The sequence below is a fragment of the Patella vulgata genome, chromosome 2, assembly GCF_932274485.2.
Source record: "Patella vulgata chromosome 2, xgPatVulg1.2, whole genome shotgun sequence".
NCBI lineage: Eukaryota > Metazoa > Mollusca > Gastropoda > Patellidae > Patella > Patella vulgata.
The window spans coordinates 10,381,247-10,525,425 of NC_065880.2; the positions used below are offsets into that span (position 1 = coordinate 10,381,247).

A 144,179-nucleotide genomic window follows, 5' to 3' on the forward strand; every position below is an offset into this window, starting at 1 on the left:
GAGAAACCTTTCTCATAAAAAGTGTTGATTTACAAAACAATTTATGTAGTTGATCGGGGGGAGGGGGGATCCGCCCCTGATAAGACATTAATTAACCTATCCAGACCATAATCAACTCTAGATGGCATCGCTAGCCTACGATCTCAACTGGATTATGAGCCGATTTACTGCATAACTTTCCTTCACGATTTAGCGATTTTATGGATAATCGAGACTATGCTGTTTATCGTACTGACTTTAGTAATGATGATCGTAGCTAGGCGGAAATTTCAAACGCTTAGTTCTCAGTTCATAGTGGATCAATTATCTAGTTTTTAACCATTATTGTGAGAACTGCCAACTCGTTATCGAATCTCCCATAATGTATCTTTAATAAGCTCTTAATAGACATTAGTACAACATTTTATTGTCTTAAGCAGTCATTTTGTGCACCGTAACTCATAGAAATGGTGTTAGAAAGAAAAATAACCCCGGACAAGACAATTTAATCAAATCCACTTAAACGTCATTATGTGACCAAAAATTTGACCATTGACCCTTGTCACCTTTGAACCACTCCTATATAAGCTAGGTTTGTTCAACTTTTCTCGCTCTTAATTGATATTTTTGGTTTCATGACTTGCTTAGCTAGCTTTTAGGCTTTGTTTCAGTTAAGGACTCTAAATTTTAATTACGGTCACTAATTAGTTTTAATTAATTAAAGATGGGTTCCCAGAAAAGTATTTATCGGGTGGTTATTTCCAATAAAAGTATGGTAATTTTGGTATATATGGATCCAATCTTACTAGAAAAATACTGGATTCCCCGAAAACATTCATGGAGCGTATACAGGAGAAAAATGTAAGGGTTCCCCTAATTAACAGCCCGACGATTAAGAACTTCTGCACGCGTGATGTCAAAGGTCACAAGCGAACATTGAGCGCTTGGTGTACAAGTAGATAAACTTTATGAAGAGTTAATCCGAGAATTTAATTATGATTCGATATTTGTAATAAATAGTAAGCGATTAAAGACAACATCTTCTTATGTATGCAATGAATTCTCCTCTGACTCCCAAGACGTGACGTAAACATGACCTGGTTTGATTGAATTTTAATAGCAGGGCATTCCTTCGCAATTATAATGTTTGAGAAGGATTTGAAGCATAATTATGACAAATTAATTAGTTTGAATATGATTTTGGTCCATATATACCATTAAATCACCAAGTTTGTACGCGGGAACCCATCTTTAATTAAGTTCTTAAGTAGCATTAGCACAGCATTGTATGCTCTTAAGTCATGCATTCTGTTTCTTAGTGTTCAGTATGAAAAGTTTGCAAGAAAATTGTGGATGGACACTAAATTTTAACTCCCATTAAATATGGGAAGGTTAGGGGGAGCGCTCCCAGGTATAGGCACAGGTTACAAATCTTAAGACTTGGCTTTCCAAAATGATCTGGGTTAAACTATGTGTTGTAAACCTCAAAACTTTTGGACTCAATATTTTGATTAAATCTCATTTTATGTGAATCCACTGATTAGGAATTCACATTTATTGTATCTTTAGTTTGTTTTCAAAATCTGATTGAATGAAATGTGTGTTGGAGACACTCTGTTAATCCACTGCTCAGACATCTTTATACATGATTTTGTTATTTATTATTTTTAGATTTATTATTTGATATAATCAAATGTGTTTCTTAGTTGTTCTATCAATCTCTGAAATCTGTTTTTTTTTGTTGTTTTTTTTGGAAATCTGAATATCGAAAAATGAGCTACTTGTTTTTCATGATTCACCAATATCAAAAAAACGAGTGGCTCGTTTTTCGTTATTCGCCATTAACGAAAAACGAAAATCGGGCTAACTTCACACAGCCCTTTAACATTGTCAACATTTTGCTTCCTCTTTCACCCATCACTTCTGTCCGAATTGCTGTGTGTATGGAGATGAACCTGGATTTTCCAAATCATAGGGTAAGGTAGGAACATCCGCTGTACGGCTCACAAGGAAAGGGGATAACCCGCTGTAAGGCTCAGAAGAGAAGGGAAGAAACATCGATGTAGGACTCACACGGTAAGGGAGGCAAATCCGCCGTAGAGCTCACAAGAGAAAGGAGGAAAACACACTGTAGGGCTCACAAGGGAAGGGAAGAAAACCGATGTTGGGCGTCACAAGGGAAGGGGAGAAGAACTGCTGTAGGGCTCACAAGGGAAGGGATTTATCGTCCACTCGACACAAACTAGTCCATTTCGGGACTAACATATGGTTCAATTATATTTCAATAATTCGCTTGCGTGTAGGGGGTAGGGGTCTTTATCAGTGGGATGAAACCAGAGGACCCGAAAAATATCCACGAAGTTGGACAGGCGACCCAACTCCTTGCTGCCACGTACAGAGAATCGACACCACGCCACTTGACTCAATCACAGAGCTTTTGAAACAACGCGCACGCGTTAACCATTCGGCCTCCCATCAACTCCTTCCTTGATGGGTGTACTTGTCATGATTTGTTCCAAAATGGCAAAGCTGAGTATCTTTTGGGAAAATGAAGAAACTGTCGTCAAACACTTGTAATAGCTTTTTAAATAATGTAGAATATATTGCCTGATTTGAGCTTGTGCGGATTTGTTAAATTGGAGTTGTCAGTTTTACAAACAAATTTTTTGTCGTAACCGTAAATGTTTCAACAACTTTTTTTGTTTAAATCATAATCAGCCTTTCACTGAGGTTTTATTGTCTTGACAGGTATGATCATATACTGTAGGAAATCATATTATCACTAAGTGATTAAAATCCCTGTATCTCTTGTTTATTAAATTGATCAAATAAAGTACAAGTCGTGTAAACGTTTTCAGAATATATTTTATATACAAAATTACAAGAGCAATATATATTTATAAACATGACAGAATATATTTTATATACAGGGACAATACATAAGTGCTATAAATAATAATGATGATGATGATCTATATATCGATCTAATTGAGCTGCCAATACGCTAGCCTAAAGCATCGATTTTAAGCTAATGCACCATAAATACGGGCTATAAATAATATTTATCATCATCATCATCATCATCATCATCATTATCATCATCATCAATTAATATAGTACATGTTATATTCTTTATAGAAGGAAATCATTGAATTCTCCTTTATATCCATTCATAAACTCTGAAGAATATTAAAATTAGCTAAACTAAAGCTAAACTACATACACCCAGAATACCTTACTGAATGATAATCACAGTGCAATTTATTTTATGGATTATGGATTTTACTAGTAGATATAAGTTATAAATACAGTTAATTAATCTGACTATAATCATCACCTTCCAGTAACAACTATAACGTCAACAGAAAGCAAATATTTATAAAATATACAAAAACACATAATTATGACCTCGACATCTTCACGTTAAATTTCATACCAGTATCTGCCATTGGGATATTTCCGGGCTTGAATACACATTTGTCTAAGCACATGATCAGTAGGTAGGGTAAAATACTGGTAGTTATATCGACTATAATCATCATCTCTATCTTTAGCTCTATCATACCCACCATAACCATCATCATCATCAAAATCATTACAACCATCATCAATATTATCTATGTTGTAATCTTTAGGATGAAGAACATCTTTTAACAGGAGAAAGTCGTTTAATTCTCTAGGCAGTTCTAGATCCATAACCTTCTCCTTTATACCCAATCCTAGCTTCTGTCTGATGATTCTCCTACACTGAGACTTGAGAGATATATTACAACAGTACTTAGTGAATATCACTCGGTGTCGTGAGTGGAATGTAGCATCTCGATCATCTTTGTCTTCTTCCTGGAAATTTAATTGTTGTACTATTTCTTCTTCTGATGACCCTCTAAGACATAATAGTCTTCTCATGTCATCTCTCTCTATATTTGTATCTTCCTTCTCAAAATTTAAAGTTGCTACTATTTGGTTTTCAGGAGCTCCACTAAGATATAAAAGTTTTCTCAGTTTACCTCTCTCTTGACTGCTAAGTTCTCTCATATCAATCTGGTTATAACTACTTTCAACTGAAGATGTAACAAGAGACTGGAGACAGCAGTTTTCACCGACTAAATATTTAATAAAACTAACAGCCGTAAGTGGATCCCAACAACGTGGAAAACACAAGGTCGCTTGGATCAGTGTGGTACCATTAATACATGGTAAATTGAGAAGCATATTATCTCCCGCAGATACAAGTAATTTAAAACTTAGATCAAACACACTCTCATAAATATCAAGATGATGTAAAGCAGATTTTCCACTGTAATTAACCAGTGCACCAGCATTAAGTAATTTCCGTATAAGAAATCTATCGTTTTTCATTGTCGCCATCATTAAAGCAGTTCTACCTCTTCCATCTTGAGTATTTACGTTTATACAAACAGCCAGTAAAATATCAACACACTCCATGTATATTGGATATATCTGTCTACAGTAATCCTCAACTACGTCATTTTTCTGTCTGTTATTCAAGTCATCTTTAACCATAGTAAATCCAATGATACACAGATGAAGTGCTGTGCAACCCTGTTTATTCTGTGCATTGATGTCTAGTCTAGGATGACGTGTGAATAGTTCTAAATATTTACTATTCAATAACAGGGCGGCTATCATAATAGGTGTATTGGTTTTAGAACATGGATGGTTTATGTCTAGCTTTTTATTAAACAACCAGTTAAACTTGTCTAAAGAATAATCATAGTTTACTCTAGCTAACAGATGTAGCATATTTTCTCCTTCTGTTGTAACACCATTAACAATCATCTGTAATCTCATATAATAATTGAACAGCCCCAACCTCTTACAAGTAAGAATCTGGTGAAATAATTTCACTCCATTGTTAGGTGATATCAGTACATCGCGAGAATAAAGTTTAAATATATTAGTAGAATTTAACACGTGATATTGAACACAATAACTACACGCTGTATCACCATTATTATCTGTCAGATTTACATCAGAATGTTGAATCATCAGTTTTAAGATACGGATAACGGCTTGCCCTCTTGTACAGTACATTAATGGCGTTTGTCCTTTTTTATTTTGATGATTCACATTACAGCCAGCATTGTAGAATGCAGTAATCAAATTATATTGTAATCTGAACAATATATGTTTTAATGGGTTTTCCGGGAATGGGGTGGGGGTTATAATGAACAGTGGAGTGTTACCATCTTTATCGGGTTTGTTTACATCTACTCCCATGTTTATCAAAGTTTTAACAACCTTAATACAATCGTCTGTATACTCGTCTACATCTTCCCCGTTAATACGGTGCATATTATATAATATAGGGTCTACCTCTTCCTCGTCTGAATACTGGTCTACGCGGATATCGTATATACTAATCAATACATGGTGCAGAATATTCTGGTCATATTCATCAATATAATGTACATGTGCCCCATGTCCTAACAAATACATTACAACATTATACCATCCGTTAGTTGCAGCTATAAATATAGGTGTTTGTTGTTCTTCATTCAGATGGTTGACATCTACACCAGCTTTAACTAATTTAATTACACACTGTAACACTTCATCTTTTTCTCTTCCACCATATCTCCCTGCACTATATAAAACTAAGTGTAAGAAATTATTCTGTTCCCTATCAGTATACTGTATATCAACACAATGATCTATCAGATATAAAACATTGTTATACAATCCTTTCCTAGCAGCTATATGTATAGGTGTTTGTTGGTCTTCATTCATATGGTTAACATCTACACCGGCTTGAACCAATTTAATTACACACTGTAACAACCCATCATCTCTTTCTCTTCCACCATATTCCTCTGCACTAGATAAAACTAAGTGTAAGAAATTATTCTGTTCCCTATCAGTATACTGTATACCAACACAATGATCTATCAGATATAAAACAATGTTATACAATCCTTTCCTAGCAGCTACAGATATAGGTGTTTGTTGTTCTTCATTCAGATGGTTGACATCTACACCAGCTTTAACTAATTTAATTACACACTGTAACACTTCATCTTTTTCTCTTCCACCATATCTCCCTGCACAATATAAAACTAAGTGTAAGACATTATTCTGTTCCCTATCAGTATACTGTATACCAACACAATGATCTATCAGATATAAAACAATGTTATAAAATCCTCTCCAAACAGCTATATGTATAGGTGTTTGTTCATATCTATTCAGATGGTTAACATCTACACCGGCTTGAACCAATTTAATTACACACTGTAACAACTCATCACTTTCTATTTCACCATATCTCCCTGCACTATATAAAACTAAGTGTAAGAAATTATTCTGTTCCCTATCAGTATACTGTATACCAACACAATGATCTATCAGATATAAAACAATGTTATACAATCCTTCCCTAGCAGCTACAGATATAGGTGTTTGTTGGTCTTGATTCAGATGGTTTACATCTACCCCAGCTTTAACTAATTTTATTACACACTGTAACACTTCATCTTTTTCTCTTCCACCATATCTCCCTGCACTATATAAAACTAAGTGTAAGAAATTATTCTGTTCCCTATCAGTATACTGTATATCAACACAATGATCTATCAGATATAAAACAATGTTATACAATCTGCACCCAACAGCTATATGTAAAGGTGTTTGTTCATATCTATTCAGATGGTTTACATCTACACCGGCTTTAACTAATTTAATTACATACTGTAACAACCCATCTTCTTCTATTTCATCATATGTCCTTGCACTATATAAAACTAAGTGTAAGACATTATTCTGTACCCTATCAGTATACTGTATACCAACACAATAATCTATCAGATATATAAAAATGTTATACAACCCGTGTATAGCAGCTACATCTATAGGTGTTTGTTGCTCTTCATTCAGATGGTTTACATCTACCCCAGCTTTAACTAATTTAATTACATACTGTAACAACCCATCTTCTTCTATTTCATCATATGTCCTTGCACTATATAAAACTAAGTGTAAGACATTATTCTGTACCCTATCAGTATACTGTATACCAACACAATAATCTATCAGATATATAAAAATGTTATACAACCCGTGCCTAGCAGCTACATCTATAGGTGTTTGTTGCTCTTCATTCAGATGGTTTACATCTACCCCAGCTTTAACTAATTTTATTACACACTGTAACAACTCATCTCTTTCTCTTCCACCATATTCCTCTGCACTAGATAAAACTAAGTGTAAGAAATTATTCTGTTTCCTATTAGTATACTGTATATCAACACAATGATCTATCAGATATAAAACATTGTTATACAATCCTCTCAAAACAGCTATATGTATAGGTGTTAGTTCATATCTATTCATATGGTTAACATCTACACCGGCTTGAACCAATTTAATTACACACTGTAACAACCCATCTTCTTCTATTTCATCATATGTCCTTGCACTATATAAAACTAAGTGTAAGGCATTATTCTGTTCCCTACCAGTATACTGTATACCAACACAATAATCTATCAGATATATAAAAATGTTATACAACCCGTGCCTAGCAGCTACATCTATAGGTGTTTGTTGCTCTTCATTCAGATGGTTTACATCTACACCGGCTTGAACCAATTTTATTACACACTGTAACAACTCATCTCTTTCTCTTCCACCATATTTCTCTGCACTAGATAAAACTAAGTGTAAGAAATTATTCTGTTCCCTATCAGTATACTGTATATCAACACAATGATCTATCAGATATAAAACAATGTTATACAATCCTTTCCTAGCAGCTACAGATATAGGTGTTTGTTGGTCTTGATTCAGATGGTTGACATCTACACCAGCTTCAACTAATTGAATTACATACTGTAACAACTCGTCTTTAGTTCCAGGGTGGTATGATCGGTAACTATCTAAAACTAAGTGTAATAGATTGTTATGTTCATCATCTATATACTCTATATCAACACCATGAAATATCAGATAAATAACAATTTTAGACAATTCTTTCCTAGCAGCTATAGATACAGGTGTTTGTTTATCTTTATTCAGATGGTTCACATCTACACCAGCTTCAACTAATTTAATTACATACTGTAACAACTCGTCTTTAGTTCCAGGGTGGTATGATCGGTAACTATCTAAAACTAAGTGTAATAGATTGTTATGTTCATCATCTATATACTCTATATCAACACCATGATCTATCAGATAAATAACAATTTTAGACAATCCTTTCCTAGCAGCTATAGATACAGGTGTTTGTTTATCTTTATTCAGATGGTTCACATCTACACCAGCTTCAACTAATTTAATTACACATTGTAACAACTCGTCCCTGTCATCTTGATAGGTGTGTGATCGGTAACTATATAAAACTATATTTAATAGATTGTTATGTTCATCATCTATATACTGTAACGGTAAATCAGCACATTCGTCTATCAGATGTATAATACGTTTATAATTTCCACTCCTAGCATCTTTAATTATAGTTTCATTCATTTCCAGGGGTGACAATGTTGCAAGTACATCTGATGTATGATCACTTTGGTGAGCAGCTATTTCGCCTATTCTGAAATATATTAAAAAAGGTTTAGGTTTAATGTAATTACAAGATATAAAAATAGAGAGATATTCGTTGTAAATATATACTCAGCCAAATTAAAAACTTAAAACTCGGGATTTTTGGGACTAGATTTTTAATATTTGGTTTAAGGCAACTATTTTAGTGTTATGCTGTGCACAGACGACCTTGACATCAACAGAAAGCAAGAATACGTCTAGCCGAAAGTCCTTGACATTGATAACGTTCGTGATGTCACAGTACCCCCCAAAATGAAATTCACAGACTTGGAGAACAATCGGAATAAAGTGTTTAGTAACGGCTGTGGCCTCCTCTAGCGTCTCGTACTGCAACACAACGTCTTCTCATGGATCTCAGAACATTAGTAAACACTACCCGAGGAAGACGTCGCCGCTGCTCAGCAAGAGCATGTTGAAGGTCCTGCAACGTCAGTGGTGGATTCACTTGCTGACGAACACGTCGACCCAGTTCGTCCCAGATGTGTTCAATAGGATTAAGGTCGGGGCTAAGGTAGCAATTGCTGTATGGGGTCGAGCATTGTCTTGTTGAAACGTTAGTCCAGGCCCATGCATAAACGGAAGAAGAACAGGTTGCAAAATTTGATCCCTGTACTGAACAGCATTTAAGTTCCCTTGGACAACAACAAGAGGAGAACGTCCATGTGCACAAAAAGAACCCCAAACCATGACTCTGCCGCCATCAAATCGGTCAACTTCTCTGAGGCATACTTGAGCGTAACGTTCACCTCGTCTGCGGTACACTCGGACCCTGCCATCGGCAAATCTCAAAGTGAATCGAGATTCGTCACTAAAGACAACCGAATTCCACTGTCTTTGAGTAAATCTTATGTGTCTTGTGGCCCACACAAGTCGGTTACGGCGATGAAGAGGTGTCAATATTGGTCCATTATAGGGCCTCCGAGCTCGAAGACCAGCAGTCTACCAGCGATTTCGAACAGTTTTTGCAGTTACCCTTCCACCAAACATCTCTCTACTTGTGGGGGTTGCAGTAACAAATCTGTTTATAAGATGACGTAATCGTATTGCTAGATCTTCTTGGAGTGACGTCACACGTGCCGCTCCGGCCCTTGGGCGGTCGGCAATAGTTCCAGTTTGAAGCACTCTCATTCTAAGATTAATTATTATCTGGCGTGAACAATTAAAGGCTCTTGCAACAGTGACCACAGACTGACCAGCATAGAGCCTACCTATAGCACGTAGACGTTCTACATTTGAAAGGCGCGGCATTTTCTAACAAAGATGAAAATAACAATTTTAATTTGTTTTTCCAGTTCAAGTTACGTGTGCGTGTTCCGTTTAAGCAAACTTGCATCGATTGACCTCACGAGCTTGTGTTTGCACATGTTTTTCAGGTTTTTCATCTTTATATGCTCAAAAGTCACGTGATCCACGTGACTTTACAATTTTATGAAATTAAAGGCTTCTTACTACTTACTATCGTTAGAAACACTTTAAAATTTATTTGACTTACCAGAAAAAAAAATTTGTTGAAATTCATCAGTGTCAAGTTTTTAATTTGGCTGAGTATATTAAACCATATTATAGAATTAATTCAAATGTATATAAATTTATATTGTAAATAATTTCACATTTGCATGTATGTATGTTTTGTATATTATACTGTATTGTATCTGGTGAGCTCAAGGTATAAAGCACAGAACAGAACAGGATAATAGTAAATAAATCAATGATTGTATAAATCAATAGTCAAGCTAGAATAATCAATAATCAATACTTACAGAGTTATACGCCCCTTGTGACTGCAACTGAGTTGAAAGTGATATTTCTCTTGATTTCTTCAACTGTGATATCTGAAACGTATAAATAAGAACTATGTTATTACTGTGTGAAAAGGTTGGAAGATTTTCAAGTTGTTGGATAGAAAATTTCAGTCCAATATGAACATATTTGTGCTATTTTTAGTATCTGCTGTGTCGGTGTAAATGCCAGTTGTGAACTGTTAAGACTAGATAGTATTTGGACAAGCAAGCTGGGTATAATCAGATTAAAATACAGATCTCTATTTCGTTTCGTTTTTTATACTTTCGATGGCCTACACTACATGAAGATCTGACAAGTTATAGCGATAGGTCACGTCAGGGGTCAAAAGAACAACTTATGACCCTATGACGTCGGACATTTGATTAACCAATCAGCATTGGTGTTACTAGTGGATTACCAACAGTTCCGTGAAAAACACGCCTAACAGACCGTTTCATTGGCTTATCCCTGACACCACCCAGAACACGAGTTAAATAACAACTCTTCCAGATCCAAGTATAGTAAAGACAAGTAAAACGAAATTTTGAACTATAAAAACGAAACGAAATAGGATCTGTGTACAGATTTGTGTGTACGTAAAAGATCCCTTGACAGTTGGAATTCAATATAAGAGTAGACTGTAACGCCGCTGTCCGAATAAAATCCCCCTCACTGCACACTGTATGGCGTAAGTCCGTCTTAATTAACTCATTCGGAGCTGAACAGCAGACCTTATAACGACCGTTATTAAAATGGCAAACTGTCCTATACAATTAACAGGTGTGATGTCAACCAGGTGTAATGTGTACAGTGATAATAGACAGTTTGATACACGGCTGTAGGTACACAGTATAACTAAAGTTATTTAATATTAGAGGAGAAAAATGTTATTCACATTAATCGATGACATGATATCTATTTTGGACGTGAATTTATCTGGTTGTTATTGTATCTTTAAAGTAATATGTTCCTGATTTATTAAGTAATAAACAAGTATTGTTCTGTCTCGCTGACAGAGACGACCGCGCACGTGTTCTTAAACGTACTTTATGCTCAGTCTCAACTCAAATGGCCGTTCCGTCAGCTGCCCAGATAGCTTACGCGCACCTTTCTAATGATGAAAAAACACAACACAGTATTAGGTGCTAAACCATATTATTATTTTCTTCAAGTAAGTAGCGGTAAAAAGATTATGCGACGAAAACCCTGGTCACTTCGCTCAGCTCCTCGTGTTTATATTTTATTTTATTTTCGGTGATAATGCGCAGACGCGAAGTAAAATAGACTCGATTAACTACACTCCAAAAATGATCGGCTCGCTCAGTGACCAGAATTACCGTACACGACAAAAATAAACATGAACGCACGAATATACTATAGTCTCAATGAACAGCACACTCCCCACTTAAAAGATGAAGTCTTTTACCATTGTTCACATTTCTCCTAAAGGTTTATCGTTATCGATTCGGCACAAAAATACAAGTTCACAAATGGGTCTCTTATAGGTTTTGTATTGTCCATTTAAACGCGGTTGGAAGGGATTCTCATCTCGATAAATGGTGACCTCAGCTACTCTTGCTACTCCATCTGGATCCAGCTTGACACCAGTAACTCTTCCCTTGCTCCATTCACCTCGTACGACATCTTTATCTTTGACTAAAACTATGTCGTTAACTTGTATATTGCTCGTGGTATTCTGACATTTTCTTCGTGGTTGAAGACTCTGTATATACTCTCGTCTCCAACGGATCCAAAATTGGTCCACCAGGTACTGAACTCTTCTCCATTGCGTACGACAGTATAGGTCTGGTTTGGTAAATTCTCCTGGTGCTGGTAGATAGGGTCTCGTTTTAAGAGTAAGTAGGTTGCCGGGAGCTAAAATCTCAGGATTCTCAGGATCTGTTGATATGGCTGTTATTGGTCGTGCGTTTACAATGGCTGCTGCTTCTGCAATCAGCGTTACCAAAAGGTCGTGGGTTAGCTGCTGCTTACCAATACCAAGAAGCATGCCTTCTAATACCCTTCTCAGCGTACCAATTTGGCGTTCCCACACGCCACCAAAGTGTGAGGCGTGGGGTGGGTTAAATCTCCACTCACATTCCTTTGAAGTCAGGAATTTCTTCACAGATTCGTCTTTAATCTCACTTAAGGCTTCTCGTAACTCAGTTCTGGCTCCGACGAAGTTGGTTCCGCAATCTGACCATAAAAGTGCTACAGGTCCCCGGATTGCTATAAATCGGCGAAGGGCGTTGATGAATGCTGATGTGTCCATAGCATCTACAATCTCTATATGTATGGCTCGACTCACAAGGCAAGTGAACATAATGCCCCATCTCTTGCTATTTGCTGATCCTCCACGGGTTTTTCTGGTCATGACTTCCCAAGGACCGAATGCATCCATACCAACGTTGGTGAAAGGAGGCATGTTCTCGAATCTTTGCTCTGGTAGATCGGACATCTTGGGTGACTCTAAGGGTCTTCGTAAGAAGTTACAGCGAATGCAGTTTCTAATTTGATGATTGACTCTCTCTGCTCCACTGATAATCCAGAATCCAGCTTGCCTCACTGCTCCATGTGTGATGGACCGGCCTTGGTGGTGGTTCACGTCGTGGTAATGCTGGATTAATAAGGGCGTTATCAGACTCTTCTTGGGTATAATCCAAGGATGTTTCTCTTGATTGGAATAGTTTGCTCTACTCAGACGTCCTCCAATTCTCAAAGTACCATGGTTGTCGATAAAGGGGTCTAAACTTCTAAGTTGAAGGGTTTTCAGCTCGGTTTTCTTCATGGACTTCTCAGGATGTTTCAGGATCTTAAGCTCATCAGGAAAGGTCTCTTGTTGAATATGTCTGACGACTGCGGTCTCGGCTTCTTGTATTAAAGAAGGATTGATCTCTACCACGGGCTTCTCATTGTTCATATATCTAGTGAACAGTTTAAGACAACAAACTGCTCTCAGAAGCTTCTCCCAGCTGTTGTACGAACTGATTAGCGTACAGAATGAACAGGTCTTTTCTACAAGGGTTGTTCTACAGGATCTAATCTCAGCGTCTTCTTCGCTCAAAGAACTGGTGTAGTCCTCAAAGCTTGGTGTTTTCAAAGATTCCCATAAATGCTCTGGTCCTCTTAACCAATCGCTCTTAAGAAGTTTATGGATTCCACAACCTCTGCTCACTAGATCGGCTGGATTCAACTTGGTCTCAATGTATCTCCATTGGTTTGTGGCTGTTAAACTTCTAATGATTTGAACTCTGTTTGCTACGTAGATATAGAACCTCTTGGTTTGGTTGGTGATGTATCCCAATACTACCTTGGAGTCTGAATAGTAGATCTCCTCATCGATTGTATACTCAAGATCTCGTTTAATGTCTCTCACTGTGTTGACAAGTAGTACGGCTGCGGACAGCTCCATTCTTGGTATCGTAACCTGTTTGAGTGGTTTAACTTTGGCACATCCTTTAAGAAAGGATACCCAAATGCTCTTCTCTGAATTGATCACTCGAAGATATACGACTGCTCCGATCTGATCTTGGCTTGCGTCGCAATAACCATGAATCTCGACTCGTTCGACTTTACCAAAGCTGGCTGGTTTAAGACATCTCTGTACTCGTACTTCTCCAATAGATGACAGGTCTCTGTTCCATATGCCCCATTCCGACTGGAATTCGTTAGGTAGTGGATCGTCCCATGCAAGATTTCCTCTGTGTTCGTTACCCAACTCAATCAGGCTCTGAAGTATTCTCTTACCAACTATTGTGTATGGTGCGAGGAATCCTAGCGGATCATATATAGAGTGGATTATTGATAGGACTCATCTTCTCGTGTAGGGATTTTGTTTGTCGATCACTTGGAACGTTAACTCGTCTCGCTCTAGGTCCCACTGAACTCCTAATGACCTCTGGACTGGTAATATATCAGACGAAAAATCTAGGTTCTTCAGTCCCTTTGCTCGATCTTCTTCTGGTAGGGCATCCATAACCATGGGGCTGTTGGAGGCTACCTTGTGAAGCTTAATGTTTGACTCGTTCAATACGGCTTGTGAAGTCTTAATCAACTCAATGGCTTCTTGTGGTGTTGAACAAGAATACACACCATCGTCCACATAAAACTCCTCGTGGATAAACTTGTTTGCTGCTAACTCGTATTTATCCTTGACATCATCAGCCGCTCTTCGTAGACCGTACGTTGCGATCGCTGGACTTGGTCCATTACCAAACAAGTGAACGTTCATTTGGTACTCGATCACCGGCTTTTTACGGTCGTTGTTCTCAAACCATAGAAAGGATAGGTAACTTCTATGTTCCGGGTTCACGTAAAATGAGTGAAACATTTGCTCGACGTCGCAAGTAAATGCGACCTCCTCTTGTCGAAATCTATGCAGCCTTCCAATTAATCTGTTCATAAGATCAGGACCAGTTAATAACTCAGAGTTGAGGGAAGTGCTCTTGTACTCAGCGGATGAATCAAAAACTACTCGGATTTGGTTCTTCTTCTGTGGATGGTATACTCCAACAGTGTTCGTAGAAGGTGAGGCGTGGCTTTTTTTAAACAGCTTTGTCATAAACTCGAAATAATCGGTCTCAAGTTGTGGATTTCGGTTGAAATTTCTCAATAGACTCTGGAACCTTTTTTCAGCTTGAATACGGTTGTTGGGCATATAAACATCAGAATTCCGAAAAGGAAGAGGTGCTTCCCAATTCCCCAACTGGTTCTTATGGAAGCTCTTGTCCATAAGAGACAGGAATTGTCGATCCTCATGACTCAAACCAATCTCGTTATCTCTCGGTGATGTATAAAACTCATTAAAACTCAAACTCAGGTAGTCGTCTTTTGGCGATTGTTTACATATGAAGGAATTCTCACAAGGCTCATACTTGGTTTCAAATCCAACAGACGTTCTTCTAGCTATGATGTGGACGTTTCCTCCTTGGCGATCTAAGCACAGAACTCCACTCACTGTCCATCCTAAATCAAGACGCTGTGCCCATGCTGCTCCTATAGGCCCATTTATTGACTCTCGTACTTTCAATAACTCAGGTGCGTCACGACCAATAATAAGAAGGAAGGGTGCTTTATTGTCAATTGGTGGAAGATAATCAGCTATACACTGAAGATGTGGTATTTGTCTAACAAGCTCAGGATTTGGAATCTCGTTGGTACCATCAGGAACGTTACTGGATTCAGTTATGCTCGGAAGTGGAAAAACGTCTCCTAGTATTGTGCGTACACAAAGATTTTCTGCTCTGCGACCTACACATAATTCCTTACCATGACAGGTCTCGAGTGTGAACTCGTGCTCATCCCCGTACAGTTGTAGGCCCTCAAATAACTCAGTTGATCCTAATGAGTGGTTGGACTGGTCGTCTATAATGACATATCCTCGCACTGCTCTCTCAGGATTGCTCAATTCGTAAATGTCGACAAGGATTAATTTACCACAGGTTTTACCTCTCATGTTGACAGTCCCGTCACCACAAATTTTGGTACATGCTGATTTTACAGCCTCCCCACTATAAGGTGCCAACTCTTTCTTTTTCGTCTCATCTCTGTCATCTTTATGCAGAACTAATAGGTGACGTCTGTTACATTTAGGACAAGATATATCTCTCCTGGTACAGTGAATGGCAAAATGTTTCCCCTCTAAACAACGGAAACATATCTCAAGCTCTTTTAATAACTGCAGTTTCTCGTCGTAACTTTTCTCTCGGAAGGTTCGACACTCAGAAAGATGGTGGTTGGTTTTGTGGATCGGACATTGGCTGTTCGACTTTTCTTGTTTAGGCTCTAAGTTAACGTCAGTCTTGAGACTAGTGGTGTGTGTACTGGGCGTATTGTCTTTAAAACCATGCTTATAAGGATTAGGCTTTGAACTCAGGTTGTTGCCAGGTCTCGAACTTGTGTATCTCGAACCTTTGTGCTCACTCTCTTGACTCGGTAATTTAGCAATAGATGGATGGTTCTGTCTTAGTGAAAGGTTATGAATCAGCTTAACAAAGGATTTGAATGGTGGGTAATCATCACTTCTATTATCGACCATGTGTTTGGTAACTTTACTGTCCCATTTCTCTTTAATGGATTTAGGTATTTTCTCAACTAAGGTTTTCATGAAATACGAAGTATTCAGGATGCTCAGGCCTTTCAAATAAGGTTCTTGTGTATTTATGTTCTCACAAGTGTCATAAAATGTCTGAAGAGCCTCTTTATCTTCGTAACGAAAGTTAGCAGCCTTCAGTAAAGTTTCAATCAAATTATTCGCTACCTCAGCAGTATGTCCAAACCTTTCTTCTAGTGCTGACCAAAGGTCATTTAGTTTGACCTGGGGATCGGGATGTATTCGTCTGCGAAATTGATTTACAAGCTCTTTAGGTTTGCTACTGGTGTACTTCAGTAAGTACGTAATCTCTTGATTAGGTGTAGCCTCAGCTTCACATATTAAGGTTTTAAATGCTTGCCTCCAAGGAAGAAACAAGGCGGGATCTCCACTAAACACGTCAGGCTCACATTTAGGTAGTGCAAGTGAAGCAAGTAATCTCTTACTAATGTCATTAGAGTGCTCGGGTGGCCTAGTGTTAAACAAGTTGCTTTGTTGATTAGTGCTCTCAAATGGTCTAGGGTCACCATGCGTTGGCATACTAGGTGTGTATCTCAGTGTTAGCTCATGGTTAGGTTGAAATATGGGGGTGTTTGACGATTGCTCGTTATGTATATCACGAGGTGACTCTTTAGGCCTAGTCAAACATTGCTCAGTAGGCCCCTCAAACCTGGGTTGAAATACAGGTGCTGTTGGTAACAACTCAGTAAGGTTCTCATTTCTGTAGATCTCGGTAGGCCTGGATAGGGATAGCTCTGGGGGCTGCTCGAAAGGTAACTCGTTATGCCTGGCGTGGGCTTGCTCAGTGGACCTAGGGCTAGGTAGATCAGTAGGCCGATGTGACTCAATCGTAGTAAGGCTCTTCTCGTGGGGTGTAGGCCCCTGGTTGTTCTCATGTGGGAGGTCTCCGGGCTCAGAACCTATCTCGGATTGTATCCATTGTGCAGTACGCCGAGTACGGTCAGTGGAATTGAAACTATTATCAATAGGGTCAACAGAATTGACTTTTGATGAAGTATGGCTTAGTGTCTCGAAGCCAAACGACAAGGCCTCAGTTACAGCTAATTCTCGCTCATTTTTTATTTGCTCAAGTTTGGATTGGGTTTCTGCCTCAGCTACCTTCCTAGCTAACTCAATTTTGCGAATTTCCTCGTCAAATCTGAACTTCTCTCTTGCAACACGTATTTTAGTCTCAATATATTGAACAGAGCTCGATAATTCTGAACTACGAGTATGACTAGTCATAGACTTGTATGAGGAATGGTGACTTGAGGTTGCATCGTGCGAGTCATCTTTCTCTACTGCAGAGTTGTTGGAAATTGCAGGGGTTGCCATGGCTCAACGGCAGTTTATAGTTTATATTTAAACAGTAATGTATTTTACTCACGGCTGTCGATTCTGTCTGTTTACTCACGGTTATTAAACAGGAAACTCGGCAAACGTTTTATTCACGGCTCCGTATGGTTGTAGCCACTGCAGTCATTTTCTCACACTCACAGCTCTCAAACTCAGGAAAATTTGTAAAGTTTGTTCACAGCTCACGCACAGGCCAAGTTGGTGAAACAATTATAACATAGTTTGAGTTAATAGAAATAAAACATGATCTGGATGCAACATTTTATTCTAGCATACTAGATATACTATAAAGTCGTACCTGGTCAGCCGCCAAAGCTGTTCTCCTTTACATGAAAAACCAAAGCCAATTTATACTTAATTCACTTTGATAACACGGGTAATTAATAATATGGAACAAAAGGACTTATGTAAAGACTACATAATTAAATCATTTGTCATTGATAGATTATCTCACTATAAGAATATGGCAGGCTTCAGAACAATTGATGTGTGTCAGCTAACGCTAGTAAAGGTCATTAGTGATCAGCGGATTATCTAACTTGACCATTATACATATGGCAGCATCTGGTTCTTTATTAAATGAACAATAGTGTGGTCAATTAGAGAACAGTGGAGAGTTTATTACACATGCGGTCATAGGATAATTATAATCTTTTACCCATCACTGTCTCTCATACTATGTAACACAAATCTTTTCTTCTCAGCTCTTTTTAAAACCAGGGAGGTCTTTTTATTCACAACTCATGGAACTAGGGAATTCTGCAATCTTTTTACTGTTCTGTCTCGCTGACAGAGACGACCGCGCACGTGTTCTCAAACGTACTTTATGCTCAGTCTCAACTCAAATGGCCGTTCCGTCAGCTGCCCAGATAGCTTACGCGCACCTTTCTAATGATGAAAAAACACAACACAGTATTAGGTGCTAAACCATATTATTATTTTCTTCAAGTAAGTAGCGGTAAAAAGATTATGCGACGAAAACCCTGGTCACTTCGCTCAGCTCCTCGTGTTTATATTTTATTTTATTTTCGGTGATAATGCGCAGACGCGAAGTAAAATAGACTCGATTAACAACACTCCAAAAATGATCGGCTCGCTCAGTGACCAGAATTACCGTACACGACAAAAATAAACATGAACGCGCGAATATACTATAGTCTCAATGAACAGCACAAGTATATACGTATACAACCCACATAACAATATGATGTTAATTTTACGTTACATTTACGTAAAAATGGTCAGTCAGTTTACCATCATTTTGCTCATCTTTTTAACGATAATTTTACGTCAGGAAATGACGTTAATCTAACGTAAACTTTACGTCATTTTTACGTTATATTTACGTCATTTTCTGACGTAAATCTAACGTAAACTTTACGTCATTTTCTGACGTAAATCTAACGTAAAATTTGCGTAAACTTTACGTCATTTTCGTTAGATTTACGTCAGAAAATGACGTAAACTTTACGTTAGATTTACGTCAGAAAATGATGTAAATATAACGTAAAAATGACGTAAACTTTACGCTAGATTAACGTCATTTCCTGACGTTAAATTGTCGTTAAAAGGATGAGCAAAATGATGGATATCTAACCGACCATTATAACGTAAATCTAACATTAAATTAACATCATTTACGGATGCAATTCTAATGTCAAATTTTGATGACCAAAGTTACGAAAATATAACAAACCATTAAAACCTTCAAAATTATTCATTATTTGCGGCAGTAAATGGGAAGTACATTCAATCAATAATCAAATTTTCCTGACCCGTGGGTGAGGCTAAAAGTTGAGTGGTCCAACGTGTGCGCTTTAGATCATAAGGTCTGTCATTCCACACCCAACTTGAACATGGGTTTTCTCTGGGTCCTCCTACTACTAAAGATTCCTGGTGCGGATGAATTATTCAACTTGAATTGAATCACTTAGTCCCAAAGGACAGTTTATGTCTATTGGATGTTTTACCCCATTGCTCTCTATCTACCCATAACCAGTCAGAATTCTAAATGTATTGCACAGAAAAGTTAAAAATCTAGCAGAATAATATGACAAAATATACTACAAGTATGTATACATATACTTTATTTAAAAGACAAAAATATAATGTTATAAAATACAAAATACACATTTAAATATTAACAGTTTTTATCCACAGCTGTTTGAGAAATGAAGACGGGCATATGCCACACAGTGTGCAGAGCTATGGCGTACTCTTATATAAAATTCCAACTGCCAAGGGATCTTTCACACACACACACTTGAGTTTACACTGTACCTTGTTTTTTTGGTCCCTTCCGTATGACTAGTCAGCCATCCATGTCAGGTCCTCTGTCCGGCATCACTGACAAGGGAAAATGTTCAAGAAAAAGGTCTACATTAGCGCTATGAAAGTGCTGATATGCATATAAGAAAGAAAAAACTGGGATATTGACCAAATTGGGCCAAAACCTATAGCCTCTATCTTATTTGCTCAAGGTATTGATGGAATAGGAGTTAACTTTGGAATGAGTGAAATGAAATGGGGTTTAATGTCCTATTCCGACAGGGCTAATGACATGGAAATATGCTATACAGTGTCCTATTATGGAATTTTATCCAGACAGCGGCGCTAAAGCCTACTCTTATATCGAATTCAAACTGCCAAGGGATCTTTCACGTGCACACCAATGTGTGCACAGGACCTCGGTCATTCGTACCATCCAAACGACTAGAGAGCTGTCCCTCCTTGTCAGGCCCTCTGTCCTGCACCTCTGACAAGGGGAGGAAACCAAGTCTGGAAATCACGAAGAACTTTCTCGGCCGACACTGGAATGGAATGTTGTGGAATGCTGAATATTGATAGGTTTCGTCCTCTCATGATTCCAGTGTGTAACACAAATTTGAAAAAGATCAATTAAGAATAAACACAGCATCTATTGCATTTGAAAAAGGGAGAATTAACCAAGGAAGGCAAAGTCCTGAAAAGCTGTATATTGATAATGCTTGTCCTCTCACAATCGGAATGATTCACATTTCACACCCAGTGTACGGACAAACAGGGCCAAAATTGATATGTGGGTGTATAAACAAAGATATATACTACACCAATATTACATGTGTTGCAGAATTGGTTTAACACATTTCAAATATAATTGTAACACGGATATTTGCAATGGTTGATCCATGACAAAAGATTTGAAATATTTTGAAGAGACGCAAAAGGTTACGCCATACAGTGTGCTATAAGGGAAATTTTGCCCAGGCAGCAACACTATGGCCTACTCTTGTATCGAATTCCAACTGCCAGGGGATCTTTTATGTGCATGCCAATGTGTACACTGGACCTTGGTTTTTTTTTTGTCCCATCCAAACGACTAGACAGCTGTCCTTGTCAGGCCCTCCATCCTGCATCACTGACAATGGGAAACCACACCGGAAAATCAGGATGAACTTTCTCGGCCAATGCAGGGATCGAACACCCGACCTCAAGGCTAGCGAGTCAGCGTCTTACCCACTTAGCCACATGATCCCCCCTTGGCCTATGTACATGTAGAGATGAATTTTGAGCTACCTTTATATATATATTTCTATTTTTAAAACCCGCGACAAGTATATTTATATCAAGGATGTAACCCTCTATCAGTTAACCCGTCACGGATTGGTTGCATTGGTGAACCGGTTCAAAATATTCGTTTCATATCATACCTGACCTTCAAATCCAGGAATTGTAACCACAACGGGGATCACGTTGGTTAAGTCGGTAAGACACTGGCTATCTAGTCTGGAGGTCGGGTGTTCGATCCCTGCATTGGCCGAGAAAGTTATTCCAGATTTTCCGGCATGGTTCTCCCTTGTCAGTGATGCAGGACAGAGGGCTAGACAAGACAGCTGTCTAGTCATTAAAATAGGACAAAAAAATGAGGTCCCATGTACACATTGGCGTGCACGTACAAGAGCCCTTGAAGTTAGAATTCGATATAAGAGAAGGCCGTAGTGCCACTGTCCGGGCAAAATTTCCACTGTATGGCGTATGCCCATCTTCATTAGCCCAGTTCAGAGCAAAACAGTAGGACGTTAAACTTTCATTTCACTAGCCACAGCTCTGTTTTCTTTCACCAAAGGGGGTGGGGGGGGTGGATGGCTGAATGGTAAGCGTGCGCGCACTGTATCATAAAGTCTGTCATTGAGTCGACTGGCGTGGTTTCGAATCCCCAGTTGTACGTGGCAAGGAGTAGGGTCGCCTGTCCAACTTCATGGGTTTTCTCCGGGTCCTCCGGTTTCCTCCCACTCCTAAAGACCCCTACGCGCAAGCGAATTATGTAAATAAAAAATTAAACCATATGTTAGTCCCGAAATGACCTAGTTTGTGTCGAGTGGACGGTAAACCCCATTTCTCTCTCTCTCTCTCTTTCACCAAAGGGGGGGATCAAGTGGCTAAGTGGGTAAGACGCTGGCTCGCTAGCCTGGAGATCGGGTGTTCGATCCCTGTAAGTTCATCCTGATTTTCCGGCGTGGTTTCCCTTGTCAGTGATGCAGGACGGAGGGACTGACAAGGACAGCTGTCTAGTCGTTATGGGACGAAAAACTGAGGTCCCGTGTAGACATTGGCGTGCACGTAAAAGATCCCTTGGCAGTTGGAATTCGATATAAGAGTAGGCCGTAGCCCCGCTGCCCAGGCAAAATTTCCCTCATAGCACACTGTATGGCATATGCTCGTCTTCATTAGCCCAGGTTAGGAGCAGAATAGTAGGACGTTAAACCCCATTTCATTTCATTTCATTTCTTTCACCAAAGACCACATAAATACTTCATTTAGCACTTGTCATTTGAAACAGTTATAGCCTATGTCTTGTCTGGAAGAGGGGGCATCATCACATTACCATACAGGGTATAAGTCGATGTTGAGTATAAGTCAAATTGCCAAATTTTACATTTTTCCGACCTACATCCATAATTAAGTAGAGGCGGTATATAAGACTAATGTTTTTCAACTCCACGAGTTTCGAGACTGTTATCCTAGTCTAATACCGTGCCGGTGTACGCCGAAGAAAAGTTGGGCCATATAAATAATGAGGGTCTGGGACAGTTGTCAATAACACTTGCATTTATAAACAAACATGAATCGTGATGACGAATTAGGATTCAATAAAAAAAAACAACATAGATATGGCCCATGAAGAGAGAAATTTTACAATAAAAAAAAATTAAGAGTGTTGGATATTGAACTGACAATGCAATCAAATGGACTTTCGGAAATGGCATTCTTATATAAATTTCATGGGCGTCAACATCTTGTTTTAGGACTAGTTACCTTCCTTAGACTTTGTTTATGATAATGTAAAAGACCGGATAATCTAGCCTATGACCGATTATTCTCAAATGTTGACAACGCAACCACACTAATATTTGTAGAATATAGAATATTTTTTTCTAGATGATAGAGACTAATAATATGCCAACATTGAAATGTGTGCATAAATATGGTATATACTTAACTACACCAATATTATACCTATGTCATAGAATTTGTTACAAACATTACAAATATAATCTTAATAGAGATCTTTGCTATGGTTGATCTATCAGTAAAAATTGGAAGATTTGTAAGGAACGCAAAAGGTTATTGTTTACTGGCTGCAGCAGGGAGCAATAACAGGAACACAGATGATTTTCAACTCACTGATACAACTCAGTTTAAACTTTAAGCCAAAGAGCTGTTATATAATACTGTGACAGGATATCTGCTCTAAACTAACTAGTCATCAAAGAATTGACTGTCAAAAGTTCAGACAGAAAGTATTTTAGGCCTACAATGCTTGTAAAGCTTTGGCCTACATTCTGATGATATTTGTGCTACCATAGATACATATATATTTATATCATTACGTTATGTGACAAGTAGTAGTGTTTGGCAAGTAGTAGTGTTGTCTAACTATCATTATAAAGCCCATATAAATCTTTTTAGAACTTCTTTGTCATTACTGCCACCAAGGGTGCTCAAATATACATGTAGGATCTGTAAAAAAAAAAATAAATAAAAAGCAACTTTATACTCCCCAAAAAAAACGTAATTGGGTTAAACGGCCTACTGTTCAGCTCCAACTGGGCTGACAGCCAACCTACTGTGGATCTGTAATGAAATGGGGTTCAACATCATACTGTTCTGCTCAAACTGGGCTAAAGAAGTTGGACAAATGCTTGAAAGTGTGCTGTGATGGAAATTTTGACTGGACCGTGTGTACAAAAGAGCTTGGTTTTTTGTCCTATCCGAACAACTGTACATTAGCCCTTACCAGCCCCTCTGTCTTGCACCAGTTAAAAGAGGAACCATGCCAGAAAATCCTGATGAACTTTCTTGGCCACCACAAGAAAAAATAAGCAGGGGAGTAGGACTGAAACCTTTATGTACAAGTATGTACGGGCAAACTTGTTATTTAATGTTATAGGCCTATGTATATAATTAGAGTCTTGATTATCCATTTTTCAATTAAATTAAATCATTAACATTAACCGCCAGTGTTTGAATCTGTGAACATCTCGAGTACCCGATGGCATTGAGACTTGATTATAGACTTAGCAAGTTAATACATTAAAATGTCTTATAAAAAATTTTAACATTTACAGTCTCAAGAAATACCTACTTAACCTACGTACAATATATAGATTTAGCTCTTGCATTATGCATTATTAAATTTGCAAAAATATCAGTACAATAACAACAAAAAACCCCAACCTGAAACACCCATAAAAATGTTTAGAAAATACCACATGTACTTATATTATAATTAGCACAGCCTGAATTTTAACAGTCTACATCATTAATAAATTCGTTATGTGTTTGATAATTTTTGGATCCAGATTTTTTAAAAACAATTTTGGAACCAGTATTACTTTCGATAACTTAAAGCAATGTTGATTTTGTTTATGAATAGTATGGTTTACGGACAATGTAACTGCATCGTGTTAAAAACAAATACTGACTGTCTGATATACAAAGTTACGTGCAAACTTTTTCCACGGCCAGATTATTTTTTTTATCAACATTAGATCTATCGGTATACTGTCAACGGAAGTTCGCATAAAAAGTGCACTTACCTTCAACTTTACTTTGCTGAATCCCAAATCGTGTGTGTATGTGTGGAATAGCTTTATTTAACTTTAAATCACGGCATCATTTCTTCTTTGGGAAAAATAATAATTACATTATGCCGCCATTTTAAATCCCAGAATTCCGTACGTTCCGGTCAAACGAACAAACAAAAAATATTTAATAAATAATTGAAGCAATTTAGATAAATAACAACAATAACCGTAACCTATAAAAAAAATATTGTAATGTGAATAGAAATAATATGATATAAACCGATTTAAACACAATCATCAACCGTGAACAGATCGTGACCTTGACCTTGCCCGAGTCGATAAAAATATATTTTTACATCTATGTAGTTCTAAAAATGGCGGCTGTTCGTTTGAAAGGCCTGTAATATTTCTGATAATGAATCTATTCATATAATTTGTTTGTATACGCTCTACCATATTTTATATGAGGTTACATAATTATGTTATATTAAAAGAATAATCAAATCGGGAATTTTAATTTTCAGAGATAGGTCTTTTATCGAGAGACGATAAATATATGGACTTTTTTAGCTAGAGTAGATCTCTATGTTAATTGACTGGGTCATTAATATGTAACAGGCATTGCCTGAGTAGAGCGAAGCTGATTATTGTCAAATATAAAACCTTCATAATTAATTTTCTCAAGTGATACAAAAAATGTTAAATAATTTAGTTTTTCAAAATTGATTTTTATTTAGATCTAAATTTTATACATTAATTTTGTTTTTAAAAAAAAGAACAAAAAAGTGTGAGAATTATTTTCATTGACGTAAAAAATATGTGACGTCATTGATTAGACGCATCATAGAAATAGTTCTATGAGGCGCGTAATCTTGCTTGGACGAGATTTGGTAAGTTGACATGCGCATTGCCTGTTTTCTCCAGTGTATCCGGTTTCGGTCTGAATTTTTTCTTAATCAACAGTCTGTGGGTAACATTTTCAATTACGCTCCTGTGTTACCGGAAAAGAGCTTTGCTCAAGCACCGCGCTTCGCGCGATGCTGTAGAGCTTCGCTCTATATTATCAATTTTTCAGATTCATAACTTAAAAAAATGGAACTAGTCTTGGTCCAACCTTTATTTTTATATGGTTTTACAACTTATATAATTAAGTGTTGAACTTTTAAATTCGAAATAAAAAAACGGCACCAATCGACTCATGACCTATTTTATATATTAGGCGTTTTTGTGAGTCGATTAGATTAGGTTTTGATTTGCTAGTACGATTTGGTATGATTTCGATTTGATTAGCTATGGTCCACAAATGTGAAATTTGATAATTACGATTTGGTAAGATGGCTGCCACCACGGACACCGATCAGAAAAAAAATTGTCTCTGGTAACATGACGAGGGGGGCGTGTGTTTCACGTGTAGTCCAAGTTACCTACAGATTACAGTGACACTGCTGGCACCTAGAGGGCCTAAAATTGCTTAGAGCCAGAGGTGATCTAACATTCTTGTGGACTATAAAGTTAACATTAAAGGAGCTAAATCGCTAACATTTGGGACCTAGAAATTGACAAAAGTGGGTCGCAATGCATATAATACTGTAGTATGAATGTATATAAACTGATTTACATTCAATGGTTTCCGTTTTTACTCCAATTTCAAATCCGTTATGTTCGGCGAAATAAGCCAGCAGTCTCAAGCGAGTGCAAATTTCTAGCGTCTGGTTATTCCAGTTTACATACGCCGTTTGATTTGGTGCAATGTGTCTAGCCTCGTCCCTCGAGTCTCTTGATACAACTAGGGCTGAAGCGCATGGTAAAATGTTTATTTTGTCTTAAATATTGGATATCAAAAGCCCATCTTTTCCCGTTAAGATCACAACATGAATGTTGATATAATTTGACAAATAAATCGTGTTTTCAATGTTGAAGATTTTGGATGATATTGAGTTAGAGACTTAGCTACTTTAAACACATCAAATGCGTTTTAAAAAAACATTTTTTATGGAGAAAAACAACAATAAGCATTAAAAATTACTTACGATGTCGAACATTCCGCCATTTTGAAAACGTCAAATCTAATCGCCTAAACACCTCCTGGGACGATTAGGTCGATTTGCCTAATCAGTTGAGTTAAATCGTCTCACAAATGTAACGATTAGCATAATCAACTTGGTTCACAAATGCGTATAATAGCTAATCGGTCTAATCTAATCGGTTCACAAAAACGCCTATTGTATATGTAGACAGCCGCCATTTTAAATGACATTAACAACACACATTGATTTAAGCTCTGAGTGAGCTAATGAAGACAGGCATACACTATATACAGTGTACTATGACGGAAACTTTGCACGGATAGCGGCACTATATGGCCTACTCTGATATTGAATTACAACTGTCGGAGTGTCTTTTACGTGCATGCCAATATGTACATGAGGACTTGATTTTTCGTATGACCCGAACAACTATACCTTATCCCTTGCCAGATCCTCCGCCCTGCCACAGTCCATAGAAAATTTCCGTCATAGCACTCTGCATTGCGTATGACTATCTTCAATAGTCCGACTGGTGCAGAAAAGTATGAAAATGAATTTTAAATGGGGTTTGAACATCCTACTATTTTATTCCAAGTGGGCTAATGAAGAAGGGCATATGCTATAATGGTTAAAATGTTGTGATTTCGGGTTAAAATGCCGTGATGTTGGGTTATCGCCTTACGAAGGGTGATATCAGTCACCATATCTACTGGGTTTCTTTAATACTCATATTTATAGTATTTTATAGAGTCAGACTAGTGGACTAGTGAATGCACGGATTAGTGCACCTATTGGTAATGACTATATGCGGAAATGCTGCTCTCCAGGCAAAATGTCTTTCCTAGCACATCTTCATTAGTAAGTGCGGTAATGCTGCTGTCCAGGCAAAATTTCTGTCATAGCACATCTTCATTACTAATTTTGATAAAGCCACGGTGGCTAAGTGCGTAAGATGCTGGCTCGATAATCCAGAGCACGTGTTCGATCCCTGCATTGGTGGAGAAAGTTCATCAGGATTTTCCGACATGGTTTCCCCTTGTCAGAGGTGCAGGAACAAGGACAGTAGTCTAGTCACTCAGATGGGACAAAAAACCGAGGTACCATGTATACATTGGCTTGCACGAAAAGATTCCTTGGCAGTTGGATTCGATATTAGTAGGCCATAGTGCCGCTGCTGGGGCAAAATTTCCCTCATAGCACATTGTATGGTATGTACCTGTCTTCATTAGCCCAGTCGGAGCAGAACAGTAGGACAATAAACCGATTTCATCAGGACAAATCTACATGAGGAAAAACCTACATTTCACAAACTTAGTAATTAGTAACGGGGGGGGGGGGGGGGGTGGATGGCTGAATGGTTAGCGTGCGGGCGCTGTATCATAAAGTCTATCATTGAGTTGACTGTCGTGGTTTCAAATCCCCGGTTGTACGTGACAAGGAGTAGGGTCGCTTGTCCAACCTCCGGTTTTCTCCCACTGCTAAAGACCCCTACGCGCAAGCGAATTATGTAAATAAAAATTAAACTATATGTTAGTCCCGAAATGACCTAGTTTGTGTCGAGTAGACGTTAAACCCCATTTCTCTCTCTCTCTCTAGTAATTAGTAACACACTGGCTAGCAAATGAGGGGTTCAATTTCCGTGTTGGTCGAGAAAAATGAAATGAAATCGGGTTTAATGTCCTACTGTTCTGCTCCTAAACTGAGCTAATGAAGACGAGCATACGCCATACAGTATGCTATGAAGGAAATTTTGCCCAGGCAGCGGCGCTATGGCCTACTCTTATATCAAGTTCCAACTACCAAGGGATCTTTCATGTGCACTCCTGTGTGTACACGTGACCTCAGTTTTTCATCCCTGACTAGACAGCTGTTCTTGTCCGGCCCTCCGTCCTGTATCACTGACAAGGGGAAAACACGCAGGAAAATCTGGATGAACTTTCTCAGCCAATGCAGGGATCGAACACCCGACCTCCAGGCTAGCGAGTCAGCGTCTTACTCACTTAGCCAACGTGATCCCCATGTTGGTCGAGAAAGTTCCCTTTGTTAGTAGTGGTGTAGGACAGAGGACCTCAAAAAAACAGTGTCTAGTCCATCACGTGGGTGTGCACGTAAAAGAACCCTTGACATTTGGAATTTGAAATGAGAGTAGATCATTCATTCATTCGTTTTCTCTTTGTGTGTCACCTACAGTTCGCAACTATTAAAGGAGCTAGATCTCTATTCTTGGGCACTTAGAAATGAAATGAAATGAAATGAAATGGAGTTTAACGTCCTACTTTTCTGCTCCTAACCTGGGCTAATGAAGACAGGCATACGCCATACAGTGTGCTATGAGGGAAATTTTGCCCGGACAGCGGCACTAAGGCCTACTCTTATATCGAATTCCAACTACCAAGGGATCTTTTACGTGCACGCCAATGTGTACACAGGACCTCGGTTTTTCGTCCCATCCGAACGACTAGACAGCTTTCCTTGTCAGCCCCTCTGTCCTGCATCACTGACAAGGGAGAACCACGCTGGAAAATCTGGATGAACTTTCTCGGCCAATGCAGGGATCGAACACCCGACCTCCAGGCTAGCGAGCTAGCGTCTTACCCACTTAGCCACGTGATCCCCCACTTAGAAATGGATATAAAATGTAATGAAATGAAATGGGGTTTAACGTCCAACTGTTCTGCTCCGAACTGGGCTAATGAAGATGGCCATACACCATACAGTGTGTTATGAGGGGAATTTTGCCCCGACAGTGGCACTACGGCCTACTCTTATATCGAATTCCAACTGTCAAGGGATCTTTTACATGCATGCCAATGTGTACACGGGACCTCGTTTTTTTTTTTATCCCATCTGAACAACTAGACAGCTGTCCTTGTCAGGCTCTTCGTCCTGCATCACTGACAAGGGGAAAAAACGCCGGAAATCTGGATGAACTTTCTCGGCCAATGCAGGGATCGAACACCCGACCTCCAGGCTAGCGAGCCAGGGTCTTACCCATTTTTGTCCCATTTTAATGACTAGACAGCTGTCTTGTCAGGCCCTTAATTGTTAGTATCATGACATTAAACTGACATTTGTTTTACGTTTTACAACTAATATCAGGTTTATGTTAGAAAACTAACGTTAGATTTATGTTAGAAAACTAATTTTACGTCAGAAAACTAACGTTAGATTTACGTCAGAAAACTAACGTTAGATTTACGTCAGAAAACTAACGTTAGATTTACGTCAGAAAACTAACGTTAGATTTACGTCAGAAAACTAACCATAAACTAACGGTTAGAAACCTGATGTAAAATTTACGTTAGATTAACGTTAGAATTATAACCAATAATACATATATAATTATTATGTCTGAATTCCGACTATATATCAATTGTTAGAATGTGCACACACTTGTAATGTTATTTAATCAAGAAGTATTCAAAGGGAAAAAAATTGGTTAGTAATCCGTCATAAAGTTTACGTTACATTTACGTCATTTTCTGACGTAAAAGTAACCATAACCATTATGACGTAAAAGTAACGTAAATTTAACCAAAGAATTTTACCATTATTGGACGCTAACCAAAATCTAACCATAATGACGTAAACTTTACGTAAATCTAACCATCAATGTTAACTGGGAATATATATGACGGAATACTCTTACCTTCAATACACACCTTCGTGATGTATATTATGGGATTAAAATCGTCGACAGCCTAACAATGAAAGGCCTAGGTTGATACCTAAAACCAAGTATCCGTCACCGTCTGATTGTATATTATTTATTCAATATGTCGGTATTTCAACATCCTTTTACACGCTCAACATGATGACATAGATCACGTGAACATCAGTCAATCTGACCTTCGTTACGTTAAATCTATATCGCTTCACCTGGAGTGTTTGGTGGCCTATATAAGATATCAGGTTAATAATATAAACTTACATCGTATAGTCTTATACATCATGGTGACGTGACTATTATAAATATAGTACGATATCAACTCATATTTGTAGAGATAACAGCCTTGTGTCTATTCGAAGAGAGAGTCATCACGAAGTCATTTTATAGAACGCCATATCATGATATTCTGCCTTTGATTTGGATCTAATATAGAACTAACTTCGAGGTCATTTAGTATCAATGTCTAACACATGTTCAGATATAGTGGGATAAGGAGATGTTCTTCGTAGAATTGTTGAAGATATAGGTTTAAATTACACACCGCTTTAAGTTATTATAAAGTATACAAGTCGTTAATAAAATAGGTTTTTTTGTAACTTGTTTCGAATTGAAAGTTGATGTGTATGGACAGACGTACACAGATTCGAATTATGATCAAAGGAGCTAAATCGCTAATATTCTGGGCATAGAAATTTAGACCACAGTGTTTGTGTAAAGCTGAATTATTGCTTATAATATATATATACATATATAAATATATATAATATTATATAAAAACTTTAGTCATTTTATATAAATATATACATGTACATACATACACAATGTGTATTTTATAGGAAACAAACAAACTTAATAGTTAAGAATATGACATCTCTCTCTTTTATTTTGAATATGACAAAATTTGTTTCTGGGACAAAAAAACAAGAGGTCCCATGTATACATCCATGTAAAAGATTGGATGGGACGAAACAAAACGAGGCCCCGTGTACACATTGGCGTGCACGTAAACGATCCCTTTGCAGTTGGAATTCGATATAAGAGCAGGCCATAGTGCTGCTGCCGGGGCAAAATTTGCCCCATAGTACACTTTATGGCGTCTTCATTATCCCAGTCGGAGCATAACAGTAGGACGTTAAACCCCATTTCATTTGTACCCAAGTTTCAATTTAAACCTATATTCATGATTTTTTTTTCTTTTTGGTTTTATGACAGTGAATAATTAACAAGATTGGACTCGGATAAAAGAACCAATTTTTAACGATTCTAAAGAGAGAGTTTTTAGTTCTATTATAAACAGTCAAAAATAAACCATACTAGACTACATTGTAGATACTAAGAAAGAAATTTTCATCATTAACAAAACAAAATTTTGTGGACTTCTTATAACATTAGAAACAAGGTCTATATTTCATCAAGATTAACACATTGTTATTTGGATACCAAGATTCTCACTATAGCAAGATTGTAAGTCTGGTAACACCAACATCAGTGTTATAGGGATGCCTTTTGATTTAAAAGGGTTTCTTGCTGTATGAGGGGTTTAGTTATTGGATACCAACATCAGTGTTATAGGGATGCCTTTTGTGTATGATTAAAAGGGTTCTCACTATAACAACATGAGTGTTATAGTGATACCTTTGTGTTTGATGTAAAAAGGTTCTTGCTGTAAGAGGAGTGTAGTTATTGGACACTAACATCAGCGTTATTATGATGCCTTTTGAGTATGCTATAAAAGAGTTTCTTGCTGTAAGAGGTCTGTTCGTCTACGATATCGCCCTTGGTGGAAGTGGACGTAAAACTCCAAGAACGAATGAACGAAAAAGGGGTGTAGTTATTGGACACCAACATCAATGTTATACTGATGATTTTTTCGATAACATCTGTGTACTTGTTGCACACCAATTAATGTTGTAAGAAAACTGTAAAGCAATTGTGTTATTCTTGTACAGTTCTAAATGTCCAGTATGATTTCTGTAATGATAAATGATAATGTGTACACTAAAGATACATTATGTAAGAGCGAAATCTGTCTATTGCAGATCAGCTGTATAACTAAATCTGTCTATTGCAGATCAGCTGTATAACTAAATCTGTCTATTGCAGATCAGCTGTATAGCTAAATCTGTCTAATGCAGGTCAGCTGTGTAATTAAATGTCCATCCTATAGCTGTCAGTAAGATCTCTACATCTTCAACCTATCTGTAATATTCAATAATAACATGTAATGATATGTACATTATGTAATGATCTAAATCTATCTATTGTAGGTCAGCTGTTTATCTTAATGTGGCATTAACAAAACAATCATATATCTAATTAGATAAAAGTCTTAAGTGTGTATTATGTCAAATCCACACGGTAACGAATCTCACAGTCAACATTTGTCTAATAATTATCGTGCTTACCGAAGTGCATTATAATACCCATCATGCATTTTATAGGATGTTTTATGATGTGTGAGCTATGGGTCAGACCTAATTTTAATGATTTATAAACATTTAATATTTATCATCCTAAACTAATCCTTCGTTAAATTATATTTTGTTATAAATAGTTTGGAATACTAACTTAATTAAATTCTGTTAAAATTTACTATGATTATTTTATTGGGTTCTCTTTCTGTGAAAGTTAAACAAAATCATGTTTTAAAAACCTATCCCCAGCTTAAGATGTGTAGATACAGTTATCTGCGTTGAATTTCGGAGGCAGCGTAAATTTTAATAACTTGGTATGTGAGCTTTCTCCGGGATAATTGGTCTCGGAGAAAAACTTGCTAAAGTTATTGTTGCCTATGATGAAATGTGTTATAAAGAAAACCAGAATCATGAAGACTAATAATTTTTTTTTTACTTTCACCTTCGGTTGAAATCTTTTTTTAAGTAAAAGATACTGTATAATGACCATGTATCAGAGACTACCTAGTAAAAAACTTTACATCCAGACTGTAAGAGTCATGGTTACTCTTGAACTTTTGATAAATTATGTTGGTTTGTTTTTTTACAATGAACTTCTGTTAAAATCTTTTAAGTATAAGTTACTGAATATTATTTTGAAATATCTCTGTTCATTCAAATTAAAGAGTTAAAGGACAATATTGGTGCCAGTCGTTATCACATATGTGTTAGAGCTGGTTAAACACGTTCCAAATATATTTTTAACACAGAGATCATTGCTACGATAGCTGAGTAATACAGGTTTCCCGTATCGGAAGTGACGTACGCCAAAGGAAAACACGAGTCGCTGCTCTATATAACTGACCGAAGCGACGAGTGATAACATATACACGACCGAATTTCTGCTCACTAATAATTCCTTCGAAGACCAAAAGTTGTTGTGTGAGACTGCGAGAGGATATCTGACAATTCATAAAAGAATTGACCGCCACTAGATAAGAGAACACGTAATAAAAACAGAAAAAGTCCGTGCATTACCATGTTTTAATAAGGTATAGAATGAGTATAAACAAGGAAATGTACGGACTATTTCTATTTTTCTCGTGTTCTCTTATCTAATGACATTCAATTACTTTATTGAATTGTCAGATATCCTCTTACAGTCCCATATAACAACTTTTGGTCTTGGAAAGAATTATTAGTGAGTAGAAATTCGGCCGTGTATCTGTTATCACTCGTCGCTTCGGTCAGTTATATAGAGCAGCGACTCGTGTTTTCCTTTGGCGTTCGTCACTTCCGATACGGGAAACCTGTATTACTCAGCTATCGTAGCAATGACCGCTGTGTTAAAAATATATTTGGAATGTGTTTAACCAGCTCTAACACATATGTGATAATGACTAGCACCAATATTGTCCTTTAATTGAAGATGATTTTAAAATGAAAATATTCTTGGTGTTATGAAGATCAGTAAAATATCTGTCTACAAATAAATGCCTTCAACTAACCTAATTTTTTTATATATTTTTTAAAATTGACGAAGGTTTATTTGACCTAATTTATATTTTAACAGAATTTCCCACCTTTAGAAGGTCACAGGCCTGACCTTGGTACCATAATCCTAGTTTAAACAGCCTGAATTTTATCAGTGATTGGTTCGTTTGAAATAAAATGCTCCAATCAGTGAAATCTGTGTAACCTGTAACTGAAATAAATGTTCTTATCTTTGCTAAATCTTGTATGTTTGTTTTCTTTGTCTTCTTATCCTGTGAAATACAGCCCTTAAATTGACCCCAATCATTCTGTGAAATACAGTCCTTAAATTAACCTCCAGCATTCTGTGAAATACAGCTCTTAAATTGATCTCCATCATTATGTGAAATACAGCCTTTAAATTAATCCACAGCACTCTGTGAAATACAGCCCTTACATTAATCCCCCAGCATTCTGTGAAATACAACCCTAAATTAAACCCCAGTATTCTGTGAAATACAGTGCTTAAATTAACCCCCATCATTCTGTCAAATACAGCCCTTAAATTAACCCCCAGCATTCTGTGAAATACAACCCTTAAATTAACCCCAGCATTCTGTGAAATACAACCCCCAAATTAACAAGAAAATTCTGTGAAATACAGCCCGTGACTAACTCTAGCATTCTTTGAAATACAGCCTGCAAATTAACTCTAGCATCCCTCAAATTATACCCAGCATAGTATGAAATGGAGCCCTCAAATTAACCCAAGCATTCTGTAAAATACGACCTACAAATACAGCCCCCAAGTTACGGGGCAGACTGAAAGACCTGTGCAAAGTCCAATGGTTTTCACCCTTAAAAAATGTCGTGCACAGCTGACATGACGTCATCATTACTAGGAAAATGACGACCAGCTAATTCATTTTTCATCATCGGTTACACATCTGGTTAAATCATTAATTAGGATAATGCCTAAAAGGAAGTTTAGCCCCCTTCAATTTAAAATTCCTTGTTATACTGATAACTTTGTTATACTTTCAAGTGCATACTTATTGCTGACATCAACATTATTGTCACCCGCCTTTTGAAGATTTCAGCGGACTATTAAAATGGGCCCGTTCGTCTGTCTGTTCATCACGCCATCAGGGACAAGATAACTCTTCTAATTGAGGTAGAATGTTTAAACTTGGTGTAGGTGTTGATTAGGTGAATGACTTAATGGAAATGAAATGAAATGAAATGGGGTTTAAAGTCCTAATGTTCTGCTCCTATACTGGGCTAATGAAGATGGGCATACGCCATATAGTGTGCTATGAGGGAAATTTTGCCTTGGCAGCGGCACTATCGACTACTCTTATATCGAATTCCAACTGCCAGGTGATCTTTCACGTGTATTCCAATATATACACGGGACCTCGGTTTTTCGTCTCATCCAAAGGACTAGACAGCTGTCCTTGTCATGACATCCGTGATGACTTGGAGTTCAAAGATGAGCATATTATGTTTAGGATCAGGAGAGATAAGCAATTTGATTGGTTGATTGGTCATAATGCGGCCCAACATATGACCTTTGTCACCAGTCTTAAGCCAAGTTCGTTCAACTTTTGTCGCTCTTAAGTGATATTTTTGGCTTCCTGACTTGGTTAGCCAGCTTTTAGGCTTTGTTTCAGCTATGGCCTCTAAGTTTTAAATATCATCACAAATTTGTGCTAATTAAACATACATTATGCAAGAGCTAAATCTGTCTATTGCAGGTCTTTCTTCAGGCCTGAAATGTTATATAAACTATTAATAAGCAGGGGCGGATCCAGGAATTTTTGAAGGGGGGGGGGGTCATGTTCCTGAGACAATGTATCTCCCCCCCCCTCCCGCTTGATCTCTATCGTCATTTTGGCGTATATACATACACATTGAGCTTTTTAAACAGAGAAATTCAACACCTCATTTGACGTCAATTTTATTATGAATTAATACAATGACTTTGTGATTCAATTTCATGGATGCAAAGCATTGATTGTGATATCACATAATGTCTATATCATTATCTCGTGCTTTGAGTGCCCATCCTGTCCCAAATCTGACGATAAAGGATAAAGCACACGGCCGAGAAACCTTTCTCATAAAAAGTGTTGATTTACAAAAAAATTTATGTAGTTGATCGGGGGGAGGGGGGATCCGCCCCTGATAAGACATTAATTAACCTATCCAGACCATAATCAACTCTAGATGGCATCGCTAGCCTACGATCTCAAGTGGATTATGAGCCGATTTACTGCATAACTTTCCTTCACGATTTAGCGATTTTATGGATAATCGAGACTATGCTGTTTATCGTACTGACTTTAGTAATGATGATCGTAGCTAGGCGGAAATTTCAAACGCTTAGTTCTCAGTTCATAGTGGATCAATTATCTAGTTTTTAACCATTATTGTGAGAACTGCCAACTCGTTATCGAATCTCCCATAATGTATCTTTAATAAGCTCTTAATAGACATTAGTACAACATTTTATTGTCTTAAGCAGTCATTTTGTGCACCGTAACTCATAGAAATGGTGTTAGAAAGAAAAATAACCCCGGACAAGACAATTTAATCAAATCCACTTAAACGTCATTATGTGACCAAAAATTTGACCATTGACCCTTGTCACCTTTGAACCACTCCTATATAAGCTAGGTTTGTTCAACTTTTCTCGCTCTTAATTGATATTTTTGGTTTCATGACTTGCTTAGCTAGCTTTTAGGCTTTGTTTCAGTTAAGGACTCTAAATTTTAATTACGGTCACTAATTAGTTTTAATTAATTAAAGATGGGTTCCCAGAAAAGTATTTATCGGGTGGTTATTTCCAATAAAAGTATGGTAATTTTGGTATATATGGATCCAATCTTACTAGAAAAATACTGGATTCCCCGAAAACATTCATGGAGCGTATACAGGAGAAAAATGTAAGGGTTCCCCTAATTAACAGCCCGACGATTAAGAACTTCTGCACGCGTGATGTCAAAGGTCACAAGCGAACATTGAGCGCTTGGTGTACAAGTAGATAAACTTTATGAAGAGTTAATCCGAGAATTTAATTAGGATTCGATATTTGTAATAAATAGTAAGCGATTAAAGACAACATCTTCTTATGTATGCAATGAATTCTCCTCTGACTCCCAAGACGTGACGTAAACATGACCTGGTTTGATTGAATTTTAATAGCAGGGCATTCCTTCGCAATTATAATGTTTGAGAAGGATTTGAAGCATAATTATGACAAATTAATTAGTTTGAATATGATTTTGGTCCATATATACCATTAAATCACCAAGTTTGTACGCGGGAACCCATCTTTAATTAAGTTCTTAAGTAGCATTAGCACAGCATTGTATGCTCTTAAGTCATGCATTCTGTTTCTTAGTGTTCAGTATGAAAAGTTTGCAAGAAAATTGTGGATGGACACTAAATTTTAACTCCCATTAAATATGGGAAGGTTAGGGGGAGCGCTCCCAGGTATAGGCACAGGTTACAAATCTTAAGACTTGGCTTTCCAAAATGATCTGGGGTTAAACTATGTGTTGTAAACCTCAAAACTTTTGGACTCAATATTTTGATTAAATCTCATTTTATGTGAATCCACTGATTAGGAATTCACATTTATTGTATCTTTAGTTTGTTTTCAAAATCTGATTGAATGAAATGTGTGTTGGAGACACTCTGTTAATCCACTGCTCAGACATCTTTATACATGATTTTGTTATTTATTATTTTTAGATTTATTATTTGATATAATCAAATGTGTTTCTTAGTTGTTCTATCAATCTCTGAAATCTGTTTTTTTTTGTTTTTTTTTTTGGAAATCTGAATATCGAAAAATGAGCTACTTGTTTTTCATGATTCACCAATATCAAAAAAACGAGTGGCTCGTTTTTCGTTATTCGCCATTAACGAAAAACGAAAATAGGGCTAACTTCACACAGCCCTTTAACATTGTCAACATTTTGCTTCCTCTTTCACCCATCACTTCTGTCCGAATTGCTGTGTGTATGGAGATGAACCTGGATTTTCCAAATCCAAGGGCTCACACGGGAAGAGAGGAAAAAACAATGTAGGGCTCATAGGGTAAGGTAGGAACATCCGCTGTACGGCTCACAAGGAAAGGGGATAACCCGCTGTAAGGCTCAGAAGAGAAGGGAAGAAACATCGATGTAGGGCTCACCCGGTAAGGGAGGCAAATCCGCCGTAGAGCTCACAAGAGAAAGGAGGAAAACACACTGTAGGGCTCACAAGGGAAGGGAAGAAAACCGATGTTGGGCGTCACAAGGGAAGGGGAGAAGAACTGCTGTAGGGCTCACAAGGGAAGGGATTTATCGTCCACTCGACACAAACTAGTCCATTTCGGGACTAACATATGGTTCAATTATATTTCAATAATTCGCTTGCGTGTAGGGGGTAGGGGTCTTTATCAGTGGGACGAAACCAGAGGACCCGAAAAATATCCACGAAGTTGGACAGGCGACCCAACTCCTTGCTGTCACGTACAGAGAATCGACACCACGCCACTTGACTCAATCACAGAGCTTTTGAAACAACGCGCACGCGTTAACCATTCGGCCTCCCATCAACTCCTTCCTTGATGGGTGTACTTGTCATGATTTGTTCCAAAATGGCAAAGCTGAGTATCTTTTGGGAAAATGAAGAAACTGTCGTCAAACACTTGTAATAGCTTTTTAAATAATGTAGAATATATTGCCTGATTTGAGCTTGTGCGGATTTGTTAAATTGGAGTTGTCAGTTTTACAAACAAATTTTTTGTCGTAACCGTAAATGTTTCAACAACTTTTTTTGTTTAAATCATAATCAGCCTTTCACTGAGGTTTTATTGTCTTGACAGGTATGACCATATACTGTAGGAAATCATATTATCACTAAGTGATTAAAATCCCTGTATCTCTTGTTTATTAAATTGATCAAATATAGTACAAGTCGTGTAAACGTTTTCAGAATATATTTTATATACAAAATTACAAGAGCAATATATATTTATAAACATGACAGAATATATTTTATATACAGGGACAATACATAAGTGCTTTAAATAATAATGATGATGATGATCTATATATCGATCTAATTGAGCTGCCAATACGCTAGATAAAGCATCGATTTTAAGCTAATGCACCATAAATACGGGCTATAAATAATATTTATCATCATCATCATCATCATCATCATTATCATCATCATCAATTAATATAGTACATGTTATATTCTTTATAGAAGGAAATCATTGAATTCTCCTTTATATCCATTCATAAACTCTGAAGAATATTAAAATTAGCTAAACTAAAGCCATATCACTAAACAATGTCCTAGTCCCGTTAGTATTACATATCAGTGAATATACCAGAGAAATGACCGTTTAATCGTCTCTTCTTGTACTCGTCGTTATTATGACGCCATAATGACGATGTGCCATAATGACGATAGAAATATATATATATTTCTATGATAATGGCGATATGGCATAATGACGTCAGACATAAAATGACGTCATATTTAAACTCTTTGCGTACGATACATGATTCTATGCCTGTCCATTATACATTTTATGGTCTAAAGTGACCGGTTTAGCCGTTATTTGAATGTTCTTCACATTTTGAATTCCTGCCAATTAGAACCCTACAAGGTGACTGATTTCTGGAGACTTGTATTCATACACCCAGAATACCTTACTGAATGATAATCACAAGATAACTTTTACAGTACAATTTATTTTAGATGGATTTCATTCAGCTAATTTTACTAGTAGCTGTGAGTGTTAAATATTGTTAATTAATCGGACTATAATCATCACCTTCCAGTAACAACTATAACGTCAACAGAAAGGAAATATTTATAAAATATACAACAACACATTATATATCACCTTGACATCTTCACGTTAAAATTCATTGGGACATTCGAGTATTTTCCCAACTCGTTTCTAAGCTCATCATCAGTAAAGAGGGTAAAATACTGGTAGTTATATTGACTATAATCATCATCTCTATCTTTAGCTCTATCATACCCACCATAACCATCATCATCATCAAAATCATTACAACCATCATCAATATTATCTATGTTGTAATCTTCAGGATGTAGAATATCTTTTAACAGGAGAAAGTCGTTTAATTCTCTAGGCAGTTCTAGATCCATGACCTTCTCCTTTATACCCAATCCTAGCTTCTGTCTGATGATTCTCCTACACTGAGACTTGAGAGATATATTACAACAGTACTTAGTGAATATCACTCGGTGTCGTGAGTGGAATGTAGCATCTCGATCATCTTTGTCTTCTTCCTGGAAATTTAATTGTTGTACTATTTCTTCTTCTGATGACCCTCTAAGACATAATAGTCTTCTCATGTCATCTCTCTCTATATTTGTATCTTCCTTCTCAAAATTTAAAGTTGCTACTATTTGGTTTTCAGGAGCTCCACTAAGATATAAAAGTTTTCTCAGTTCACCTCTCTCTTGACTGCTAAGTTCTCTCATATCAATCTGGTTATAACTACTTTCAACTGAAGATGTAACAAGAGACTGAAGACAGCAGTTTTCACCGACTAAATATTTAATAAAACTAACAGCCGTAAGTGGATCCCAACAACGTGGAAAACACAAGGTCGCTTGGATCAGTGTGGTACCATTAATACATGGTAAATTGAGAAGCATATTATCTCCCGCAGATACAAGTAATTTAAAACTTAGATCAAACACACTCTCATAAATATCTAGATGATGTAAAGCAGATTTTCCACTGTAATTCACCAGTGCACCAGCATCAAGTAATTTCCTTATGAGACATCTATCGTTTTTCATTGCCGCCATCATTAAAGCAGTTCTACCTCTTCCATCTGGAGTATTTACATTTATACCAACAGCCAGTAAAATATCAACACACTCCATGTATATTGGATATATCTGTCTACAGTAATCCTCAACAACGTCATTTGTATGACTGTTATTCAAGTCATCTTTAACCATAGTAAATCCAATGATACACAGATGAAGAGCTGTGTGACCGTTGTTATTCTGTGCATTGATGTCTAGTCTAGGATGACGTGTGAATAGTTCTAAATATTTACTATTCAATAACAGAGCAGCTATCATAATAGGTGTATTGGTTTTAGAACATGGGTGGTTTATGTCTAGCTTTTTATTAAACAACCAGTTAAACTTCTTTAGAGAATAATCGTAGTTTACTCTAGCTAACAGATGTAGCATACTTTCTCCCTCTGTTGTAACACCATTAACACTCATCATTAATTCCATGTAATAATTGAACAGCTCCAACCTCTTACAAGTAAGAATCTGGTGAAATAATTTCACTCCATTGTTAGGTGATATCAGTACATCGCGAGAATAAAGTTTAAATATATTTGTAGAATTTAACAAATAATATTGAACACAATAACTACACGCTGTATCACCATTATTATCTGTCAGATTTACATCAGAATGTTGAATCATCAGTTTTAAGATACGGATAACGGCTTGCCCTCTTGTACAGTACATTAATGGCGTTTGTCCTTTTTTATTTTGATGATTCACATTACAGCCAGCATTGTAGAATGCAGTAATCAAATTATATTGTAATCTGAACAATATATGTTTTAATGGGTTTTCCGGGAATGGGGTGGGGATTATAATGAACAGTGGAGTGTTACCATCTTTATCGGGTTTGTTTACATCTACTCCCATGTTTATCAAAGTTTTAACAACCTTAATACAATCGTCTGTATACTCGTCTACATCTACCTTGTTAATACGGTGCATTTTACATAATATATATACCTCTTCCTCGTCTGAATACTGGTCTACGCGGATATCGTATATACTAATCAATACATGGTGCAGAATATTCTGGTCATATTCATCAATATAATGTACATGTGCCCCATGTCCTAACAAATACATTACAACATTATACCATCCGTTAGTTGCAGCTATAAATATAGGTGTTTGTTGTTCTTCATTCAGATGGTTGACATCTACACCAGCTTTAACTAATTTAATTACACACTGTAACACTTCATCTTTTTCTCTTCCACCATATCTCCCTGCACAATATAAAACTAAGTGTAAGACATTATTCTGTTCCCTATCAGTATACTGTATATCAACACAATGATCTATCAGATATATAACAATGTTATAAAATCCTTTCCTAGCAGCTATATGTATAGGTGTTTGTTGGTCTTCATTCATATGGTTAACATCTGCACCGGCTTGAACCAATTTAATTACACACTGTAACAACTCATCACTTTCTATATCATAATAAACCTCTGCACTATTTAAAACACAGTGTAAGACATTATTCTGTTCCCTATCAGTATACTGTATACCAACACAATGATCTATCAGATATAAAACAATGTTATACAATCCTCTCCAAACAGCTATATGTAGAGGTGTTTGTTCATATCTATTCAGATGGTTTACATCTACACCGGCTTTAACTAATTTAATTACATACTGTAACAACCCATCTTCTTCTATTTCATCATATGTCCTTGGATTATATAAAACTAAGTGTAAGACATTATTCTGTTCCCTATCAGTATACTGTATACCAACACAATAATCTATCAGATATATAAAAATGTTATACAACCCGTGCCCAGCAGCTACATCTATAGGTGTTTGTTGCTCTTCATTCAGATGGTTTACATCTACCCCAGCTTTAACTAATTTTATTACACACTGTAACAACAACTCATCTCTTTCTCTTCCACCATATTCCTCTGCACTAGATAAAACTAAGTGTAAGAAATTATTCTGTTCCCTATTAGTATACTGTATATCAACACAATGATCTATCAGATATAAAACAATGTTATACAATCCTTTCCTAGCAGCTACAGATATAGGTGTTTGTTGGTCTTGATTCAGATGGTTGACATCTACACCAGCTTCAACTAATTGAATTACACACTGTAACAACTCATCACTTTCTGTTTCACCATATTTCGTTGCATTATATAAAACTAAGTGTAAGACATTATTATGTTCCTTATCATTATACAGTATATCTACACAATGATCAATAAGATATATAACACTGTTATACAATCCTCTCCTAGCAGCTATATATATAGGTGTTTGTTTATCTTTATTCAGATGGTTGACATCTACACCAGCTTGAACCAATTTAATTACATACTGTAACAACTCGTCTTTAGTTCCAGGGTGGTATGATCGGTAACTATCTAAAACTAAGTGTAATAGATTGTTATGTTCATCATCTATATACTCTATATCAACACCACGATCTATCAGATAAATAACAATTTTAGACAATCCTTTCCTAGCAGCTATAGATACAGGTGTTTGTTTATCTTTATTCAGATGGTTCACATCTACACCAGCTTCAACTAATTTAATTACACATTGTAACAACTCGTCCCTGTCATCTTGATAGGTGTGTGATCGGTAACTATATAAAACTATATTTAATAGATTGTTATGTTCATCATCTATATACTGTAACGGTAAATCAGCACATTCGTCTATCAGATGTATAATACGTTTATAATTTCCACTCCTAGCATCTTCAATTATAGTTTCATTCATTTCCAGGGGTGACAATGTTGCAAGTACATCTGATGTATGATCACTTTGGTGAGCAGCTATTTCGCCTATTCTGAAATATATTAAAGAAGGTTTAGGTTTAATGTAATTACAAGATATAAAAATAGAGAGATATTCGTTGTAAATATATACTCAGCCAAATTAAAAACTTGAAACTCAGGATTTTTGGGACTAGATTTTTAATATTTGGTTTAAGGCAACTATTTTAGTGTTATGCTGTGCACAGACGACCTTGACATCAACAGAAAGCAAGAATACGTCTAGCCGAAAGTCCTTGACATTGATAACGTTCGTGATGTCACAGTACCCCCCAAAATGAAATTCACAGACTTGGAGAACAATCGGAATAAAGTGTTTAGTAACGGCTGTGGCCTCCTCTAGCGCCTCGTACTGCAACACAACGTCTTCTCATGGATCTCAGAACATTAGTAAACACTACCCGAGGAAGACGTCGCCGCTGCTCAGCAAGAGCATGTTGAAGGTCCTGCAACGTCAGTGGTGGATTCACTTGCTGACGAACACGTCGACCCAGTTCGTCCCAGATGTGTTCAATAGGATTAAGGTCGGGGCTAAGCGACGGCCAATCCAGGACTTGGACACCGGCATTTCTTAAAAAATTCTGGGTAGCAATTGCTGTATGGGGTCGAGCATTGTCTTGTTGAAACGTTAGTCCAGGCCCATGCATAAACGGAAGAAGAACAGGTTGCAAAATTTGATCCCTGTACTGGACAGCATTTAAGTTCCCTTGGACAACAACAAGAGGAGAACGTCCATGTGCACAAAAAGAACCCCAAACCATGACTCTGCCGCCATCAAATCGGTCAACTTCTCTGAGGCATACTTGAGCGTAACGTTCACCTCGTCTGCGGTACACTCGGACCCTGCCATCGGCAAATCTCAAAGTGAATCGAGATTCGTCACTAAAGACAACCGAATTCCACTGTCTTTGAGTAAATCTTATGTGTCTTGTGGCCCACACAAGTCGGTTACGGCGATGGAGAGGTGTCAATATTGGTCCATTATAGGGCCTCCGAGCTCGAAGACCAGCATTCTACCAGCGATTTCGAACAGTTTTTGCAGTTACCCTTCCACCAAACATATCTCTACTTGTGGGGGTTGCAGTGACAAATCTGTTTCTAAGATGACGTAATCGTATTGCTAGATCTTCTTGGAGTGACTTCACACGTGCCGCTCCCGCCCTTGGGCGGTCGGCAATAGTTCCAGTTTGAAGCACTCTCATTCTAAGATTAATTATTATCTGGCGTGAACAATTAAAGGCTCTTGCAACAGTGACCACAGACTGACCAGCATAGAGCCTACCTATAGCACGTAGACGTTCTACATTTGAAAGGCGCGGCATTTTCTAACAAAGATGAAAATAACAATTTTAATTTGTTTTTCCAGTTCAAGTTACGTGTGCGTGTTCCGTTTCAGCAAACTTGCATCGATTGACCTCACGAGCTTGTGTTTGCACATGTTTTTCAGGTTTTTCATCTTTATATATTTCATCAAGATTAACACATTGTTATTTGGATACCAAGATTCTCACTATAGCAAGATTGTAAGTCTGGTAACACCAACATCAGTGTTATAGGGATGCCTTTTGATTTAAAAGGGTTTCTTGCTGTATGAGGGGTTTAGTTATTGGATACCAACATCAGTGTTATAGGGATGCCTTTTGTGTATGATTAAAAGGGTTCTCACTATAACAACATGAGTGTTATAGTGATACCTTTGTGTTTGATGTAAAAAGGTTCTTGCTGTAAGAGGAGTGTAGTTATTGGACACTAACATCAGCGTTATTATGATGCCTTTTGTGTATGATTAAAAGGGTTCTCACTATAACAACATGAGTGTTATAGTGATACCTTTGTGTTTGATGTAAAAAGGTTCTTGCTGTAAGAGGAGTGTAGTTATTGGACACTAACATCAGCGTTATTATGATGCCTTTTGAGTATGCTATAAAAGAGTTTCTTGCTGTAAGAGGTCTGTTCGTCTACGATATCGCCCTTGGTGGAAGTGGACGTAAAACTCCAAGAACGAATGAACGAAAAAGGGGTGTAGTTATTGGACACCAACATCAATGTTATACTGATGATTTTTTCGATAACATCTGTGTACTTGTTGCACACCAATTAATGTTGTAAGAAAACTGTAAAGCAATTGTGTTATTCTTGTACAGTTCTAAATGTCCAGTATGATTTCTGTAATGATAAATGATAATGTGTACACTAAAGATACATTATGTAAGAGCGAAATCTGTCTATTGCAGATCAGCTGTATAACTAAATCTGTCTATTGCAGATCAGCTGTATAACTAAATCTGTCTATTGCAGATCAGCTGTATAGCTAAATCTGTCTAATGCAGGTCAGCTGTGTAATTAAATGTCCATCCTATAGCTGTCAGTAAGATCTCTACATCTTCAACCTATCTGTTATATTCAATAATAACATGTAATGATATGTACATTATGTAATGATCTAAATCTATCTATTGTAGGTCAGCTGTTTATCTTAATGTGGCATTAACAAAACAATCATATATCTAATTAGATAAAAGTCTTAAGTGTGTATTATGTCAAATCCACACGGTAACGAATCTCACAGTCAACATTTGTCTAATAATTATCGTGCTTACCGAAGTGCATTATAATACCCATCATGCATTTTATAGGATGTTTTATGATGTGTGAGCTATGGGTCAGACCTAATTTTAATGATTTATAAACATTTAATATTTATCATCCTAAACTAATCCTTCGTTAAATTATATTTTGTTATAAATAGTTTGGAATACTAACTTAATTAAATTATGTTAAAATTTACTATGATTATTTTATTGGGTTCTCTTTCTGTGAAAGTTAAACAAAATCATGTTTTAAAAACCTATCCCCAGCTTAAGATGTGTAGATACAGTTATCTGCGTTGAATTTCGGAGGCAGCGTAAATTTTAATAACTTGGTATGTGAGCTTTCTCCGGGATAATTGGTCTCGGAGAAAAACTTGCTAAAGTTATTGTTGCCTATGATGAAATGTGTTATAAAGAAAACCAGAATCATGAAGACTAATAATTTTTTTTTTACTTTCACCTTCGGTTGAAATCTTTTTTTAAGTAAAAGATACTGTATAATGACCATGTATCAGAGACTACCTAGTAAAAAACTTTACATCCAGACTGTAAGAGTCATGGTTACTCTTGAACTTTTGATAAATTATGTTGGTTTGTTTTTTTACAATGAACTTCTGTTAAAATCTTTTAAGTATAAGTTACTGAATATTATTTTGAAATATCTCTGTTCATTCAAATTAAAGAGTTAAAGGACAATATTGGTGCCAGTCGTTATCACATATGTGTTAGAGCTGGTTAAACACGTTCCAAATATATTTTTAACACAGAGATCATTGCTACGATAGCTGAGTAATACAGGTTTCCCGTATCGGAAGTGACGTACGCCAAAGGAAAACACGAGTCGCTGCTCTATATAACTGACCGAAGCGACGAGTGATAACATATACACGACCGAATTTCTGCTCACTAATAATTCCTTCGAAGACCAAAAGTTGTTGTGTGAGACTGCGAGAGGATATCTGACAATTCATAAAAGAATTGACCGCCACTAGATAAGAGAACACGTAATAAAAACAGAAAAAGTCCGTGCATTACCATGTTTTAATAAGGTATAGAATGAGTATAAACAAGGAAATGTACGGACTATTTCTATTTTTCTCGTGTTCTCTTATCTAATGACATTCAATTACTTTATTGAATTGTCAGATATCCTCTTACAGTCCCATATAACAACTTTTGGTCTTGGAAAGAATTATTAGTGAGTAGAAATTCGGCCGTGTATCTGTTATCACTCGTCGCTTCGGTCAGTTATATAGAGCAGCGACTCGTGTTTTCCTTTGGCGTTCGTCACTTCCGATACGGGAAACCTGTATTACTCAGCTATCGTAGCAATGACCGCTGTGTTAAAAATATATTTGGAATGTGTTTAACCAGCTCTAACACATATGTGATAATGACTGGCACCAATATTGTCCTTTAATTGAAGATGATTTTAAAATGAAAATATTCTTGGTTTTATGAAGATCAGTAAAATATCTGTCTACAAATAAATGCCTTCAACTAACCTAATTTTTTTATATATTTTTTAAAATTGACGAAGGTTTATTTGACCTAATTTATATTTTAACAGAATTTCCCACCTTTAGAAGGTCACAGGCCTGACCTTGGTACCATAATCCTAGTTTAAACAGCCTGAATTTTATCAGTGATTGGTTCGTTTGAAATAAAATGCTCCAATCAGTGAAATCTGTGTAACCTGTAACTGAAATAAATGTTCTTATCTTTGCTAAATCTTGTATGTTTGTTTTCTTTGTCTTCTTATCCTGTGAAATACAGCCCTTAAATTGACCCCAATCATTCTGTGAAATACAGTCCTTAAATTAACCTCCAGCATTCTGTGAAATACAGCTCTTAAATTGATCTCCATCATTATGTGAAATACAGCCTTTAAATTAATCCACAGCACTCTGTGAAATACAGCCCTTACATTAATCCCCCAGCATTCTGTGAAATACAACCCTAAATTAAACCCCAGTATTCTGTGAAATACAGTGCTTAAATTAACCCCCATCATTCTGTCAAATACAGCCCTTAAATTAACCCCCAGCATTCTGTGAAATACAACCCTTAAATTAACCCCAGCATTCTGTGAAATACAACCCCCAAATTAACAAGAAAATTCTGTGAAATACAGCCCGTGACTAACTCTAGCATTCTTTGAAATACAGCCTGCAAATTAACTCTAGCATCCCTCAAATTATACCCAGCATAGTATGAAATGGAGCCCTCAAATTAACCCAAGCATTCTGTAAAATACGACCTACAAATACAGCCCCCAAGTTACGGGGCAGACTGAAAGACCTGTGCAAAGTCCAATGGTTTTCACCCTTTAAAAATGTCGTGCACAGCTGACATGACGTCATCATTACTAGGAAAATGACGACCAGCTAATTCATTTTTCATCATCGGTTACACATCTGGTTAAATCATTAATTAGGATAATGCCTAAAAGGAAGTTTAGCCCCCTTCAATTTAAAATTCCTTGTTATACTGATAACTTTGTTATACTTTCAAGTGCATACTTATTGCTGACATCAACATTATTGTCACCCGCCTTTTGAAGATTTCAGCGGACTATTAAAATGGGCCCGTTCGTCTGTCTGTTCATCACGCCATCAGGGACAAGATAACTCTTCTAATTGAGGTAGAATGTTTAAACTTGGTGTAGGTGTTGATTAGGTGAATGACTTAATGGAAATGAAATGAAATGAAATGGGGTTTAAAGTCCTAATGTTCTGCTCCTATACTGGGCTAATGAAGATGGGCATACGCCATATAGTGTGCTATGAGGGAAATTTTGCCTTGGCAGCGGCACTATCGCCTACTCTTATATCGAATTCCAACTGCCAGGTGATCTTTCACGTGTATTCCAATATATACACGGGACCTCGGTTTTTCGTCTCATCCGAAGGACTAGACAGCTGTCCTTGTCATGACATCCGTGATGACTTGGAGTTCAAAGATGAGCATATTATGTTTAGGATCAGGAGAGATAAGCAATTTGATTGGTTGATTGGTCATAATGCGGCCCAACATATGACCTTTGTCACCAGTCTTAAGCCAAGTTCGTTCAACTTTTGTCGCTCTTAAGTGATATTTTTGGCTTCCTGACTTGGTTAGCCAGCTTTTAGGCTTTGTTTCAGCTATGGCCTCTAAGTTTTAAATATCATCACAAATTTGTGCTAATTAAACATACATTATGCAAGAGCTAAATCTGTCTATTGTAGGTCTTTCTTCAGGCCTGAAATGTTATATAAACTATTAATAAGCAGGGGCGGATCCAGGAATTTTTGAAGGGGGGGGGGGTCATGTTCCTGAGACAATGTATCTCCCCCCCCCTCCCGCTTGATCTCTATCGTCATTTTGGCGTATATACATACACATTGAGCTTTTTAAACAGAGAAATTCAACACCTCATTTGACGTCAATTTTATTATGAATTAATACAATGACTTTGTGATTCAATTTCATGGATGCAAAGCATTGATTGTGATATCACATAATGTCTATATCATTATCTCGTGCTTTGAGTGCCCATCCTGTCCCAAATCTGACGATAAAGGATAAAGCACACGGCCGAGAAACCTTTCTCATAAAAAGTGTTGATTTACAAAAAAATTTATGTAGTTGATCGGGGGGAGGGGGGATCCGCCCCTGATAAGACATTAATTAACCTATCCAGACCATAATCAACTCTAGATGGCATCGCTAGCCTACGATCTCAAGTGGATTATGAGCCGATTTACTGCATAACTTTCCTTCACGATTTAGCGATTTTATGGATAATCGAGACTATGCTGTTTATCGTACTGACTTTAGTAATGATGATCGTAGCTAGGCGGAAATTTCAAACGCTTAGTTCTCAGTTCATAGTGGATCAATTATCTAGTTTTTAACCATTATTGTGAGAACTGCCAACTCGTTATCGAATCTCCCATAATGTATCTTTAATAAGCTCTTAATAGACATTAGTACAACATTTTATTGTCTTAGAAAGAAAAATAACCCCGGACAAGACAATTTAATCAAATCCACTTAAACGTCATTATGTGACCAAAAATTTGACCATTGACCCTTGTCACCTTTGAACCACTCCTATATAAGCTAGGTTTGTTCAACTTTTCTCGCTCTTAATTGATATTTTTGGTTTCATGACTTGCTTAGCTAGCTTTTAGGCTTTGTTTCAGTTAAGGACTCTAAATTTTAATTACGGTCACTAATTAGTTTTAATTAATTAAAGATGGGTTCCCAGAAAAGTATTTATCGGGTGGTTATTTCCAATAAAAGTATGGTAATTTTGGTATATATGGATCCAATCTTACTAGAAAAATACTGGATTCCCCGAAAACATTCATGGAGCGTATACAGGAGAAAAATGTAAGGGTTCCCCTAATTAACAGCCCGACGATTAAGAACTTCTGCACGCGTGATGTCAAAGGTCACAAGCGAACATTGAGCGCTTGGTGTACAAGTAGATAAACTTTATGAAGAGTTAATCCGAGAATTTAATTAGGATTCGATATTTGTAATAAATAGTAAGCGATTAAAGACAACATCTTCTTATGTATGCAATGAATTCTCCTCTGACTCCCAAGACGTGACTTAAACATGACCTGGTTTGATTGAATTTTAATAGCAGGGCATTCCTTCGCAATTATAATGTTTGAGAAGGATTTGAAGCATAATTATGACAAATTAATTAGTTTGAATATGATTTTGGTCCATATATACCATTAAATCACCACGTTTGTACGCGGGAACCCATCTTTAATTAAGTTCTTAAGTAGCATTAGCACAGCATTGTATGCTCTTAAGTCATGCATTCTGTTTCTTAGTGTTCAGTATGAAACGTTTGCAAGAAAATTGTGGATGGACACTAAATTTTAACTCCCATTAAATATGGGAAGGTTAGGGGGAGCGCTCCCAGGTATAGGCACAGGTTACAAATCTTAAGACTTGGCTTTCCAAAATGATCTGGGTTAAACTATGTGTTGTAAACCTCAATATTTTGATTAAATCTCATTTTATGTGAATCCACTGATTAGGAATTCACATTTATTGTATCTTTAGTTTGTTTTCAAAATCTGATTGAATGAAATGTGTGTTGGAGACACTCTGTTAATCCACTGCTCAGACATCTTTATACATGATTTTGTTATTTATTATTTTTAGATTTATTATTTGATATAATCAAATGTGTTTCTTAGTTGTTCTATCAATCTCTGAAATCTGTTTTTTTTTGGTTTTTTTTTTGGAAATCTGAATATCGAAAAATGAGCTACTTGTTTTTCATGATTCACCAATATCAAAAAAACGAGTGGCTCGTTTTTCGTTATTCGCCATTAACGAAAAACGAAAATCGGGCTAACTTCACACAGCCCTTTAACATTGTCAACATTTTGCTTCCTCTTTCACCCATCACTTCTGTCCGAATTGCTGTGTGTATGGAGATGAACCTGGATTTTCCAAATCCAAGGGCTCACACGGGAAGAGAGGAAAAAAAATGTAGGGCTCATAGGGTAAGGTAGGAACATCCGCTGTACGGCTCACAAGGAAAGGGGATAACCCGCTGTAAGGCTCAGAAGAGAAGGGAAGAAACATCGATGTAGGACTCACACGGTAAGGGAGGCAAATCCGCTGTAGAGCTCACAAGAGAAAGGAGGAAAACACGCTGTAGGGCTCACAAGGGAAGGGAAGAAAACCGATGTTGGGCGTCACAAGGGAAGGGGAGAAGAACTGCTGTAGGGCTCACAAGGGAAGGGATTTATCGTCCACTCGACACAAACTAGTCCATTTCGGGACTAACATATGGTTCAATTATATTTCAATAATTCGCTTGCGTGTAGGGGGTAGGGGTCTTTATCAGTGGGATGAAACCAGAGGACCCGAAAAATATCCACGAAGTTGGACAGGCGACCCAACTCCTTGCTGCCACGTACAGAGAATCGACACCACGCCACTTGACTCAATCACAGAGCTTTTGAAACAACGCGCACGCGTTAACCATTCGGCCTCCCATCAACTCCTTCCTTGATGGGTGTACTTGTCATGATTTGTTCCAAAATGGCAAAGCTGAGTATCTTTTGGGAAAATGAAGAAACTGTCGTCAAACACTTGTAATAGCTTTTTAAATAATGTAGAATATATTGCCTGATTTGAGCTTGTGCGGATTTGTTAAATTGGAGTTGTCAGTTTTACCATAGAACTAGAATACTAACGGGAACGCCCACTCGGTGACGTATAACGGTGATGACATAATTATGTTGTACATCGCATGCGCGAAATCAATAAGGCACAAGTAACTTCCGGCCGTATGTCAACATAGCAGAAGCGTACGACGTCCTGGAATTTCAAGAACTTGACGGTGTAATAGATGTAAGTTATTCATAATTTTAATGAGTTTTTTTAAAATTAGTTATATAACATACCATCGGGAGTATAAACCATTTATTTTCGGACATTCAATTATCCGAACACACGTTTGTGTATCATTTTCTACTACATATTATAAAATTATTATTAATAAATTATGATGACATTCACATTGTATTTAGGACTTGTTATTATTTTTATTTATTGCTTTGTGCATATTGTTGTTAGCCTTTGGCATGTCCGTGCCAGTTTTGGCTGGTTTCCCAGTGCCCTTTTCTTGTTTATAACAAGGGGTTTTACATAGGCTAAGCCTGTTCCCCAATCCCATTCAGACATCCTGAATAAAAATATTGTTTATAAAAAAAAAAAATGTGTATTCTTTACTACAGCTTTTCTTTGCTAAAGATTTGTTTGAGACATCTCAACCTGTCATTCCAGTAGCATCCGTAAGTTTTCTACATATACAACATACATACATATAGTCACATAGTGTTCGTAGCAAATGCCATGGGCAAGTTTTGAAACTCATTATAGTCTCGACCATGTCTATATATTTTTTTTCTTCTCAAACGATCAAATTGCTTTGGAAATGAAATGAAATGGGGTTTAACGTCCTACTGTTCTGCTCCTATGCTGGGCTAATGAAGACGGGCATACGCCATAAGGTGTGATTTAAGGGAAATTTTGCCCGGGCAGCGGCACTATCACCTATTCTTATATCGAATTCCATCTGCCAAGGGATCTTTTACGTGCATTCCAATGTATACAGGTGACCTCGGGTTTTCGTATCATCCGAAGGATTAGACAGCTGTCCTTGTCAGGCCCTCCGTACTGCATCACTGACAAGGGGGAACCACGCCGGAAAATCTGGATGAACTTTCTCGGCAAATGCAGGGATCGAACACCCGACCTCCAGGCTAGCGAGCCAGCGTCTTACCCACTTAGCCACGTGATCCCAAATTGCTTTGGAACAGTTTCTTTTATTTTGTATAATATTTACTTTAAAGGGACAATAACACTCTTGCTGGCTTGAAAGCTCCAGAAAATAAATAATATCTCTATCTAAGTACTAGATGTTTAAGTGTCCCACCTGTTGTGTAAATTATCCATTACATCCTATTTTACTTGTCCAGAGGGTTCGAAAATATTTTTAAATCGAAGTTTCATTTGAAAAGGTTTACGTTAGACGTTTCAAACCATTATGTTGAATTTTTTAAATAAGGTGTGTTAAGATGAAATTTGTATCATCAATTAATTGAAATATTCTAAAATAGTTAAATTTGTTGACCAGAATAAAGATTGGGACATATTATTCAGTTACAACAAGAGTGGTATTGAGCCTTTAAAGAACTGTATTAATTTGGTATCAAGCTCGTAATTAGATAAAATTGTGAGGGAAATTATAACCTCCAACCCTGTCTTTGGTTGTGTACAGATTTACACTGGTAATTTTAATTCATAGCTATTGATTTTGTTTGGTTTTTATTTACGTTGTTTTCATTGTTACTTATTTTCTTTTTAAGATTCAAACTAATCCAGTTAAATTTAATGGGAAAGTTCAAGTAGTGGTTATATGAAAAATGATCTGATGTTCACATGATCTCAAGGGTTTGCCGAACCTCAATCGAGTTTAACCCCAACAAGGAATATTATACATCAAAACTTGTCATCTGCCTGTGCATTTTCTAGTATAAGTTTATCATCATTTGGAGCAAATGGTTAAATTACTATTCAAGATGACTAATTTAAAAAACAAGAACAACAATATGTGGTTGGAATGATCCAAGGCTCTGTTCAAAGATATTTTATTCACATGACAGTGATGCTTGTTAAATAAAACTTGTGAATTTAACAGATAATGACCATTGATAAACACTAAAGGCAAATAGAAATGCACAAAAAAATCCATAAGCTTATGATAATAATGATTAAACATACATTATGCAAGAGCTAAATCTGCCTATTGCAGGTTTTCTTTAGGCCTGAAATGTTTTCTAAATTATTAATTAGACATTAATTAACTTATCCAGGCCCTAATCAACTCTCGATGGCATCGGATTTCTCCAATATTAAATAGATTAGAACAGTTCAGCCATATTTTGATTTAAGCTAAAAATGGAGGAGTGAGACTACTTCGAACAACCAGTACGATGGTTGAAATTATTGCACACGTCTTGTCAAACCTTCAAAGGCCTTCAAAGGCTAATATCTTCGCTCGCAATAGAGTAATTTGAATGAAATTTTCAAATTATTCATTTTACATTATTTATCTTCGAAATTTTATAGCAAGAATGGCTAGCTCTTTATCAAAATCTTACATAATGTATATTTAAGAATAATTTAATACATTTATAAAGCTCACACATTACAAGTTGTGCACCTGTATAAAATTTGTATAAATTTTGTTATCATTGTTAATATTTTATACATGAGATGCAATTTAAATAATACATCACTTTTATAAATGGATGAATGTAAATCTTGTTTGAAATGAATCCAGGTTTAACGCCCTACTTAGTACTTTTCAGCTCAATTTTGTTTTAAAGATTTGCTTTAATCTTGCAATTAAGGATGTAACAACATCATATTACGATGATAACATGTGAGAATGTTTTGAAGATTGCGTAAACCCAACAGAATCAGTATGTTGATTTTTCTGGTACACACGTGTGGTATATAATGCAGCTTTTAAAAAGCTAGGTTTTGTGCAACTGTGGAAGGTGCAAAGTTATGCCACGTCATCTCAGAGGTGCTATTTCATTGCGTCTCGATATATTTTGTTTACAATTATCAACCTGGCCCCAAGTTCACAAAGCATTCCCAGACTTAATAATTTGCTCAACTTTCAATCACTGTTTTTGAGAAATATCTTTGATCCAGAAACACAAAACTTTGAACATAGTTTCTTATTGATATATTTACATTAAAACAACAATAGGTAGTAAAGTGCTATATTTAAGTTAAAATAAGACAAACAATTTTGAGTAAAACCTTAACTTAAGACTGAGAATGCTTTGTGAACTTGGGGCCTTGTGTTCTTTTCATTACTTATTATCTACAATACAGTAATAACAAGAAATAAAAAATCTGTAGAACACTGCTGATTAAGTTCTAGATTTAATCCTAGATTCAATCACATTTATATTTTTATACTTCCAATATCGATATTAATTCCAATAGAGCCAGGTGATGTTTAGTTTAATTATACAATTTCTATTTTGTTGTATGAAATTATCTGTATAATCTGTGTTTTTGTTTCTTTCATTGTGTGAAATGCTTGCAGCAAAGTGCTGTAAATAAAATACCTGACATCAATGATCACAGTTTAACTCTATAACTTCTCATTTGACCTCAAATCTATGTGGAGTGGAGTCAGTTGGAAGAAATAAATCAAAATGGAGTGAAATCTACATTTTAATCAAATTCGTACCACATGATTATATTCTACATATCTTCATATTCTCAACAGTTCTTATAAGTAAATCTATAGATGTAACTTTAATTTGAACAGGAAACAAAAATGATTATATTGTACTTCACAATTCAAGTCCTTGTCAATGGTTAAATGGTATGTTACACTTTTATCTTCACTTTTAAACAGATAGATATAATCACTTGAAGACTGACATAGCCACAAAGCAGGCATCTGAAAGGTTACTTCGTTCATATGTAAACATTGAGTTTCCTCGGTTTTCCTTGGACTCTGAATAAAATAGACAAATTCATAAAACTCAATTAAAACAAGAAGAATTGGATTCTCATACATGTATTCATAATTTTCTCGGTTTCTGAATAAAATCGAAAAAAATTACAAAAGTAAATATAAAGAAGAATCGGATATTCATACAAGTATTTATAAATAAAATTATGGGAGATTATTGAAAGAGCTAGCAGTTCTCATCATAATAGTTAAAAACTAGATAATGTAAAGGGAATTTGCTGAAAATTTCAGTCAAATTGATCCACCCTGAACCGAGTATTTAGTGGTTGAATTTTGGGCCTAGCCTCGATCATCATTACTAAGGTCGGTACGATAAAAAAAAAACATGGTCTCGATTATCCATTTTTTGATTTAATCAGAAGTAGCAGACTGGGCTCTAATCCAGTATATATCACAGGCTAGCGATGCCATCGAGCGTTGATTATGGTCTGGATAAGTTAATTAATGTCTAATTAATAATTTAGATAACATTCCAGGCCTAAAGAAAGACCTGCAATTGACAGATTTAGCTCTTGCATAATGTCTGTTTAATATTGATGAATTAAATGTTCATATACTGATCTTTTATAAGGAAACATCGAATGTTCATAATTATAATTAAGTTAAGAGAAATTTAAGTTACCGGTGACTTCCTTGGATTCAATTTCTTTGTTGTTACGCTTTTCTGTAGAAGAATTAAGGTTGATAGTCTCCCTAACCCTTCTTTTAATCTTCGATATGTGGACCCAAAATTTTTGTAAACATCTGAAATATTCATAAAATCAATATAAAAAGGTTCCTACATACAAAACAAAAGGTTCAGATATAATTATTTTTTTTCCATGCTTGTTGATTATTCATACCGGGAACAAGATTATTTCGGAATTTAAAAATAAAAGGATTTGACAGGTCAAGGTCAGTCATAAATAAATATACAATTTTAATTTTTATGGAGCTGCTCAGTTAAAACTTTGACCTTTAAAAAAAAATAATAATTAGTAATTCATAAAATTAAAGTAAAAGAAGATTGTTGAGAGAGAATCGTCATGCTGTCACACACTCATCGGGTGTAGTAATCGTCAATTTCATAACAAATTGAAAGTAGACTAGGCCTAGCTACGGCACTAATGTAAACAAACCTATATGCATACAACTTTGATTAGAGAAGGGGTAAAATCTAACGGGCAAACATGAAAATACAGACATTCAGCTAGTATGGGTTTAACTTAACTTCATTGTTTCATTGTATAGGTTGTCAGGGTGGACTGCCAACTAGAATCTACATAATGAATTTCTTTTGAGTTTTCACTTACTTTTTCAACGAAATAATCCGGCTCAACGTGTCTTGAACATATTGTCAAGGTCTTGTCATTTATCGGGTCTGATCTGGTAGACTGTATGATACGTAATGATTCTCTCTCCACTCTGTTGTTTTTGGGTAAGCGATAGAATGATCAATCCCGATTTCTTTTATTGCAGGCGGAACATCCGAACAAAACACAATTCGCGCCAGGCATTTTGTTAGTGCGAGCAGAAACCGGAAGTACGCTGTGCCCGATATCAGCGTCAGAAGCCCGCCGTCACATAAGGTAGTGACGTCACACGGTGGGCGTTCCCGTTAGTATTCTAGTTCTATGGTTTTACAAACAAATTTTTTGTCGTAACCGTAAATGTTTCAACAACTTTTTTTGTTTAAATCATAATCAGCCTTTCACTGAGGTTTTATTGTCTTGACAGGTATGATCATATACTGTAGGAAATCATATTATCACTAAGTGATTAAAATCCCTGTATCTCTTGTTTATTAAATTGATCAAATATAGTACAAGTCGTGTAAACGTTTTCAGAATATATTTTATATACAAAATTACAAGAGCAATATATATTTATAAACATGACAGAATATATTTTATATACAGGGACAATACATAAGTGCTATAAATAATAATGATGATGGTGATCTATATATCGATCTAATTGAGCTGCCAATACGCTAGATAAAGCATCGATTTTAAGCTAATGCACCATAAATACGGGCTATAAATAATATTTATCATCATCATCATCATCATCATCATCATTATCATCATCATCAATTAATATAGTACATGTTATATTCTTTATAGAAGGAAATCATTGAATTCTCCTTTATATCCATTCATAAACTCTGAAGAATATTAAAATTAGCTAAACTAAAGCCATATCACTAAACAATGTCCTAGTCCCGTTAGTATTACATATCAGTGAATATACCAGAGAAATGACCGTTTAATCGTCTCTTCTTGTACTCGTCGTTATTATGACGCCATAATGACGATGTGCCATAATGACGATAGAAATATATATATATTTCTATGATAATGGCGATATGGCATAATGACGTCAGACATAAAATGACGTCATATTTAAACTCTTTGCGTACGATACATGATTCTATGCCTGTCCATTATACATTTTATGGTCTAAAGTGACCGGTTTAGCCGTTATTTGAATGTTCTTCACATTTTATTTCAGTTAATTTTACTAGTAGCTGTGAATGTTAAACACTGTTAATTAACCTGACTATAATCATCACCTTCCAGTAACAACTATAACGTCAACAGAAAGCAAATTTTTGTAAAATATACAAAAAAACATAATTATGACCTGGACATGTTCACGTTACAAGTCGCTATACCAGCCTTTGCAATGATCAAGAGCACCTTAATTAAAATCTGTGCATCTTCACGTTACAATTCAAACCAGTATTTGCCATTGGGATATTCCTGGGTTTTCCTACACTCGTTTGTAAGCTCATCATGTGTAAAGAGGGTAAAATACTGGTAGTTATATTGACTATAATCATCGTCTCTATCTTTAGCTATATCATAGCCACCATAATCATCATCATCATCAAAATCATTACAACCATCATCAATATTATCTATGTTGTAATCTTTAGGATGAAGAACATCTTTCTTCTCAAAATTTAATGTTGCTACAATTTGGTTTTCAGGAGCTCCACCAAGATATAAAAGTTTTCTCAGTTCACCTCTCTCTTGACTGCTAAGTTCTCTCATATCAATCTGGTTATAACTACTTTTAACTGAAGATGTAACAAGAGACTGAAGACAGCAGTTTTCACCGACTAAATATTTAATAAAACTAAGAGCCGTACGTGGATCCCAACAACGTGGAAAACACAAGGTGGCTTGGATCAGTGTGTTACCATTAATACGTGGTAAATTGAGAAGCATATTATCTCCAGCAGATACAAGTGATTTAAAACTTAAATCAAACACACTCTCATAAATATCAACATGATGTAAAGCTGATTTTCCACCATAATTAACCAGTTCACCAGCATTAAGTAATTTCCTTATGAGAAAACTATCGTTTTTCATTGCCGCCATCATTAAAGCAGTTTTACCTCCTCCATCTTGAGTATTTAAATTTATACCAACAGCCAGTAAAATATCAACACACTCCATGTATATTGGATATATATATCTGTTTACAGTAATCCTCAACAACGTCATTTTTCTGTCTGTTATTCAAGCCATCTTTAACCATAGTAAATCCAATGATACACAGATGAAGAGTCGTGTGACCCTGGTTATTCTGTGCATTGATGTCTAGTCTAGGATGACGTGTGAATAGTTCTAAATATTTACTATTCAATAACAGGGCGGCTATCATAATAGGTGTTTTAGTTTTAGAACATCGATGGTTTATGTCTAGCTTTTTATCAAACAACCAGTTAAACTTCTTTAGAGAATAATCGTAGTTTACTCTAGCTAACAGATGTAGCATATTTTCTCCTTCGGTTGTAATACCATTAACAATCAACTTTAATCCAAGGTAATAATTGAACAGCTCCAACCTCTTACAAGTAAGAATCTGGTGAAATAGTTCCACTCCGTTGTTAGGTGACATCAGTACATCGTGAGAATAAAGTTTAAATATATTAGTAGAATTTAACAAGTGATATTGAACACAATAACTACACGCTGTATCACCATTAGTATCTGTCAGATTTACATCAGAATGTTGAATCATCAGTTTTAAGATACTGATATCAGCTTGGTGTCTTGTATAGTACATTAATGGCGTTTGTCCTCCTTTATTTTGATGATTCACATTACAGCCAGCATAGATCAATGCAGTAAACAAATTATATTGTAATTTGAAGTATAATATATTACTTTGTTTTAATACGTTTATCGGGTTAAGGGTAACTCTACCCCTGAGTGTTGGACATGGACCAATATATATATAGGTACAGCCCTATGCTGGATCATTCCGAATTGGATCCAAATCTGTTAAAAATTGCAACCTGTATATCATTTACATACAGAATATAAACAAAAAGTGGGTGTGGCACCGCCGAAAGAGCATGGGGTGGGAGTGGAGGGGGGGGGAGCGTGAACCAACATCAATAGTTGCTATCCGTAGGATATAAGGAATAAATATATCAAGTTCCAACATAATTCATTTAAAAAGGTGGCCTTCGGGGGGCTAAAAGTAAAAATTGGGCGTGGCCCTGCCCCTGGGGTCGGGGCATTCACCAAAATCAATAGTTGACGGCTTTAGACTATAAGGTATACATATGCCAAGTTCCAATATGATCCATTCACAATTGCGGTCTGTAAATGATAAATACAAAAATTGGGCGTGGCTCTGTCCCTGGGGGGCGGGACATGCAGTTTTCGTCCTGAGGCTATAAGGAATTGATATTCCAAATTCAAAGACGACCTATTAAGAATCGAGGGAGTGGAGGGGGGGGCGTGAACCAACATCAATAGCTGCTATCCGTAGGATATAAGGAATAAATATACCAAGTTCCAACATAATTCATTTAAAAAGGTGGCCTTCGGGGGGCTAAAAGTAAAAATTGGGCGTGGCTCTGCCCCTGGGGTCGGGGCATTCACCAAAATCAATAGTTGATGGCTTTAGACTATAAGGTATACATATGCCAAGTTCCAATATGATCCATTCACAATTGCGGCCTGTAAATGATAAATACAAAAATTGGTGTGGCTCTGCCCCTGGGGGGCGGGACATGCAGTTTTCGTCCTGAGGCTATAAGGAATTGATATCCCAAATTCAAAGACGACCCATTAAGAACCGTGGCCTGTAGACAACACACAGAGACATAAAGACAAAATGGGTATGGCCCTGTCCCTGGGGGTTGGGCAATCACCAAAAAAAATAGGGGACATCCTTAGGGTATAAAGAATAGGTATGCAAAGTTTCAAAAGGATATGTTAAGAATTGCGGCCTGTAGGCGAAACACAGGACACACACACATTGGGCGTGGCTCTGGCCCTGGGGGTTGGGCATTCGCCACAAACAAAAGGGTTGTTTCTTAGGATAGAAGGAATAAGTATGCAAAGTGTCAAGGTGATATGTTAAGAAATGGGGTCTGTAGATGACAAATAAATACAAGAAAAGTGCGTGGCTCTGCCACTGAGGGTCGGACTTGCGCCATAAAGACAAAATGGGTATGGCCCTGCCCCTGGGGGTTGGGCAATCACCAAAAAAACAAACAATAGGGATCATCCTTAGGGTATAAGGAATTCATATGAACATTTTTAAAGACGATCGATTAAGAATTGTGGTCTGTCGGCGACACACCGACAGACAAAAAGATAATGGGCGTGGCTCTGCCCCTTGGGCTTGGCCATGCATCCAAAACGATAAGGGTGTTCCTAAGGGTACAAAACCCGAAGAAAACCCACGAGGTTGGACAGGCGACCCTACTCCTTGTCACGTACAACCGGGGATTCGAAACCACGCCAGTTGACTCAATGACAGACCTTATGATACAACACGCACGTGCTAACCATTCGGCCCCCTACCACCCACCCACACAGTCAAGGGCGATGGCAATATACGTCCACATTATATGTGGACGTATAAAAATGTCAATGGATCACAAATGTATGGAAGGGATTGTTTCAAATAGGTTTAGAATTATAGATATTTGTAAACAAGTATTCATAGAACATATTTGTAATTCATCAAAAGCCAAAATGTCTCTTTTATCAGCATTTCACTCCTATTTATAACTTATAATATTATTTGACCAAACCCAGTCTCTATAAATATGCTAATCCAATTAACAAAAATATGTTTATCTGCCCATAACTTATTTATAGATGCTAGAAATAAAAGATTTTGTAAATTTTGTAATAATGATAATGTTGAAAATGAGTACCATTTTGTAATAATAAGTAAAATAATATATAAAGATATTCGTTGTAAATATATTAAACCATATTATAGAATTAATTCAAGTGTATATAAATTTTTATTTTATGATCAGCAGTGGAATACCGCGTTTTATCAGTGAAATAAAAGTGTTATTCCACTGGCTAGTTGTTTTTACCTAAAATGATTGTCAAATCATAAAATAAATAGAACATTTGTCGTTTTGTCGTGAATAACATATTTTATTTCATCTCTAAGCAAGAAAACGTTTATATTTTCACGAATAAGTTTTCTTGCTTCTCGATGAAATAAAATATGTTATTCACTCTAAAACGACAAATATCCTCTATATATTGTAAATAATTTCACATTTGCGCATGTATGTGTGTTTTGTATATTGTACTATATTGTATCTGGTCAGCAGTTAGCTCAAGGAATAAAGAACAGAACAGGAGTGATAATAGTTAATAAATCAATGATTGTTTAATGTCCAAGCTAGAAAATCAATACTTACAGAGTTATACGCCCCTTGTGACTGCAACTGGGTTATTTTGCTCTGAGTTGAAAGTGATATTTCTCCTGATTTCTTCTACTGTGATATCTGAAAATTATGAATAGTTTAAATAAGAACTATGTGATTACTATGTGAAAAAGCTGGAAGATTTTTAGAAGTAGTTTTTGGATAGAAAATTTCAGTTCAATATGGACATGTTTCTGCTAATTTTAGTATATGCTATGTCGCTGTCAATGCCAGTCTGAACTGTAATCAGTTTTGTGAACCATCTAGACTAAATATAAATTTGGATGAACAATAGTGTTAAGAATGTTATAACTTTAAACTTGAAGTTGAGTACATGTATAATCACCTACTTATTTCGGGAATTAGACTTTCCTCTCAAGGTGTATATAACTATTTTCTCATTGCTCTTTGAGCATGCTTTTGGATGGATTCAGCGCTCAACAAATGTGTATTATTATTATCTAAGATAACACAGTGGTTTATTAATGGGTGTAGGAGCCACGGCGGCTAAGTGACTAAGACGCGGGCTCGCTAGTCTGGAGGTCGCGGGTTTCATCCGGATGTTGGTCCAGAAAGTTCATCTGAATTTTCCGGCTTGGTTTCCCCTTGTTAGTCCTGCAGGACGTAGGGCCTGACAAAGACAGAATTCTAATAGTTCGGATGGAACGAAACGCCTAGGTACCGTGTACACACTGGTGTGCACGAAAAACATCCCTTAATAATAGTAATAATATGAACATTTGTATAGCGTCGATTCCACACTTAAAGTATGCTCTATGGGCTTTTTACACACAGTTGGAATTCAATATAAGAGTAGGTCGTAATGCCGCTGTCCGGGCAAAATGTCCCCCCTAGCACACTGTAGGCGTATGCCCGTCTTCATTAGCCCAGTTCGGAGCAGAACAGTAGGCCTTAAACTCCATTTCATTTCATTAATTTACATTATTATTTTCTAAGAGATTACACAATGGTTCATTAATTGGTTAGCATACTCTGCGTCTTGGTGCAGTGTAATCATTAGGTGGAACCAAACTGTTCTGTGTTCTGAAACATAGTGATCAACGATTATTTATGATCACGGTAACACTGATTGTGGAACTTTCATTGAAACATTTAATATTGTCCTATAAAGTTAACGTGCAATGTCAACCAGGTTTAATATATATACGACAATTTATCATAATATCATAATAATAGACAGTTTGATATACACAGATGTCGGTACACAGGCTATAACTAAAGTTATTTAATGTTAGAGGACAATAATGATATTCACAGAGCGTAACGTCTACTCGACACAAACTAGGTCAGTGTCGACCCAAACTATGACAGTACGGGCAATAGGCGGATTTTAAAATAATAATGGTACTCGTATCAGAGATAGTCGGTAGAGACATGAGGTTTAAAGTTCACTCGACAGAACCGAGGTCAATAGTTGTTGAATTAATATAAATCAATAACATACAATAGTATACAAACATATCATTTCAAATGTCAAATTCAGTGTCACTATGACATAAAAAGAAATATAATTCATTCAATGTAAAAATGTTTACCAGAGTTACAGAGTTAGGTGGGGTGTATCTATTTTATATATTAATCGATGACATGATATCTATTTTATATGTTAATCGATGACATGACATCTATTTTATATATTAATCGATGACATGATATCTATTTTGGTCGTGGATTTGTGGAAGGAAATTTTACATAAGTAATATTGGTTGTTATTGTATTTTTAAAGTACTATGTTCCTGATTTATTAAGTAATAAACAAGTATATAAGTATACAATATATATGGCGGAATACTCTTACCTGAAACACACACCTTCGTGATGTATATTATGTGATTGAAATTCCTTTTAATCAGTTTAAGCAACAACGATACATACTTCCTTGAATAAAATTGACTGCTGTCTAACGAAACTAAAAGGATACAGACCACCAAATATTTCTACGCCGTCACCCACGAAACACGTGTCAAAGTTATTTCTAGTCTTTCTCTCCCTTTCCCCTTTTCTCCCCTTTTTGCATGGCGATTTAATTGACTTTTTGGTGTAGAATGGAAGAAAAGGGTTTGAAAATACATTTTCTGCCAGGTTTTGGTGAATATTCATGACTTTGAGGCGGAAGGATACAAGAGTTGAGAGGAAGGTTAGGTTGAAATGTATGGTCGAAAATTGCATGTTTACTTGTCCCTACTTCCAGTTTGTGTATCTCAAGTATTTCATGGTGAACCTCATACATGCTTTTGGGCAAGAGTTTGCCACATGTTGCTCCGTCTGTGTCAGAAAGCGTTATACCCAACGATATTTTGGGGAATAGTTACATCCGGTCTAAGAGACGAGAATTAACATTATTAACACTGTTTCAAAACGGCACAGAATATCACGAGCCTTTAGGAATCTATATACGTTTCTGATCCACAGTCAAGAGCTTTGGCACCGATCTTGTAGAAACATCTCAACGCCCTTAAATTAAGTGTTTGGTCATGCGTTACCTAATATACTCTCTGGGTGGTATTCAGTCCTTCAAAACTATCCATGGGAACAATGAACCAACATAGAAAATTCAAGAATACAGGCTGAAATGGGTGAAGCCAAGCCCAAAATCCATCGCTGGTTCAGGTCAATAGGAAAGCCTGCGGATCAGTTCATTTCAAGTTCTCCACATAATAGTTGACAGGGGTACCACTATATATAGCACGGTCACAATGTTTTCATCATTTGTAATTTGTTTGCTTGATAACGAAAAGTGAAAACTTGTCGAAACGTCGTGTAGGGCCTATATATATAATAGTGATTGTTATCCATAGAACTGTTGTTATAACTAGCTCAGAGCAACGAGGGGGTGGGAAGTGTTCTCAGGGGTGCTGTAAAATTGACGGATAATGTATATCTATTGCTTTATGGTCGACAATTTTTTCACAGGTTGGCGGGGGGGGGGGGGTCAAAATTTTTTGCCCCTCCCCACCTGCGCCCGCCTTAGTTACGGGCCTGCTTTGTTGTGTTATAGTTTAGTCACGATTATCATTGCTACCGTTGTTACGATAATAATAATAATCAAAAACAAAGTCTCGATTATCCATTTTTAAATTAAATCATTCAACGCAAATCGAATTTAAATCTAGAGCATCCAGTTGCATCGAGAGTTGATTATGGTCTTGGCAAGTTAATAAATGTCTAATGAATAGTTTATATAACTGTAAGCCCGAAAGCAAGACTTGCAGATTTAGCTCTTTAGTAATACCCCTTTAATGTCGTCACCTGTCTAACCTTGCGGGTTTTCTCCGGGTCCTCCGGTTTCCTCCCACCGCTAAAGACCCCTTCGCGCAAGCGAATTATTGAAATAAAATTAAACCATATGCTAGTCACGAAATGACCTAGTTTGTATCGGTTGGACGTTAACCACCTCTCTCTCTCTCTCTCTCCCTCTTTCTCTCTCTCTCTCTCTCTCCATTGTCTCATTAAGATTGGAAGCGACCTTTAAAATATTCATATTATCTTGTAATTAGGAGACAGCCCCACCCCAAATGAAAACAGCACTAAACACACCCATAGAAAAACAGTTGTCAAGGTAAAATAAAGCACACATATACGCACACAGAGAGGAAACGTCACACTAAGAATATGGAACATACATACAAGCTTAGGATTAAAATAATTATATATTGATATTTGATGTTAAACTGCACACAAGAAACATATGTTTAAATACAGAAGATGATATGGACATAGAAAGCACGCGTGTTAACTATAATTACATAATATACATGTATATCGTTATATTAAAAATAAACCTAAACAGCTAAAAGACTTGAAAGATTAGTGAGATATCAATTCTGACATTGGTCAATTTCTACTTTAACTAGAATTATATAATGAAATATACTATTCAAAAAAAGTAGGGGATATTTGATTTTGGGGGCATAATACTAAAATATGCAAATGACTACGAAAAAAGTCACTATAGAACCTAACAGAAGAAACATTTCCAGTTACATGTGACGCCGAAACGCACCAATAGCTACCGCATGGAATGCAGGTGATGCTTGGGATCATCATGGGGGTCCAACCCGAGATTTGCACGACTCTGACTTTGAATGTTACAGTCATTGTGGCATTGAATTCCAGGGTGGAAACATCAGTTTAATTGTTTTAGTGACCAGAAAACAAATTTTGATATGCGTCGGCTTACCCAAAATGAAAGGTTACGTGCCCTTGGCATGCTACAGATCGGCACAACACAGGCGGTTGTGGCGCGGACGATGAATGTTTCTCAGTCTGTCATAAGCAGGCTATGGTCCAGATACCGTGATACACAATCTGTACAGGACAGACCACGCTCAGGTCGACCAAGGGCGACAACTCAAGCCCAGGATCGATTTATCCGTACCTTGGCCTTGAGAAATCGTGTCATCACAGCAAATCAGATCAGCGCTCGTCTTCAAACAGACACTGGTGTGAGAGTGAGTGGCCAGACGATTCGGAATCGACTGCATAGGGATCACCTTCGCGCCCGACGTCCTCGCGTGATCCCTTGTTTGAGAGATCATCACATTCAGGCAAGACGTCGTTGGTGTAGGGATCGTCAACACTGGGATAATCGACGCTGGCGCAATGTGATGTTTTCAGATGAGTCATGGTTCACTGTTGATATTTTGGACAGACGTAGGAGGGTGTGGCGTCGTCGAAACGAGCGCTTCCAAGACGTTAACGTCATCAGACATGATCGATTTGGGGGTGGTTCTGTTATGGTGTGGGGAGGCATCACTGTTGCTGGAAGAACGGCTTTACATGTTGTTGCAGGGCGTGTTACAGGCCAGTACTACCGGGACAACATCTTGGCAGTCCATGTTGTGCCGTTCGCACGACGTCATGGCCGCCGTTTCATCTTCCAGGATGACAACGCAAGATGTCACAGGGCCAGGATCGTTACAGGTTACCTCCAACAACAGAACATCACCACATTACCTTGGCCAGCACTGAGTCCCGACCTCTCCCCCATCGAACATGTCTGGGACATGCTTGGACAGAGGTTACGTCAACGTCAACAACGTCCTGCCAATGTCCAAGAACTTGCTGCTGCGTTGCAACAGGAATGGGACAATCTGGACCAAAATGACCTTAGACGTCTCATTAGGAGTATGCCACGTCGGATCAATGCTTGTTTGGCAAACAGAGGAGGATTTACCCGTTACTGACTTGGTTGTGATGCTGTGGTAACTTTGCTGTTTGACCCCGGGTATCATTTTACCCTTATAATGGTCAGTCTGTGCCTTACTTAGTCTAACGATCATTTGGAATAAATCGATGAATGTGAACTTCATTTCATTTTGTCATTTGTTTCTTCGTCAGTTTCATTAGGTGACTTTAATAACACTTAAAAATCAAATATCCCCTACTTGAATAGTACACTTTAACAACAGTTTTAAAACTCCGCTACGTGTCTCTTATACAAAATCATATAACTGGAACCAAAGAATATTGATCGGTAAAAGCTATTCTCAAATCGAATTTGTATGAAATAATTTACTATTTATTGGGTTTTTTTCACACAAAAGCATGAAAGGGACAAGATTATAGCAATTAAACCTAAAATGAAAGCTCCGACCCGTGTCTCCTTCATGTCTTCAGAGACCAGACAAGAATGTAAAGTTATAAATGACGCCTTGCATAACAGATGAACATCTATTATAATCAAAATAAATTGATTTGAAGGATAGAAAAGAACAATATGAAAAATGAATGCTGCTTGACCTTTGATCTTTTATAATATCGACCAGGAGTTTCATGGTTATGGTTAGTTTCTTTGAAATTTTCCGGCGTGGTTTTCTATGATTTCCCAGGAAATCAAATGAAATGGAATGGAGTTTACCGTCCTACTGTTCCGCTTCGACTGGTATACAACATGGAGGGAAATTTTGCCCGGATAGCGGCGCTACGGCCTACTCTTACATTGAATTTTAAAAGGTACACGCCAATGTTTACACGGGACCCCGGGTTTTCGTCCCATCCGAACAACTAGACAGCAGTCCTTAACATGCCCTACATCCTGCATCAATGACAAAGAGAAGCCACCCTAGAAATCCCGATGAACTTTTTCGGCCAACACCGGGATTAAACCCGCGACCTCCAGGCTAGCGAGCCAGCGTCTTACTCACTTAGCCACCGCCCCCCCACCCTCAAACACACACACTTAATTCCGATGTCGAGTGGACGCTAGACCCTCCCTTCTCTAACCCCCGCGCCTCTCCCTTCCCTGTCAGTTAAATCAAATTTGACAGTCACCCACCCTCCGCAATACAGCAGATATAATACTATCCGCCATTTTGAATGATCATACAATTTCTAGTCTTAATATAAAAGTTTTCAAGTGGCGGATTAAACTGAGTTGAATAGATTGTTCTTTTACACAGTGTGGATTTATGTCTCTCTCTCTCTCTCTCTCTCTCTCTCTCTCTGAAATGAAATGGGGTTTAACGTCCTACTGTTCTGCTCAGAACTGGGCTAATGAAGACACGGGCATAGGAAATTTTGCCCGGACAGCGGCACTACGGAGTACTCTTATATCGAATTCCAACTGTCAAGGGATCTTTTCTTTTACGTGCACGCCAATGTGTACACGGGACCTCGGTTTTTCGTCCCATCCGAACGACAAGACAGCTGTCCTTGTCAGGCCCTCCGTCCTGCATCACTGACAAGGGTGAACCACACCGGAAAGTGAAAATAAAACAACAACTAATTGATGTACATTTATTATATTAGGAATATATTGATTTGAAAGATAAAACAAAACCCTACCTGAATAATTCACATGTTTTGCTTTTATGATATATATTGATTTAATTCCTCTTGAACTATTATCATCTTTACTCTACAACTTACCTACATTCCACTCACAACACTGGGACACGAAGAACGTCAAGCATCATCAACTTACCTACATTCCACTCACAACACTGAGACACGAAGAACGTCAAGCATCATCTGGAAAACCGATACACCAACAACAACACGGATCTTTTCAGACAAGTAACCACTTTCTATTTATTTTATTTTTTTTTTTTGGGGGGGGGGGGCGAATAGTTGGCACGTGCGCGCTGTATCATAAGATCTGGCATTGGATCAACTGGCAGGGTTTCGATTCTCCGGTTGTACGTGACAAGGCGTAGGATCACCTGTCCAACCTCGTCCTCCGATCTTCTCCCACTGCTAAAGACCCCTACGCGCAAGCGAATTATTGAAAAGAAATTGAACCATGTGTTAATCCCGAAATGTCCTAGTTTGTGTCGAGTGGGTTTTCTCCGGGTCCTCCTATTCCCCCCCCCCCCCACCGCTAAAGACCCCTACGCGCAAGCGAATAAACGCCCCCTCTCTCCCTATCTCTCTCTCTCTCTCTTAATTTGTATTGTAAGGCTTTCGAAGCGTCGTTCCGTTAAGACGGCTAATGAGCTTCGCCTGTCAAGGAAGGGAAACTTTACTGACAGGCTATCCTCACAATATTATTGTTTTTTCAAATGCCCTTTACTCAGAACGCTAGATCGGAGATGGTCCTGCACATTTTAGCAAATATGACGTCATATGTGGATTGTGGGTTAGGGTTAGGACCTAAAGATTTCGTCAAAGTCTCAAGATGATGTAAACAGGGCTAACGCACAATCCACATATGACGTCAGGACCATCTCCGATCCAGCCTTCTCCACCTTTTACATATTTACATATTGTAGCCGTGTTTCGAAGCTGTTCTTTTAGTTGGGATGCTTTTTAAGTACTCCCTCGGCGAAGACGATTCTCATTCTGTAGTAGCGACCTTGTATAGAAGCTATTATAGTGTCGTCAAGGTATAGTTCACATGTTTCTGTCAGTTGAAAGGATTTTCGACCGACAGTGGTGCTTCGACGAGTTCACATATCATGGAGAGAGAGAGAGAGAGAGAGGGAAAGAGAGAGAGAGGGAAAGAGAGAGAGAGGGAGGAGGGTTAACGTTGTTACATAATCACAGATGTTATAGACGCTTCCTGCCACTTTGACACATGAAAGTGATTTTAATATCAACATATCAAACATATCAACCTGTCCGACCCCTGGAGTTCTTGGTAGCCTTTCTTATGTGATTATGTAATCTTAACTTCTTGTTGGTATGTTTTATTTAAACTTTCTTTGTCTGATTAGCATATATATAATGTTAAACCTGATATGATATATGATACATTAGCCTAATAAGATCCTTTGTTTTGAAGGGTTTATAAACCCAGATAACAAACGAATCGACAGTCAGGTCCGGCCAGGACACGAGAGCGGAGGCCGTGTGCGCCTTGGCACGGGACGAGGCGGAATGAGGGGGAGTGCCTGAGCATGGCTCCCTCAATACAAGTTAGTTCTGGGTGTCTTTAACATTACGATGTTTGTAAATAATATATAAGAAGCAGAGAATAAAAGTATTATAAGGTGTTAAACTAGTCTTGTCATCTGAACATGATTAAAGAACCAATAGTGTCACAACGTCCACTGACACAAACTAGGTCATTTCGGGACCAACATATGGTTCAATCTTATTTCAATAATTCGCTGGCGCGTAGGGATCTTCAGCAGTGGGGGGAAACCGGAGCACCTGGAGAAAACCCACGAGGTTGGACTATATCTCGTAAACACCAGATAAACAACAAAATCAAATAACTCCTGAAGGATCTCATATATGATTTCACAACCAGTCGACCTACCGATGGACCAAGTTTTAAAAACTCATATACTCAAGACTATTCCCAATGAACAGCACTTTGATTTTCTATTAACCTTATTTGCAGTGAGATAAAATTCCAGGGATGGTGTCTTTTGGTGGATTCGCGTAGCTAATAGTTTGATTCCCAACGACAAACACCGTTCGTTGCTCGTTCCTGGCGTTTTACGTCCACTTACACCTAGAGTGATATCGCACTGTGGAGACATTAAACTAATAACTGTTGGGTGTTGTTGACACACTGTACTTATACTTTTGTGTTGTTGACACCTTGTACTTATACTTTTGTGTTGTTGACACACTGTACTTATACTTGTTGTGTGTTGTTGACACACCGTATTTATCCCTTTTGTGTGTTGTTGACACATTGTAGGATACTTATACTTTTTGTATATTTTCTTAGCTGACAATTACAGAGATTGTGTTGTGCTTGCCCAATGTCCACCTTGTTTATTCGTACAATATAAACGAAAAGTACATTATGTACATTGAGAACTGTTTGTCTACTTTGAGAACGGGCCCCGAGTTCACAAAGCATTCTCAGACTTAAGTTAAGAATTTTCTCAAAATTGTTTGCCTAATTTTAACTAAAATATAGCCCTTTATAAAACTTATGTTGTTATAATGTGTCAATTAAATCAATAAGAAACCATGTGCAAAGTTTTGTGTTTCTAGATCAAAGATATTTTTCATAAACATTGATTGAAAGTTGAGTAAATTCTTAATTTTAGTCTGAGAATGCTTAGTGAACTTAGGGCCAGGTCTCTATCCTGAATAAGTTGATTTCAGTAACCAAGGATAAACTCTTGGAATTTATTGTCAACTTTATTACTTTTCTAGGCTGAAATTTACATGGGATTGTATACCGATACTGTCTAATCTGTGTTCACTTTGTCGGGACAGTGTACTAATACTTTACGTCGATTGTATACCGATACTGTCTATTTTGTGTTCATCTTGTTCAGACAGTTTACTAATATAACTTTATGTCGATTGTTTTGTGCTTGTATACCGAATCTACCGATACTGGTAGGCTACTGTTTCTTCTGGTTTCATCCCACCTATTAAATATTCTACATACAATATAAACGACACGTAAGGACAATACATGGGTGTCTAATAGTAATACAGAATAGATCTATATCTTGATTAAGTGGATTCGCGTAGTCAACGACCATACTCCTCGCAGTGTTTCGTTTGATTGTCAACGACAAACTCTTGGAATTTATTGTTGAAACATTGTACTAATGCTGTTCTTATTTGAAATTTGCACTTACTGTGTGTGTCATACCATTTTAACCACACGTAAAAACAATAAATACGTGATATAATGTCAGCCATAATACTATTTACTTTATTTCTATGGACAATATTTATTGTTTCTGTAATTGCAACTTGTGTGCTACCAGACGACAAACCAGGTCTTTATGGTAAACCTTACCAGAATGCAACAGTTAAAAATGAAGTACAATGTTATAAACTCTGTCAATATTCTAAATTATGTACATCTTATAATTATATAATGACCGTATCACAATGTCAATTATTGTCACGTAATAGTCACGTGGATTCTATTTATAAACCACATCCTGCTGGACATCATGTTACAGTTAATTCCCCTTGCTGTACGGTAAGTAGGCCTATCTTACAATTATTGTCCCACATTAGTCACGTGGACTCTATTTATATACCAAATCCGGCTGGGCTTCGTGTAATAGTTACTTCCCCTGGCTGTACGGTCAGTAGGCTATATAGCATTGGCAAATTTTACTGTTACTATAGCGACAGAATAAGCGGAAATTGATAAACATCACTTTCGTTATTTGCTTTAACTGTTCACTGCTGAAACATACATCGGCTATATACTTGTTCAGCGTAGTATGGGAACCGCGGTGTTTCAGTTAGTAGGGTGTTGTCTCACTAACCTCCCCAATGTCAGTGGTTAAGGATAGAGGTCTGGCAAGAGACAACGTATAGTTGTTCAGGTGGGACGACAAACCGGTGTGCCGTGTACACATCAACATGCACGTAAAAGATCCCTTCGCAGTTGAACTTCGATATTAGAGTAGTGCCGATGTCCGGGCAAAATTCCCCCATCGCACACTGTATGGCTGTCGTCATGAAGATAAGTTTTTTGATCATCTCTGTTTAACTGGTTCGTTTTAGGATTTTTTTTTTTTATTGATTAAGGAAATTAAACTTTTAATTAATTAAGAAATTAAACTTTTAATTAATTCCGGACATTAAACTTTTAATCCTTTAAATTCGATTGGGACGAATGTCCTTACCATTTCTAGTAAACTTATTACACTCAATAAAGACCACATTCCTTGTCATTTCTAGAAAACTATTTCTAGTTTAATTAAGATCATTTTCCTATCGAACTCCTTTATTTTAGCCCAGCCGGAGCAGAACAGTAGGACGTTAAACCCCATTTTATCTCATTTTGTTATCATTTTCATTGAACTGAACTCCTTCGTTTTGATTAAGGTCATTTTTCATATCAGCTTGTGTTTTACCTTTGTTTATTTAGCCGTATCAAGATGCGAACCCCTGTGATTCTACACCGTGCTATGCAAATGAATTATGTATGTTGCTCGAGGCTTCAACAAAACATCGTTGTGTTAAAAAAGGTAAAAATATTTCATCTGTTATATTTTATATTCTAATATAATATTTATTTTGCATATGTTTTGTTTTACATCACATCACATCACATCACATTTACATTACCTTTTATATTGTATATTTTATATTATATTTTTATATTGTATATTATTTTATATTGTATATGTTATATTAGATTTTTATATTGTATATTATTTTATATTGTATATTTTATATTATATTTTTATATTGTATATTATTTTATATTGTATATTGTATATTATATTTTTTTTTTATTATTGTATATTATTTTATATTGTATATTTTATATTATATTTTTATATTAGATTTTTATATTGTATATTTTATTTTGTATATTTTATATTATATTTTATATTGTATATTTTATATTATATTTTTATTTTGTATATTTTATATTAGATTTTTTAAATTTTATATTAGATTTTTATATTTTATATTATATTTTTATATTTTATATTATATTTTATATTATATTTTATATTATATTTTTATATTGTATATTTTATATTATATTTTTATATTGTATATTATATTTTAATATTGTATATTATATTTTAATATTGTATATTATATTTTAATATTGTATATTTTATATTGTATGTAATATTTTATATTGTATATAATATTTTATATTGTATATATTTTATATTGTATATTTTTATATTGTATATTTTTATATTGTATATTTTTATATTGTATTTTTATATTGTATTTCATTATATTTTATATTATATTTTATTGTATGCAATATCTTAGATTATATTTCACATAATTTATATTTTGTATTATTTATATTTTGCATTATTTATATGTATTTTGCATTATTTATATTTTATATCATGTATATTTTACCATATTTGATATTATTTTTGTTTCATTATATTTTATATAATATTTTATATTTTATTTTATTTTATATATTATTTATATTTTATTATTTATATTTCATTAGAGTTTTTTAAAGCTCATATATTTATTATGTTTATTATTTAAACAGAAATTGATTGTGGTTATTTAAACCTACCAGAAGAAATGAAAATGACGTCATTACCAAACCCCGCTATGTTTTATTCTACTGCTGAATATGAGTGTCAACTAGGATACCGTTTTATTAAGGGAAGTGGGAAATCGACATGTCAGGCTGACGGTGTATGGACGGATATTGATCTAGGTTGTGAAAGTGAGTATAATTTATGTATATTTTCATGTTGCGCCGGCCTTTGGTAGCATTTCGTGACACTGTCAACTTATTTATTGCATAATTATAGAGATTGATTGTGGTAGTATAGTCCTGTCTGAAGACAAAGTGATGATGAATCTACCAAGTCCAGCACCGTATAATACAGTAGCAGAATATGGTTGTAAAATAGGTTATTATTATATGAGTGGTGCCAATACTAGTACATGTGGTGCTGAAGGGGTATGGACCGAAGTTACTCTAACTTGTGGTGGTAAGTCTACAATTTTACTTACAACTCCTCCAAGGCCGGAAATCCACATAGACCGAGTTATCCGCCCTTAGATTTAAAATTTAAATTTAACTCAGATAATCTTTGGTCGTATATCTTACGCCCAGCCCATAATCTGCCGTACCTGTTGTAGGGTATAGTAGCCCGCGCACCAGCCACAAGAAACCGGGTGGAAGTTTTGTATCTTTAGGACAAAAAGTCTCTGCGGCCGGTCTGCGATCTTGTACGCTAGTGACGCGTAATACTCACGCATGAGTTTACTAAAATTTCACAAGAAGACTTCCCGTGGTAGCAGTACGGTGGTTGGGTGCGAACGGTGTGCTAATACAGCCATAATGATAACACAGAGAGAGAGAGAGAGAGAGAGAGAGAGAGAGAGGGGGGGGGGAGGGGGTAACGTCCACTCGACACAAACTATGTCATTTCGGGACTGACATATGGTTCAATCTTATTTCAATATCATATCCGTCTCGTCGGATATATTTTGATCCCTGCATTGGCCGAGAAAGTTCATCCAGTTTTTCCGGCGTAGTTTCCCCTTGTCAGTGATGCAGGACGGAGGGCCTGACAAGGACAGCTGTCTAGTCGTTCGGATTGGACGAAAAACCGAGGTCCCGTGTACACATTGTCGTGCACGTAAAAGATCCCTTGGCAGTTGGAATTCGATATAAGAGTAGGCCGTAGCGCCGCTGCCCGGGCAAAATTTCCCTCATAGCACACTGTATGGCGTATGCCCGTCTTCATTAGCCCAGGTTAGGAGCAGAACAGTAGGACGCTAAACCCCATTTCATTTCATTTCATTTCATTGAGAGTTGTGACACAGAATAAAAAGAGTTTTCTATTTAAATTCTTGTTTTTTTTATTTGACAGAAATAGATTGTGGTGATTTGGGTTTACCAGAAGGAATGAACGTGACGTCATTACCGAACCCTGCTCTGTATAATTCTACAGCTGAATATGAGTGTCAACTAGGATACCGTTTTATTAAAGGAAGTGGGAAATCAACATGTCAGGCTGACGGTGTATGGACGAATATTGATCTAGTCTGTCAACGTGAGTATAATGGATATATATTTTGATGTTCCGCCGGCATATGCGTACGAGCCAGTTGGGCGGGGGGGGGGGGGGTCTGAATTGACTATGGACATTTTCGGGCATCGATTATTATTTGTGAATGCAGTAGTGTGATTGTATGGTTGGAATTTAGAAGGGCGAGGCCCCCATACCCCGAGACGATTGGTTGTTTGTTTGTGATTTGGGTCAGCCAACTCATGTAGGCTATATTGGACCACATTGAAGTCGCTGTATTCAAGAGCTGAAATAGCAGGAAAACGTGTTTGCGGCAGTTAAATTTTAAAAATGTCCTGCCGACGGCCCTGTCTCCGTAAACTGTAAACGATCGATTGGTTGATTGGAGTCGGTCAACTAGGCTTGTTAGACAACTCTGAAGTTGCTGTATTCACGGGCTGGAATGGTAGAAAAAACGCGGCCTTTGTTAGCATTTCGTGACACTGTCAATTTATTTATTGCATAATTATAGAGATTGATTGTGGTAGTATAGTCCTGCCTGAAGATAAAGTGATGATGAATCTACCAAGTCCAGCACCGTATAATACAGTAGCAGAATATGGTTGTAAAATAGGCTATTATTATATGAGTGGTGCCAATACTAGTACATGTGGTGCTGATGGGGCATGGACCGAGGTTACTCTAACTTGTGGTGGTAAGTCTACAATTTTACTCACAAATCCACCAAGGCCTTAAATCCATATAGACAGAGTTATCCGCCCTTAGATTCAAAATTTTAATTAAATCGGATAATCTTTGGTCGTATATCTTAAAGGAGCTAAATCTCTAATATTTGAGACCTAGAAATTGACACAAATGGGTCGCAACGCATATGATAATGTAACATGAATGTATATAAATTGATTTACATTCAATCGTTTCCGTTTTTACTCTAATTTTAAATAAGCTATGTTCGGCGAAATACGTCAGAAGTCGCAATCGAATGGCAATCTCTTGCGTCAGGTTATTCCGGTCTACACCGATAGTATTTATTGCTCTCGGTCTTCAGATAAGAATATGGCGTCACCGTTTGATATGACTTGTGGAATATATTTGGCCTCGTTCTTCGAGTCCCTCGTTACAAATGGCGCTGAAAGGCATTACGGTATACAATTCGTGTACCAATGGTAGAATGTTTATGTTGTCTTAAATATTAGATATCAGAAGCCTATCTTTTCCAGGTAAGATTACAGCATCAATGTTGATTTTAATTGACAAATAATTCGTGTTTTCAATGTCGAAGACTTTGGATGGTATTGAGTTAGAAGCTTATATACTTTAAGCCGAGCTTACAACCCGACATACTTGTTTTGAATTGCACGAGTTGTAGGGTTTGATAGCTCGCACACCAGCCGAGAGAAACCGTGTGGAAGTTTTGTATCGGCAGGACCAAAGGTCTCAACGGCATTCACCAGGATTGAACACGGGGCCTTCAGGTTAGCGAGCCAATGTCTTACCCACTGAGCCACCGAGGCTCTAAATGCCAAGTCTACAGTGAAGTTCATATTCAAGTCCAATGTGAAGTCCATAGTGACGTTCATATTGAAGTACAACGTGATGTCAGGGACTTTGAGAGTTGTGACACAGAATGAAAAGTGTTTTCTATTAAAATTTTTGTTTTTGTTATTTTGACAGAAATTGATTGTGGTGATTTGAGTCTACCAGAAGAAATGAAAATGACGTCATTGCCGAACCCGGCTGTGTTTAATTCTACAGCTGAATATGAGTGTCAACTAGGATACCGTTTAGTAAGCGGAAGTGGGAAATCAACATGTCAGGCTGACGGTGTATGGACGGACCTTGATCTAGGTTGTGAACGTAAGTATAATGCATGCATATTTTCAGTTTTATTGAGATAATTTCTTGAGATGCTGAACCTTTGTAGATTTTAATCAAGGGGATATTTATGTTCCTCATGGATTTACTCCCGATAATCTGGTTCCATATCCCCCCTCCCCACCCACAGGATAGACCCCTGCGATACTTTTGTCTCCGATATAACCCCCGAGGGTCATACCTTAAGAAGTAGAACAACAACTATCATAGGTAAAATCTAATTGTAAATCGAATAAGCCTCTTTCATTTTGTGCGTTGATTTATTTTTATGGGTCTACTTGTAATCGCTAATCGTACAAAGCTTTCCAATCACTAATCATACAGAGTCCGTCCCATCACTCTAGAGTCTGTCCCATCACTATAGAGTCTGTCCCATCACTAATCGTATAGAGTCTGTCCCATCACTATAGAGTCTGTCCCATCACTATAGAGTCTGTCCCATCACTAATCGTATAGAGTCTGTCCCATCACTAATCGTATAGAGTCTGTTCCATCACTATAGAGTCTGTCCCATCACTATAGAGTCTGTCCCATCACTATAGAGTCTGCCCCATCACTATAGAGTCTGTCCCATCACTATAGAGTCTGCCCCATCACTATAGAGTCCGTCCCATCACTATAGAGTCTGTCCCATCACTCTAGAGTCTGTCCCCTGTCCCATCACTATAGAGTCTGTCCCATCACTATAGAGTCTGTCCCCTGTCCCATCACTATAGAGTCTGTCCCATCACTATAGAGTCTGCCCCATCACTATAGAGTCTGCCCCATCACTATAGAGTCTGCCCCATCACTCTAGAGTCTGTCCCATCACTAATCGTATAGAGTCTGTCCCATCACTATAGAGTCTGCCCCATCACTATAGAGTCTGTACCATCACTAATCATATAGAGAGTTTCATTAGCCTCGTCAGTGCAGAAAAGTAGTTCGGTAAACCCGATTTTATTTCATTTGTTATATTTTTCCATGCTACCGTATGGCTTTTATTGTTTTTATTCAAATCGTATCCATTTACTGAATATCTTATTACATGTCTTTTAAGAAGAGAAAATGATTAGATCATCAACTCTGAGTTAGTGAACTGGGGCCTGTTTCACGAAATTTTAACTAAGATAAAATCCAGATTTTAGTAATTTGATTGGATAATATTAGATTGATTTTAGTGCTTAGCCAATCAAAATTGAAGTGTCTACTAAAATTTGGATTTTATCTTTAGTTAAGATTTTGAGAAACAGGGCCCTGGGGTTTAATGAATAGCAGTTTAACGTCCTACTCTTCTGCTTCGACTGGGTTAATCAAGACGAGCTTATGCTACGTACGCCATACAGTGTGCTATGTGGGGATTTTCCACAGACAGGGACGTTACCGCCTATTTTTATATCAAATTCCAACTTGGACCAATGTGTACACGTGACCTCGCTTTTTCGTCCCGTCCGAACGACATGGTAAGTTGATCTATGCTCAGTACAGTTACCATAATATCTTTATTCGTTTGTTTCAAAGTCCCTTTTCGTTTTTTATTAAATTTTACAGTTATCCGATGTGATGCACCCAGAGGCGAGACTGGTATACGAGGTGTTATCCTGGAAGACTTTAGTACCAATGATATACGGTATTTGACCAAGGCACCGTATACATGTGACACTAATTATGAGCAGACCGGTGGTAGGGGTTTTTCTGTCTGCCAGCTGAATTCTACCTGGTCAGAAATTGATATAATATGTGAAGGTATTTTCTCTTCTGGTCTCAAAATCATTTCTACAGTTATATATCTTTCTGGGGTGGTGGAACTTTCGAGGGCGGGAAGGCCAAGGGGTTGGGTATCTCCTAGTTTCCTCCACCGAGAAAGTGAAATGAAATGAAATGGGGTTAAACGTCCTACTGTTTTGCTCCGAACTGGGCTAATGAAGACGGTCACCGAGAAAGTGTTTGTACTTCTGCGATACGACCAATGGTAATCGACTCTAGCACATGAATTTTTAGTAAGATACCTCCTGATTCTGGATATTGGTTTTAATCTCATTGTTAGTAATCAGGCAGTAGTCAAAAAATAGGTGTTTTATCACTATGATGTTAAAACTGTGACTACTATTGAATGATATACACCACTATTGTCCAGGTTTGTGTATTCAATAGTGATGGGTGTTATAAATAATCACGCTTTTACACCAGTTGTGATATCTTTTACATACACTTGTTAATTAATGACAACTGTATAATTTCTAACCCCTTTCTCTACATACTAAACATTATTTTAGAATACTGACCACTTATATGGTTTAATAAAAAAAAATGTCATTACTAAAAGGCCCAACCTCAATAGTCAACTGCAGGGCCGTAACTAGCTCCGATCAACGAGGGGGGCGGGAAATGTTCTGAGTGGTGCTGTAAAATTGGCGGAAAATGTATATCGATTGTTTTTATGGTCGACAAATTTTTCACGTGGGGGAGGGGGGGGCGAAACTTTTTGCAGGAGCCCCCCCCCACTCCCCACATCCCCCTAGTTACGGGCCTGGTCAACGTTATCAGCTTACATATTTTCTTCTGAGTGTACGTAATAAAATAGAGAGAACCACCTTGTCTTTGTTGTTAGCTGAACATTTTCTATAAATCAGTTTATTTGCTTGCTATTTTTATGATATGAAATATTTTGTTATAGCTGACGATATGCCATTTTATTACTTTGATCTACTGACAGGGCATATTATATTAATAAGTTACCATATTTAAAAAACAATTTGTTATAGTCATTGGGCGATCGGTGGCTAAGTTGGTAAGACGCTGGCTCGCCAGCTTGGAGGTCGAGTGTTCGATCCCTGCATTGGCCGAGAAAGTTCATCCAGATTTTCCGGCGTGGTTCCCCCTTGTCAGTGATGCAGAAAAGAGGGCCTGACAAGAACAGCTGTCTAGTCGTTCGGATGGGACGAAGAAAAGCCGAGGTCCCGTGTACACATTGGTGTGCATGTAAAAGATCCCTTGACAGTTGGGAATACGATATAAGAGTGGGCTGTAGTGCCGCTGTCCGGGCAAAATTTCTCTCATAGCACACTGTATGGCGTATGCCCGTCTTCATTAGCCCAGTTTAGGAGCAGAATAGTAGGACGTTAAACCCCATTTCGTTTCATTTCTGTTATAGTCATTGGATGTGGCCCAACACCACGACCAGAGTTTACGATACGTGAGTCTGGTGTAGAAGAATCGATTACGTAAGTTTAGATTAACGCCATGGGCAGCACAAAACACAAACCAAACACGTCTAAATTTGATTTCATTTAATTTGTATTCTATTTAAAGTTGTCGGATGTGGTCCACCACCAAGACCAAACAATACAATACCTGATCCTGATGTAGAAGAATCATTTATTGGTACAACCATCAGTTATAGTTGTAATGATACTAGAAGTCTTTATATCAGTGGTAATACAAATATTACTTGTCAAGACAACAGACAGTGGGGTGAACTCGACATAGAATGTAGTAAGTTTCACCTAGTTTATACGCACGCGTATTATAGTTTATTATTTAGTGTCCCGGGTTCACCACCCCACACGGGGGTTGGATGGCCGAATGGTTAGCGTGAGCGCGCTGTATTAGAATGCCTGTCATTGAGTCAACTGGCGTGGTTCCGATTCCCCAGTTGTACGTGACAAGGAGTAGGGTCGCCTGTCTAACCTCCGGTTTCCTCCCACTGCTGAAGCGAAGTATGCAAATAAAATTGAACAATATATTAGTACCGAAATGACCTAGTTTGTGTCGAGTGGACGTTAAACCCCATCTCTCTCCTCACTATCACACGTTATACATAGTTTATTATTTAGTATCTCCTCACCCCCTACCTCCTACTATCACATATTCCCGACCCCTGGACATGATTTATCATTTAGTGTCCCGGTCTCGCCACCCAACACAGTTTTAGAGCAAAGCTAATAATGCTTGATTTTCTTTTGTGCCCATATAACTGATGATGTAATACTATGATCTTTGCGACCACGTGGGGATCACGTGGCTAAGTGGGTAAGACGCTAGCTCGCTAGCCTGGAGGTCGGGTGTTCGATCCCTGCATTGGCCGAGAAAGTTCATCCAGATTTTCCGGCGTGGTTCCCCCTTGTCAGTGATGCAGGACGGAGGGCCTGACAAGGATAGCTGTCTAGTCCTTCGGATGGGACGAAAAACTGAGGTCCCGTGTATACATTGGAATGCACGTAAAAGATCCCTTGGCAGTTGGAATTCGATATAAGAGTAGGCCGTAGTGCCGCTGTCCGGGCAAAATTTCCCTCATAGCACACTGTATGGCGTATGCCCGTCTTCATTAGCCCAGGTTAGGAGCAGAACAGTAGGACGTTAAACTCCATTTCATTTCATTTCATTTTCATTTTGCGACCACGTTGTATGTTTAACTAATTATTGGATTCACATATTGTATAGAAGTCATATCTCACCCACTCAAATTAAATTAAGTGATAGGTTTATATATAAGAACAGTTATAATTTGGTAAAAACACTGGTGTCGTGAATATCCTTGTTCTGGCTTATAGTGTGCCGGGTTTTCGTATATGTTAATAAGTCACGTGATATCCCACATCTGCATATGGAAGTTGATGCTGTGCGAAACATGCTATGTAGAAGGCGTGGAGTACAAAAGGGATGTGGCAGAGAGCAAATCTAAAATGTAATGAGAGAAATATAAAATGTAGACACGTCAAAAAAAAGCAAAAAAAAAAAGCATTTGCCCACAAAACATTTGTCATTTAACACTTAACATTGACGTTTTACATTTAACTCTTGCCTTAGAGGTATTTTGACTTTATCATTACCTGTATTAGGACTTTGTACATTATATATTTTACATATATAATCAATGGAAAAGACATTGTAGCAGAGCATTTTATATTGGCAGCGATACCCTTCCATAGATTTAGCTCTTGCATATTTTATGTTTAATCCGACAAGTTGTTTTATGTTGACCCATCGTTATTCTCCTGGGGGTCACGGTCATTAGGTGGGTAAGACGCTGACTCGCTAGCCTGCATTGGCCGAGGAAGTCCGTCCCGGTTTTCCGGCGTGGTTCTCCCTTGTCGTTCGGATGGGACGAAAAACCTAAGTACGTAAAAGATCCCTTGACAGTTGGAATTCGATATAAGAGTAGGCCGTAGTGCCGCTGTTCGGGCAAAATGTCCCTCATAGCACACTGTATGGGATATGCCCGTCTTCATTATCCCAGTTCGGAGCAGAAAAATATGACAGTAAACCCCATTTCATTTTATTTCATTTCATTTCATTTCTCCTTTAAACTCTGTAATATATAAATTGTGCCGACCTTTATTTCCAGAATCAATATGTGTAGATTTTTATGAGACTAACGTCATTCTTCCCGTCTCTTTCTACTACCCATCATTTGTTGGTTGTGTTGTGGACTACGTATGCGCAACTGGATATGTTCAGGTCTCTGGTTCTAATACTTCCGTTTGTCAAGACAATGGCGAATGGTCAGCTCTAAATCTTACATGTGGTAAATATTACTCAGTCTGTATTTTAAAGGCCGTTTCCTTGATTCCTTGGGTTCATCTGATGTTTCATTTCTATTGTTGACGAGACTAGCTCTGGGTTTTTTTGATGAGACAAACTCTGAAGATTGTTTATTAGTTTTAGGTTGTTGACGAGACAAGCTCTGTAGATGGTTGATAAAACAAGCTCTCTAGTCAGTGATTCTCAACCTTTTTTGTCTGCGGCACACCTTGGAACACACGAAAAACTAGCGGCACACCTGGCTAACTATATATGAAAACTATTTGAATTTTGCTAAAAAAAAAACCCATGGCAAGTCATAGACGGCATACCCTGTAGAAAGAGACTAGTCATAGACACATAGAATGATTCAAACTAAATAAAGACAAACACAGCTATGAACTTATTTTATTGCAGTGTTTAGAATTTCATCAGTCAAATAGCTGGCTTCTTTAGTGAGAAATTTTCTTAGTGTGCCGTTCAAAATTTCGTGGCACACTTATGATGATCTCGCGGCACACGTGTGTGCCGCGCGCACTGGTTGAGAATCACTGTTTTAGACTGTTGACTAGGCAATTAGCTCTTATGTAAAATTTTTATTAGTTTTAGTTTATTGATTGAACTAGCTCTGGGGTTTGTTGACGAGACAAGCTCTGTAAACTGTTGACGAGACAAGCTCTGTAAACTGTTGACGAGACAAGTTCTGTGGGTTGTTTATTGGTTTTAGTTTATTGATGGGACTAGCTCTGGGGACTGTTGACGAGACAAGCTCTGAAGATTGATGATGGGACAAGGTAGATCAGACGTATTATTTTGAATATTGAGAGCAACAAGCTCTGAAGATTGTTAATGGGAAAAGCTCTGGAGATTGTTTATTGGTTTTGCGTTATATTTGTTAGTGATCCATTGGTTTCGATTAGTTCAACCATATGTTACTGACACATATAAAAAAACAGGCTAATCACGGCGTGGTTTTGAATTCCTGCTCGTACGTGACAAAGAGGAGAGTCTAACTATGCGGGTCCACCGGTTTCCTCCCACTGCTAAAGACCCCTACGCACAATTATTAAGATAAAATTAAATCATATGTTAGTCCCAAAATAACCTTGTGTACGTCGACTGGACGTTAAACACCATTCCCGTCTCTCTTCGTGTATTTGGTCTTCTTGTTGTGTGTGGTGTCAACATGCTGTACGTGTCATGGCACTGTACACTCAACCATTTTTATCTTATTAATTATAATTCACCTTCCTGACCGGCAAGCCATGGTGGCTCACTGAGTAAGACGCTGACTAGTCCGAAGGTCTGTGGTTCGCTCCCGCGAAGGACAATTGTATAGTCATTCGGACGGGACGACAAACCGAGGTCCCATGTACATATTGGTGTGTACATGAAAAAAAAACCTTAACAGTTGGAAATGGATATAAGAGTAGGCCGTAGTGCCGCTGCCTGGGCAAAATTCCCCTAATAGAACACTGTATGGCGTATGTCCGTCTTCATGAACCCAGCCTGTCCAGAACCATAGGACGTTAAACCCCATTTCATTTCAGTTATTTATTTTATTCCCAAGGATGATTCTATTATATTCCCTTTTTTCTTTGTTGTAGACGAAGGGTGTGAATATCCCCCAACAGAACACCCAGGTGCTGCAGGTGGTATGTTGCAAGTGGCCACTGTTGTAGAACCCCTAGTTATCGGTACAGAAGTAACATACGCATTCACTTGTAGCAGTGATTTGACGGTAACTTCTTCGGTAATCAGCGTTTGTAATACCAAGGGATGGTCAGTGCCCATATCAGGATGTTCAGCGACAATGGAGCGGCAATAGCTTCAGCAAGAGGTGGTTTTATAGAAATAAAACTCCAGTAAGAGATGTTGCTTTACAAATATATTATAATTCAAATCATGACTTATCTTCCTACGATAGGTTCCCATCCCAGCCCACTCGGCAAACCTCGGCAAATTCCAGTACCCTAGCCTCGGCTGTATGACGGTAAGTGATATGTAGCTACGCCTATACAATTGCGATGCGGCACGGGTTTACTTATGAGGAAAACTTGCCGCTTTTAGAATTGAAGTTCTCACAATTGCGTCGTTCGAAGAGTGTGTAGAATTTTTAGTGCAAATTTGTCCATGTTTGAAGAAAATCGAATAAACTTGAAAAAAAGAACAGCTCCAGACTGTGAAATCTTTGTATGATAAAATATTCTTCAAAGGCGTCGTTATGGGCAACACCGTTAACGGGGTAATCCGGGAAATTGAAAGTAGTTCCAATGGCGGACTTCGTCATACAGCCGAGGCTAGATGTAGGGTACTGGAATCTGCCGAGGTTTGGGGCCGAGTGATTCCAGCCTCCAACATAACATGTCTATATGGTGTTTACACAGTTCCAGTAAACAGGATTTCAAAGGATGGTTTTAAAGTTAAAGGAGTACCTTCGATTGTCAGTCACCGTTACAGAATCCCGATGCGCCATTTGCAATTTTAGCTCAAATATCATTTTTGTTTCTATGGCTTAAACCACGCTAATATGTGCTCAAATTAATTATTTAACGACTTGGATCAAATCATGAACAAAATGGCTGTGGGTTTAACGAACAGCGTAGATCGATAAAATTTCAATTCCACATTGTAAATACTAAAAGGAATTAAACCATTTTAAAAACAAAAAGGCCTATCAATAAACCTCGCGGACAACAAAATGGCGACAGGCTTATTGCATAGCGAGCAGCATGGATCGATGGAATTTCAATTCCACATATTTTTGTTAATAATGAATGGAAATTAAACATTTTTGGACGGATATTCTTATAAGAGATTCATCTTTCACAATATTTTAGTTGGCAAGTGATTTTACAGCTCTAAAATGACGCATCGGGACTATAAGTATATTTTATTCAGGTACTTTAATCTAAATTGAACTATTGTAGGAGGGATGTTCCTTTAGAGATTAAAGATTCACGATTATGTAGTATGTAAGTGATTCCTATAGTGCTAGGTATTTGTAATTTGGGTGTTTTAACGTAAATTGAACTGTTGTAGGACTGGTGTTCCTGTTCCTTTAGAGATTAAAGATTCACGATTATGTAGTATGTAAGTGATTCCTATAGTGCTAGGTATTTGTAATTTGGGTGTTTTAACGTAAATTGAACTATAGTAGGATGGAACTTCCTTTAGAGATTAAAGTTTTTACGATTATGTAGTATGTAAGTGATTCCTATAGTGCTATGTATATCTAATTTGGGTGTTTTAACGTGAATTGGACCACTGAACCATGTGTAGAACGGAATTCTAATTCAGTGGTTCTCAACCTTTTTTGGCAACGGCACACCTTGGAATACATGAAAAAATAGCGGCACACCTGGTTAAAAATATATAAAAAATATTTGAATTTTGCAAAAGTCAGGCGGAATACAAATGTAGACATACAAATGTAACCTTAATTTGCCTGAAAAGTTGAAGTCAGTTGTTGTACTGGTAATTATGATTCATATTAAACATCATTTTGAGGTTGTAATTAAAGTCTCTCGTTGTTCTGTTCGCGTCAAGCATTCTCGTACAAAAGTCTGTTTTGCTGTTTGGGGAGGTTGGGTGGCTGAATGGTTAGCGTGCGCGCGCTGTATCATAGGGTCTGTCATTGAGTCAACTGGCGTGGTTTCGAATCCCCGGTTGTACGTGACAAGGAGTAGGGTCGCCTGTCCAACCGCGTGGGTTTTCTCCGGGTCCTCCGGTTTCCTCCCACAGCTAAAGATCCCTACGCGCAAGCGAATTATGGAAATAAAATTGAACCATATGTTAGTCCCGAAATGACCTAGTTTGTGTCGAGTGGACGTTAAACCCCATTTCTCTCTCTCTCTCTCTCTCTCTCTCTGTTTTGCTGTTTGTGTCGAGTGGACGTTAAACCCCATTTCTCTCTCTCTCTCTCTCTCTCTCTCTCTCTCTCTGTTTTGCTGTTTATGCGAAAAGACAAAAATGTGACTTAGATCGTTCTTCCCCTGGACTCTTCACGTGTATTGTAGTTTGCAAGTTATGATTATGTTACTGAAATGGCGCATCGCGTCTTTAAGTGACTTTTTTTTCTCTATTTAGCAACAAATGATATTAAAGGACAATGTTGGTTATCAACATTATTACATGTGATTAAACTAAAACACATTTCACATATAATGTTAACACGGAGATCTTTGCTATGGTTGATCCGTAACCATGGTTTGAAGAATCAGTAAGTGACCCTAAAAGAAGGAGGCAGACCACCATCCATTTCCCCATTGACTTCAATGTTAATTGTAGCGTCTTTGCCCACCTCTTACTTTTCCCCAAATTTTCGTTGTCTTTACACTAAAACTTGTATGAGGTTGACAAACAAAATTTTGAAATACACAAACTTGAAGATGCATACTAAAAACATGAAACCAATTGCCGTACATATCATTGTAGCCAACGTGATAGCTCCGTTATCCTTCCGCCTCGAAATCATGAATATTTACTAAAACCTGGCGGAAAATGTCAATTCAAACCCTCTTCGTCCATTCTAGACCAAAAAATCAACACAAATTGGCATGCAAAAGGGGAGAAAGGAGACACAGAGAGAATTGCTATAAATAAAGGAACTAGAATTTGTACCGAGATGGTGAAATTAAATGGTGGTCTGCCTCCAAAAGAAAAACACGAGTTATCGTTACTGGCTAAGGAAAAGATTCCCATTCACTTTTCAGCTCACTGATAAGTTGTTGTATGAGACTGTGGGATGATTATATGTTCGAAACGAACTATTCATAAAGAAATGACTGTCACGATATACGAGAAAACAAGTCCGTGTATCAACTTGTTTTTATAAATTCAATACATCATTTTAAGCAATAATTATACTTTAATCCGATAGCCCTATACATACAGACATCCAGTTACTGACAAGAATTCACTGGTCGTTATCAGTGAATTCTTGTCAAAACGTGGTGTGCATATAATATAGTGATTGTTATCCATAGAACTGTGTTGTGTTAAATGGTGATGATATTTTCAATATTACAAATTATGATAATGATAGCCTGCGTTTGTACATGCACAGATAATTGCTGCTTAAAGGCGGAGATAGTTTATTATCGCCTAGCGTCCCGAGATACGAAACATATTGTGTAGGCTTTTTATGAAACATTTTGTATTACTTAGAATTATTTCGTGATGTGATAATTTTTTAATTTTTTAATTTCATTTTATCATCATTATTGTAAAACAAATCTGTATGTTTTTCGGCATGTATACGTACAGGGCTAAATCTATTTGTTAAGGCCAGCTCAATTTTTGTCAAGGTGATTGAAAAGTAAATAAGGTTAAAGCACCTGATTGTTGGCGAGATTGTAGGCTAGGTTTAAGAATTTGGGGAAGCATTGGGGCTAGGTGGTTGGGGTTAGGGTTGGGATTAGCGCTAGCCCTGTTTACATTTCGTGACCTATGACGAAACATTGAGCGGGCCTTATAATTTAGCACTGCACAGCTAATTGCTGCCCCAAACCGGAAGTAGGATATCGTTTCCTAGCGTCTCGGATACAAATACTAATATTTTTTTTTTTTAATAAAATGACACTTTTTTATCACCTCACAATTTTACTTGTGCCACGATTAGGATATTTGTTTAGCTTTATTCTGTTAAAAATATTCTTGTGTATGATTCTACTAATACAATAATTAAAGCGATGATGACGACGACGATTGTGATGCTGATAAAATTAGTGGAGGTCAAAGGTCAAGGATTTTAATTTGCAGAAGATAAAAAAGTGAATAATGTGGGCTAATTAACTCGCCCCGATGTTGTTCCTATCAGTGAAGGTAGCGGCCTAGCGAATATTTACTGCGGATTAGTTTGGTAAGGTGTAAATCCACACGAGTAGATCATAGATCAGAATTTCTAAAGATAAATGGACAAAAGGGGATATTTGAAAACAGGCACGTAGCACACCTGGCACAGTCTTCAGAAGGTATTTTAGAGCTATGGTCGGGGGGGGGGGCAAAACATTTTTTCAGGGGGGCTACGGGCCTGTGAAACGATGACCTGATATCTCATGACATATTACTTTATTTACCCAGAGATATGACTTTTTTTTACAAATTACGAGTACATTTGTTCAATAGCTGTTTGTGTATCTGTTTAAATCTGTTAATAAAATTTTACCTGTTTAAATCTTAATAAAAAGCTTACCTGTTTAAATCTGTTAATAAAACCTTACCTGTTTAAATCTGTTAATACAAGCTTACCTGTTTAAATCTGTTAATTAAAGCTTACCTGTTTAAATCTGTTAATAAAACCTTACCTGTTTAAATCTGTTAATACAAGCTTACCTGTTTAAATCTGTTAATTAAAGCTTACCTGTTTAAATCTATTAATAAAACTTACCTTGAAGCACTGTAGTTTCTTTCTTAAACTTGTCTCTTGTTATTGAATCCCGACAAAGAGAGAAAGAGAAATGGGGTTTAACGTCCACTTGACACAAACTAGGTCATTTCGGGACCAACATATGGTTTAATTTTATTTCAATAATTCGCTTGCGCGTAGGGGTCTTTAGCAGTGGGAGGAAACCGGAGGACCTGGAGAAAACCCACGAGGTTGGACAGGCGACCCTATTCCTTGTCACGTACAACCGGGGATTCGAAACCACGCCAGTTGACTCAATGACAGACTTTATGATACAGCGCGCACGTGCTAACCATTCAGCCATCCAACCCCCCGAATCCCGACAAAGAAAGAAAGTTAACGTCTTTTGATTTGATGGCTACAGTAAGTGGTACACGTGATCTTACATAATATATAGTTCTTCGGATGGGATGAAACATTGAACCTACGTATACACGTTATTCAGATTTGTATCTGAATAGGGATTGGGGAATAGGCATAGCCTATTTTAAACCACTATCCTGTTCGGAATTCGACCACGAGAAGTCGAAAACACTTCTAGGCCGGGCAAAATGAAAATAAGAATCAATAAATCAATTAAACGTTGTCTGTTGTGCAGAAACTTCAATCCAATCGAAAATTCCGTCAAGAGTTAAAGCGGCTAAAATCTTTTTTTCGCATGTTAAAAGTGTGCATGCAACTATTTGGTGGTCTGCATCCCGATGGATTATATAGGTTGTCTCCCTTACATTTCTATAGAACAGATTATCAAACAATTTAGAAGTAGTCTATCAAAGCAGTTCGAGTCGAAGTCCAAAGTAACAATGGCGCCATTTGTGGGGAATAGGGGCCGTATCGATTTCAACAAACAGGAGTTGCAATTGGGGCCCCAATTGTGGACCAAACCACGGCCAGGGAATGATCTACGTAACAGTTTAAAACGTTGTCTCCGGCGGTCGACGATAAAACAGTATAGGATCTAATATACTAATGTAACTAATGTTCTCCACCAACTAGGTGTATGTCATACAGTGGGCTATGAGGGACAGTTGGCCCGAAGCACTCGGCTTACTCTACATCTAGCCTCGGCTGTATGACGGTAAGTGATATGTACCTACGCCTATACAATTGCGATGCGGCACCGATTTACTTATTAGGAAAACTTGCCGCTTCTAATTCCAAGTTCTCAAAATTGCGTTGTTCCCAGAGTGTGTAGAATTTTCAGTTTAAAGTTGTCCTTGTTTGACAAAAATCGGATAAACTTGAAAGAAAAACAGCTTCAGACATGGAAATATTTGTATGATAAAACATTCTTCAATCAAAGGCGTCGTCAGGGGCAACGCCGTTGGTAATTCGGGAACTTGAAAGTAGTTCCAATGGCGGACTTCGTCATACAGCCGAGGCTAGATGTAAGGTACTGGAATCTGCTGAGGTTTGCCGAGTGGGCCCGAAGAGCAGTGTTTCCGGCTACTCTTATGCAATTGCAAATTTGATCCCTTTTCTCCAATTCTAGACACTCTTTTGTTTATAACAGGCCCTGCATCCAGAACTACATGGGACCTGCACCAGAAGAATTAGTGATACATGTCGGGCTCAACAACAGGGAGGAAAGTGGACCAAGGATACATGAGCAGATGCTAGATCTACTCAAGGTGACCAGAGCAGCTTTCCCAACAACCAAGCTCTTCACCACACAGATCCCCACTTCTTCTCGACTCCGACAGGAAAATCCGATCGCTTACCAAAACTCACCAGCTACAACCAATTGATCTCCACTGCACCTTCACCAAACGCCACCACACTACCAAACTTCAAGGGCAAAATTGAATTGAAAGGTAACGACGCCATCCACTGGAGCCCGGACACGGCCAGAGACATCATCAACTGCTGGATGAGAAATTTAAACTAGGATTAGGGAAAAGGAATGAGAAGCCGTCTTTAGGACAGACAGTTGTCAGTCTGAGCGACAGACTTCTCAGCCCCCTAGAAATGAACATTCTTGATAAAGGCCTTAAATTCATCCCAACCCCTACAATAATATCCATAGACCCCATCACCCAGGCAACCGATCGCTTCCAAAGAACACTTTCGTTGACTTATTTTTTTAGGAACAAACCCGGCAGAGGTAAGAAATTATTCACAGAAAAATCCACATGGAAACCACCTAAAAAGTCATTATCACCAGCCATCCTAAAAACTTTCGATGAAATGAACACAGAAATATCATCCCTTCTACCACAATCACAAAAACCAAATCTCAACCGAGCAACTAAAACAGCATTAAACACCCTCAAAAAAGACAAAAACATAATAATTAAGAAAAGCAACAAAGGCTCATGTTGTGTCATAATGAATCGCGCAGACTATATCTCAGAGTCAGAAAAACAATTAAGTAATCCTATACATTACACTAAATTAGACCAACCCATCTTTAAGGACGCCGCAACTTTAATAAACAACATCTTACATGAATTGCAAGACAAGGAATATATAACAGCAAAACAATATGATTATCTTTCCGCCAAATCTGACTGTCGACAACGACATCTCTATACGCTACCAAAAATACATAAAAATCCAGAAACGGAATGGTTTATACCCAATAAATTACCCAAGGGACGCCCAATAATATCAGACTGCGGCAGCGAATCATACAATGTATCACAATATATAGATCATTTCTTATTACCCCTAGCATGCCAACACCCATCATACCTTAAAGACACTAACGATTTCATTCACAAAATTAAACAGTTAAGAGTACCCGAGCACCCCATACTAATATCCATTGACGTACAGAGCATGTACACGAACATCGATAATACCACAGGAGTTGAAGCAGTTAGGAAAGCATTTCTTAGGAACCCGCAAGCATCCAGACCGGACGAAGAAATCCTCAAATTACTCGACATTCGTCTGAGGAGGAATGACTTCGCTTTTAACGACCAAGTATACCTTCAGTCTTCCGGAACTGCGATGGGAAAACGATTTGCCCCGAGTTATGCAAATCTCTTCATGGCGGAGTGGGAAAGGGAAGTTCTGCCACTCTGTCCATTAAAACCAGATTTCTATGCGCGGTTTTTAGATGACGTTTTCATAGTCTGGACGTACACACTAGACGAATTTTGGACGTTTTTCAACATTCTGAACAATCATCATCCATCTGTCAAATTAACCGCAAATGTAAGTCACAATAGCATAGATTTCCTTGATACTACCGTTTTTAAAAGTAGCAGCACCAAAATCACAGGCCAATTGGAAATTAAAGTATTTTTCAAAGAAACCGACACACATCAATTATTGTTCAAAAGCTCCTTTCACCCAAAACATACATTCTCTGGCATCATAAAATCTCAGATTCTCCGTTTTCATAGGATATGTACTCAGAAGACCGACTTTGAGTCAGCATGTACATTGGTATTGAGCAAACTAAGGGAAAGGGGATATTCCAAACGCTATCTACGACGTATAAAAAACAACACTCTAGCTGAGCTTGCCGCCAAAGAAACAAATAATATACAATCAGCAGTTAAAACCAAAATTTGTGGCCATCCAAGATGTCAAACATGCAAAATCTTAAACATATCAGACCATTTCCATAACAAAACATCTGGCACAAAATTCCCAATATTAGACCAACTTTCATGCAGTAGTTCAAACATAATTTATCTAATTTCATGCAGAAAATGTGACAAGCAATACGTAGGGGAGACTCAAAATGCACTTAGGGAAAGAATTAACGGTCACCGGTCAGACATAGTCACCAAAAAAGACAAAACTGTCTCAATTCATTTCAACCAACCAAATCATGACATTTCTGATCTCATTGTCACGCCAATAGAAAAGACCAAGAGCGACTTTGAAACTTCAGAAGAAATTAAAACGTTTAGGCTAACAAGAGAAAAATTCTGGATTGACAAATTGAAAACAACAGCCCCCCCCCCCCCAGGTTTGAATATTCATACGGCTAGCGCAATAGCTCCTTTTGTAGTTCCATTTAGCGCAACAGCAGCAAGTGCATCCAAAATCATCAGAAAACACTATACTGATCTCCAAGAAAATCACCCGAAAATATTCACACAGAAACTTATAATTGCATATTCTAAAAATAAAAATCTGAACGACATCCTAGTGCACAGTAAATTAGATTAAATAAGACCAGTCTCCACCCTGACCCCAAAAAACCATATATCTATCCCTAACCGTTAGTAAATAAAATCAGTTAGATATAAGAATCCCTAGCCCTAACCCGGTGATGTGGAACAAACACGATTTTTTTTTAGAAAATCCAATCCGTAGTAGGAAACACACTAATGTGGCTCTCTCCCGAGAGCCTCAAATTTATTTTCTTTTTTCTTCAGAAACAATAATACCAGAATACCAGAAGCACCACCCAAGGAAGCCGATCAGCGCCACCAACACCAATAAACAGTGAAATCGCCTTTGTATATAAATCTAATGTATTGTATGTATTTTTAATAAAACTAGGAAATATCACGAACTAATTTTTCATCATCCTAGGTCAGTGCTTATGTGGAGACTTAACCTCTCCCCCAAATTCTTAAACCTAACCTACAATCTCTCCAACAATATCACGAACTAATTTTTCATCATCCTAGGTCAGTGCTTATGTGGAGACTTAACCTCTCCCCAATATTCTTAAACCTAACCTACAATCTTTCCAACAATCACGTACCCTAACCTTATTTACATGTCAGCGATCTTAAACGAAATCTGGGGATGGCCTTATGGAATATGCCATTTACTGCTGGGTTTATACATGATGACGTGTTTCTCTGTTTGTGTTCTCAAAGTGTTGACAAGAACATTAGTATCGTATGCTATAGCAGTGATAATTTCTATAAAGAAGTTAGCCTAGATAACCCCAGTCATGACCAGTACTAATGGAACAGCATTCATAGCATCCCCCTTTTTGTACAATTAACGAAATGAAATGGGGTTTAACGTCCTTCTGTTCTGTTCCTATACCGGACTAATGAAGGCGGTTGTATAACAAACAATTGCGATAATTTGCGACACACGTTTAATACATTATAACATATATAAACAAAAATCGAAATTTAAAAGTCACATAAGGAAAGGAACTGTCTATTATGGCGAAGATATCAACTATCAAAAGATGACATGAAATGGGGTTTAACGTCCTACTGTTCGACTGGGCTAATGAAGACGGGCATAAGCCATACAGTGTTCTTTGGGGGAAATTTTGCCCGGGCAGCGACACTATGGCCTACTCTTATGTCGAATTCCACCTGCCAAGGGATCTTTTACGTACACGCCATTGTATACACGGGACCTCGGTTTTTCGTTCCATCCAAACGACTAGACAGCTGTCCTTGTCAGGCCCTCCGTGCTGTACCACTGAGAAGGGGAAACCACGTCGGAAAATCCTGATGAACTTTCTCGGCCAATGCAGGGATCTACCACACGACCGCCAGGATAGCGATCAAACGTCATCCCCGCTTTGCCACCGTGACTCCATCTTCATTATTATATTACGACACCTTGCGGAAAGACACCCTGTATTATGAGTAACATACAATGCGTTTAAATAAATTAAATGCGTAATTAATTAATGACAAAATATGTCTTCAGTAATAAAATATTTCTAAAATAAAAAGAATCTGTACACCCGACCTGACAAGGACAGCTGTCTAGTCTTTCGGATGAGACGAAAAACCGAGGTCCCGTGTATACATTGGAATGCACGTAAAAGATCCCTTTTCAGTTAGAATTCGATATAAGAGTAGGCGATAGTGCTGCTGCCTGGTCAAAATTTCCCTCATAGCACACTGTATGGCGTATGCCCGTCTTCATTAGCCCAGCATAGGAGCAGAACAGTAGGACGTTAAACCCCATTTCATTACATTTCATTTCTGTACATCCAACATGATGTTATTAATTCTATCAAGGCCTTTTATACCTGACCTTCAGTTTAATTGCTAAAAGTGGAGAAAAGAAAAAAAAAGACCAAAAAGATTTTAAATATTATAAATATCAATTGGATAATAAAACCTCAAGATAAATTCTTGTCATTAATAATGATTTATAATTAACATGTGCTTATAAATTCAAAATTCAGATATAATCTTGTAAGCAAGCATTTATGAGTAACATGTGCTTATAAATCTAAAAGATAAATTCTTATGATTAACTGAATTCGAGATGGGCAAAACACTTTTACTAAAAAAAAGTTTACCTTTGTTATTGTATGATATAACATAAGACATCACTTCCTGTAGCTACGCTTTATTTATTATACCAGTCCTTTGAACATACAACTGTACTATACGATCTATGCTTTGAAGTGAAACGTGTTTTAGAAACCGGTGATATGTGACGCCATTGCCATTATGAACATGTATGGCAACCTGCCTATCGTACATTATCGTATACTAGATGAAATATTAGGCTCGCGTTGACGATTTCATTGAAATGCCTGTGCGAGATAGTGTCGAATTTAAAGGAGCTAAATCGTTAACATTTGGGACCTAGAAATTGACAAAAGTGGGTCGCAACGCATATAATACTGTAATATGAATGTATATAAACTGATTTACATTCAATGGTTTCCGTTTTTACTCCAATTTCAAATCAGTTATGTTCAGCGAAATAAGCCAGCAGTCTCAAGCGAGTGCAAATTTCTAGCGTCTCGTTATTCCAGTCTACATGTGTCTAGCCTCGTCCCTCGAGTCTCTTAATACAACTGGGGCTGAAGCGCATTATGGTACACGAGTCGTGTACCTATGATAAAATGTTTATTTTGTCTTAAATATTGGATATCAAAAGCCCTTCTTTTTCCGGTAAGATCACAACATGAACGTTGATTTAATTTGACAAATAGATCGTGTTTTCAATGTTGAAGATTTTGGATGATATTGAGTTAGAGACTGAGCTACTTTAAGTTGTTTAAAGGGCATTATGTAGAATTAGTTAAAGAGCTCGCAGTTCTCGCTATAATATATGTACATGTAGTTAAAAATCAAATAATGAAAAGGGAATATGTTGAAATTTTCAGTCAGATTACTTCACTCTTGAGTTGAGTTATCGCGTTACAAGAGTAACGTAGCCTCGATTGTCACTGTTACCGTTGTTACGATAATAAACAAAGTCTCGAGCAAGAGGTTACGTAATACATTGATACAATGTTCAGGCTGACGCTCTCATGCAGAATCAATTTAGAATTTAAAGGTGCTTGATATAAGAGCTAAATCTGTATTGTGCAGATCTTGGCGTTGGGCCTCAATTATAAATTATTGATTAGAAATTTATTCACATACCAAGCACATAATCAATTTTCTAGACCATCGGATGGTTTGGATTTTCAACGGATTTAAACACTTGACAGTTAATGATTTAATTAAAAATTTGTTTATTATCACAACAATAGTAGCAATGACAATTGAGACTACATGGTTCTTGAAATGGCCACAACTCTGCTCAGAATGAAATAATTTGACTGACATATTCTATATATCCCCTTCTTACGATCTATTTTTAAACTATTATAGCAAGAACCGTTGGCTCTTTATCTAAGCTTACATAATGCATCTTTAATGTCAAGTTCTCGACAATTAAAGTACACTTATACAGTGGGACCATTATGGATAACAGTATTAACATATTACAATGTTATAAGCAAAGAAGGGATCCTGAATCAACCCAGCCACTTTCGGTACACGTGGCTGTAATTGAAGTAACGGCGACAAATGCGACACGACATTTGTATAATACCTTAGTACCAATGATGTAGTTCTGGTCAGGATGACTCTCTAAAACAGTGTTTGATATGCCTGGTAATTCTTGAGGAGGATCCTCACATCCACGAACTAAAAAACAAAATAATATAAACTGTCTTAAACTTTATACATATCAGAATGACCATATTGGTCTAATGTTGGCTGAGAAAGTTCTTCGGGATTTTTCGGCGCCGTTTCCCCTTGTCAGTGGTGCAGGACGGAGGGCTGGGCAAGGCCAGCTGTCTAGAGTAGGACGAACAGCCGAGGTCCCATGCACACATTAGCATACACGCAAAAGAAGACTTGACAGTTGGAATTCGACATAAGAGTAGGCCATAGTGCCGTTGTCTTGGCAAAATATTCCTCATAGCACACTGTATGGCGTATGTCTGTCTTCATTAGCCAAATCGGTGCAGAATAGTGGGAGGTTAAACCCTATTTCATGTATTCCACTCATTCTAGTTATAATTTCGCTCTGTCTCCAGGGTGGTGGTGGTGGTTTGGGGTGGGGGTATCACAGATAAATATGTACCCTAAAGCCAGGCTGACACTTGCACGACTTTTGGCCACGATTTTGGCGTGGCAAGTCGTGCCATTTTGGGGCACGGACTGGGAGGCCCCCCGCATAGTTCACGAAGAGTTCATGGCGAGTTCACGAATGCGTGCCCATCAGTGTCCACATTGACACGAACTGGCACGACGAGTTCACGCATAGTTTGCGTATTGTTTACGCACTTCCCGCATTGGCACGTTGAGTTTGCGCAATTCGGACGGTGTCGTGCCGACTTGGGCACGCCATATAAAAAGGGTGACCAAATATATTAAATAATGAATATAATCAATTAAAGAGTAGGGTGGAGCGCAAAAATGTCCTCTAGAAGGAAGCGTAAACCGCCCTACACAACTAATATAACTCCGATATATATAAAATACTGAATTTAATCAGTTAACAGTAGGGTGGAGCGCAAAAATGTCCTCTAGAAGGAAGCGTAAACCGCCCTACATAACTAATATAACTCCGATATATATAAAATAATGAATTTAATCATTTAACAGTAGGGTGGAGCGCAAAAATGTCCTCTAGAAGGAAGCGTAAACCGCCCTACACAACTAATATAACTCCGATATAATTAATAAATCAACTAATAAAACCAACTAACAGTAGGATGGAGCGCAAAAATGTCCTCTTGAAGGAAGCGTAAACCGCCTTACACAACTAATATAACTCCGATAAAATTAATAAACCAACTAAAACCAATCAATTAACAGTAGGGTGGAGCGCAAAAATGTCCTCTAGAAGGAAGCGTAAACCTCCCTACATCTATAATAAAACCATTAATCTACCAACTAATAAAACCAATTAATCAACAGTAGGATGGAGCGCAAAAATGTCCTCTAGAAGGAAGCGTAAACCTCCCTACATTTATAATAAAACCACTAATCTACCATTAACATAATTCATGAGTAATTTATTATTCTCATTATTACCATTAATATCTATTTATTATTCTTATTATTTATCTGCAATTCAGTTAACACTCTATTTTCTTTTACTCTCACTTATTATTTTTATTATTAGTTTAAAATGATTCCCCCCCCCCCCACGAAGCCTTACTAGACGAAATAACCAAAAAATCACAGTAAGATCAGATACTCTCTTTTCTCTAGCTTTCTTTTTCAGGTGCTGGATTCTTCCTTCAGAGAACCAACAATAAAAGGAATGAATAACATAAATAAAGATGTAAAAACGCTACCATACCGGACAACATACCCAAATGGAAGGAAGAATGGACCAGGACTCAAACTCACCAACAAAGCCCCAAGGTAGAGTTGCACCGCCCTGCCATTCTACCGGACAGAACGACCAGACCAACCCAATCGACCCAAAATATATATATATTTACATAATATGTCTATGTCTGTGAAAATGTCCGTCTTTGTCCATGTCTGTTCCGTCAAATCGCATGTTTGTAAATGTCTACTGGCACCTGTTTCGTCCTTTGCACATGTTATCCTACTGTTGTTTATTGTCCTATGTACATATATATGAAAACCTAACCATCCTAATATTTCTCACTGATCACATTGTAAATTAATGCACCTTGTACACATAACACGTCATTGTCTGCGATATCACCTCGGTGGAAGCGGACGTAAAATACAACTAACACTAACTAACTAACCCCTGGTCATTTTTGGATTGGCTGTGGAAGAGACAACATGCTGAATGTCAGAGACACAATCATTGCAGGGAAGAGAAGATGCATCCTCCCGCATCGTCCCGACGAGTTCACGAACAGTTTGCGCATAGTTCACGACCCGGTCGCTAAATTTTGTCGTGACCAAAATTTTGAACATTTCAAAATTCTCGTCCCGACATGACACGCAGTCACGACGGGTTTACGCACACTTCACGCCAGTTTACGACTAGTTTGCGCACTGCCACGACTCGAGTCGTGCCAATGCGTGCCACGGAATCGTGCAAGTGTCAGCCTTGCTTTTGAAACCTGTCACAAGAGTCATACTAACCCCTGTGTCCAGTCCTAGGGTTTCACGAATTTCACGAACCAACCAAAAAACAGGTTACAGACCAATCTTAGCGTCATTGTTTACGCTAACCACAATAAAGCACTTTGTACGCTCGATTATGAGAAGGGTTGCAAGAAAATGAATGTTAAAGAAGCGACATGCAAACACAGCGATGTCCTAAAATATTTTAACAAAGTTTGCAACACCGATTCGGGCTATCTTTTGGCAGGCCACAATTAAATTTCACCATCTAGGTACAAATTGTAGTTCGTCTATTTATAGCAATTCTCTCTGTCTCTTATCTCCCTTGTGCATGCCCATTTTTGTTGATTTTTTTTTTGTTTTTGGTCTAGAATGGACGAAGAGGGTTTGAATTAATTCTGCCATGTTTTGGTAAATATTCATGATTTTGAGGCGGAAGGATAACGGGGTTATCAGGTTCGCTACGGTGATATGTACGGCAACTACATACAAATTTTAGTGCAAAGACATGACCATTTGTTCTTCTGTCTGTAGTGAACAGCATTCAGTCCAACGAAAATTTGGGGAAAAGGTGGAGGTGGGCAAAGAGGCCAGAATTAACATGGAAGTCAATGGAGAAATTAATGGTGGTTTGCCTCCATCTTAGTTGCAATAATATGCCAGTTACTTCCCTTCGCCTACCCGATCCGTCGATAAAATTAGCACAATTATCAAGGGCGGATAATTTAACTATGTGTCTCCCCCATGAATGGAAATGAAATGAAATGGGGTTTAACGTCCCATACAGTGTGCTATGAGGGAAATTTTGCCCAGACAGCGGCACTACGGCCTACTCTTATATCGAATTCCAACTGCCAAGGGATCTTTTACGTGCACGCCAATATGTACACGGGAACTCGGTTTTTCGTCCCATCCGAACGACTAGACAGCTGTCCTTGTCAGACCCTCCGCCCTACCCCATAAATGGACCCAGTGGTTAGTGGAGCTGAACGGATACCGAGGATGGATAGGAATGGAAGGACCAAAATGGAGATTTACAGATTGCATCTTTTTTACTGTTTTATCTTTTTTTTATGTTGTTTACATTTACACTACTGTCATGGTGCTGTCTCTGGTCGTCATGACAAACATTTTGAAAGTTGATTTTATAAAACGGAGATGGACTTATAAAATATATCGTCTTTCTTCGTTTAATATTAGCTACTATGACAATGAAAGAGAATACGATAGATCAGCAATCACTAACTATTTTGTTTCTTATATTATATAGAGGGTTGGATGGCTGGATTCTTAACATGTTCTGGTACTTTAACATTCCGTGAATATTTAAGATCTTGTCTCATAGATTTTTATCCTGAAGGATTCAGCCTGGTTGAGTTTCATAATCTCATTCTGTTTAGTACAAAACTCATTAAGGAGATTAAAAAAGATAATATAATATACTCATTCTCTTTCTTTCATTTGCCCGCCTAGCCAAAGAAAAAACCCGTCGAAATATGTTTGTTGAAGAGAGAAAGAGGAATGGGGTTTAACGTCCACTCGACACAAACTAGGGCATTTCGGGACTAACATGGTTCAATTTTATTTCAATAATTCGCTTGCGCGTAGTGGTCTTTAGCAGTGGGAGGAAACCGGAGGACCCGGAGAAAACCCACGAGGTTGGACAGGCGACCCTACTCCTTGTCACGTACAACCGAGGATTCGAAACCACGCCAGTTGACTCAATGACAGACCTTATGATAGAGCGCACTTGTTAACTATTCGGCCATCCAACCCCGCTTTCTAAAAGGGTTATTGTTCAGTCCGTTTAGGATTTAATGCAGACGATAAATAAATGAAATGAAATGGGGGATTAACGTTCAACTGTTCTGCTCCGACTGAGCTAATGAAGACGGACACATGCCATACAGTATGATATCAGGATAAATTTTGCCGGAAAGCAACATTACGGCCTACTCTTATGTCGAATTCTAACTGCCAAGAGATCTTTTACGTGCACGCCAATATCTGGATTAAAATCATGTTCAAATTAATTAATCTATCAATTTGCGTCAAATCCCAAACTAAAATAAAAATCTTTAGAAGCCATATTTGTCAACTAACTGGAATGAGGGAGGGTCCATTTTTTTCAGAATGTATTTTTCATTACTTACTATCTATTTACCATACATATTGAGACCTAAGTAAAGACTTAAATTATTTTCTTTCAATTGCACGTTTTGTACGTTTACACCTGTCAATGTCCCCCATACCGCATAACCATTCGAGGAAGAAATAACAGCCGCTCCTCAAGTCAAGCTAGTAAACAATAAGCCATCGGACAACCAGTCGGATTGCCAGTTAGGGATACCCTGACTTTTTAGCCCAGTGTTTGCCCCATGGGTGTGATGCGGGTAATCCTGTATTTTTCTAGTAAGATTGGATGTCTATACTTTCCATATATACTGTACTAAATTTGCCATACTTCTATTGGAAATAACCACCCGATAAATACCTACAGGACATTGTATCTTTAATTTCTGTTGTTAGTAACAGAACAATATATTAAGCAGAATAAAATCAAACCGCAACGTATGGTAAAGAAAGGCAGGAAGCAACGTATCAAACAAGACAGCGAATCATTGAAAGATAGACGCAACGTATCATAAAAGATAGTGAATCGTAAAGAAAGATAGACGCAACATGTCATACAAGATAGTGAATCGTAAAGAAAGATAGACGCAACGTATCATTCAAGATAGTGAATCGTAAAGAAAGATAGACGCAACATATCATACAAGATAGTGAATCGTATGGAAAGATAGACGCAACGTATCATTCAAGATAGTGCATCGTAAAGGAAGATAGACGCAACGTATCATACAAGACAGTTAATCGTAAAGAAAGATAGACGCAACGTATCACACAAGATAGTTCATCGTAAGAAAAGATAGACGCAACATATCATACAAGATAGTGAATCGTAAAGGCAGATAGACGCAACATATCATACAAGAAAATGAATCGTAAAGGAAGATAGACGCAACGTATCATACAAAACAGTGAGTCGTAAGGAAAGATAGACGCAACGTATCATACAAGATAGTGAATCGTAAAGGAAAATAAACGCAACGTATCATACAAAACAGTAAATCGTAAATCGTATCAAACAAGACAGCGAATCATTGAAAGATAGACGCAACGTATCATAAAAGATAGTGAATCGTAAAGAAAGATAGACGCAACACATCATACAAGATAGTGAATCGTAAAGAAAGATTGACGCAACGTATCATTCAAGATAGTGAATCGTAAAGAAAGATAGACGCAACGTATCATACAAAACAGTGAATCGTAAGGAAAGATAGACGCAATGTATCATACAAGATAGTGAATCGTAAAGGGAGATAAACGCAATGTATCATACAAAACAGTAAATCGTAAAGAAAGATAGACGCAACGTATCACACAAGACAGTGAATCATAAAATGACAGTTAGGATGCAACATATCATACAAGACATTGGACCGTAAAGAAAGTTAAGAAGCAACAATCATACAAGACATTGGGCAAGAAGACAACAGGCAACAGACCATACACGACGGTGAATAGTAAAGACAAGCATGACGCAACGTATCATATAAGACAGTGAATCACAAAGAAAGCAAGACACAACAGCAGTGAGATTTAACAATCGTAAGGTAAAACATAACTTTTCAAACATTGAAAAGTAAGCTACACAGGGCCTGCGGCAGCGACATCCGGGCCCCGAGAAAAGAACTTGGGGGGGGGGGGGGTTGTCTCTCCCTCGTGCTTGAAAAGGTTTTATAGTCCCTAGTGCATATCTAGGGTATCTGGAGGTCACTTTGCTAAACACATTCGTCGGAAAAAGGTCCGCAATTGGCAAAATATCGTAAAACTTCTAGATTTTTAGCACCTAATCATGTTTAATCATCGGATAGGCCTACCGGTCAGCCTACCAAGAGCGATCATTGTAACGTTCTACAGTCCAGCATACCCTGACGATGGCGATAGCCTCAGACAGAACGAAGACGGACTGGGTCCCACGGCGCTAAGTCCAGGGCAGGTGGTTTATAGTTTTTCATTTACCGATTTTTCCATAAAAAGTGAACCTACAGAATCGGATTCTAATCTTACCCCTGCCACCAGGTACCCACATTTGGAAAATCACCGGTTTCTTCTACCTTACGATTCGGGGATCACGTGGCTAAGTGGGTAAGACGCTGGCTCGCTAGCCTGGAGGTCGGGTGTTCGATCCCTGCATTGGCCGAGAAAGTTCATCCAGATTTTCCGGCGTGGTTCTCCCTTGTCAGTGATGCAGGACGGAGGGCCTGACAAGGACAGCTGTCTAGTCGTTCGGATGGGACGAAAAACCGAGGTCCCGTGTATATATTGGAATGCACGTAAAAGATCCCTTGGCAGTTGGAATTCGATATAAGAGTAGGCGATAGTGCCGCTGCCTGGGCAAAATTTCCCTCATAGCACACTGTATGGCGTATGCCCGTCTTCATTAGCCCAATATAGGAGCAGAACAGTAGGACGTTAAACCCCATTTCATTTCATTTCAGTTACGATCAAGTAACTGTGTATTTGGTATTTCTTAATCTCAACAACTTCTTTAAAACGTTACTCGGCATGCCTCCGGGCTCTTCTAGGCTCCGGGCCCCTGGACATGTGTCCCAGCTGCCTCCACCCCCTCTCACGGGCCCTAAAGACACAACGTATCATACAAGACAGTGATTTGCACAGAAACAACATGTCATACTAGTCAATGAATCGCAAAAGAAGCACATTTACCAATCGGTGAATGTTTAAAAGCTGAGAGTACATTTAGGCATTGGAAACTGTATTACCACATGCGAAACCGGAAGTTGACCATTCTCCACTGTCCTGGCATGTTGAAATAGTTTCACCGGTAACTTGGATGTAGCCCGACATACAGACATACTCCACCTGACAACCGGCATGCGTTGGGTAAGAAAACGACGAGGGAATACCATTCTCAACATCTTCAAAATCAAAACATACCGTTGCTGAAAAAGACATATAACCAATTATTTACGTTTTACTTGTTCTATGGTTAACAATTTATACCAAACATCAAACTGTTGCTCAGTAAACATCTATCAAATTCTTTCTTTACGGGCCTTTCTTGTACTAAAACAATCAATGATATCTGAAAAGACTCTTTCAATGCTCAACAATGGCGGAGTTGATATAATTCCTTTCTAATTGGGGGGTTGGGTGGCCGAATGGTTAGCGTGTGCGCGCTGTATCATAAGGTATGTCATTGAGTCAACTGGCGTGGTTTCGATTCCCCACAAGGAGTTTGGTCGCCTGTCCAACCTTCTGTCACTGTTAAAGGGCCCTACGCGCATGCGAATTATTGAAATAAAATGGAACCATATGTTAGTCCCGAAATGATCTAGTTTGTGTCGAGTGGACGTTAAACCCCATTTCTCTCTCTCTCCCTCTCTCTCTCTCTCTCTTTCTCTCACTTTGGCATTGGAGATCTAATTACACATTACACATAGTTTAAAAAATACACTCTTTTAGAGCCATAACTAGATCGAGCAATAAACTATAACACATACTTATGGACAACAGCTACTTAATTATCTGGGCGACGTTTTGAAGAGTATTCTCTCAACGTTATCAATATTTTAAATCTCACAGACTAATCTGTGTTTCCAAAACGTGTTTGCCCGGCACAACTTACAACATTCTATGTCGAGTGTATCCCACTGTCTATTGTCTTGACAAGTAATATTTTTGTTACCACTCATATAAAGACTTCTAGTATCATTACAACTATAACTGATGGTTGTACCAATAAATGATTCTTCTACATCAGGATCAAGTATTGTATTGTTTGGTCTTGGTGGTGGACCACATCCGACAACTTTAAATAGAATATAAATTAAATGAAATTATATTTAAAGGTGTTTAATTCTATGTTTACAATGTCTATCTCAGCTAGTACAAGCTGCATTGAAAAATATATAATTCGGTTGGCAAAATCTCTCCATAAGTCTATCAAAGGGTTCTGCAGAATTTCCAGTATCTCAGCTTTTTGTATCTTGCGTATTATTCAAGGCATACTATATAACGAATTGTGGTTAGATAAAGTGAGTGGGCCCACGACGGATCAGTGAGTAACGAGATAGCTCACTAACCAGGAGGTCCCGTGTTCTAACCCAGTTAGAAGTCATTCAGTGTAGAGCAGAACCAATGGTCTAACAAGGAATAGTGGGTTCGGATGGGCCGTAAAATCGTCTACAAAACTGTGCCGAAAACATATTTACAGTTTTCAAGAGTGAAATGCCATACCTTCACATACAATATCAATTGGTGACCATGTTGAATTCAGCTGACAGACAGAAAATCCACTACCACCGGTCTGTTCAAAATTAGTGTCACATTTATACGGTGCCTTGGTTAAATACCGTATATCAGTGGTGTTCAAAGCATCAATGCTTACACCGCGTATTCCAGTGTCATTGTCAGGAACTTCACATCGAATGACTGAAAGAAGAACGAAATAATTTGATCGGACGAGAAACACATAAATACAATAACATTGCCTAAAATAACCAAAACATTGTAGGCGCCGTGAACAGAATAACGATTCACTGCCGAGTGTAGCAAAAGTTAAAACACGATACTGGATTGACCAAAACCTCAGAGATGTGGTCAACATGGAAGAAATAAAATGTCCTACTGTTCTGTTGGGCTAATGAAGACGGGCATATTTTATCCAGACAGCCACGCTACGACATAGTCTTATATCGAATTTAAACTGGCAAGGGGTCTTTAATGTTTACAAGGGACCTCTTTTTTTCTTCCCATCTTACCAAGACGACCAGCCAGCATCTATGGCAGCACAACAGTCGCTTGATCCCCGTTTCTCAAAAAGCAGGAAATGGTTGTCTATGGATTTTGAATCCAGCTGAGCTCTGATAAGTCACCGATGAAGACATAATCAAAACGTAACCCCTGATCGAACGTCACCTACTCATCGACCTCTAACGGAGAAGACATAAGTAGCTTGTCGGGGATATCCACGTTACTGACCCTGTCCCCAACCTATACGAGTTCTACTCCCCTTCCTTTGCCCTTTTAACGTTCCTGACCCCCCCCCCCCCCCACACACACACACACACTACCTGAATTGAACAATACGAGACGGATCAATTATTACATACATGTCGAACACGCCCCATCAGCACTAGTATTGGCACCACTCATATAATAATAACCTATTTTACAACCATATTCTGCTACTGTATTATACGGTGCTGGACTTGGTAGATTCATCATCACTTTATCTTCAGACAGGACTATACTACCACAATCAATCTCTATAATTATGCAATAAATAAGTTGACAGTCTTATGAAATGCTATCAAAGGCTGGCGCAACATGAAAATATGGAGAAATTATACTCACGTTCACAGACCAGATCAATATCCGTCCATACACCGTCAACCTGACATGTTGATTTCCCACTTCCGTTAATAAAACGGTATCCTAGTTGACACTCATATTCAGCTGTAGAATTAAACACAGCAGGGTTAGGTAATGACGTCAAGTTCATTCCTTCTGGTAGACTCAAATCACCGCATGGTATGTCTAAAACAAGAAAGAACAAAATGTACATTAAATGACTGTTGAATTTCCAAAAAACTTGAATGTGTCATGAGTCGTCTCGGTGACTCGGGTCAGCAGTCATCGTTTTCTTCGAGAAATTGGTCAGTCGACTTCCCAATCTGATTAAAAAACTGATCCTATTTCGTTTCGTTTTTTATAGTTCAAAGTTTCGTTTACTTGTCTTTGCAACACTAGGATCTGGAAGTGTTGTTATATAACCCGCATTCTGGATGATGCGAGGGATTAGCCAATGAAGCGGTCTGTTACGGCGAGTTTTTGGGGTGAGTTGTACTCACTAGTAACCCTCTAGAAACATCAACGCTGATTGGTTAATAAAATGTCTGACGTCATGGGGTCAAAAGCCGTTCGTGTGACCCCTGACGCGACCTCCCACTACAGCAGGCCAGATCTTCATATAGTGTAGGCCATCGAAAGTATAAAAAAAACGAAACGAAATTTAGATCTGTATTTTAATCAGCTTGTCGATTTCCTGATGAACAAAAGCAGCAGACGAGAAGATTGTTGTTTTCTAAGATATGTCGATGGAACTGATTTTTTGAATAAAATTCTACCCTTGCCTTTGCTGCTGCTAATGATGGTCTGGTGAAACTGTTCTTTTATGGTGAGAATGAAATAATATAATACTCATGCTGCTTCTACTGATGATAATTATCTGATACAGATGATGATGATGATGATGATGATGATGATCAGAACAATAGTAATATATCTTATTAATAATCTTATAAAAAAACTGAACGCGTGGTAAGGTAAGTACCCCCCACTGCTGATAAATAGCTCCACGAGTTTTATACCTTAATAGAAAGAACATTCTAAATCTGAACGTAATAACCAACTAGACCGAACAACCAGAGAGTGGTGAACTATGCACTGAACAACTAGAGAGTGGTGAACTATGCACCGAAAAACTCGAGCGTGGTCAACTATGCACCGAACAACTAGAGAGTGGTGAACTATGCACCGAAAAACTCGAGCGTGGTCAACTATGCACCGAACAACTAGAGAGTGGTGACCTATACACCGGACAACTAGAGAGTGCTGAACTAGGCACCGAACAACTAGAGAGTGGTGAACTATATGGAACTTTTCTTTTAGATCTATTTGATAACTTTAATGTCCCTCCTCATGTTACTTTAATCACTCCCAAAATCAGTGTAGGAGCTGAAGAAATAATTAAGAGAGAGAGAGAGAGAGAGAGAGAGAGAGAGAGAGAGGATGGGATTTAACACAAACTAGGTCATTTCGGGACTAACACATGGTTCAATTTAATTTCAATAATTCGCTTGCGCGTAGGGGGTGGGAGGAAACCGGAGGACCTGGAGAAAACCCAAGAGGTTAGACAGGCGACCCTACTCCTTGTCACGTACAACCTGGGAATCGAAACCACATCAGTTGACTCAATGACAGCCCTTATGATACAGCACGCACGCGCTAACCATTCGGCCATCCACCCCCGCGCGGACGAAGATGAAGCCTAGAGAGATCACTAGTCGTATCACAAAGCACGTCAAAGGAGAGAGAGAGAGAGAGAGAGAGAGAGAGAGAGAGTTCTCGACACACACTAGGTCATTTCGGGACTAACATATGGTGCAATTTTATTTTAATAATTCGTTTGCGCGTAGGGGTCTTTAGCAGTGGGAGGAAACTGGAGGACACGGAGAAAACCTACGAGATTGCACGTACGAGCTGGGGGGGCTGGGGGGGGGGGGGGCGGCCGGCCCCCCCCATTTTGGGCACCAAATGCTGGGAAAATTCGGGCACACAATTGTACTTTGTAAAAGTTGTTTAAAAAAAATATTGTGTTCTTGAATGTGACCAATTTAACAGCGAATTTATTATTATTATGTAACATACTAAGAACCTAACTACATTTTTGGGGCACCAACCACCACCGCCGCCCCCCCCCCCCCCAGTCAAAAATTTCCCCGTACGCCTATGGTCACAAGCCAGATTGAGCATTGGTATCTCACAGAATCATGTACTTTGTTGTAATTATTAAAGATGTGTAAAATACTTAGATATTCTCAGACTAAAGTTAAGAATTTACTCAAAATTGACCGTCTTAATTTAACTAAAATATAGACCTTTATAAAACTTTTGTTGTTTTAATGTATCAAATACATCAATAAGAAACTATGTGCAAAGTTTTGTTTTTCTGGATCAAAGATATTTCTCATAAACAGTGATTAAAAGTTGAGTAAATTCTTAACTTTTAGTCTGAGAATGCTTTGTGAACACAGGGCCATTAGTTTATAATAGATATAAAAAAATCTCCTACGAGTCTTTTTTTGATATCAAAAAATATTAACACAAGTCGATAAAGTATAAAAACCGAGATCTGATAATAATAGAAACAATATTGATTGGTACTATCTTGTTGGCTATCAGTTATACATTTTTAATTGACATCTTCCCTAAGGCGCATTCTAAACAAAAACCTTTTCTTCTTTAATACAATACTAGGGTGACCCATGTACTCACAGAAATATAGTCCACCGCTGGTAGTTCGAGACTACCACTGAAGCGTGCACATTCGCCGTGCCGAGACAAACTTTCTGACAGTATGATATTATAAATAGCCATGGCACGTGCAATTCTCTACAAATCTATCAACTATTACAGCCGTAAAAAATTTATTGTTGACGATTTTGAATAGCAGTAAAATTAAGCTTCTTGATTATTACAGCAGATTTAGAAATTACGTTCCTTTCATTTTTTAAATCGCTTTATCATTAACTGTACCGTTAAGAGCGGCATCTTTTGGTTTAGTACAAATAATATCTCTGAATCACTCGGGTTAGGCAGGAACATGATACTAGCAGTAGTTTCATTTTACTTTTACAAGCTTCTTAAAACGATTGTTGAGCTACCTAACGTGCTTATTTCTAAATTCAATTTCTTGTTCTAGCTTTCTGTTATGTTTCGTAAAAAAGTAGTCTTGATTATCCCGACCTGTCAATCAGACGTAGAATGGTCGATAGACTGGTTAAGCGAGACTAATTTCAAAACAAGGGCACGTAACCTATCTTTTACTCAAAAGTGTCTGGATGTTATGGACGACTCTTGGAACCAGTTTTCAGTCTGTTATTTATACGTGATTAATGGTCATAGCTTATTAAGTACAACATGATCGTTTATTTAGTGACTCTAATTGTTTGAAACTGATTTGAGGCTTGGCATATATATAAATATTGTGGCGTAATTGTCGAGATATATGGAGATATTTATTTATGGTGGGTCACCCTAACAATACTATGTATCGTTATGCTATACTCCATTTGCAACTTTTCAATACAGATATCCATCTTGCAAGTGGAAATCTAGTGAATTTGTTTTACTTTTCTGTACATATACGGCGCTGCACATATACGACGGTTTTACGCCATACATTGTGCTCTGGTGGAAATATTTCCCAGATAGCGATTCTACGGCCTACTCTCATTTCACGTTCTGTCAATGGCTGTTTTACGTGTGAACCAACTGACAAGCCGAGACAGTGCCGGGAAATCCAGATGAACGGTTTCCGCTAAAATCCGGGTTAGCGAGTCACTTTATTACTCATTAAGTCTCCACTGCTCACACTAAATCAAGACTCGAATCTAATTTGGAGCTTGAAAGAAGAAAATCTAGGCTTTAGTTAAAAGAACAAACTAACGCTGTGTTAAAACTAAAAATTAACGCGGCCTTAAAAATAAAAATTAACGCGGCCTTAAAAATAAAAACTAACACTGCCTTAACAAGAAAAATGAACGTTGTAAACGTCTGAAATAGTAGCATCGAGTGCTCTAGAAGGAGTGAGCACACCCTGTCGTGTGCACACATTCTTAATTAAGGAATGAAAAGTGTTGCCTCGACAGTAACATAAGATGTTCTCTCTAACCACATCCTCTACTTTGGAAAATCCCGAGGAACTCTTCCGGCCAACATCGGTTAGTATGCCATTGAAGTAAAAGAAATAAAATGAAATGTAATTTAGCGTCCTAATGTTCGGCTCAGACAGGGATAATGAAGACGTACACACAGGCCATGCATTGTGCTATGAGGGATATTTTTCCCGGACAGCGACACTATGGCCTACCCTTATATCGAATTCCACCTGACAAGGATTCTTTTACGTGCACGCCAATGTGTTCACGGGTTTCCGTCCCATCCGCCCTCCTACACCATTAATAAGGAGGACCCACGTTGGGAAATCCGTACTTCCTGCACCACTGACAAAGAGAAACCACACCGGAAATCCCAATTAACTTTCTCGGCCAACACCGTTAGCGAACCCGCAACCACTTAGTCACCGCGGCTCCGTGCATAGGCGCACGGGCTCGATGAGTGTTATGGGGGTAGAACCTGAACTGGCCGAAAAAGTTTGGGTTACAGACGGGGGCACTGGTTGTCTACGAGAGCCGAAGGAACGGAGCTTACCGTTTAGTCACCCCTCCCCTGTAGACAATTTGACGTTTTCCTGCTACTCCAGCCCGTGAATACAGCAACTTCCAAGTGATCTAATATAGCCCTGTGTGATTGACTCGAATTCCAAACAAACAATCAATCGTTCACAGGCCACGGAGATGGGAGAGGAACAAAATTTGGAAACTTGAACTGTCGCAAACTCGTTTGTCTGCTATTCCAGCCTGTGAATACAGCAACTCCAAAGTGGTCCAATATAGCTGACTTTAGGTCGTTGACCTGAATCCCAAACAACCAATCAATCGTCTCGGAGTAAGGGGTCTTCGCCCTCCCCGAGAGAATTTTAAAAATATAACCGCCGCAAATGAGCCTTTTCTAATATTCTAGCCAGTGTGTTAAAGTTACTTAAAAGTTTCCAATCGTTTTGCAACCCACATGCCATTCAATGCCGACCTAAATCCGAACCACCCAATCAGACTCTTGCAGCTGCATAATGATAATCAATGACCGAAAAATGCTCAAGCTACAGCGGCTCCAGACAAAATGTTTAAATCCATAGTCAATTCAGTACAAATTCGTTAGTATTAAATTTAAAAAATAAGTAAAATTAGTGTATTGTTAGATTTCGGGTCCTTTATTTTGCCAACTAGATGAAATAATAATTTTGTTTCACCTTACCCGTCTGCCCTAAAAGTCTAATTGCCCGCAAGGTAGCGGGGCAGCTGCCTCCCACTGTCCCAATGGCTCGTACGCCTCCATACCATCGTAAGTGCACTATGTGTGTGTTTCGTTTTGTTATTATTGTATGTTTCATCAAGCAAAAACACAAATTTAGTATACCGACAGCCAAGCGCCGAAATGAAATGAGGTTTAACGTCCTGCTGTTTTGCTCTGACTTGGCTAATGAAGGCCGGCACACGCCATACAGTGTGCTATGAGAGAAATTTTGATAGGGGGGGGGGCGACACTATGGCCTACTCTAATATCGAATTCCACCTGCCAAGGGATCTTTTACATGCACGTCAATGTATACACGAAACCTCGGTTTTTCTTCTCACCCAAACGACTAGACTACTGTCCTTGTCAGTCCTTACGTCCTGCACAATTGACAAGGGGACCAGTATACTAGCATCCTTAGACGACGTTAAAATCTGAATGCTGCAGAATCGACTAAAGACGAACGACGACAAAACTGAGGTTTTTATTTTCGGTGGTATTCTGAGTCTTCATCCCGTGTTAAATTCCTGGGGATGCATTTGGACGGAAATTTAAATTTAAGCATCATTTTGCCGAGAAGACTCGTTCTGCTGCTTCGGCAATGTTCAACTTTCGGAAATTGAGACCGTTTCTTTCGCGAGAATCATCTTTGGGTTATAAACTTACATTTCAAGTTTCAACAAAATCGGATAAAAATTGTGACCTCTATAGGGTCCACAACCTTGATATACTATATTTTTACGCTGTTTGAGAACGAACGGCGGCCATTTTGTCTGTCAGTTTTTGGCCGATTTTCACGAAATTCGAACTCAGCCGTCCTTAGGGTTTAACGGTGATATAATAATACGGTTTTTAAATCGGATAAAAATTATGACCTCTATAGGATCCACAAGCTAAAAACGCAATTTTTCGTACAATTAGGGGCCATAATTCAGGAAGTTACGTTCCGATATGCGCGAATATCGAAAGGAACCGAGATCGTGGGGTTATAATCATACATGTCAAGTTTAAACTAAATCGGATAAAAATTGTGACCTCTACAGTGTTCACAAGCTAAAAACGTGATTTTTCGTACAATCAGGGGCCATAATCCAATATCGAAAGGAACCGAGATCTTAGGGTGATAAACCTAACTCAAGTTTCATTGAAATCGAATAAAAATTGTGGCCTGCAGACTGTTCACAAACAATTGTTGACGGACGGAAGGACAAGGGCGACGACAATATAAGTCCACATGAAAATGTGGGCGTATAACAACATACATGTAGTATAGCTTTCAATAAAAAAAACCCCAATGTTTTGTATAATTATAATCATCCATACCCAGGATTAAAAATATACATGTAGTATAGCTTTCAATAATAAATCAATGTTTTGTATGAGTATTGTATTTAATGTGATGTTAGATATAAGATATGATGTTACACACTGTGAATGTAATGTGAACTATGTACTATGTCGTTTTTATTGATTATTAAATAAAGACTTATAAAAAGAAAGACATCAAGAAGACTTTGTGAAGCGCTATTGAATACATGGCAGTAATGTGCGCTATATCCAATGTTATATATTATGTTATGTAAGCTATGGTTCTCGTTTGTACCACATACGTAGTTCTTCATTTACACGAAGAAAATTAAATGAAATGGGGTTTAACGTCCTACTGTTGTGCTCCAAACTGGGCTAATGAAGACGGTCATACGCCAATGTGTACACGAGACCTGGGTTTTTCGTCCCATCCGAATGACTAGACACCTGTCCTTGTCAGGCCTTCCGTCCTGCATCACTGACATGGGGGAACCACGCCGGAAAATCTGGATGAACTTTCTCTGCCAATGCAGGGATCGAACACCAAACCTCCAGGCTAGCGAGCCAGCGTCTTACCCACTTAGCCATAGTGACCACCTACACGCCAGGGAACAATTTGAAATGTAATACTTATATAAAAGTTTCTCACCTTTCTTTAAACATAGATGTGATTCTGACGATGCTACCAAGGTACAAATTTCACCCACAGCACAAGGCATGGCATCACACGGGTTCGAATCTTGATATGGCTAAATATGAAATATAGGGATACATTATTATGATGTAAATACATTACTGGATAATACGCTGCAATTAATAGTGTGTCCAGGGGGACCGCAATACACACAAACAATTACACAAGACATTAAACATCACAAACAACAAATACACATATCAGATCAAGTGAGTGGATCCGGGGGCTAGCGTAATCGTCAACTATGCTTTACGGCCCCGGGTCTGTAATGAAAAAAGAAAACACCCCCCCCCCCCCTTAAAAAAACAAACAAAGCCGGATGAAACTCAAGAATAAAGAAAAGGGGAATATTTCCCAAACGTTGTGTAATATTAGTGAATTAGAGCAAGATATCTAATGCATTAGGATTTGTTGTCTCGTCGACCCAATACATCAAACATTTTGAGACTGTGGACGTAAAAGATTCATGACAGTAGAAACGCCTCCGTAAGTACAGCCCCCCCACCCCTCCGACGATTGCCGTTTTCCATTAGCCCGACAGGTTCTGGAGAGTAGGACATTGAACCCCTCTTCATTATATTTTTATACAGCAACCAGACAAGCATATCCTAATATAGGCACGACATGTATGACAATACACCTATTGTTGAATGGCTACAAGGGGAAATAACTTCCACATGATGTCCAAGAGCATGTGGTTTGTAAATACGATTCCAACTGACCAGAATGACGTGGTTTATAAATATAACCCACCTGGCCATTATGCGATTATTAATAGTTGACATTGAGAGTGATGTAATTATAAGATAAGCCTACTTACCGTGCATTCAGGGGAGGTATCTTCCACATGATGTTCAGCGGGGTGTGGAATATGGATAGACTCCACGCACGTGACTATTATATGATAATAGTTGTCATTGGGGGTTAGATGTGATGTAGTTATAAGATAGGCTTACTTACCGTGCATTCAGGGGAAGTAACTTCCATATGATGTCCAGCAGGATGTGGTATATAAATAGAATCCACATGACTATTATATGATAATAATTGACACTGGGGGTTAGGTGTGATATAATTATAAGATAGGCTTACTTACCGTGCATTCAGGGGAGGTAACTTCCACATGATGTCCAGCAGGGTGTGGTATATAAATAGACTCCACGTGACTATTATATGATAATAGCTGATACTGGGAGTTAGATGTGATTTAATTATAAGATAAGCCTACTTACCGTGCATTCAGGGGAGGTAACTTCCACATGATGTCCAGCAGGATGTGGTATATAAATAGACTCCACGTGACTATTATATGATAATAGCTGACACTGGGAGTTAGATGTGATGTAGTTATAAGATGTGCACAGCTTGGAATATTGACAAAGCTTGTAGCACTGCATTTCATTTCTAACTGTTGTTGTCAGATAGGCTGTACCATAGAGACCAGGGTGTCTTATCAGTGGTGCTTGCACACAGCTCAAACTAACACAAGTAAATAGTTCCCGAAAATACCACAACAACAACACAAACACTTTACCGGGTGGTGGTAACATTTCCACTTTCAGCTCATAAAATCCTGCTTAATTTTTATTTTATTCCATTTAAACAATATACGAAGCCGGATATTTTATTCCATTTAAACAATATACGGAGTCGGATATTTTTCACTAATGTCTGAGATTCTCAAATTATGAATTCATGGGTTTTTATTTTTAGATATAAGAACAGTTTGTCCAAACTGTTATTAAATCCGAGCGATGGTTAATGAACTTTCCAAAGTAAGGGAGTAGAGGGTTTTTACATAGGCTAAGCCTGTTCCCAAATCACATTCAGACATCCTGAATAAAAATATTCCAAAGTGATAAAGCCCATTTGACAGATAATGGTTGGGTTTTTTTTTTTCAAAAAGAGTAAGCCTCGTACACGACAACCGCCATTACAATTTAGATTTCAGATCAAACAAGTGATATAACATCCGGAATTTCAATACGGACACAATATTCCAAGAAAAAAAAAATATCCACAAAATTGGAATACTAACACAATATTCCCACAAATGAACTGAAAACTATTTCCTAACTTCTGTCAGTACATGCAAATTGGTTTCAAAGATGTAGTATTTAGATACTGATTCGAAATAACAATTTCTATGTTATCATGCTGCCATTTCACCAGTTTGGCGTGAATGAAATAACAATGATATTGTGTTAGTTGAAGAAACTAAATACACGCTTGAGTGGAATTCTATGGATATACAGAAAGAAATCCCAGAAGACTTGTCACTATTGTATGTGTCGAAAAGGTGTGGAGAGAGAGAGAGAGAGAGAGGGAGAGACACAGACAGACAGACAGAGAGACACAGAATGAGAGGGGGAGGGTTAATGTCCTCTCGACACAAACCAGGTTCAATTTTATTTTAATAATTCGCTTGGGTCTATGTAGGTGTGAGTGGAGTTATGGACTTAAAAGTTTTGAAGGCATTGTCGTGGAACTTGGCTAAGTTAAGCAACAACTCTTATGTGATTTGCAAAATTGCAGATATAAGGTTCGTGACACTAGGCTCCGGAATTTAGCACCCACGAGGTTGGACAGGCGACCCTATACTCCTTGTCAAGTACAACCGGGGAATCGAAACCACGCCAGTTAACTCAATGACAACCCTTATGATACAGCGCGCACGTGCTAACCATTTGACGATCCAGAAAGAGGAGACGATCGTGCACATATTATGACGTCATATATGAATTGTGGGTTAGAGCATAGAACTAGAACACTAACGGGAACGCCCACTCGGTGACGTATAACGGTGATGACATAATTATGTTGTACATCGCATGCGCGAAGTCAATAAGGCACAAGTAACTTCCGGCCGTATGTCAACATGGCAGAAGCGTACGACGTCCTGGAATTTCAAGAACTTGACGGTGTAATAGATGTAAGTTATTCATAATTTTAATGAGTTTTTTTTAAATTAGTTATATAACATACCATCGGGAGTATAAACCATTTATTTTCGGACATTAAATTATCCGAACACACGTTTGTGTATCATTTTCTACTACATATTATAAAATTATTATTAATAAATTATGATGACATTCACATTTTATTTTTTTTATTTATTGTTTTGTGTATATTGTTGTTAGCCTTTGGCATGTCCGTGCCAGTTTTGGCTGGTTTCCCAGTGCCCTTTTCTTGTTTATAACAAGGGGTTTTACATAGGCTAAGCCTGTTCCCCAATCCCATTCAGACATCTTGAATAAAAATATTGTTTATAAAAAAAAAAATGTGTATTCTTTACTACAGCTTTTCTTTGCTAAAGATTTGTTTGAGACATCTCAACCTGTCGTTCCAGTAGCATCCGTAAGTTTTCTACATATACAACATACATGCATATAGTCACATAGTGTTCGTAGCAAATGGGCAAGTTATGAAACTCATTATAGTCTCGACCATGTCTATATATTTTTTTTCTTCTCAAACGATCAAATTGCTTTGGAAATGAAATGAAATGGGGTTTAACGTCCTACTGTTCTGCTCCTATGCTGGGCTAATGAAGACGGGCATACGCCATAAGGTGTGATTTAAGGGAAATTTTGCCCGGGCAGCGGCTCTATCACCTATTCTTATATCGAATTCCAACTGCCACGGGATCTTTTACGTGCATTCCAATGTATACAGGTGACCTCGGGTTTTCGTATCATCCGAAGGATTAGACAGCTGTCCTTGTCAGGCCCTCCGTACTGCATCACTGAAAAGGGGGAACCACGCCGGAAAATCTCGGCCAATGCAGGGATCGAACACCCGACCTCCAGGCTAGCGAGCCAGCGTCTTACCCACTTAGCCACGTGATCCCAAATTGCTTTGGAACAGTTTCTTTTATTTTGTATAATATTTACTTTAAAGGGACAATAACACTCTTGCTGGCTTGAAAGCTCCAGAAAATAAATAATATCTCTATCTAAGTACTAGATGTTTAAGTGTCCCACCTGTTGTGTAAATTATCCATTACATCCTATTTTACTTGTCCAGAGGGTTCGAAAATATTTTTAAATCGAAGTTTCATTTGAAAAGGTTTACGTTAGACGTTTCAAAGCATTATGTTGAATTGTTTATATAAGGTGTGTTAAGATGAAATTTGTATCATCAATTAATTGAAATATTCTAAAATAGCCTTCAAAGGCTAATATCTTCGCTCGCAATAGAGTAATTTGAATGAAATTTTCAAATTAGTCATTTTACATTTTTTATCTTCGAACTATTATAGCAAGAATGGCTAGCTCTTTATCAAAATCTTACATAATGTATATTTAAGAATAATTTAATACATTTATAAAGCTCACACATTACAAGTTGTGCACCTGTATAAAATTTATATAAATTTTGTTATCATTGTTAATATTTTATACTGAGATGCAATAAAAATAATACATCACTTTTATAAATGGATGAATGTAAATCTTGTTTGAAATGAATCCAGGTTTAACGCCCTACTTAGTACTTTTCAGCTCAATTTTGTTTTAAAGATTTGCTTTAATCTTGCAATTAAGGATGTAACAACATCATATTACGATGATAACATGTGAGAATGTTTTGAAGATTGCGTAAACGCACCCCGAACAATTCTCAATCAAAAAAATTAAACCCAACAGAATCAGTATGTTGATTTTTCTGGTACACACGTGGGGTATATAATGCAGCTTTTAAAAAGCTAGGTTTTGTGGAAGGTGCAAAGTTATGCCACGTCATCTCAGAGGTGCTATTTCATTGCGTCTCGATATATTTTGTTTACTATTATCAACCTGGCCCCAAGTTCACAAAGCATTCCCAGACTTAAGAATTTGCTCAACCTTCAATCACTGTTTTTGAGAAATATCTTTGATCCAGAAACACAAAACTTTGCACAGTTTCTTATTGATATATTTACATTAAAACAACAATAGTTAGTAAAGTGCTATATTTGAGTTAAAATAAGACAAACAATTTTGAGTAAAACCTTAACTTAAGACTGAGAATGCTTTGTGAACTTGGGGCCTTGTTTTCTTTTCATTACTTATTAACTACAATACAGTAATAACAAGAAATACAAAATCTGTAGAACACTGCTGATTAAGTTCTAGATTTAATCCTAGATTCAATCACATTTATATTTTTATACTTCCAATATTGATATTAATTCCAATAGAGCCAGGAAATGTTTAGTTTAATTATACACTTTCTATTTTGTTGTATGAAATTATCTGTATAATCTGTGTTTTTGTTACTTTCATTGTGTGAAATGCTTGCAGCAAAGTGCTGTAAATAAAATACCTGACATCACTGATCACAGTTTAACTCTATAACTTCTCATTTGACCTCAAATCTATGTGGAGTCGAGTTAGTTGGAAGAAATAAATCAAAATGGAGTGAAATCTACATTTTAATCAAATTCATACCACATGATTATATTATATCACTGTTTGCTCGTTTATATGGCAACTATATATTATTGCTAAGCTATTTTTGAATTGTAAATTACATTTACAAGTATGTAAATATTGATTCTTTGAATTATATATTGTCAATCAAAATCTGAATATGCAATGTGCTATGTAGCCATATATGTGAAATAAACTATTATTATTACTATTTACTTTCTCTGTAAATCTCTGTTAATCTGTCGACAACTTAAACAAATTTCTTTTTGAGTGTCCTCAACAAAACTATTACATACAGAAGCAAGTACACAGCTTTCGTAATTTCTATGTTGACTTATTTGTGTTCATGAAAATATCAACCTGTCTGATATATCTTACAGTTGTAGTCTGACATTGAGAATAAGACTGTAAATGTTTTGATGTTATGCCCCCACATATCTTCATATTCTCAACAGTTCTTATAAGTAAATCTATAGATGTAACTTTAATTTGAACAGGAAACAAAAATTATTATATTGTACTTCACAATTCAAGTCCTTGTCAATGGTTAAATGGTATGTTACACTTTTATCTTCAGTTTTAAACAGATAGATATAATCACTTGAAGACTGACATAGCCACAAAGCAGACATTTGACATAAAAATGATTTCTGCAACATCTGAAAGGTTACTTCGTTCATATGTAAACATTGAGTTTCCTCGGTTTTCCTTGGACTCTGAATAAAATAGACAAATTCATAAAATTCAATTAAAACAAGAAGAATTGGATTCTGATACATGTATTCATAATTTTCTCGGTTTCTGAATAAAATCGAAAAAATTACAAAAGTAAATATAAAGAAGAATCGGATATTCATACAAGTATTTATAAATAAAATTATGGGAGATTACAGAAAGAGCTAGCAGTTCTCATTATAATAGTTAAAAAATAGATAATGTAAAGGGAATTTGCTGAAAATTTCAGTCAAATTCATCCACCCTGAACCAAGTATTTAATGATTAAATTTTGGGCCTAGCCTCGATCAGCATTACTATAGTCGGTACGATAAAAAAAAAACATGGTCTCGATTATCGATTTTTTGATTTAATCAGAAGTAGCAGACTGGGCTCTAATTCAGTATATATCACAGGCTAGCGATGCCATCGAGCGTTGATTATGGTCTGGATAAGTTAATTAATGTCTAATTAATAATTTAGATAACATTCCAGGCCTAAAGAAAGACCTGCAATTGACAGATTTAGCTCTTGCATAATGTCTGTTTAATATTGATGAATTAAATGTTCATATACTGATCTTTTATAAGGAAACATCGAATGTTCATATTCATAATTAAGTTAACAGAAATTTAAGTTACCGGTGACTTCCTTGGATTCAATTTCTTTGTTGTTACGCTTTTCTGTAGAAGAATTAAGGTTGATAGTCTCCCTAACCCTTCTTTTAATCTTCGATATGTGGACCCAGAATTTTTGTAAACATCTGAAATATTCATAAAATCAAAATAAAAAGGTTCCTACATACAAAACAAAAGGTTCAGATATAATTAATTTTTTTTCCATGCTTGTTGATTATTCATACCGGGAACAAGATTATTTCGGAATTTAAAAGTAAAAGGATTTGACAGGTCAAGGTCAGTCATAAATAAATATACAATTTTAATTTTTATGGAGCTGCTCAGTTAAAACTTTGACCTTTAAAAAAAAATAATAATTAGTAATTCATAAAATTAAAGTAAAAGAAGATTGTTGAGAGAGAATCGTCATGCTGTCACACACTCATCGGGTGTAGTATTCGTCAATTTCATAACAAATTGCAAGTTGACTAGGCCTAGCCACGGCACTAATGTAAACAAACCTATATGCATACAACTTTGATGAGAGAAAGGGTAAAATCTAACGGGCAAACATGAAAATACAGACATTCAGCTAGTATGGGTTTAACTTAACTTCATTGTAGGTTGTCAGGGTGGACTGCCAACTAGAATCTACATAATTAATTTCTTTTGATTTGAGTTTTCACTTACTTTTTCAACGAAATAATCCGGCTCAACGTGTCTTGAACATATTGTCAAGGTCTTGTCATTTATCGGGTCTGATCTGGTAGACTGTATGATACGTAATGATTCTCTCTCCACTCTATGTTGTTTTTGGGTAAGCGATAGAATGATCAACCCCGATTTCTTTTATTGCAGGCGGAACATCCGAACAAAACACAATTCGCGCCAGGCATTTTGTTAGTGCGAGCAGAAACCGGAAGTAAGCTGTGCCCGATATCAGCGTCAGAGGCCCGCCGTCACATAAGGTAGTGACGTCACACGGTGGGCGTTCCCGTTAGTATTCTAGTTCTATGGTTAGAGTAAGGGCTAGGCTTGTTTACATCTAAAGAATTTGACGAAATCTGCAGGTCCTAGCCCTTACCCTAACCCTAACCCACATATGACGTCATATGTTCTAAAATGTGCAGGACCGTCTCCGATCTAGCGTTCTCCACAGAAAGAATGAATTCTATTCAGGTGAAGTAGACAAAGGAGTTGGGTTTATTGAAAGAATATTTGCTTTGGGTATACGCAAGAGCTATGTATGATTGATACAGTCAGTGTTGTTATAATCAATTCGACTGTGTCGTTAATTCCTTAATGTCTCATCACATTGGATTGTGCCAGTACATCGATCTAGATTAACTTTGTGAACTTCTCAAGAACAATAAACTATAACACATACTTATGGAAAAACAGCTACTTATTTATTTGGGCGACGTTTCTCAAGAACAATGGCCATAAACACTGTGGAATACAAAGGAGCAGTGATCTAAAGCCTAGCTTACAACACGCCGTACTTGCTACTACGGACAGTCTACGGGTAAAATAAACACTGTGGAATACAAAGGAGCAGTGATCTAAAGCCTAGCTTACAACACGCCGTACTTGCTACTACGGACAGTCTACGGGTAAAATAAACACGGTGGATTACAAAGGAACAGTGGTCTAAAGCCTAGCTTACAACACGCCGTACTTGCTACTACGGACAGTCTACGGGTAAAATAAACACGGTGGAATACAAAGGAGAAGTGGTCTAAAGCCTGGCTCACAACACGCCGTACTTGCTACTACGGACTGTCTACGGGTAAAATTTCAATCTGTTTCACAGAGAATTACGAGCTAATATCTCTGTAAAAGATGACTGCCTTTAACACGTGCCGTCACAGCACGCGGCGTCAATCACTGGCTGAATGGCGCGTGCATTGTTTACATAAGACGTTCCTGCTTCGGGCAGAATGCTGCCTTTTAGTCATTTTAATACCCATTTACACTAAATAGGAAATAATTTTTACCAACAAATACGTCAAAGGTATTTATTTATTTTTCTAATACATCAAAAAAAAAATGTTTTAGAATTTAATTTTTCGGTGGAAAAAAGTTCATATTTGAGACTCATTAAGTCGCATTGACGTCATCCTTATCAGTGATTGTAGCAGCCTAGCGAAAATTCACTGCTGATCAGTGTGGTAAAATTTGAGTAAACCAGTGCGTGAGACCTACCTTTACTCGCGTGTGTTCGGCACCGTAGAAGATCGCAGATCGTAGAGACCTTTGGTGCTGTACATACCAAAATTTTGACTGGTTTCTTGCGGTTGTTCTGCGAGCTCCCAAACCCTACGAGCCGTGCGTTTCTTAACACGTACGGCTGGTTATCAGCTAGTGTTTAGAACCGTGATTCTCAGCGGCGAGATCTTCCTAAGTGTGCCGCGAAATTTTGAACGGCACACGTAGAAAATGAGAAAAAACACGTGATCCCAAGTGAATATTCACTGGTGTTCATAGCTGTGTTTTTCTTTTTTTAATTTGAGTCTTTCTATGTGTCTATGACTAGTCTCTGTCTACAGTTACCATGTTTTTATTTTGCAAAATTCAAATATTTTTCATATATTATTAGCCAGGTGTGCCGCTATTTTTTCATGCGTTCCAATGTGTGCCGTTGGCAAATAAACGTTGAGCACCACTGTTTTAGAATGGTAATCAATATTAAACGATGAATTGTTGTTTACATTTACTGCTGTTGTCAAAATAAAGACCTTTCATTCTTAAAGTCTCCGATCGTCAGTTGTGAAAGTTGATTTTCTAAAGGGATTATTGTTCACTGCGTTCAATATTTAATGCAGACGATAAATGAAATGAAATGGGTATTTAACGACTTACTGTTCTGCAGAGGGAAATGCGGTTAAACGTCCACTCGACACATCTAGTTTATTTTGGGACTAACATATGGTTCAATTATTATTTCAATAATTCGCTTGCTCAAAATGGTCGTTAGCAATGGGTGGAAACCGGAGGAAGCGGAGAAAACCAACGAGCATGGACAGGCTACCCTATTCCTTGTCACGTACAAGCGAGGACTCGAAACCACGCCATTTGACTCAATTACAGACTTCGTGATGCACCCATTTAATCATTCGGCCACCCCATCCCCCGCCTTCACCCCTCTTACGACTCGTTAATAAAGAAAAAATGAAATGAAATGAAATGGGGTTTAACGTCCTACTGTTCTGCTCCTAACCTGGGCTAATGAAGACGGGCATACGCCATACAGTGTGCTATGAGGGAAATTTTGCCCGGGCAACGACGCTACGGCCTTCTCTTATATCGAATTCCAACTGCCAAGGGATCTGTCACGTGCACGCCAATGTGTACACGGGACCTCGGTTTTTCGTCCCATCCGAACGACTAGACAGATGTCCTTGTCAGGTCGTTAATAAAGACGAACATACGCCATGTAATGTGATATGAGAAATATTTAGCCCGAATTCAAAGTGTCATGAGTTCTTTTACGTACACAATAACGCTTACACGGGACCTCGGTTGTTCATCCCATCTGAACGACCATAGGTTCTCCTTTGCCAGGCCCTGTACACAAAGTCAAGCTTAGGCATGGATACCTCGCCCAGGGTCCCGCGATTCATGGCAAAAAGAGATAAAATTCAAATTCCAGATGAAAGTTTCACGGTAATCGATCTAGCGGCGCGAGGACGGAGACAGAGCTCTTCCTCAAAGTTTTCTGTGATTGGTTGAAACCCGTGACGTAGGAGCTGAATAGATTTCGTATGTGATCAGATATTTTGTAATTATTTTTGTATTACAGACCGTTTAATTGTGTGTTATGCATGCTTGCCATTCAAAAGGATATGAAATAATCTTTTCGTCGCGTTAGGGACCCCGCTCCGCACAGTACACTGCATCGCTGACAAAGGAGAGGGGAGGGGCGCCGGAAAATTGCGATACGCATCGGCGTATAACCCATGCATCGTTTCTTTGGAACAGCCCTTAATCATCTAGTATTGTCTATGGTTGTATTTGTGATTCTTTGACTGGTTAGGACGTATCTTTAAATACCACTCTTGACATCCCACGTTGTGTATATCTTTAAATAGTGTCATTCTGGCATCCCACATTAATGGCAGCTTCACATTGTGAATGAATATACTGCATCTTAAATAGTATGATCAACAGGAACAACAAATACCAGAGTTTCTTGATTACAGTTTTATATTAAGCTCCAATACATAGGATACAAGCATAGATTATAATACAGTCATTCTCTCTAAACCGCCCCCATGCAGACTCGGCGAGTCTGCTGATGGAAATCGCTACATCTTCTCCCTTTAGTAACTACATGGCTGTCTTACAATCGCGCTTATCTCGAGTGTTTTTCTACGCTTGGAGTTTATAACTACCCATTTTCAAATTGGTCAACTTTGACGTAATCTTAATCACGTGGTTGGTCATGCCTCGTGCCTTGCATACCAACAGGGACTCATTACCAAATTTAGTCAACAGACACATTCGATACCTGACCATTGAGATGGCATATGACAAATGTGACTATTAACCTATAGTTCAATTCTTATATCATATCAGCACAGATCCCACTTCTGTTTTCCTCACACTATTTCATAAACAATTTAATTTGCGTTTCATCAAATAAACTCATACCATAGCTAATATTTTGACAGTGGAGAATAATCATGGCCATATTATTTTCGGTTATGAAATTAGAATCAAAAGTTTGTATAAATAACAATATTCTTTCAGCCATCATATTTCTCCATTGTCGCAACGGTAATATTGTTACAGTGCAACATGTGTTCAGTTTGTTCAATAAGATTTGTAAAACAGTGCTGTTAAAGTTACAATTTCATATTTTTAAGATGTATTTATACAATGTATTAAAATAAAGCCCTAAAATAGATGGTATTTATAAACAGTCCTACATTGTTTAAGAATAATCCTATTAATTCTATAATTCATTATTGCCAGTTGAGAAATTGGCAAAAATATCATCTTCAACTTCAAATTCAAACGTTTGAAGCTATTCCATGGTGGGGAATAGGAAAACAAGGGAGGTGATTGGGAGGTAATTGTGTTATTATTTCCGTTGTGAAGATTTTTAAGTGTGAGAAAGATAACCTATGATCGTATAATAGTGAGTCGACAACATATTGAGCAAAAGACAGAAATAATTATGTTTTGACTTTCTTAGAAAATATGAACTTGTAATAAATTAAAATAAATAAAACACCTGATATCCGATTATTTCTTAGAAAATATGAAATTGTAACATTAAAACTGATCCCGATCCTTTCCATAACATGCTTTTAATGACATTGGAATTCCTTTGCACCGTAGGCCTGTTACGGCTGCACTGGCAGGTTTCAATGGTATTATGGGGGACAGAATACGTCAAAATTTATAATTAGCTTACGAATATAATTATTTTCGTAATACATTTCTTTTGAGCGCATCAACATTCGGGTGTTGCGATACTTTGTACTCTCTGTATAGTATATTAAGTGAACATATATTTTAATATCTACATATATTGTATTATCACCATGGCAACTTATAAAATATATCGTCTTTCTTCGTTTAATATTATCTACAATGACAGTGAAAGATAATACGATATAGCAATCACTAACTAGTTTGTTTCCAGACTAATATTTCCTATATTATATAGAGGTGGGGGGATAATTATTGCGTGCGCGCTTTATCATAAAGTCTGTCATTGAGTCAACTGGCGTGGTTTCGATCCCCCGGTTGTACGTGACAAGGAGTAGGGTCACCTGTCCAACCTCGTGGGTTTTCTCCGAGTCCTCCGGTTTCCTCCCACTGCTAAAGACCCCTACGCGCAAGCGAATTATTGAAATAAAATTGAACCATATTTTAGTCCCGAAATGACCTAGTTTGTGTGGAGTGGACGTTACCCCCCCCCCCCCCCCTCTCTGTCTCCTGTATTATAGATATCGTGGTCGTTGTCAGTGGGAGAGGAAATCGAAGGAATACCATGGCGCATTTATCGGTGCCCCGCTTCCCCAACCCTACCGCCGATATTGAAACGAAATGAAATTTAACCGAGTTCAGCGCATACACACTATCCGGGCTAACGAAAACGGGCAATGTGCTATGAGGGAATATTCCGGGGCAGCGGCTCTACGGCCTACTCTTATTTCGAATTCGAAATGTACACGGGATCTCGGGGGACCGCCTGGTAAGTGTGCCTTACCCATTGAGACAAAAGATTACAACTGACTCTAACCAAGTCATGTCGTTTCGGGACTGACATACATACTTTTTATAGAAGCAAGATGAAATAGGGCGACCAGACGAAGCCTAGACTGGCATATACATCTTTTATAGAAGCCAGGTGAAATAGGTGGGGGGACAGACGAAGCCTAGACTGGCATATACACCTTTTATAGAAGCCAGGTGAAATGGGTGGGGGGACAGACGAAGCCTAGACTTACGTCGCTCATTAATAAATGATAATTATATTACATAGAACCGTTCAATTTAAATCTGCATTATGTACGAGATAAATCTGCCTATTGCAGGTCTTTATTTTGTTTCAAATGTTATAGAATTGTTATTTAGACATTTATTTAAAAAAAACCCCATAATCTAACGTATAACGTCATTCTGAATAAATTAATTTGAATAAAACTTTTAATATATTCATTATTCATTATCTATTTTTGAACTATTATATCTAAATCTTACATAATGCAGCTTTAAAGGCTCAATACCACTCTTCTTGTAATTGAATAATATGTCTCAATCTTTATTCTGGTCAACAAATTGTACTATTTTACAATATTCCAATTAAATGGTGATACAAATTTCATCTTAACACACCTAATTTAAAAAATTGGAAAAATTCAACTAAATTATTTGAATAGCCTGACGTAAAGCTTTTCAAATGTGACTTGGATTTAATACGATTCAGTACGAACAGAAAGTCTCGATTATCCATTTAATCGTTAAATCGTTCAGGAAAGTTATGCAGTAAATCGGCCCATAATCCACTGAAGATCGCAGGCTAGCGATGCCAACTAGAGTTGATTATGGTCTAGATAGGTAAATTAATAACATTTCAGTCCTAAAGAAAGATCTGCAATAGACAGATTTAGCTTTTGCATAATGTATGTTTAAATAGTGTTGCAATCAGTTTGTGTCGGCAAACCTTTTATCTTTTCATCTTCTACATGAAACAAAGTAGTGCAGCTTTGCGGTTGCGCTAATAATTTTGGATATATATATATATATTCTTCAAAAAAAGTAGGCGATATTCAGAAACAATACAAAACAGTCAAAAGCGAAAATGGACGTTTTTGATTTTTGTCTTAATAATGAGTAATTGCTCCACCAATCCTCAGACATTCAGCAATTCGTCGTGGCATGCTCCTAATCAACCGTCCAATCACGATTTGGGGCAATCTGACCCACTCCCCTTTCAGTGCCACGGCCAATTCGTGCAGTGTTGTCGGTTGGAATCTATGAAAAAAAGTCTCAGGTAAAAAAGTCACAGTAAAAAAAACACAGGTAAAAAAGTCACAAGATGCAGACACAACTACGAAATCTTTGCAGAGATCGTGTCAGCGGTGCCAAATCCATCCCAGAATTCTCACATGGAGTTGGATGGAACATTAGAATTAACAAAGAGTATTGATGTGCTAGAATGTTGAATGAGCTAGAATGTGCTAAAATGTCTGATGTACTGATATGTCAAATGTGCTATAATGTATTAAAATGTCAGATGTGCTGATATGCCATATGTGCTAATACGTCAAATGTGCTATGATATCAAATTGTGCTGATTTCTAAAGACTAACACAGTCTGGTTACATCTGTGTAATGAAAGGTTATTGTTATAAAGGTTATAAATATGTATGTTATTGTTTATATTGTTATTGAATTTGAGATGTAATAAAAAAAACTTTGACTTTTTTCCTGTGTTTTTTTTTACCTAGGCAAATTTGTGACTTTTTTACTGTGACTTTTTTTCCTGTGACTTTTTTTCCGCGCACCGTCGGTTGACGTTGACGTCGACGAACACGTCTCCCAATGAAAATAAACGTAACACACTAAAGCAAAGATGCGCTAAACAGCAAATCGTATGCAAGAACCGATAGGAATGCTAACATGGATAGATAAACCAGCACGCGGCAGTTTTCATTAACCCTTCCTTGAAGTGTCAAATTTGACAATGAACCCCTCCCACGTGTATGGCGCTACTGCGTGTCGCTTGTGCAGCTGTTTGTAGCAGTCTGTATCACCCAGTCCCTTATAAACCTATCCGTTACTCGAAATTTGGTCGGTAAATGATCGAGCCTACGAAGCGAGGCCGCAGGTGCAGTCTGGATCACCCAGTTCCTAGCAAAATTTAGAGTAACGGGATAGGTTTATGAGGGACTGGGTGATACAGACTGCTACAAACAAAACTTATTTCCGGGCTGATGAAGACGAATTTCGGCAAGTGACAGCGCTTCACGTGTGATTTGTAATTAATAACGCTGTTAAATGGCCAATTTAATCACATCGGAAGCTGAATAATGATCAAATAAGGTCTCGTTGGCAATAAAAACGACGGGTAGTGTTAGAACTAGTGAGTATTGTGAGATGTTAGCAGACGTAATGCCTTGAAGACGTGAAAACAAAGATGGCGGCTGAAATACCTTCTTATATACTATAATATATAGTCAAGCAGTAGTAAGAAGTTTTATTTTAATCCCTTCAACTGCCTGTGGATAAATAGATCTAATCGTCATTTAATCATCCTATACATCGTTCTTGGCATGGTTTGCTGCAGTTGACCGCCGGACCCTTTTTCCGATCGACTAACCGACCCTATTTTCCGATTGACAGCCCGACCCTATATTCTGGTCGATCGCCCGACCCTATTTTCCGATTGATCGCCCGACCAAATTTTCTGGTCGATCGACCGATCCTACTTTACGATCGACAGCCCGACCTTATTTTTTGTAGCCAAGTAACGAGAGAGAGAGAGAGAGAGAAAGAGAGAGAGAGAGAGAGACGGGGGTTTCGAGTGTCCGGTTGTACGTGACAACGAGTAGGGTCGCCTGTCCAAACTCGTGGGTTTTGCCCGGGTCCCCCGGTTTCCTCCCACTGCTAAAGACCCTACGCGCAAGCGAATTATTGAAATACAATTGAACCATGTTTTAGGCCCCAAATGACCTGGTTTGTGTTGAGGAACAGTGTCTAGTCTAGGATTTTACAAAACCTGAGGTCCCAAATAACACTTGGTAGGCTAATTATTATCCAGCTGTTTGGGAAAAATAATTTTGAATTCTTGCTAATTATTAAAGTTTTCAATGTTATTTTAGCAGATCTAAATCAAATCCAATTGTACATTTGTTATCAAGACTCACTGCATGGAGCCATATTTCATATCCATAGGTCAATCTGTTCAGGAGTTATGAAAGTTTCCCTGATGCGCTCAATTTCAACGAAATAACGGCGGCCATATAGGAATGTGACAAAGTGCTCTACAACTTAAATTGAACGATTATTTAGGTGCAATAAACTTAATGACAATCTGATTAAAATACAGATCTATATTTCGTTTCGGCTTTTGGCCCTATGACGTCAGATATATGATTAACCAATCAGCATTGATGTTTCTAGTGGATTACTCACAGGTTAGTGCATTTCACACCAAATCCTCCGTAACAGACCGTTTCATTAGCTAATCCCTCACATCATCCAGAACACGTCAATGATAACAACTCTTCCAGATCCTAGTGTAGAAAAGACAAGTAAAATGAAATTTTGAACAATAAAAAACGAAACGAAATAGGATCTGTGTTTTAAGTTTTAAACAGTTTGACTTATAGATCTTCAGCTGGTTTTGATAATATAGGTATATGGTATTTTTCTTTTCAACTCGCTGTGTTGGAATTACAGAATTAATTAATCCCAAGTGTATAACCTGGCCATTCGAGACTTTTGGCAAGGGAAATTTTTCCCATCCGTATCACGTATCCGTATCACGTTGGGTCAATGTAGTTTAAAGTTTTGGTAAATTTTCGCGAAGCGTACGTGTAGCTGAGCTGAGGTTAGTTCTATTACAGCATGATGGCAGTTGCCTACCAAGATCACCATCAGTACTAGTCAAGTGCCTAGCCTACAAATTACTGGACGGAGTGAGCTATTAAAAAAAAATTAATGTCGAATCATATTAAAAATCTTCGACTTCGACTCGTCAGCAATGTTTGGTTTCACTAATGTATCATTTCAGAAATTTTATACCCCTTTACCATAGAACAACATCACTTACAGATTTGCAAGGTCCCACTTCCCTAAAACCAGCATGCAAACAGACAGAGAGAAAAAATATGAAAATTCCGAGAAAAACTCATCAAAAATAATGGTTAAATTCCAGTCTTTATCATGCTTAAAATCACATCAATTATACACCTTCATGTTCTAGGATACACATAGATCCTTCAGCATGCAAACAGACAGAGAGAAAAAATATGAAAATTCCGAGAAAAACTCATCAAAAATAATGGTTAAATTCCAGTCTTTATCATGCTTAAAATCACATCAATTATACACCTTCATGTTCTAGGATACACATAGATCCTTAAAAACGCCAAAGTAGCAAAAACGACGGTACAAAGACGACGATGTTATACGGACCTTTTCCGTATGAAAGCTGTTCGTTACGTGCTGCCGTATTCGTTTGCCGTATCACACAGTGATAACATCACACGCAATGTCGATACGGATACGCGATAAGGACCAGGAATTTACGCTTTCCAAAAGTCTCTATTGTCTTAAAATAAAACACGTATGCATGATCAACTATACATACAATGACGTGGCAAATACACAACTCCATATATAACAATCACGTTGTGTAGTTAGACTTAAATTCCCTATAAGAAGTTCGCATCCCGTTCGTATCCATTTTCCCTAATTGTTCGGCTATATAAACAAGAGTTTACTGACAGTTAAATAGAGAAGAACAGAGCGGAGACGGCGTATGGGCTTGCCGTGGCAGAGGGTGGGAATGGTTATCTTAAACTATTCATATACTGTGTTGATCTTATTCTTTATATTCCTGATGTAGTTTAGTTCCTGTTTAATGTATGTTTCTCTTGTATTTATGCAGCTGTTTTATATTCCCATTCAAGACACTGATCTCTGTTATCACTATAATAGTGTTACAACGGTAGGGCCGTTGTCTAGCCAAATTTCCCTCATAGCACAATGTATGACGTATACCCGTCTTCATTATCCCAGTCGGTGCAGAACAGTATGACGTTAAACCCCATTTCAGAGAATGAGACTATATGCCAGCTGGAGATGATGACCGACTGTCATATTGATATATACATATAGTTAAAACCGTGTGTGTCACTCCATACCGATCTGTATATCAACAGACAATTATTTTTACATGCAAGAGACGCACATAAGGTGATATAAGGACTCTTCTAATTTGTATGATACGACAACTTTACTGAACGACATTGCAGCTCTTTAGTTATGTAAACAGACGATAATTGATGCGGATAATTCTTTTATTCAGCTGCAAATATAAACACTGTCAAGTTAGTCTGTAAATTCAATTTTGGCCTTTTACGCGTATGCGTCTAGTCATAGCGTGTCGAATACACATTTACATACTTAGAAATTAGAAGGCGACATCGGGTGTTCCATTAAAAAGTGCATAGAGTGATAGTTATTTACTTTGGTGGCTAATATTAATGATAGTTACAAGGATATAGCGCCAAATATGATATCAAAACAACTAAGGGTAAGTTCACTGATTTTATTTCTATAAATAAGAATTGTTTAGATGGCAGTAGGGTGGCACAGCCTATTTGAACGTGCCTTGATGAGCGAAAACCGTGCTCTGAGAAATGAAAAGACGTGCTCTCTGAAAGTTTCAATTTGGTCGAAAAGGCGCGACAGGCATCACTGAAGAGAGGCCCATAATTGTACCAAATCCATATTTGTTTGAAAATTTGAATCTGAGTTATGATTCCTTGTTTTTTTTTTCGCTATATGGCGCGTCTAGCGTGTGACCAACCCCTCCCAGTCTCCCATAAAACCCGAACTTGCTAGAATTTGCCTGGTCCCCAGTCTGGTATATTCCCTTTCTTTCTATTTTTACATCGCCGGGGTTTGGGCGCTGTAGACCATACGTCCTGTTGTCTGCGCAAGTCAAAGTTTACATTCCCGGTTTGTTTGCTAATACATCAAATGAAATGGGGTTTAACGTCCAACTGTTCTGCACATATACTGGGCTAATGAAGGCCGGCATACGTCATACTGTGTGCTATGAGAGGAAATTTTGCAGGGGCAGCAGCACTATCGCCTACACTTATATCAAATTCCAACTGCCGGGGGGGGGGGGATCTTTTATAAGCATGCCAAAGTATACACGGGACCTCGGGTTTTCGCCTCATTCGTTCAGGCATTCCGTTCTGCATCGCTGACAAGGGGAAACCAAGTCTGAAAATTCCGATGAACTTTCTCGGCCAATGCAGCGATCGAACACCCGTCCTCCTGGCTAGCGAGCCAGCGTCCACTTAGCCACTCTGGCTCCCTGTTTGCTTAGAACACAGATGTCTATAACGACATGGTTAATACGAGGGGGTGAATGGTTTAATACGCGTGCTTTACATCATAAGTGTCGTGGGTTCGATTCACAGTTCGTACGTGATAAGGGGTATGGGCGCCTATCATTCAGCCTTGTCAGTGATGCAGGACGGAGGGCCTAACAAGGACAACTGTCTAGTCCTTCGGATGAGACGAAAAACCGAGGTCCCGTGTATACATTGGAATGCACGTAAAAGATCCCTTGGCAGTTGGAATTCGATATAAGAGTAGGCGATAGTGCCGCTGCCCGGGCAAAATTCCCCTCATAGGACACTGTATGGCGTATGCTCGTCTTCATTAGCCCAGCATAGGAGCAGAACAGTAGGACGTTAAACCCCATTTCACTTCATTTCATTTCATGGTCGCCTATCTATCCCGATGGGATATTTCAGGTTCTACCCACTGCTAAAAACACCTATAAGGGAATGATTGAAATTTATTTCATTTTGATTTTAGTTCAAATCTATTTTAGTGATTTTAGTTTAAGTTTTTGTGAAACAGGGCCCTGGACACGGTGGTGAAAGGTTATTTGAGAGACCCCATTTTGCTAGGAAATTCTAGTCGAGAGAGGGGATCGGAATCTGTGATAGTCGAGTGATTAGGGAAATGAACGTCCCTCACCCCAGCTGTTCATGAATGGATGGATATATCTCGCGTATTTTTATACGCTCTGTCGTACTCGAAATAAAATAATGTTTAAACTTTATTAATCTAAGAGTTTCATATTAATTACTGCATGACCGGGCCTTGCACGCGGATTCGAATGGTTGGCCGAATGTTTAGCATGCACATGCTGTTGTTATAGTGTATCTTTGTATATATTTTATTACTATTTAATTTTAGTCAAAATAGCAATTGGTCAATGTCCGAATTGATATATCACTATTCTTTCAAGTCTTTTAACTGTTTGGGTTTACACTTAATATAACGATATATACTCTTTTAAAAAAAGTAGGGGATATTCAGAAACAATACAAAACTGCGGAAATGCACTGCTGTTTTTATTAGAGGTAACCACTGTATGTTAATAACAGACCAATTGCCTACACATGAACATAAACAGTTCATATGGGCGGCTTATCTGACGGCCCCATTTCACTCGCAAAGAGATACACTGTCAAAAGTGAAAATGGACGTTTTTGATTTTTGTCTTAATAATGAGTAATTGCTCAGACATTCGGCAATTCGTCGTGGCATGCTCCTAATCAACCGTCCAATCACGATTTGGGGCAATCTGACCCACTCCTCTTGCAGTGTTGTCGGTTGACGTTGACGTCGACGAACACATCTCCCCATCAAATTAAACGTAACACACTAAAGCAAAGATACGCTAAACAGTAAATCTTATGCAAGAACCGATAGGAAAGCAAACATGGATAGATACACCAGCACGCGGCAGTTTTCATCAACCCTTCCTTGAAGTGTCAAATTTGACAATGTACCCCCCGCCCCCCCCCCCCCCACACACACGTGTATGGCGCTATTGCGTGTTGCATGTGCAGCTCAGTGGTTCTGTTGGGGCGATAAGTTCTTCATCTGTGAACATACGCTCATAGCATGTCAAATGTCCATGACTATTTACCATATTGCAACCTGCATAGATATTTGCATTTCAGTATCCCCTACTTTTTTTTGAGGAGTATATATTAGGTAATTATAGTTAACAAGCGTTCTTGCTATATTCATATCTTCTGCTGTATTTAAACATCTGTTTCGTATGTACAATTTAACATTTCTGGTCAAATATTAATATATAATTATTTTAATCCTAAGCTTGTATATGTATATGTTCTTTATTCTACTGTAACTTTAGTCTGGTGACCGGCTCGCACTAGCGATGGCCGAATGGTTAGCACGTGCGCGCTTTGTCATAAGGCCTGTCATTGAGTCAACTGGCGTGGTTTCGAATCCCAAGGTTGTACGTGATAAGGAGTAGCGTAGCCTGTCCAACCTCGTGGTTGTTCTCCGGTCCTACGGTTTCCCCCACTGCTTAAGACCCCTACGCGCAAGCGAATTATTGAAATAAAATTAAACCATGTGTTAGTCCCGAAATGACCTAGTTTGTGTCGAGTGGACGTTAAACCTCTCTCTCTCTCTCTCTCTCTCTCTCTCTCTCTCTGTATTTGGTACAAACACATACAAGGCAATAAAATTATAAAATTTATTGTACAATTTAAGGGGTGGGTTGGTTAGAGGCTTGTATATGTGGACACAAAGTCAAACTCAGTCAACGCCCCCCCCCCCCCCGCCGATTTAACCTAATTTGTGTCGGGTGGACGTTAAACCCCATTTCTCTCTCTCTCTCTCTCTCTCTCTCTCTCTCTCTCTCTCTTTCTCCTAGATTAAAGGAAGGATATATCTTGGGTTGTAGCAGAGGCCCCAATAAAACTACCAAACATTATTTGTTCGCTATACGGTTACGTTAAGTACCATCAGGATAAATATATTTAAATATAAAGTCATATTAATCGATTGATTGACTAATGGTTGAGGTCGCACTCAACGGCTGCATTGTAAGGTTATGTGGCGCGTCTTTCACTGAGGCATATTTTATATATGTTCACTTTAAATATAAAGAATGCTTCATACGAAAGACGATATCCAGGGGCGGATTGGGGCCCGGAACCGGCCCGGGTTCCCGTGTCGGAGCGGCCCCTTTTACTGACCGCGAAGCCCGGAAAATTTTTAAAAATGAACCCCAAATATGCGATTTGGTCGTATATCTGATTATAATCTCTGTCAAATAATATATCTCATAAATCGATTAATTTAGGCCACGACCCCGCCCTGCAAGTAATTTACAACCATCAACCTGTGAAATTATCATATCGTCATGCTAACCATTCGGCCATCCAACCCCCCTCAATAGGCAATAATCATAATATTTCTATAAGCATAAACCAGGCAACAGCTTGATAGGATTTGATAGCATATACATTAATCTAAGTCCACAGCCTTGTGAAATATTACACAACATCACAGCATGTTGACATCACGTAGAATTTAAAAATTTAATACCAATATTACACCATATGGAAATAATGTGTTGTTTTTGATAATCTGGATAGTACAGTGTATTTTGAGATTTACATGTAGTTATAGAATAAAAACAGAACTCAATGACTATTGAAAACCGCTCGGGTTGGTTATTCAATGGTTCAAGAGAGTGTATCCCTGCGGAAGTATTCCACGAGCGCTAGCGAGATTATCAAAAACAAAATCACCAATAACGTTAAAATTCATCATAGGTTCCTCCCTTTTTTCTTTCTTTTTTTTTTACAAAAATTGTGGTTGTTAGTGTTGGCGTCATGACATTATAGGTTATTCAATGGCTGTATTCAATGGCTGTGTTCAATGATATTAGCTTGTATTTGCATGTAGTTATAGAATGAACGTCTTGTAAAAACAGGGTTTGTGTCACTACATACCGAGCTTGTATAGCAACAGAAATATATAATCATTTTTACATGCAAGAGACGCACCCAAAGCAATGTTAAAGGACAATATGGGTGTCAGTCATTATCACATATGTGATAGAACTGATTAAACACGTTCCAAATATTATTTTATCACAGAGATCATTGCTACGATAGATGCGTAATCGATGTTTCGACAATCGGAAGTGACGAACGCAAAAGGAAAACATGAGTTATCCCTTTATATAACTGACTGAAGTGATGGGTGATAACAGATACATGGGCGAATTTCTGCTCATTAATAATTCCTTTGAAGACTAAAAGTTGTTGTGTGAGAGCGTGAAAGATTATCTGACAATTCATAAAAAAATTGACTGTCACTAGAGAAGAGATCCGTGCATTACCATGTTTTTATAAGTATAGAATGAATAAACACACGTGGATGTACGGACTTTTCTATTTTTCTCGTATTCTGTTATCTAATGACATTCAATTACTTTTTTGAATTGTCAGATATACTCTTACAGTCTCATATAACAAATTTTGGTCTTCGAAGGAATTATTAGTGAGCAGAACTTCGCCCATGTATCTGTTATCACTCGTCACTTCACTCAGTTATATAGAGGGATAACTCGTGTTTTCTTCCGACTGTTGAAGCATTGATTACGCATCTATCGTAGCAATGATCCCTGTGCTAAAACCAGTTTAACCAGTTCTATCACTGTGATAATGACTGGCACCAATATTGTCCTTTAAGACACTTATCATTATTTGTATGATAAGAGAACTCTTTTGAACGACACTGCAACTCTTTGGTTATGTACATAGCGTATAATGGATACAGATAACTCTTTTATTCAGCTGGAAATATAAACACTGTCAAGTTAGTATGTTGGCCTTATACGTGTAATTAACGTGGTAATTAATTACGTGTGGGATACACATTTACGTACTTTGCGGTTGTAAATCAGAAAGCGAAATCGGCTGTTCCATAAAAAAAGGGCATTGATTGATGATTATTTTCTTTGGTTGTTTATATTATTGATAGTTACAAGGATATAGCGTCAAACATGATATCAGAACAGCTGAGGGTAAGTTCATTGATTTTATTTTTATAAATAAGAGTTGTTTAGTTGGCAGTAGGGTGGCAGTAGGGTGGCACAGCCTATTTGAACGTGCCTTGGAGCACGTTCGTGCCCTGATTAGCGAAATCCGTGCTCTGGGAAATGAAAAGACGTGCTCTCTGAAAGTTTCAATTTGGTCAAAAAGGCGCGACAGGCATCACTGAAGAGAGGCCCATAATTGTACCAAATCCATATTTTTTGGAAAATTTATATCTGAGTTATGATTCCTTGTTTTTTCGCTATATGGCACGTCGAGCGTGTGATCAAACCCTCCCAGTCTCCCATAAAACGCAAGCTTACTAGGATTTGCCTGATCACCAGTCTGGCATATTCCCTTTCTTTTTTTTTACATCGCCGGGGCTTGGGTGGCTAACGTGGGCGCTGTTGACCATACGCCCTGTTATCTGCGCAAGTGAAAAGTCAAAGTTTACATTCCCGGTTTGTTTGCTAATGGGTTTTAACGTCCTACTGCTCTGCACCTATACTGGGCTAATGAAGGCGGGCGTACGCCATACAGTATGCTATGAGGGAAATTTTGCTGGGGCAGCAGCACTATCGCCTAATCTTATATCAAATTCCAACTGCCAGGGGATCATTTACGTGCATGCCAAAGTATACACGGGACCTCGGTGTTTCGTCTCATCCGAAGGACTAGACAGTCGTTATTGTCAGACCACTGACAAAGAGAAACCACGTCTGAAAATTCCGATGAACTTTCTCGGCAATTTAGCGATCGAATATCCGACCTCCTGGCTATAGCGAGCCAGCGTCTTACCCACTTAGCCGGCGTGGTTCCCTGTTTGCTTAGAACACAAATATCTACAGAGGCATGGTTGATGGCGAAGTCCCTTACAGCGAGGGGGTGGGGAGGGAGTGGAGAGGCGGTGGGTATTGGTTGAATGGTTTAATACGTGTGCTTTAGATCATGAGTGACGTGGGTTCGATGCACAGCTCGTACGTGATAAGGAGTATGGTCGCTGATCTATCCCGATGGTTATATTTCCGGTTCCACCCGCTGCTAAAAACACCTATGTGAATGATGGAGAGAGAGAGAGAGAGAAATGGGATTTAACGTCCACTCGACACAAACTAGGTCATTTTAGGACTAACATATGGTTTAATTTTATTTCAATAATTCGCTTGTGCGTAGGGGTCTTTAGCAGTGGGAGGAAATTGGAAGACCAGTAGAAAACCCACGAGGTTGGACAGGCGACCCCACTCCTTGTCACGAACAACCGGGGAGTCGAAATCACGCCAGTTGACTCAATGACAGGCCTTATGATACAGCACGCACGTGCTAACAATTCGGCCATCAGCCCCCCTCCGCCCACGTGAATGATTGAAACTAAATTGAAATATGGTAGTCTCGTGTAATGACAGTGGTAGTCTCGTGTAATGACAGTGGTAGTCTCGTGTAATGACAGTGGTAGTCTCTCTCATATAAAACGACACAACACCAGGACCCTGTTTCACGAAATGTTTACTGAGGATACTTCAATTTTGATTGGCTAAGCACTAAAATCAATCTAATATTATCCAATCAAATTACTAAAATTTGGATTTTATCTTTTTTTAGTAGATACTTAAATTTTGATTGGCTAGGCACTAAAATAAATCTAATATTATCCAATCAAGTTACTAGAATTTGGATTTTATCTTAGTTAAAATTTCGTGAAACAGGCCCCAGAATATTGGATTTAAGCCGAATTGGTCGGAGGTCATAGAGCTACCCAGTCCGCCCATGACAATTTTAATCCGGGGATCATAAATGGTTGCCAACTGCAAACTTTTTAAAATCGAAATAAGAGGAAATTAACTAGTTTCCTGTCCAACTAAGGACTAAAGCCAAAATGAAATGAAATGGTGTTTAACTTCCTACTGTTCTGCTCCTAACCTGGGCTAATGAAGACGGGCATACGTCATACAGTGTGCTATGGGGGAAATGTTGCCCGGGAAGCGGCGCTACGGCCAATGTGTACATGGGGCCTCGGTTTTTCGTACCATCCGAACGACTAGACAGCTGTCCTTGTCAGACCCTCCATCCTGCATCACTGACAAGGGGAAACCACGCCGGAAAATCTGAATGAACTTTCTCGGCCAATGCAGGGATCGAACACCCGACCTCCAGGCTAGCGAGCCAGCGTCTTACCCACTTAGCCACATGATCCCCGGACTAAAGCCAACGAACAAGGAGGATTGATCAATGGTGCATATACGTACATTGAGTGGGCGCTTTTTCGGAACAGAGGGCACATAGCCACACCCATCCCTATACCCTAGTTGGAAATCTCACCGGATCCGAGTGTTATCAACCACTTCCAGTTTCTTTTGTTTTTGCAAACATCGCCTAACCTGCCTACCCACCCAGTAAGCCACTGATGAAGCCCTTGATATAACTTCTCTTACACAATATTCTAATAACACGGTATTTTAATACATGTATATCAATTATTCATTTCATTTTATTTATTATGAAATATCTTATGTGTATTGAAAATGTCATAAATCTATACCATCTGTTGTATATAGGCTACTTGATGTGAGCTGATATTTTTAATTATATAGATCTATTTATTATAACTGTATACACGTTGACTTTCATTGTGTCGATAGGATATAATTATACTTTTCCAAATATCCAGTCTCGAAATTCAATGCACACTGAAAACGTACAGAATATACCCATTTTCACCTTCAATTTAGGTCATGTGGGACAGAGGTTAAAATTCTGAAAAAGTTTGATAATGAAACTTCAAATCATCCCACTATAACATACATTAAAGTCCATTTTGTGTATTTGATGGCTTATAAATTTGAAATCTGTGCGGTGACTTGATTTTGATGCATGCCCGACCCCCAGGGGCACAACAACGCTCAGTTTTTTTTATGTTTATCGCCCGTGGGACGCGATTCTGAATGGAAGATCTTGGAAAATGACAGGGATTGTGCATGCACCAAAATCAAATCGCCGTCCGTGGAGGTCGGGCATGCACCAAAAATAATAACAGTCATCCTTTGGATATAAGGAATATATCCAAAAACAACAGGAAACATCCTTAGGGTATACGGAATAAGTATGCAAAGTGCTAACCATTCAGTGCTAAGTTGCTCTAAAATAACAAATATGAGGGGCCTAAGTCTTCTAGAAGTAATTTTAATCTGATTGTCAAAGTCCAATATTCCAATTTGTGGAGCGAAATCACCAATTTTTTTTCTCATTAAGGAGGCAAAATAAAATTAGAACAATACAATGTAGATCCAAAATGATTACTATACTTATTAACATATTAATAGGGTCTCACATTATCAAACCTGTTGAGTCAACAAGAAACATTGGTGTATTTTTTGACATTTATATGGCCATGGGCAATCAAATCAATAATATTTGTAAAGTATGTTATTTTCATCTCAGAAATATAAGTAAAATTCGTACAATTTTAGCCCCTGATATTATAAAAACCATTGTAAATTCACTTGTAACTTCTAGACTGGACAGCTGTAACTTGTAACTTCTAGACTGGACAGCTGTAACTTGTAACTTCTAGACTGGACAGCTGTAACTTGTAACTTCTAGACTGGACAGCTGTAACTTGTAACTTCTAGACTGGACAGCTGTAACTTGTAACTTCTAGACTGGACAGCTGTAACTTGTAACTTCTAGACTGGACAGCTGTAACTTGTAACTTCTAGACTGGACAGCTGTAACTCACTCTTATCTGGTATCCCTGATAATTTAATTCACAAACTTCAAATGGTTCAGAACTCAACTGCCAGGCTTATCACTAAATCTAAACATACCGATCATATTACCCCTATATTAATAAATTACATTGGCTACCCATTCGTTTTAGAATCGCATATAAATTGCTTCTTTTAGTTTTTAAATGCCTCAATGGTTTTGCGCCTTCATACTTAAGCGATTTAATTCAAATTTACACACCCTCTAGAACTTTGAGGTCCTCATCTGATTGTTTACTGTTATGTCAACGGCGATCAAGATTAAAAACAATAAGTGATAGAGCATTCAGTGTTCATGCACCAAAAGTTTGGAATTCGTTACCTTTTAACATTCGAAATTCTACAACAATTACAATTTTTAAGA

The 144,179-nt window shown here is 37.8% G+C and overlaps 1 protein-coding gene and 2 long non-coding RNA genes across 5 annotated transcripts; 1 reads left to right on the top strand and 2 right to left on the bottom strand.

Annotated features, from left to right (window-relative positions):
- Positions 1-2,826: 2,826 nt before the first annotated feature.
- On the bottom strand, positions 2,827-65,374 carry LOC126812214 (serine/threonine-protein phosphatase 6 regulatory ankyrin repeat subunit A). Of its 3 annotated transcripts, XM_056098717.1 has the most exons (4): positions 65,263-65,374; positions 63,438-63,524; positions 10,308-10,379; positions 2,827-8,536 (listed from the first exon to the last, which is right to left on the bottom strand). In XM_056098717.1, the coding sequence occupies exon 4, from the start codon at positions 8,464-8,466 to the stop codon at positions 3,403-3,405; it is 5,064 nt and encodes a 1,687-aa protein (XP_055954692.1). In that variant the 5' UTR covers positions 8,467-8,536; positions 10,308-10,379; positions 63,438-63,524; positions 65,263-65,374; the 3' UTR covers positions 2,827-3,402. The 3 variants fall into 3 exon arrangements, 2 of the variants coding, with proteins under 2 accessions (XP_055954692.1, XP_050394432.1); XR_007675866.2 differs by lacking the exons at positions 2,827-8,536; positions 10,308-10,379 and adding an exon at positions 23,178-23,776; XM_050538475.2 differs by lacking the exons at positions 2,827-8,536; positions 10,308-10,379 and adding an exon at positions 39,385-44,082.
- A 53,556-nt stretch (positions 65,375-118,930) lies between these two features.
- Positions 118,931-123,916, top strand: LOC126812253 (uncharacterized). Its single transcript, XR_007675872.2, has 3 exons — positions 118,931-119,094; positions 119,466-119,522; positions 123,766-123,916. It is a non-coding gene; the product is annotated as an uncharacterized LOC126812253 (long non-coding RNA).
- Positions 120,393-123,829, bottom strand: LOC126812251 (uncharacterized). Its single transcript, XR_007675870.2, has 3 exons — positions 123,598-123,829; positions 122,932-123,053; positions 120,393-122,292 (listed from the first exon to the last, which is right to left on the bottom strand). It is a non-coding gene; the product is annotated as an uncharacterized LOC126812251 (long non-coding RNA).
- Positions 123,917-144,179: the final 20,263 nt, after the last annotated feature.

Coding starts and splice junctions, on each gene's coding strand:
- LOC126812214 (XM_056098717.1), bottom strand. CDS start 8,466: ATGAATGAAACTATAATTAAAGATGCTAGGAGTGGAAATTATAAACGT.